At 43.2% G+C, this 139417-nt stretch overlaps 1 protein-coding gene across 3 annotated transcripts; it reads right to left on the bottom strand.

The window, feature by feature from the left end:
- Nucleotides 1-68091: 68091 nt before the first annotated feature.
- Nucleotides 68092-116675, bottom strand: HECA (hdc homolog, cell cycle regulator). Of its 3 annotated transcripts, none has more exons than XM_075862431.1 (5): nt 116204-116675; nt 102477-102551; nt 85644-86681; nt 69560-69714; nt 68092-68643 (listed from the first exon to the last, which is right to left on the bottom strand). In XM_075862431.1, exons 1-5 carry the CDS (start codon nt 116412-116414, stop codon nt 68479-68481), a joined length of 1644 nt encoding a protein of 547 aa, XP_075718546.1. In that variant the 5' UTR covers nt 116415-116675; the 3' UTR covers nt 68092-68478. The 3 variants fall into 3 exon arrangements, with proteins under 3 accessions (XP_075718546.1, XP_075718548.1, XP_075718547.1); XM_075862433.1 differs by having other exon boundaries at nt 116390-116675; XM_075862432.1 differs by lacking the exon at nt 102477-102551.
- Nucleotides 116676-139417: the final 22742 nt, after the last annotated feature.

Genomic DNA, 139417 nt, shown 5'->3' with positions numbered 1-139417 from the left:
TGTGGTATAACAGGTCTGTACTCCAGTAGGTCCTAATGGATGGCTTTTTCAGAAGCCCCATGTTCAAGTGAAGTCCCCAGAACTTGCCCAACTCTGCTGCGTCTACAGGGGTCCACCTGTGGGATTGGGCATAAAATGATGTGGGGTTCTTAGTAATATACTGTTGGGCATATAAATTTGTCTGGTACACCATAAGCTCTATAAATTCATCCGTGAAAAAGAACTTGAAAAAGTCCATCTCACTGAGCCCCGCCATGTTAAATATTATCCCTGGGCTGTCTGTGTACTCAGGGATTTAGGGCTCGTAATTGTCTAGTGTGCTGGTCCAAATGGTGTCACTTCACTTGGAGGATTCAACTGTTGCGGGGTCACTTCTCCCAGGGGTTTCAACTGTGGTGGAGGTCCTGGGGCGTATCCTAGGGGGTCCCTCCTCTTCATCACTGGATGAGGAGGTTGATAAATAAAAGAGAGTCTCGCCATCTGACGAGTCCGTGTCAGAGGCAAGAAACGCATAGGCCTCTTCCAGAGAAAATGACCTTTGGGACATATTTTATTATTTATGTGTCACACGTGTAAATTGTGTGCTTAGACACGTGTATTATGTATACCGCAAAATGTATTCTCTTGCACAGTACTTTTATTAGTACTTTTATTAGTACTAGTAGATGCAATAGACTGCTACCTAAAACTCTTTATTTTTGTTTTTATGGAATGATTCCCTGAAACTCCAATACCAGCTGAGATGCTGCAGATAACTAAATCTCTAAACTTTTTTATATATATATTGGGGTTTCAGGGAATCATTCCATAAAAACAAAAAAAAAAAGACACCCTTATATTTTGTTTTTTTTGTTTTTTTTTGTTTTTATAGAACGAGTGGACTTCCCTGACACTAAACCTAACTAGGGCAAGGGTTCCTAACACTAAACCTAACTAGATTTTATGTGAACTTCTCTGACGCTAAACCTATCTACGGCGACGATTCCCTGACATTAAACTTAACTAGATTAAGCTTTCCTGACGCTAAACCTAACTACGGTGACGGGTGCCTGACACTAAACCTATCTAGATTATTCCGAGCTGATGCTAACAACTGATTTTACGCTAAACTTAACTACAGTGATGGATCCCTAACGCTAAACCTGACTACGGTGATGAATTCCTGACGCTAAACCTGACTACGGTGATGGATCCCTAATGCTAAACCTAACTACGGTGACGGATTCCTGACACTAAATTCCCTGACACTAAACCTCACTACGCTTTTTGACAGTTCCCTGACACTAACTAACCCTAATACTAAACTAGCTTTCTAAACTAACTTTTTTAAATTTGAATAATTTTTTATATATTTTTTTGTTTTTTTTGTATTTTATAAAGAAAAAAAAAGAAAAAAAAATCCACAGGGACCAAGAAAATGTGGCCCTGAAAACTAAGAAGTGGTCAGTGATAGGAGATCACTGACTAAAACCAGGGGTGACAAAGGTAACGGAGGAGGAGGAGGAGGACAGGTGTGGGAAGTGGATGGTAAGTACAAAAAGTAACTTTTTCAAGTTTTTTTAACGTTTTCCGCACACAATTCTCCGACACAACCGCTCTGAACAACTCTCCAACGCCAACAGAGAAGTTCAGAGCGGGTGCGGCAGGATATGACATCTGGGGCAGGAAATGATGTATGCGATCGCTGTTATTGGTTAGTAGTCACTGACTAACCAATAGCAGCGATCGCCGGGGCGGGACCACTGCAATTGGTCCCGGAGTATTGAGCTGTGATAGCCTGCTGTCGGAAACAGCAGGTATCACAGCTCGATGAAGCGCCGGGGGAAAATGGTGATGCATTTTCCCCTGGACGTACTATTCCGTCGCTGAGCGCGAACGATGCACTTAGCGCAACAGAATAGTACGTCGCTGAGCGCGAAGGGGTTAATGACCAAGCCAGTTTTCTCAAATCTGGTATGTCTGACTTTATAAGAGAATAACTCTGCGAAAGTTTTGAATATCCAAGTAATTCTGGCATTGTTTTTTCATCACATGTTGTACTTTATTTTAGTGGTAAAAGTAGACTGATACGGTTTGCGGAAATTAATAAAAAAATAGAACAATTTAAGAAATTTTGTAAAAATTTTAATTTTTCCCTATTTTTAACTGAAATATGTCACATATGTACACTCATACTGTACAATTTTTTAAAATTAAATATATATTTCCATCTCTTTACTCTATTTTGGCAGCACTTTCGAAAAAATAAAATTCATTTTCAGCAATTTAGAGGACTTACAAATTGAATAATAATTTTATAAATTTTGAAGTACATTTTGTTTTCCTGCACCAAGCCAGGTTTTCAGAGGTTCATAGGTCTCAGAATGATGGAAACCCCCACAAATGACCCCATTTAGAAAAATAGACCCCTTAAGGTATTTATCTAGGGGTATAGTAATTATTTTGACCCCACAGTTTTTTGCTAAATTTAATACATAGCAGGTGAACAAAAAAAAAACACTTTTTTCATAAACATATCAGTTTGAAGACCGATTTATCTAGGGGTATAGTAAGTATTTTGACCTCACCGTTTTTTTCTAAATTTAATGCATAGCAGGTGAAAAAAAATTACATTTCACTTTTTTAATAAAAGTATCAGTTTGAAGACCGATTTCTTTGTAAAGTGAACATGAAAATGAAGAATCACCGACAAAATCTATCACCCTGTTTCTCCTGTTTTCAAAAATACACACATTGTGGCCCTAATGCGTTGCCTGGACACACGGCAGGGCCCAAAACGAAGGGAGCACCCGGAGGCTTTCAGGACTCATATTTTGCTTGAAAATGTTTTAGGCCCCACTGTACATTTGGAGAGGTTTTGAGCTGCCAGAACGATAGAAACTCCCCATAAATGACCCCATTTAGAAAACTAGACCCCCTTAAGGTATTTATCTAGGGGTGTACTGAGTATTTTGAGCCCAGAGTTTTTTGATAAATTTAATGCATAGCAGGTGAAAAATAAAAAATAAATCACTTTTTTCATAAAAGTATCACTTTGAGGACCGATTTCTTTGTAAAGCGAACATGAAAATGAAGAAACACACCTCAAAATCTATCACCCTGTTTCTCCTGTGTTCAAAAATACCCCCATTATGGCCCAAATGCGCTGCCTAGACACACGGCAGGACCCAAAAGGAACAGAGCACCTGGTAGCTTTCAGGGCACCAATTTTGCTTGAAAATGTTTTAGGTCCCAATGCACATTTGGAAAGGCTTTGAACTGACAAAATCTTAGAAACCCCCAAGAAATGACCCAAACTACATACCTTAAGCTATTCAGGAGTGTAGTGAGCATGCTGACCACTATGTTCTCATAAAGGAGGCATGTCCTAAAAAATGCATTTGCCTGTTTGACTATGTCTTGTTAACAAAGCAATTGTCCCACATTTGTGTCATTCTGATGCTGTTGTGAACAGCATTCTAGTCTGATATATAATAAATTATAATGGGAAAAATCAACTGTTCTGGAGTGAAAGGCAATATATTTATTAAAATAATGGAGGAAAACGTATCCAACTATGTAGCAAACTCGAGTTTGTTCACGAGATAAAAAACACCTGTAGGGCTATGATGACATCTTATTTTTTATAGTGACTGGTCATACAGCGTCTATTTAGCCTCATCAATCCCTATATAAGGGACAAATGTGCCAAGCGACGCGGTACACCATAACAGACACCTGCCCGGCAAGGTAGGAACCGCTATGCGTACAACAACCTATCACCTACAGAATATATAAAGTTGTGATGAGTTTACTTCAAAGCGGAAATACAGTTAAAACAACTGTCCAACTCCCCTTTATAACGCTGTAAGTTCAGCATGCGCATTTGAAGATCACTGCCGAATATATGCCCCACAGGTATACAACTGTATGCCTATTCAATTGCATACATGTGCTATACACTCCAATAGTAAAAAAAACAAAAAACTTATACCATGCAGTATGTTGGTTTTTTTCTAAGACCTCCTTTATGTATTTAAAAGTGTTGTTAACTATACTTTCCAATACAGTTAAAAAAAAGAATACTGACATATCCCGTCCAGATATATGCCAAAAAGACACTCTTTTGGCATATATTGGACTAATGATTGCCTCTAGGCACGGACACATCAACATATAGGTTGAGAAGTCCTCGTGACTTATATATGATGAATGTACAACACAAACATGATATGAACATAGCTTTACGTGTTATATTGACATATCAGTGGTTGTGATTGCTGAGGGTCTGTGAACTCAAAACCTACACTATTTCCAAAACAAAGGGAGTCACTCTATAGAGCACCCTGTAGATCACCAGGACCCATTTGCCACTCTGAAATTTCTGTCTGTAGAAAATGTCAAAATATGTTAAAGGGGTCTGAAATTATTATGATTGAGTCTGAACTCATAGGTCTCAATCAATCTCATTTTCTAAAATATCTATAAGATATGTTGGAAGATCATTTTATTTGGCTTTCCCCTTTAAAAATAGTACTCTCTGACTTAGTAACATAACAAATTCATTTAGTGCTTATTATAATGTTTTATTGGGTTTAGGAGAAAAATTATAGGATAAGTTGCAGTCTTTATTTACAAACTTTGGCATGAATTATGATCCGTGGTAAAGGCCAGGCATCATGTTCGGCTGGTGAGGCACCAGTAGAAAAAAGAATGAGAGGGAGCTGGTTTACAGGGAATAGAGCTATTTATAATAATGTCAACACATACAACATGACATGTCTACTCTTGTATGAGTGTTGCCTTTCTATTCTGAACTGGATCATGGAGATTCACGGCACAATGGACAAAAGGACCAAAATAGACCTTAATCGTCCTACACTTGCAACAACTGACAGGCCAAAGACTTATTGTAATCTTGTTTAAAATCCGGATTAAGACAGCTTTGACGCTATTTAAAATTATACCCTATGTAGTCCAAATGCTAAATTACCAAAGAGGGGTATTTTAGATATGTGAGTAAGTTAATTTATTTCAGTAATTCAAGTCAAAAAGTGAAACTCATATATTATATATATTCATTACACACGGAGTGATCTATTTCCAGCATTTTTTTCTGTTAATGTTGATGAGTATAGCTAACAGTTAATGAAAACCCAAAATTTAGTCTCTCAGAATATTATATAAACCCAATTTCAAAAATGATTTTTAATACCGAAATGTTGGCCTACTGAAAAGTATGTACAGTATATATCCTCAATACTTGGTCGGGGCTCCTTTTGTATGAATTACTGCATCAATGCGGCGTGGCATGGAGGAGATTAGCCTGTGGCACGGCTGAGGTGTTATGGAAGCCCAGGAAGCTTTGATAGTGGCCTTCAGCTCGTCTGCATTGTTGGGTCCGGTGTCCCTCATCTTCCTCTTGACAATACCCTATAGATCCTCTATGGGGTTTAGGTCAAGCGAGTTTGCTGGCCAATCAAGCACAGCGATACTATGGCTATTAAACCAGGTATTGGTACTTTTGGCAGTGTGGGCAGGTGCCAAGTCCTGCTGAAAAATGCAATCAGCATCTCCATAAAGCTTGTCAGCAGAGGGAAGCATGAAGTGCTGGAAAATTTCCTGGTAGATGGCTGCACTGACTCTGGACTTGATATAACACAGTGAGCTCCCTCCCTCTGTCAAACACATTAGATGCTGAAGTCGCTATTGACAGCGGCATCTAATAGGTTAAACTGACGGAATCGGAGAGCGATTAGATTCCGGAAGTTGGGGCAGGAGACAGGCTGTGTATAACAGCCGTGCTCCTGCCGCTGATCGCCTGGGTACACTGGCAGTACCCACGAGATCAGAGCAACGGATATATCCGTTGCTATGCAGGAGCTAGCACCTGCTTGTGACAGATATATCCTTCGCTCGTCGTTAACAGGTTAAGGGGTTAACAACATGACAACATCACCCAGGGACAGGCAGCCATTTTATACAAGTAAATACACACACACAGTGATATAGTTGTCACTATTCCACTACTAGTCCTGTTAGCTTAGCCCATGGATGTGTCCTCTATGTTGCCCCAACACATGTATAACATATAACCCTGTTGCTAACTAAATGCTAGGGGTCACATTATGTGTGCCATGTTTAGTCATATTCAGTTATTCCATGAATGCATTATACAGAACTATTCTGTGGACTATACCATTCTGCTGTGAAGATACAGGATAAATAAATAAATAAATAAAACTGGCAATTACTTCAAAGGCCTAGTTCACACTGAGTATTTTGCAGGCAGAAAAAAATCTGGAATTTTAAGCATAAAATGCAGCAAAAAAACGCTTTTTCTGCCTCCCATTGATTTCAATGGGAGGTCAGGGGCGGAACCGCGGCAGGAAAGGACATACTGCTTTGTTTTCCACGCAAGCAGCTAAAAGCCACCCGGGGAAAAAAAAACGCTTCTGCCTCCCACAGAAATTAATGGGAGGCAACTTAATTTCGGCCGTTTTTGCCGCTGATTCCAACATGGTTTCCTCGTCAAAATCAGCGTAAAAAACTCTGAACTGGGCCTAAATTGAAAATGACTTTTCGGTAGAAGAGCAAGCAATTTCTAATAAAGAGATGCTCCTATGATTGAAGGATTACATGTATGACGGCATGATTGAATACAATTCTCGGGACATAGAAGTTGAATAAATGTTAAAATGTTTTTTTTCTCCTAGATATTTGGGATTTTTGAATGAATTTAGAATTATTGATTAAATTAACTATTCCTCTGAGAGTGAGGATGATCAAGATATAAATCGCTTCCCTCCTGAAAAGATATCTAAACTTCTCAAATCCATGAATACTGAGGATTACGTTCAATCTGAGGTTTTGGGAGAAGACTCCCCAAAAAAGTTGGAGGTCAATACTATGGTTAAGAAATGAATGGTTAATGAGTGGAAGGCTCCGGTATTCAATAAATGATTTAAAACCATGCTTATGTTGGATCAAGAAGAGGAGACATTGTGGGGTGAACCCCCTAAGGTCGATGTGGCGGTCTCTAAATTACATAAACGTACTATCATTCCTAGTGAGGATGGGGCTAGTTTCAATGATCCCATGGACCGCAGAGTTGATAATGCCCTACACAGAAGTTATCAGTCTGCCTCAGCACAAGCCAAGACTACTTTATCGTCTTATACGGTTGCTAAAAACGTAAAGTCATGGCTCCTCCAGATGGAGGATGACATTGACAAGGGTGTACACAGAGATGACATGTTAAAATCTTTCAAACGTATCGCCTTAGCCTCTGACATTCTCTGTGATGCTGCAGTGCAGGAGGCCAGGATTGCAGTCCATTCTATGGCTTTATCAGTGGCTGGAAGAATATTCCACAGGATAAAACCATGGGCAGTCGATATTCACTCGAAGAATGTCTGTCTGCGCTATGGAGTATCAGCCCGCTAGACTTTTTGGCCATCAATTGGACACTCTAAGAGTATGTGCACACGATAACAACAATTACGGCTGAAATGCAGGAGCTGTTTTCAGGAGAAAACAGCTCCTGCATTTCAGACGTAATTGCTCGTACTTGCGTTTTGCGAAGGCGTCAATTACGGCCGTAATTTGGAGCTGTTCTTCATTGAAGTCAATGAAAAACGGCTCAAATTACGTCCCAAGAAGTGTCCTGCACTTCTTTGACGACGCTGTTATTTTACGCGCCGTCTTTTGACAGCGACACGTACAATTACAGATCGTCGGCACAGTACGTCGGCAAACCCATTGAAATGAATGGGCAGATGTTTGCCGACGTATTTGAGCCGTTTTTCTCAGGCGTAATTCAAGGCGTAGAACGCCTCGTTTTACGCCTGAAAATAGGTCGTGTGAACCCAGCCTAATGGAAGATCTATCTTTCGCGTCCAGCAAAGAGGAAGTGGAGATCCTTTTGATCCTCAAACAGTGGTGTTCGGGGTATTAGACAGGATAGGGGTTTTCAACTGGAACAGATAGGGGCTCACGGAGACCCTTTAATCAGCATCAAAGAGGCAGAGGGAGAGCTTTATCCCCCTTCTAGCAAAAGGCTGAAATTCTGAAGCCAGGTATATGCCAGTAGGAGGAAGATTGGTGCATTTCTTTCCCCAAGGCAGAAATCAATCAGAGACATATTGGTGCTCAATACAATAAAACATGGCTATCGTATAGAGCTCTTTGGTCTTCCTCTAAACAAATTTATAGTTACCCCAAAAATTTAGTCAGGAAAATAGATTACTTTAGAAAGATCCAAAACCGATTTCATTCACATGAAAGTCCTAGAAGATGTACCTCCGAGGGAGAGGCAGCAAGAGGTCTACTCCAGGGTCTTTCTTGTTCCAAAGGATCACAACAGGTAGAGGACAATCATAGACCTCAGATATTTCAACAAATTTAATCAAACACAGAAATTCCGAATGGAGACCATCTGCACTGCCCTATTTCCTATTTACAATATATTTGAAGGATGCGTATTTACATATCCCTACTTCTATGGACCATCGAAGGTACTTACGCATAGCGGTATGGTTGGAAGGGAACATTAATCATCTCCAGTTTACTTCCCTCCCATTTGTGATTCTGCTGCCCCTTTATATTTTCGCCAAGGTGACTGCGGCCTGAGAAAAATGGGAATGAGGATAATTCCATACTTAGACGATTGTCTAATAAAGGCTAGCTCAGCAGAGACACTCAGAACACATCTGGATCTGATATGCACTCACATCCAATCCCTAGGATGGATCATCAATTTTTAGAAGTCCCATATCATTCCGGCCTAGGAGAAACAATTTCTAGGATTCATTCTGGACACCAAATGCATGACTGTCTCTCTTCATATGAAGAGATTGCACAATATCCTAGGAATTGCCAAAAGTCTAAGACGACCCAGACCTATTTCAGTTCGTTACATGATGAAAGTGTTAGGTCTCTTGACATCAGCCAGCGAGGTTATAGAGTTGGCAATCCAATGCAGCAGAAGATCCTGCAGAGGTGGAGCAGAGACCTGAATACTCTGGACAACTATGTCATAATTTCCAGAGAGACAAAGACTTCCCTGACAGCTCCCCCAGCCTGGATGGAGATAACAACTGATGCATCCTCAATGGGATGGGATGCCCACATGACTGGGCAGATGGTGAAAGGGGCATGGTCTCCAACGGAGAGATTATTGTCATCCGACCACAGACAGATGAGGGCAGTTTTTAGATTTCTGACACATTTTCACCCATCCATACAGGCGAGAGCAGTGAAGATCAAATCAGACAATGTAAGAACCGTGTCCTCTATAAATCACCAAGGAGGTACAAAATCCATAGCATTAAAGGATATACAAAACTAGCATTAAAGGCAGCCTCATATCATCTAGACAGATATTCCAAAACTCCACAGATCTTAAAAACATCCTTATGGCAATAGAGTATCTTCTCACCTCCAACTATTTCATGTTTCATAAATGCTACTATATACAAAAAACGGGCGCAGCCATGGGGGCCAAATTTTCCCCTTCGCTCGCCACATTATATGTAGCATGGTAGGGGAATGTTTTTTATTCACTGACAGTTGCCTGCTTCTTCCCTAAATAGTTCTTGCATAATTTGGAGGTGTGCTTTGGGTCATTGTCCTGTTGTAGGATGAAATTGGCTCCAATCAAGCTCTGTCCACAGGGTATGACATGGCGTTGCAAAATGGAGTGATAGCCTTCCTTATTCAAAATCCCTTTTACCTTGTACAAATCTCCCACTTTACCAGCACCAAAGCAACCCCAGACCATCACATTACCTCCACCATGCTTGACAGATGGCGTCAGGCACTCTTCCAGCATCTTTTCAGGTATTCTGCGTCTCACAAATGTTCTTCTGTGTGATCCAAACACCTCAAACTTCGATTCGTCTGTCCATAACACTTTTTTCCAATCTTCCTCTGTCCAATGTCTGTGTGCTGTTGCCCATATTAATCTTTTCCTTTTATTAGCCAGTCTCAGATATGGCTTTTTCTTTGCCACTCTGCCCTGAAGGCTAGCATCCCGGAGTCGCCTCTTCACTGTAGACGTTGACACTGGCGTTTTGCGGGTACTATTTAATGAAGCTGCCAGTTGAGGACCTGTGAGGCGTCTATTTCTCAAACTAGAGACTCTAATGTACTTGTCTTGTTGCTCAGTATGTGCAGCGGGGCCTCCCACTTCTCTTTCTACTCTGGTTAGAGCCTGTGTGTGCTGTCCTCTGAAGGGAGTAGTACACACCGTTGTAGGAAATCTTCAGTTTCTTGGCAATTTCTCGCATAGAATAGCCTTCATTTCTAAGAACAAGAATAGACTGTCGAGTTTCACATGAAAGCTCTCTTTTTCTAGCCATTTTGAGAGTTTCATCGAACCCACAAATGTAATGCTCCAGATTCTCAAATAGCTCAAAGGAAGGTCAGTTTTATAGCTCCTCTAAACAGCAAAACCGTTTACAGCGGTGCTAACATAATTGCACAAGGGTTTTCAAGTGTTTTCTAATCATCCATTAGCCTTCTAACACAGTTAGCAAACACAACGTACCATTAGAACACTGGAGTGATGGTTGCTGGAAATGGGCCTCTATACACCTATGTAGATATTGCATTAAAAACCAGACGTTTGCAGCTAGAATAGTCATTTAGCACATTAACAATGTATAGAGTGTATTTCTGATTAATTTAATGTTATCTTCATTGAAAAAAACTGTGCTTTTCTTGCAAAAATAAGGAAATTTCTAAGTGACCCTAAACTTTTGAACGGTAGTGTACGTCAAATTAAACAAGTTAGTTCGGCCATTGATGGAACTATACATAAGATAAAACAATTTATCAATTGCAACACACGACATGTAGTATACCAAATAAACTGCACATTCTGTGATTTACCCTACCTTAAGGTCAGAATTAGAGAACATCTTAATGTAGCCACTAATCCTGAAGTTAGAAATCCTTCTAATGCATCTAAACACTTTAGTCATATGCATCAAGGGAACATCAGCAGCTTTCCGTTTTCAGGAATTGAGAGGGTTAATAAACTAGTGCGAGGTGGTGATCATAGGAGAGCACTATTAAATTGTGAGGGATACTGGATTCTCATGTTGAACACTACAGTCCCCAATTGTCTTAATGTGAGAAATGATCTTATTATGAATTACTAATGCTTTATACAACTTTTGTACTTTTTCTGAGATCTTATATATATATTTTTATATTTTTATTTGTTTTATATGTCATCCACTTTCTGATTATTGTATACATCTGATTAAAGTGGGTGGTTTTCTTTTCTGGCTACTATTTCAGCCACACACTCTCACTTCCTCTCCTATCTATAAGTAATGGCTCTTGAGAGCTAGAAACGCGTCAGAGGGGAGGGACGCTTTATGTAATCTGTCCACTTCATGTTTGCTCAGTTTTTCCGCTGGCTATTCAAAATAAAGGACATTTATTTGTACATTCCACAAGAAGTGCTGATCTTTTCCTCCTGAACAAAATCCATAGCCCTTCTGATAAAAGTGGAACCGGTATTTGTTTGGGAAAACTCGTCTTCAGCAGCTGACAGCTGTGCATATAAAGGGAGCTGCAATACCATTGCAGACAGAGGAAGTCGAGATCTACCCCTCCCGGGAGAATTGTCACTGGACCTAGATATCTTCGCTCAGAATGTGTAACTGTGGGGTCTTCCTCAGGTGGACCTAAGAAGGACAAGCCTTGGGAACTTCCAATTGGCTTACATATTTCCGCCCATTCCAATGATCTCAAAGGTCTTACAGAAGATCAAATGGGACCAGGTCTCAATAATTGTAATCTGTCCATACTGGCCCAAGAGGGATTGGTTTACCTCCCTGATGCTCATTAGCAAGGGGATCTATTGGAGGCTTCCTCAGATTCCATGTCTGCTGACATAGGACAGCCGATGTTGTCCTCACCTAGACTGCCTCCACCTGACAGCATGGAGGTTGACCATCCCCTTTTAGCCGCCTCCTTTTAGCCAGTTTAGGATTATCGGAGGCGGTAATAAATACCCTCCTACAATCAAGAAGCTCCAATACTAATAGAATATACCTGAGAATTAAGAAAGCCTTCTCCTCATGGTGTCATATTAACCAGCTAATCATTTCAGCTCCGACAATCCAGAATATTCTGGATTTTTTAAAGGACGGATTTGACAAGGGCCTGAAATCTGGCACTGTCCAGATAGAAATTTCAGCCTTATCAGCAGCATTGGGCCAGAGCTTTCTCAACAACCATTGATTCAAAGATTTGTTAAAGCGGTCCAGAGAATTAGACCAATGATAACTGATCCGGTTCCCAGATGGGACCTAGGTGTAATACTGAAATACTGAATCAACTTTTTAAAAACACCATTTGAGCCTCACCATGAAGTGGGGTTTAAAGATTAGTCCCTCCAGGTCTGTATTTTGGTGGCCATAACATCGGCAAGATGCGTTAGTGAGATACAGGTTTTGGGAGCCTCTGACCTCTATTTGATCTACCTCCAAGACCGGGTCCTCTTGAGAACTCTTCTATCCTTCATCGTTTCAAAATATGAACCAAGTACAGATTGAATTACCTGTGTTTTTTTCAAATCCCTCCTCCAATGAGGAGATGAAACTCCACTTATTGGACTTAGGGAGAGCCCTGAGTATCTATGTGGAACGCACAAAACAAATGAGAAGGTTAGAATACCTATTTGTTTCCTTTGCAGGGAAAAACAAGGGTCAGAAGGTTTCAAAACCATATCTGTCCAGATGGATAAGGAAAGTAATTACCCTTTGTTATGATCAAGTTGGTCTTCAGGCACCAGGCCCTATCAAGCCCATTCAACAAGAGCAACGTCAACCTCATGGGCTGAAAAAAGTTATGTCATGATTGATCAGATCTGCAGGACAGCCTCATGGACTTCTTCTCACATGTTTGTAAAGCATTATAGATTGGACATCCGCGGACCAGTACAAACAGCCTTTGGCAGAGTGGTTCTACAGTCCGTAATGCAAAATAACCAATAAGAAATGGTTTACTGCTATATCCCCATTGGTGTTGCTGCCGTAGGACGTCAAGGAAAGTATAATTTTTACTTACCGTAAATTCTCTTTTCTTTAGTCCAAAGCAGCAGTACAGCTTTCCCTCCCATTAAACTTTGTTAATTTGCTTGCAGCAGACATTAGGTCCATTGTCTTTACTGTTAGAAGTTATAATAATCTGTCACCAGCATTTCACCTATTAAACCAGCAATACCTGGTGGAAGTGGGTGAAAAATTATTTTTATGTAAACTATAATTATCATCTTAGTTGGCTCTGTGCTTTTAGTATTCACTTTTTTAGTGTTCCTGCACCGTATGCTAATGCAGAGGCGTAGCTAGGTTCTCCAGCACCCGGGGCAAAGATTCAGTTTGGCGCCCCCCCCCCCCCCAACCTCTTTCACGACATCTCCTTCCCCCTCGCCATGTTTGTTTTCTCTACCAATCGACGTGTCATTTATTTTCCACATTTCTTTTTATGTAACTCGAGCATAAAAACATTTGTACATTTTACAGGCAATAAAGTTCTATACACAACAACAGAACTAAGCTCAGTACATAAATACAGCCCCAGAACCAATCTCAATACAAATATACAGCACTAGCACAAATACAGCTCAATTTAGTGCAACCCCTGACATATAGATTCACACTAAATTGTTTCCAGCTCCCAGTATCGCCTGAACAATAGTAATGATATGCTGGCAGTTGCTGTTTCACAAAAAATAAATCATATCTTAATCATACCACCCATCATTTCGCTGCAAATCATACAGAGACTACAGTACTGATTGGAGGCAGAATAAACATTTACATTAAGTGACTCACCGGTGACGTCTCAGATTCTAGTTCTGTTCTCCATCCGGTCCAGACCTTACATAGTTACATAGTTTGTACGGTTGAAAAAAGACATGTCCATCAAGTTCAACCAAGGGATGGGAAAGGGGAAGTAAAAAATTTCTACACATGGGAGCTAATATTTTTTTGTTCTAGGACATTATCTAAGCCTTTTTAAAGCCATCTACTGGCCGTGCTGTGACCAGCTCCTGCGGTAGACTATTCCATAGATTCACAGTTCTCACAGTAAAGAAGGCTTGTCGCCTCTGCAGGTTGAACCTTTCTTTTTCCAGACGGAGGGAGTGCCTCCTTGTTTTTTGAGGGGGTTTTACATGGAACAGGATTTCACCATATTTTTTGTATGTGCCATTCATATATTTATATAAGTTAATCATGTCCCCCCTTAGTCGTCTTTTTCCAAGGCTAAATAGGTTTAGTTCTTTTAATCTTTCCTCATAACTTAGATTCTCCATGCCCCTTATTAGCTTCGTTGCTCTTCTTTGTATTTTTTCCAACTCCAGGGCATCCTTTCTATGAACTGGAGCCCAGAACTGGACTGCATATTCTAGATGAGGCCTCACTAATGATTTGTAATCGTCCTAATGACCTCTATGACTTCTCCTGGTCACAGCCCATTTCTGCAGTTTGCTGCTCAGATGTCTTCAGCTTCTCACTTTCCAACATTTCTACACCTATAAACAAATGAAATATAAGGGCTTACCAGGTTAGGTAAAGAGTTAGGCGTCATTAACAAGTGTCCAATACGCCTCGTTTATATATAGATAATGTAGCAAACTTCATTATATCATAAAAAACTTTGAGAAAAAGAAGTCATTACGCCATAAATATAGTAAAAAATTAACAAATTTTATTAGGACATACAACATAAAAGATATTACATAAAATTCAAAGACAGATCCGAATAAAAATAGGAGCACAGTGTGGTGGCTTCAAAGGTTGTATAAATTTGGGATATTGAGCCTACCACGACACAAATTCCCTGGCAATGAGTCACGATCCAAAGTAAATGGTAGGTGACACAGTCTAAGTGAGATTATACATGCATAACTATAGATATAATGACTACTGAGTATCTGCAAATTTGGAGCGAAAAGAAGTCACTCAAAGAGTCATGTATATATGTCCGAAAATTACTCAGACTGTAAGAGATTTATATCCATAGTTAATTATGGCATTACATGAATAAGATAAAAATAGACCAAGACCAGAATATAGTAGTATGACCAAGTTCGCCAGAGAGAGAGTCGAGTATCTTGCATAGGGAATGTAAAGGTGGGCTTACCCATGGAGATGAACGTGGTAAAGGCCCCGCACTGCAGCCTGACAACGTAGCGCTACGGGAATTTGTGTCGTGGTGGGCTCAATATCCCAAATTTATACAACCTTTGAAGCCACCACACTGTGCTCCTATTTTTATTCGGATCTGTCTTTGAATTTTATGTAATATCTTTTATGTTGTATGTCCTAATAAAATTTGTTAATTTTTTACTATATTTATGGCGTAATGACTTCTTTTTCTCAAAGTTTTTTACCTATAAACAAAGATAAAGTTCTCATTATACCACACACTACGCCCCTAAATATAATAGAGCCATACTCTGCACCTCTATTTATAATAGCACCATACACCGTGTCCAACAAACACACACACTGTGCCCCGTGTATATAGTGCCCCCCATAGAGTCCCCTGTAGATAGTGCCCCCATATAGCCCACCCCTGTATAGTGTCCCACATATAGCTCCCCCTATAGTGCTCTACAGATAGCCCACCCCTGTATATAGCCCCCTGTAGATATAGCCCACCCCTGTATATAGTGCTCCACGTAAAGCCCAACACTGTATATAGCCCCCCTGTAGATATAGCCCACCCCTGTATAGTGCTCCACAGATAGCCCACCCCTGTATATAGCCCCCCTGTGCATATAGTGCACCCCTGTATATAGTGCTCCACAGATAGCCCACCCCTGTATATAGCTCCCCTGTAGATATAGCCCACCCCGTATATAGTGCTCCACAGATAGCCCACCCCTGTATATAGCCCCCCTGTAGATATAGCCCACCCCTGTATATAGTGCTCCACAGATAGCCCCCTGTAGATATAGCCCACCCCTGTATATAGTGCTCCACAGATAGCCCACCCCTGTATATAGCTCCCCTGTAGATATAGCCCACCCCTGTATATAGTGCCCCACACATAGCCCACCCCAGTATATAGCCTCCCCCTGTAGATAGAGCCCCACCATAGAAAAATCCCCCCCTGGTAGGTAAAGCCCCCCCTGTAGATAAAGCCCTCCCTGTAGATAAAGCCCCCCCTGTAGATAAAGCCACCCCTGTAGATAATGTCACACACTTTTTTATTACGATAAAATAAACTATTCAAACTCACCTTAATCCCGTTCCCACGCCGTCCAGCAGCAGTGGAGACCTGCTCTCTTCTGCGCACGTCTCCTGGGGTTGAACGATTCCCTGTCAATCAGCACCTTTCAACGACGCAAGCGGCGCAAAGTACCGCGCCGCTTCACTCATAGAAAGGCGCTGAATGGCCGGCAGTGGCGGATTAAGTAAACCATAGGACCTGGGATGTTCCACAAACTTGGACCCCCCTTCCCCACCGCTGCTATGCCATGTCTATAGTGAACACCACGTTTTTGTGTGAGCCTTGACAAATGGTTGTTACAATTCCCATTGTCAAAGGGCTGTGTCCCTACATACCGACAGTCTCCAACTATCGCTGACAGTATCACACTGTGTAGGGACACATCCTCCTGACAATGTGAATGGTAACACGCATTTGTCTATTAGTCCTGGGTACACAGAGATATGTAGAATACAAGGATTACCTGCAACAGACATGTCAGGAGAGGAGATCCCCTATAGATCCAGTGACGTCTTCTTTGATGGAAGCCGTTTTCTTTTCTTCTCCATCTGACGCAGACTGGTATGGCGACTTCTCCTGATGAGACATCTTTGCCCATCACGTCTGCAGCCATTTCCAGCCCCTATAGAAACACACAAATTTAGACACCAAGGCCCAGGACCATACAATAAAGGGGTGGGGTGGGCACAGACCGTTTTTTATACGGATGACCTATTGATGGTCCTGGACAACCCCTTTTACTCAGACTAATAAATTTGGACCACAGACTAGATTATAGAATACATACAGACCCCAGACAGTCTAAACTATTGCAGTCCCCAGACCAGACCCCCTAAACAAATACAGACCCCAGAACAAGCACTCTGAATAAATACAGACCCCAGACCTGACCCCCTACACTAATAATGACCCCAGACCTGACTCCCTTAATACAGACCTCAGACCAGACCCCCTAAACTAATACAGACCCCTAAATAAAGACCCCAAAACTAATACAGACCCCTAAATACCGACCCCATAAACTAATACAGACCCCAGACCACACCCCCAAATACAAACCCCCAGACCAGACCCCCTAAATACAGACACCAGACCTCAAATTAATACAGACCCCTAAATACAGACCCCCAGACTAGACCCCCTATTCTAATAGAGACCCTAGGCCAGACCCCTAAATACAGACGCCTAGCCTAATACACACCCTAGAACAGGCCCCCTACATAGACCCTATAAACTAATACAGACCCAAGATCAGACCCCCTAAATACAGACCCCTAAATAAAGACCTCTAAACAGATACAGACCATAGAACAGGCCCCCTAAATAGACCCTATAAACTAATACAGACCCCAGACCTCAAACTAAAACAGACCCCCTAAATACCGACCCCAGACCACTTAAACTAACACAGACCCCTAAATATAGAGACCCTAAACACCTTAAACTGATACAGACCCCAGACCAGACCTCCTATATACAGACCCCTTAAACTAATAGACACCAAACCTCCTAAATATAGTCCCCAAACCAGGCCCCCTAAATACAGACCCCACACCAGAACCCCTAAATACAGTCCCCCTAAATACAGACCTGTTAGATGGAACTAAAACGTGGACACCACAACACTACTCCGGTTTTCTTTATAAATCTTTACTTAATCAATAACCGTATAAACAGATGAAATCAGCAACAGTATAAGTTCAACAGTCTATTTATCTTTCAATGGCTCCGCCTGATATTAGTCTCTGTCCTTTATGCATCTCCAGACGCTACGGGGTAATATCGGCGGGCCTTGCAGGGCTTCTGTAATTGGCTGACGGCTCACCTTGGCAGTATGCGCGGTGTCCAGTTAGTCCACTCTTTGGATCTTTGAGCCAAGGGTGCTTCTCTCGTGTAATAGCAGCAGCCTGGTCACCTTGCTCCCAGTCTCTCGCTCAGGGTACCAGATAGCAGTCTGCTGGATATGACTCCTAGGTTCTTCTTTTCATCACACCAGTCTGGAGCTCCTTATCCTGCTGCTCTCTCTTTCTTGCTGTTTATTTTAACTTTCAATATCTCTTCCCTGAGCTCATATCTCATGCTCCTTCTCTCTCTCCTTCAACATGGCTGCCCCCTCTCCACTTGCTCATCCCCCCCCCCTGTTCCGTTTTTAACTCCTCCCCCTTTAACCCCACGTTTTCATGACCAGTGTAATCTGTCCAGCAACTTACTACAACTGCTCTACCACCATCTAGTGGTCACTAACGATATAACAGGCATTATACAAAAATAAGTAACAAACAATGCTTCAACCTCCTACACAAATAGGAGGAAGGGGGGAAGTAGACAGACACCCAAGGGCTGACAAAAGTGGGGAAACAGAAGGGGGCTGGGACCCCTGTAACCGACGTTGGAAAGGGGGCTATTACCCCTATCGAACAAGGGGGCTGGGACCCCTACGATATCGTGGGTACGGAGGGGGCTGATACCACTATCACCCAAGGGTCTGGTATATGCGGGGAGTGGGACCCCTTCCACAGCATGGTGGCTGGAACTCCTCCTACAGACCCATCAAACAAATCAATCCCCTTATACTTACATAGTCAGTCTTCTCTGTGGAGTCTTGCTGCTGCTGCTCGAAGTCCTGCGGTCATGTGACCAGCAGGTCTCTAAGCAATACTAAGAACTTCAGAGATGAGGTCATGTGACCTTATGTCTAAAGGTCCTTTCGCCGGACATACACAATGCAGTTTCGTCTTGTTTTTTGCCGCGATCCGCGGCAAAATCGCGACAAGACTACAATGTACTTTGGGCGGTCATGATAATATGATAATTCGCCATTGATGGCCGTGTACGGAACGTACCCAGCAATTCATTGGTTCTAATTTTACCTGTGACCTATAGACGCAGGTACTATTATAGTGCAGGAGGGGAAGGTGCTGGTGCCCCCTCTAAGTTGCGCCCAGAGGAAATGCCCCGCCTGCCCCCCATAGCTACGCCCCTGTGCTAATGAGCATAATAGAGTTATATGTTCAGTCAAAGAGTCATATCTTCATTCCTCAAGCCTTTCCGAGATAACCCCGCCTCCCTACTTTTGATTGACAGCTCCTCGCCTTCCCCCAGCACAGAGAAAACTCAGCGTTTTCATATCGATGTCCTGTTCTCATGCGTGCACACAACGGGACACCATAGCGGCGTATGCGCAGTAACTAGATTTGAGGCCCGGACGGAGCAGGGAAGTGTGTCGGACCATTCATGACAGGCACATGCGCGTTATCTCAGATGAGATTTCGGCATTCATGGTGGGTCGGTTTTCGGCGGTCGACGGGCATAAGAAGAGGAACGAACGATACTGATGCATTATTACTATAAAAGGTGCGACATGTTTGCAGACCGTTACTTACTCTCGGAGGAGTTTAGGTGAGGAGATAATGGCGCACAAGGGGTGAGTAGAGTTCAATAGGTGAAATGCTGGTGACAGGTTCCCTATTGCATTAATAATGCATAAGCAGCAACAAAAAGAGTGTGTTGCTTTATCCCTTACATTAAGTGTTCAACAAAGATAAGAGAGACCCGAGTATATTATGTTTTAAAACTATGATTCAGGGGTTTATTCTGCTCATGTAAACTGTAGAGGATTTAGTCGCTAGGTGATGCACCACTGCTGTTCGTTTCTTATTGTAGTGGACATTAGCAAAGTCTAATATTACACCGCGTTCCAAATTATTATGCAAATGTTATTTTTCGCTGATTTTCCTAAATAGTCGATGCAAATAACAATCAGTATAATCTTCAAGCCATCAACCATTGGAGTATAATGCAAATTTTATTGAACAAATCTCCTAATGATAACAGATTTTTTTTTAGAAGTAAAAAACGCAAAATGCACTGTTTCAAATTATTATGCACAACAGAGATCAAAATATTTTAAAGGTTGTAAAGAGAACTAAATTGGTAATTTGTTGAATTTGCAGCATCAGGAGGTGATATTTACAGAAATCAAAAGCTCTTTCAATCAAAAAAAATTTAACAGGCCAAGTTACATGTTAACATAGGACCCCTTCTTTGATATCACCTTCACAATTCTTGCATCCATTGAATTTGTGAGTATTTGGACAGTTTCTGCTTGAATATCTTTGCAGGATGTCAGAATAGCCTCCCAGAGCTTCTGTTTTGATGTGAACTGCCTCCCACCCTCATAGATATTTTGCTTGAGTATGCTCCAAAGGTTCTCAATAGGGTTGAGGTCAGGGGAACTTGGGGGCCACACCATGAGTTTCTCTCCTTTTATGCCCATAGCAGCCAATGACACAGAGGTATTCTTTGCAGCATGAGATGGTGCATTGTCATGCATGAAGATAATTTTGCTACGAAAGGCACGGTTCTTTTTGTACCACGGAAGAAAGTGGTCAGTCATAAACTCTACGTACTTTGCAAAGGTCTTTTTCACACCGTCAGAGACCCTAAAGGGACCTACCAGCTCTCTCCCCATGATTCCAGCCCAAAACATGACTCCGCCACCTCCTTGCTGATGGCGCAGCCTTGTTGGGACATGGTGGCCATTCACCAACCATTCACTACTCCCTCCATCTGGACCATCCAGGGTTGCACGGCACTCATCAGTAAACAACACGGTTTGAAAATTAGTCTTCATGTATTTCTGAGCCCACTGCAACTGTTTCTGCTTGTGAGCATTGTTTAGGGTTGGCGAATAATATCTTTATGCACACTTGTAAACCTCTGGAGGATCCTACACCTTGAGGTTTGCGGGACTCCAGAGGCACCAGCAGCTTCAAATACCTGCTTCCTGCTTTGCAATGGCATTTTAGCAGCTGCTCTCCTAATCCTATTAATTTGTCTGGCAGAAACCTTCCTCATTATGCCTTTATCTGAACGAACCCGTCTGTGCTCTGAATCAGCCACAAATCTTTTCACAGTACGATGATCACGCCTAAGTTTTCTTGAAATATCCAATGTTTTCATACCTTGTCCAAGGTATTGCACTATTTCACGCTTTTCAGCAGCAGAGAGATCCTTTTTCTTTCCCATATTGCTTGAAACCTGTGGCCTGCTTAATAATGTGGAACGTCCTTCTTAAAGGGAACCTGTCACCAGCATTTCACCTATTGAACTTTACTTATCCCTCACTGGCCGCTGCTATCAAAAGTTCATTGCCGTTATTTCCCCTCCTAAACTCCTCCGACTGTAAATAACGGTCTGCAAACATTTTGCGCCTTTTAACGTAATAGTCCGGTGTCCCTTTGTGTGCACACACCAGAAGAGGACATAAATGCACAAGTGCAGGATATTGTGTGCTGGGGGAAAGCGAGGAGCTGACAATCAAAAGTAAGGAGGCGGTGTAAACTCAGAAAGACTTGAGAAATGAAGATTTGACTCTTTTCAAGTAAAGATTTGACTCTTTTATGCTCATTAGCATACGGTGTGGGAACACAAAAAAAACTGAATACTAAAGCTACAGAGCTGACAAAGCAGACAATTACAGGTTATATAGAAATGATTTTTCACCTACTGTCACCTGGTATTTCTGGTTTAATAGGTGAAATGCTGGTGACTGGTTCCCTTTAAGTAGTTTTCCTTTGATTGGGCACACCTGGCAAACTAATTATCACAGGTGTCTGAGATTGATTACAATGATCGAAAGAGGCCTAAGACACAATACCATCCATGAGGTTAATTGAAAAACTAATAATTAAATGTTTATGACACTTAAATCCAATGTGCATAGTAATTTGGAACACGGTGTATACACTATATCCAGTCGTGTTATTCTCTGTAGCAACAACTTGGTTCTTCAAGTTGCATCATGCTATAAAAGAATTTGATTATCGTAACAACAGATTTTGGAGAAATAGAATCACACAACCGTAATATACTTGGGTTACTGTTATCTGCTTTTAAGGGTATGTGCACACGACCTATTTTCTGCCGTTTTTCGGCCCGTAATCGTCCCGAAAAAGTCTGAAAAATCGGAAGCAGAATGCTTCCAAACATCTGCCCATTGATTTCAATAAGAAATACGGCATTCTGTTCTGACGGGGCATTTTTATACGGCGCGTTAAAAGACGCTCGCGAAAAAGAAGTGCATGTCACTTCTTGAGCCGTTTTTCATTGACTCTATAGAAAAACAGCTCCAAAAACGTCCGTAAAAAGACGCAGCGAAAAAAGGCGAGTTGCTAAAAAAAAGTCTGAAAATCAGGAGCTGTTTTCCCTTGAAAACAGCTCCGTATTTTCAGATCTTTTTAGCTAAGCGTGTGCACATACCCTCACACTAAACTTAAGTTATCCGGGGACCAGTGTTCCCTATGAGGTGCGCGGCCACGCACCTTCCACGGTCTGCCTGCTCACTAAAGTTTAAAGCCTGTGCACTGTAACGGGCGGCTGGCGTATGCAGTGGCGTCGCTAGCACTGGAGGGGCCCCCGGTGCTAGCGACAGCCACATTCACTTGTATGTGCGTCCTCAGTGAAAACGTATAAGGCGCTGGGAAGAATCTCTGCGCAGGCCGGCGTGATGACATCACATTATCATGCTGGTCTGCCTGAGAGGCGGTGTAGCGCTCCGTCCGTTGCGGGAGCAGGGCAAGGTAAGTAGAATTATTTTTTTTTGAGGGGGATAAGTGGTAATATACAGGGGGGATTGCTGTGTGGCACTATATACAAGCTGAGAGGGGGGATTGCTATGTGGCATACACGAGGGAAGGGGGGCAGTGACAGTGTATACAAGGAGAGAGGGGGATTGCTGTGTGGCAGTATAAACAAGGGGAGAGGGATTGCTGTGTGGCAGTATATACAAGGGGAGGGGGATTGATGTGTGGCAGTATATACAAGGGGAGGGGGTATTGCTGTGTGGAAGAATATACAAGGGGTTGGGAGATTGCTGTGTGGCAGTATATGCAAGGTGGCTGTATGGCATTATCTACAGGGGGCTGCATGGCACTATCTACAGGGGGAACTTGATGGTACTATCTACAGGGGGGCTGTGTTGCACTATCTACAAGGGGCTGTGTGGCAGTATCTACAGGGGGATGTATGGCATTATCTACAGGGGGCTGCATGGCGCTATCTACAGGCGGGGCTGTATGGCACTATCTACAGGGGGCTGTGTGGTACTATCTACAGTTGGCTTTGTGGCAGTATCTACAGGGGGCTGTATGGCACTATCTACAGGGAGATGTGTGATGCTATCTACAGGGGGCTGTGTGGCACTATCTACAGGGGAGCTGTGTGGCAGTATCTACAGGGGGGTCTGTGTGGCACTGTCTATAGGGGACTGTGTGGCAGTATCTACAGGGAGTCTGTGTGGCACTATCTACAGGGGAGCTGTGGCGGTACGGTATCTACATGGGGTCTATGTGACACTATCTACCGGGAGGCTGTGTGTCAGTATCTACAGGGGGGGTCTGTGTGGCACTATCTACAGGGGGCTGTGTGGCAGTATCTACAGGGGGTCTGTGTGGCGCTATCTACAGGGGAGCTGTGGCGGTATCTACAGGGGGTCTATGTGACAGCAGTACGGGAGTCCCTAGGCAGTGCATCACTGCATGCTCTCCCCAGGGACTCCAGTACTGCTGCCGACGTCACTGTCCATATATGGACAGTGACTTCAGGGGTTTCCTATCACTGGAGTCCCCGAGCAGAGCATCAGCTGATGCTTTACCCGGGGACTCCAGCATTGCTGCCAACGTCACTGTCACTGTCCACATTTGGACAGTGACGTCGGCAGCAGTATGGGAATCCCCAGGCAGAGCATCAGCTGATGCTCTGCTCAGGGACTCCACTACTGCTGCCGACGTCACTGTCCATATATGGACAGTGACTTCAGGGGTTTCCTATTGCTGGAGTCCCCGAGCAGAGCATCAGCTGATGCTCTGCCTGGGGACTCCCGTACTGTTGCCGACATCACTGTCCATATATGGACAGGGACTTCAGGGGTTTCTTATCACTGGAGCCCCCGAGCAGAGCATCAGCTGATGCTCTGCCTGGAGACTGCAGCTCTGCTGCAACGTCACTGTCCATATATGGACACTGATGTTGGCAGCAGTACGGGAGTCCCCAGGCAGAGCATCAGCTGATGCTCTGCTTGAGGACTTCACTACTGCTGCCGACGTCACTGTCCATACAGTTAGGTCCAGAATTATTTGGACAGTGACACAATCTTCATCATTTGGGCTCTGCATGCCACCACATTGGATTTGAAATGAAACAACTGAGATGCAATTGAAGTGTAGACTTTCAGATTTAATTCAAGGGGTTGAACAAAAATATCATGTTAAACGTTTAGGAATTGCAACCATTTTTCTACACAGCCTCCTCATTTCAGGGGTTCAAAAGTAATTGGACAAATTAACATTACCATAAATAAAATGTTTTTTTTTAATACTTTGTAGAGAATCCTTTGCAGGCAATGACTGCCTGAAGTCTGAAACCCATGGACCTCACCAAACGCTGGGTTTCCTCCTTTGTGATGCTTTGGCAGGCCTTTACTGCGGCTGTCTTCAGTTGTTGCTTGTTTGTGGGTCTTCCTGCCTTAAGTTTTGTCTTAAGCAAGTGAAATGCATGCTCGATCGGGTTGGGATCTGGAGATTGACTTGGCCATTGCAGAATATTCCACTTCTTTGCCTTAAAAAACTCCTGGGTTGCTTTCGCTGTATGTTTTGGGTCATTGTCCATCTGTACTATGAAGCGACGTCCAATCAAGCTTGCTGCATTTGGTTAAATCTGAGCAGAAAGTAAATCCCTGAACACTTCAGAATTCATCCGGCTGCTTCTGTCTTCAGTCACATCATCAATAAACACTAGTGACCTAGTGCCTTTTGCAGCCATGAATGCCCATGCCATCACACTGCCTCCACCATATTTTACAGAGGATGTGATGTGCTTTGGATCATGAGCCGTTCCAAGCCTTCTCCATACTTTCTTCCTCCCATCATTCTGGTGCAGGTTGATCTTAGTTTCATCTGTGCAAAGAATGCTGTTCCAGAACTGGGCTGGCTTTTTACATGTTGTTTGGCAAAGTCTAATCTATCCTTTCTATTTTTGAGGCTGATTACCCTCTGTATTTGCTCTCATGAAGTCTTCTCTTTACGGTAGACTTAGGTTCTGATACAGCTACTTCCAGGAGAGTGTCCTTCACTTGGGTAGATGTTGTGAAGGGGTTTCACCATGGAAAGGATTCTGCGATCATCCACCACTGTAGTCTTCCATGGACGTCCAGGCCTTTTGGAGTTCAGGAGATCACCAGTGCCCTCTTTTTCTTCAAGAATGTAGCAAATTGTTGATTTGGCCACTCCTAACATTTGTGCTATCTCTCTGATGGATTTCTTCATTTTTTTCAGTCTAATGATGGTCTGTTTCACTTGCATTGAGAGCTCCTTTCACCTCATGTTGTTGGTTCAAAGCAACCGCTTCCAAATGCAAATGCTACACCTGGAATCAACTCCAGACCTTGTACCTGCTTAATTGATGATGGATTAATGAGGAAATAGCCCATGCAGCCCATTTAATAGCTTTTGGGATAATTGTCCAATTACCTTTGGTCCCTTGAAAAACAGGCAGCTACATATTAACCCCTTCCCGACATTTGACGTATCCATATGCCAAAGTCGGATAGGGGAAGTGTGGAACAGGCTTATGGAGTGAACCCGCTCCATACGATGCCAGTGTCGGCTGTATGTTACAGCCGACACTTCAGAGTAACGAGCGGCATCATGCTCATTTAACTCGTTAAATGCCGTGGTCAATAGCGACCACAGCATTTAAATTGTTAGAAAGAGGGGAGCGACCCCCTCAAACAGCTCATCGCGCTGTGAGGGGGCGATGGTTGCTATGGCTGCCTGGGGGCCTAGTGAAGGCCCCCAGGTTCACCATCTTTGTGCTCCTATTAAGCCCTGCCTCTGGCAGGGCTTAATAGAAGCCTGTCTGAAACACGATATACTGCAATACATCAGTATTGCAGTATATCGTGCAAGCGATCTAATGATCGCTGGTTGAAATCGTCTAGGGGGACTAATAAAAAAAAAAGTAAAAATTAGTAAAATAAAGGGGTTTTTTATGCAAAAACAAAATTAAAGCATAGTAAAAAAATAAATAAATAAACATAATTGGTATCGCCGCGTCCGTAAAAATCTGAACTATTACAATATATCATTATTTAACCCGCACAGTGAACGCCGTAAAAAAAAAATTGTAAACGCCAGAATCTCTACTTTTGGTCACCTCATCTCCCACAAAAAATTCAATAAAAAGTGATCAAAACGTCGCATGTAGTAATGGTATCATTAAAAACTACAGCTTATCCTTCAAAAAATAAGCGCGATCCTGCTCATTTAACTCGTTAAATGCCGTGGTCAATAGCGACCGCAGCATTTAAATTGTTAGAAAGAGGGGGGCGACCCCCTCTAACAGCTCATCGCGCTGTGAGGGGGCGATGGTTGCTATGGCTGCCTGGGGGCCTAATGAAGGCCCCCAGGTTCACCATCTTTGTGCTCCTATTTATTATTTTAAAAAACACCCATTTTTTACAATAAACATTAAAATAAGTCTCAATACATAAAATCTACACACATTCGGTATCGTCGTGCCCGTAATAACCTGCACAACTAATTTATAGCAGCATTTATGTGAAAAATATATCAAAACTGCTTTCTTTCACTTATTAGTGTTATGAATTTTGAACCTCCATTTGCCTCACATTAAAAGTAATTAACCCCATCATGTACCTCACACATTAACCTAATGTCCATTATGACTGTGAGAAACACTATGGGATTAATTACTATTAATGTGAGGCACATAGAGGTTCAAAATTTATCTTACCACGTGCCTGACATCAGAAAAAGGAAGAACTTTTTTTTTTATTATTATTGTTGGCAAGTATCGTTTTGGTATTGAGAATGAAAATATTACACAAAGTATCGGAATCAAAGTCCAAATTCTGGTATCGTGACAACCCTAATGTAATGTATTGTCTTCAATTGTACCCACGTCCTAACGAAGCACATACAATGAAAGCGCCAGTGAAGCAAGGGAACTATTAGTTCCCTTCCTCATCATTTGGCACTTTCTTGTGCGATGACGTAATCATGACGCCTGCTATCGTTCCGCTGGAGCAGGCCTGATCAGAAAAGACCAGGCCTGCATCAATGGAAACTTTATTGCTGAGCCCCGCCAATGCTAGTAACTCCTAGCTTGGGGACTCCTTTGTATCTGAAGGAGTCCCCGCACTAGGTTTATAGTGGCACACGCACAAGAGATGCGCCAAAATTCTGCCTCATCTTGGGTGATCCTGCACCACTTATAAGGCTCAATAACTAAGCAATGACAGCTCTAAGCTGTCATTAGTTAGTTTACATCACGTGATGGTCAGTTTCCTAAGGTAACCGGGGACCACTTGATGTAAACTAACTATTGACAGCTTAGAGCTTAGTTTACTGTCACAGACCCAGGAAGGTAAGTCAAATAATGTTTTTTCTTTTTTAGCAACATATTTAATATAATAACACATCAAAAGTTCCTATCCTATTACTTTTCTTTAGAATTAGGTTTTGGTGGTATAACACGGTCCACTCCATTTATATATATATATATATATATATATATATATATATATATATATATATATATATATATATATATATATATATATAAATCTTCTGAAATACTCTTCACCTCAGTCCTTTTACATTCACTCCTTATATCGCTCCTTGATATGATTTCTCTAACAGGTGTTTCACTGATGTGTTTACCCTCACCAGAGATCAGGGCCTCACACCTGTGAACGTTCAGTCTTCTTTTTGTGAATTATACAGGGCTTTTTCTGTCTTACCTGAGGGGAAAATGGCTTCTCATCCTATCCTCAGACCAACCAACACCAATTGCTCATTCAAAATCCCTTCACTCTTCCTGTTACGAAAACGCCTTTTCCCTTAAAGGGAATGTGTTGCCAGAAAAACATGTTTTTTTTAAAAAAATTAAACATTTAGTGTGTGGGTGATTAAACATTGTTCAAATTTTTTTTATTTTTTTCGCGAGTCAGGAAATATTATAAATTATTTCTAATTTATAATACTACCCATTTTTGGTCACTAGATGGAGCTAGTTCCCAAAATTGCAGCATTGCAACATTGGGTTAAAAGCCCTCGCTCTAGTGAGCTCTCAGCATCCCCCCTCCTTTATCCTGGCTAGTGCCGGGATAAACGAGGGGTTTGAACGGTGTAACCTCCTACACTGTGTGTCGCCATTTTTTGAGCTAACACACAGCGTAGTAGGTTTACATACAGTAGTAAACACACACAAACACGAACATACATTGAAATCTCTTACCTGCTCCTGCCGCCGCGGCTCCCTCTGGCCCGTCCGCTCCGTTTGCTGCCGCTGGTCCAAGTGCACAAATCCGGAAGCCGCGACCGGAAGTAGTAATATTACTGTCCGGCCGCGACTTCCGGTCCACAGGAAAATGGCGCCGGACGGCGCCAATTTCGAATTGGACTGTGTGGGAGCGGCGCATGCGCAGCTCCCACACAGACGCCGTACACTGCAGTCAATGGGACGGGAGCCGTTCACAGTCCCTATGGGACTGTGGCTGCCGTATTCCATGTCTGTATGTGTCGTTAATCGACACAGACAGAAATGGAACAAAAAATGGCAGCCCCCATAGGGAAGAAAAAGTGTAAAAATAAGAAAAAGTAAAACACAAACACACAAATGAATATAAACGTTTTTAATAAAGCACTAACATCTTTAACATATAAAAAAATAATTTGTGATGACACTGTTCCTTTAAGATCACCATGACTACTGTTCTAGTTTCTGGGCGGTTCCGGTTTTACTTTGAGCCTATTTTCTCTTTCCTTCTGCCTTTCAGGTGTAGGGTTACTATTTATACCTGGCTTCCTCCACCTGTTCTTTCCTTGTTAATTTCCTGTCTGCATGTGTTTTGATCAAGCTACTTACCTACACCCTTTATCTCTGACTTCTGGATCTCTTGAAATTGACCTCCGCGTGTATTTGATTAACCCTTTGTTTACTGGTTTTCAATATCTGCTCCCAGCTGGTTCTGACCTCTGCTTTACCTGATATGCACTTGCTTAATGTTTTGGACGTTCTGTTTACGCTCTGGCTGTCTGGTTCCTGTGCAGGTTTGCCTGCATTGCACCTCTTATCCAACACTGAACTCTGCCTTGCGGTCAGCTTTGGTGAAGACCTTAGAGTAGCCTTAGACTCTGTGTATCAGAGTTGTTATGGATTTGAGTTTGCGGATTTATTTGCACGCTTTCTCCCGGCAGTCTCCAGCAACCTTTGGAGAATTGCTCAACTTGCAATTCCATAACATATTCACAAGCCCATTTATATTATATCCTTTCACGATGGAACCTATGCAAGCCCTGTTGGAACAGATAGACAATTTGACTCAGCTCGTACAAGGTCTGGCCAAGGGGGTTCAACATCATGAAACTACGCAGGCCCAAAGCAGTCGTTCCAGTCGCAACTCCGGTGGAACCTAAGGTGAACTTACCTGGTAGTTTCTCTGGTGATCGTAAGTCATTTGTTAATTTTCAGGAGAGTTGTAAATTATATTTTTGACTAAGACTTATCTCCTTGGGTACTGAGCAACAGCGGGTGGGAATCGTCATTTCACTTCTGCAGGGTGATCCTCAAACCTGGACCTTTTCATTGGGACCTGTTGCGCCTGAACTTTTTCCTGTGGAGACCTTCTTTGCTTTGGTTTAATTTACAGAGAACCAGATATCACGGCAGTGGCTGAGGCCAATCTGTTATCTCTCCAGCAAGGACTGCGTCCTGTCAAAGAATATTGTTCGGCATTTAGACGATGGTCTATTTCTTCACAATGGAATGCTGCTACACTCCGATGCCAATTCTACCGAGGCCTTTCTGAAACGTTGAAAGATCTCTTAATAAATTACCCTCTGCCCTTGAATCTAGAAGATACCATGACCCTTGTTGAGCGTTTGGACCGACGACTACATGAGCGCAGAAATGAAAGATCAGTGATAGTCACTCCCCTTCCCTGAGAGCCCTTCATCTGATGCACAAGAGCACATGCAGTTGGGCTCCACTATGTCTTTCCAGGAATGGAGACTTTTTCAAAAACACAAGGGACTATGTTTCTATTGCGGGGACGCTGGTCATATACTCAAGAAATTTTACAAGGGTCCAGAATGTCTAGCTCCAGAAAACTTCAGAGCTTAGATGGTCCCCGGGAATGCCATCTGGGCAGTCAGGTTTTTCCTACATTTTCTAAAAAAAAAATACTTTTGCCTGTTAATGTATGGTTTAATAATGTTTGTATTTCTGGTCAAGCTTTTGTAGATTGTGGTTCCGCGGCTAATTTCTTAGCTTTTCAGGTTGCAAAAAGATTGGCTATCCCCCTTGCTTAGTTGAGTACCCCAGTCAAAGTCTCTGCTATTGATAATACCCCTCTCGCTCAGGGGTTGGTCAAGTTCTCTACTCCGCCAGTTACATTGGAAGTGGGTACATTGCATACTGAACAAATCATTTTCTTTATTCTAGAAAATGTTCCCTCTGAAGTAATATTGGGTATTCCATGGTTGCAGACACATAATCCGGTTATTGATTGGGTAAAAGCAGATTTAATTAAGTGGAATTCGAAATGTTATGATTCTTGCATATCTTTGTCTACTACTAACGTATTTTGCAAAGCACCATCGTTGCCTGAGTGTATTCAAGATTTTGAGAATGTCTTTTTTTAAATCGGTTGTGAATCTCTCCCTCCTCATAGGCCGAACAACTGTCCCATTATACTTCTCCCTAATGCTAAGCTGCCCAAGGGGCGGATTTATAATATTTCTGCTCCGGAAAGACAGGTCATGAATGATTATATTAAAGACAGTCTCCATAAGGGTATGTTCACACGCATAGTCAAAAACGTCTCAACATACAGAGCTGTTTTCAAGAGAAAACAGCTCCTGATTTTCAGAAGTTTTTTGTGACACTCGCGATTTTCGCAGCGTTTTTCGCTGCTTTTTTTACAGGAATTTTTGGAGATTTTTTCACTAGAGTCTATGGAAAACGGCTCCAAAAACGTCCCAAGAAGTGTCCTGCACTTCTTTTTCGTGGCCGTTTTTTTACGCGTAAAAAAATGCAGCGAAAAACACTTCGTTGGAACACAACGCCGTTTTCCCATTGAAATCAATGGGCAGTTTACCTCCGTAATCTCGCGAGATTTCATATCCGTTGCTGGAATCTCACAGAAAAGATTCAGAAGTATCAGGATTCTGAATACACATGACGTCCAGGCTGGATGGTCATGTGTATTCATTATCAGGACACTGGATTAATGTTAATCAAGCAGAATCGCTGTGTATGTGGCTGCAGATCATGTTCTAGTAAGAACGCGATTCTGCTGTCTAAATGAATGGAGAGGAGTGCATGATGCTGATTGGTCAGCGTCATACACTCCTCTGTACAACACCCACTTGGTCGAAAGTAAAAATACGCCCACTTGGGCATTAAGAAACTCATTAGCATAAACCAAAATCGCTCCTAACGTTGTGAAAATAGATCATTTTTTTAAATAAAAAGCATTACTGTCACCTACATTATAGCGCCCATCTCCTTATGTAGGAGATAGGACACTTATAATGTGGTGACAGAGCCTCTTTAAGTAATGCTCCAGCGGTTTTTCAAAACCTGGTTAATGATATATTCAGAAATTTTATTGGACGCTTTGTGGTGGTGTATATGGACGATATTCTTGTGTTTTCTTCCGATTGTTCAACATTTAAGGTCCGTCCTTCAAGTACTGAGGGAAAATTGTCTTTATGCGAAATATGAAAAATGTATTTTCGGAGTTCCGGAAGTTAACTTCTTGGGATATGTGCTGTTCCTCATGATTTTCGTATGGACTCCGCTAAGGTTCAGGCAGATTGGGTTCAATCTACTTCACTAATATCTCTGCAGAGGTTCTTGGGTTTTGCTAATTATTACCAAAAATTTATTCATCATTTTCCTCCATTGCCAAACCTTTGACGGATCTTACGATAGTGGGTTCTGATCTTGTAAATTGGAAACCTAGTGTGGTCTCCGCCTTTGAAACCTTAAGACAGTGTTTTATGGAAGTGCCTGTACTTGTTCAAACTGACCTATCTAGTCCCTTTAATGTTGAGGTTGATGCCTCAGAAATAGGTGTAGGGGCTGTGTTTTCTCAGGGGTCTTCCGTATTGACTAATTTACATCCCTGTGCTTTTTTTCTCGCAAATTTTCTTCCCCTGAAAAGAATTACGATATAGGTAATCGTGAGCTTCTTGCTATTAAGTGGGCATTTGTAGAATGGTGCCACTGTCAAGAGGGAGCTAGACATCAAATTACTGTACTGACTGACCATAAAAACCTGACTTTTTTAGAATCCGCCAAAAGACCCAATCCCAGACCGGCTAGGTGGGCCTTGTTCTTTACCAAGTTTGACTTTATTGTAACCTACAGACCCGGGTCTAAAAATGTCAGGGCCGATGCATTATCTCAAAGTTTTTTTCCTCACAGGTCCCCGACATTCATCCTGAACCGATTTTATCTAAGGGGATAGTGGTTTCTGCAATATCACCTGACCTTGGAACTGAAAATAAATAATATCAGCAACTCGCTCCGCAAACCATTACTGCTGGGAAGTTGTTTGTACCTCCTCAGTTTAGATTTCATTTGCTCAATGAGTTACATGATTCTGTTTTGTGTGGCCATCCAGGGATAACTGGTACTGACAAATTTGTCTTGCAGCTCTATTGGTGGCCATCTTTGTTTCGTGATGTGAGTTTCTATGTCACTGCTTGTGATGTCTGCGCTCGCGCTAAGACTCCTCGAACTCGTCCTATGGGTGAACTACTACAATTATCTGTTCCACAGAAACCTTGGTCTGATCTGTCTATGGCTTTTTATCACTGTTTCAGTAAAATGTGTCATTTCATTCCGTTGCCGCAACTCCCTGATTCCAAAACTCTGTCTAAATTATTTATTGATCAAGTGGTTCGTCTACATGGTATTCCGGAAAATATTGTCTCAAATAGAGGTGTACAATCCCAAGCCCAAACGACTGCAAGTAACTCTAACCTAAAAGAGCTGTAATTTGTGTGATTTCGCTCTGTGGGTCTTAGGCTTCGGCTCCCATAAGCAATGACACGTTCTTGTCCATTTTGAATCTGTGACAATATAGCTCCTAGACCTTGCAAACGAGCATCAGTGTATACTTGAAAAATCTTTAAATCTATTTGAGAACATAATAATGTCGTCGAGATAAATCATAGTAGATTCAAAGTTAAGATCTCTGAGACAGTTTTCCATGAGTCTCTGAAATGTACTTGGAGCATTGTTTAATCCAAACGGCATCCTGTTAAACTCAAAAAGGCCCATTGTAATAAAAGCAGTTTTTCCTTTGTCTGATTCATGCACCGGAACCTGCCATTATCCACTGGCAAGCTCTAAAGTAGTGAAATATTGAGTTTTTCTCAAAGCGGTCAATGATTCTTCCACCCTTGGTAGAAGATATACATCTCTATAAGTGCAAGCGGTTAGCCTTCTATAATCTACGCGAAATCGAAGACTTTCATCTTTCTTTCGGACCAATACCATAGGAGCTGCCCATGGGCTACTACTTTCTCGAATCACGTTGCCCTCTATAATTTTATTTAGAAGTTCCCTCACTTCTTGATATGAGGCAGGCGGTATGTTTCCATAGCGTTCTCGGATAGGGATAGCCTCCTTTATGTGTATCCGGTGTTCAATGGCATAGTTTTCTTCGTGTTTGGCAAAAGTTTGTCAGTGACTCTCTAACAAGATCTTTAGTTCATCTTCTAATTCAGGGTTGGGTGCCACCTTTTCTAATTGTAATTGTTGCCATAACCAGTTACATTATTGTTTTTGTTCTGGCGTTGTTTCTGTTTTTACATCAGTTAAGTATAATGGGACAATCATTTCTTCGATATCTCTACTCTGGACAACATGTACCTCACCTAATAAAGTTTTAGGAGGAATAATTATTTTGCCATTACTTCGGTTCATTAACGTGACAGAGACTCTTTCTTTTTCTACAATACATAGGGTATGGCCTACTTCTTTAAGGAGACCTTCCGTCTCTATGGCTTTCCCACTCACATTGTCTCTGATCAAGTTGGGCAGTTTGTCTCAAAAAAAAAAATTCTCTGCTCCAAAGAAGCACTGCACCGGCACCGCTCCACTCCAGCAGATTTCCACTCACAACACAGGATTAACTAGGTAAACCATGCAGCTCTTGTCCTCCTGTGCAATATGCTGGTATGAATTAAATAAAGCATTTTTAAGAGGATTGGTGAGTGCTGCTTATATTCATCTTTCTATTTAAAGTTTGTCTCTAAATTCTGGGGAACATTATGTAAAGCTCTGACAATGTCTCTAAACTTCTCATCAGCTTATCAAAAATTGTCAAAGTGAGAAGATTAGTCAGGTTTTAGAGCAATTCCTCTGTATGTACACTGTTACCTTTGTCAGAATTTGCCCACAGCAGCCATGTCTCCGAGTCCTCTGGGAAGTCGCCCTTCGAGACACTCTAAGGACAAAACCTGAATATTCCTCTGCCTACCTCTGCTCAATCTCTAATGCCTGTGGTTCAGAGTATCTGTCAAAATATTCTGGACCTTTGGAAAGAGGTTTTTCTAAGAATTTGAAATCAGCTGTTGCTAAGGCTAAGAGGAATTCAGATGAGCATCGATAAACGGGTCCAAGGATTTCTCCAGTGGATAAAGTCTGGTTATCTACCAAAAACATTAATTTAAGAGTTCCTTCTTACAAGTTTGTTGCATGTTTCATCAGACCATTCCTGATATTAAAGCAGATCAACCCTGTTACATTCTGACATTATCTGCTCCTGTTTTTGAATCCTCTTCAGACTACGAGGTGAAGCATAACCTGGATAGCATGAAGGTTCATGGGAAACTTTTTTATTTGATTGATTGGATACTGTCTTAAGGAAAGGTCTTAGATTCCTAAGAAGAAGAATAATGCTCCGTTGCTCTTTAGGAGACTCCTTTAAAAGTATCCCCTCAAACCTCCCTAGATCCATTTGGGGAGGGGGCCGTAATAGGGAGGGTACTGTTGCATACATCCATACATAATTTTTTTTTTCATGCTCAGCTGCAGTAGTGCAGTGATTCATGCGTTCTGCTGTTATTCAGCTGTCCTAGATGGGTTCGTCAGGTCTGCTATAAAAGTCGCAGTCAGAGCGGTCACTCACTGCCTGGTGATAGGTATTTCCTTGCAGGTTTTGCTTTAGGCTGGGATCCTTCCTGATTGCTGTGAAAAACACATAGAATAAACCGCAAAACCTTCAGTTTTGCAATTTTAATGTCCTTCCTAATTGCTGTAAAAAACTTATAGAATAGTTGTTTCGGAAAAGCAAAATAGCCCGACTGAGTGGATTCCTCCAGTGGAACTGAGAATGCCAGTGAGCGTCACCGCGGTGCAGCAGTGGTTTGATTGGTACCCCAAGATAGTGCTCAGTGAGTTTTACAGTCTTTTTACAGTCAGGAACCTGTCTTTTGTTCTCAGAGAATATACATTCTGTTAGTGAGCATATTGAAGTGTCAAGGAAAAAGTTATGTAAAAAGGTCGATTTAGGTAGAATTACTGTTCCTTTTCCTACACTTCCATATCACAATTTGAGAGTTTCCCCTTTGGGTTTAGTACCCAAAATGGAGGCAGGAAAATTCTGTCTGATTCACCATTTGTTCTTACCTAAGGGCGATTTGGTGAATGATGAAATTTCACATAAGGAGCCTACAGTATCCTATATTTCATTTGATAGAGTTGTTTTATTGATTCGGAGAGCTGATAAGGAAGTGTTGTTGGCAAAGACTGACATAGATTCCGCGTTTCATTTACTGCTGGTCCACCCAGATTGTTTTCACTTGTTAGGTTGTATCTAAGAAAATCTTATTACGTGTATATATGCCTCCCTATGGGATGTTCCATATCCTGTTATTATTTTGAGTTGTTTAATACATTCCTGGAATGGATGATTTGTTACAAGATGGGTTTTGCCTGTGCATTACATTATCTAGAGGAATTCTTATTTGTCACCGCTTCCGGTATCGCAGTTTTGTCATGTGTTGCTCAATTCCTTTAGTTATTTCATGCATACGATTGGTGTGCCACTATCTTTTGAAAAGACCAAAGGTCCTACTTGTCATGATCTGAGGGTATGTGGACCCACTAGGCCTCTCCGCCGTAGCGGAGAGGCAGCTGGCCAAGTCACAGTCTATGCAAACTCTATTCGAGATCACGCTGTAAGCTGTCATTTACAGCGTGATCTCGCAAGATTACGCTTGCTGTGCTGTAAGTCCCACACAAACGTTACCGAAGTGTCGGGATTGTGAATAGACATCGCGTCCTGACTGGGAGCGATGTCTATTAACGCTCAAGACACTTTAGTAACGTTAATGTGTGAGTATGTGACTGCACATCATGATCTAGCAAGATCACAAAAAATTGCTGAATAAATGAATGGAGAGAAGTGTATGGCGCTGATTGGTCAGCGTCATATACTTCTCTCCACAACGCCCACTTGGTCAAAAAGTAAAAACACGCCCAGTTGTCTATTAAGAAAGTCGTTAGCATAAATCTAAAATAGGTCATAACTCAAATTTGATCGTTATTCTAAATAAAAAACACTGCTGTAATCTACATTACAGCGCCGATCACATTATGTAGAAGATAGGGCACTTATAATGTGGTGACAGAGCCTCTTTAACTGTAGTTTGGTTCAGACCCCGGTAGTCAATACAAGCACGAAGACATCCGTCAGAAGAATCCGGCTCCGGCCGGAGAGGATGACTTCCGGATGAACGTAGGCAGACATGGCAAGGGTCTATGGCAAAGAGAGAGGATAAACTCTACCTTGAGGTGGCCAGGTGTAAGGAAGTAATTCAACAGGGCAATCGTAGATGCGATGGGGAGGAAGAGTCTCTGCTTCCTTCTTACTGAAGACGTCCGCAAAATTAGCATAATGTGACGGTAGATCGGAGAGTGACTAAGGCAGTTGAGGCAAAATAGGACGAACCTGTGGCAGGCAACGGCTAAAGCATCTGGGTCCCCATTGGAGAACCTCTCCAGAACTCCAGTTGAGAACCGGAGCGAGTAGACGAAGCCAAGTCAGGCCCAGCAGAACAGGGTTCATTGCTTTAGGCAGAACGAGGAAGGTGATCTGTTCAGAGTGGAGAACCCCGATTTTTAGTGTCAGTGGTTTGGTGACAGCCACAATAGGATCGGGCAATGGCAGTCCATTTACAGAGGCAACAGCCAGGGGTCTCTCTAAGAGAACTGTGGGTAGATGTAGGCGATCCACTAAATCCTGCTGGATGAAATTTGCAGCTGCTCCGAAATCCAGATAGGCAGTGGAGGAGTGTGATGTCTCTCCAGAGATGATGGTCACAGGAATAGATAATTTGGGAGAGGCTTTCATGTTTGGCGTCATTCCACCTAGAGTTGTTTCTCGAACCAAACCTAGGTGCTGGAGTTTCCCCATTCCACTAAATGGCCTTTAAGGCCGCAATACAGACACAGACCTGAGGAGCGTCTGTGCTGTTTCTCCTGCTTGGACAATTTGATTCTGTCTACCTTCATAGGTTCCTCAGGTAGAGCTACAGGAGGAGGCAATAGTGGTCTCTGGAACAAGGGTGCCTGTCTGTGGAAACGTCCCTCCCTCTAAACCTCCTGAGCACGTTACTGGATCCTCATGTCGACTTGGGTAGCCAACAGGATAAGGGCATCCAGGGTAGAAGGAAGATAACTCGTCCTTGCGAGGTCAGTCCCTGCCAAAATGTCACCACCAATGCCTCATTGTTCCAAGCCAACTCTGCTGCCAGAGATAGGAGATAGCATACTCTCCTACTGCGGACTATCCTTGCTTGAGGGTTAGCAAAGTGGCTGCTACAGAGGATGTTCGACCTGGCTCCTCGAACACAGTAGGGATGCACGATGCATCGAAACTTCGATACTGTTTCGATACTGTGCATCCCCAAACGGTTCGATACCATTATTTCATTTATTTTGATACTAAGCTATGCGTCCGCATAGCTAAGTATAGTAATACATGAATGTATGAGAGCAGGGCTGCGGCTGTGTGATAAGCCATTGCCCTGCTCCTGAGTCCTGGCAAGTCCGCGCCGTCAGGATGATGCGATGCAGCCAGCGCTGCACTAATGAGCGGCGGCACTGAAAACCGAACATGGCGGGCACACTACAAAACACCCCCATGTTCTGTCTTTAGTGCCTGAAAAGCCACTCATTAGTGCAGCGACGGCCGCATTACCTCATGCTGACCGCGTGCGCACCTAATGTCAGGAGCAGGGCAATGGCTGTATTACACAGCCGCAGCACCGCTCTATAACCGCGGAGATCAGAAACCTCTTATCTCCGCCGTTATTCCCCTGAATGCTGCGATCAAAGCTGACTGCAGCATTCAGTGGAAAATGAGAAGAGGGGATGCCCCTTGGAACGCATCACAGAAATCCCTGTGAAGCGATTGAGGGACATAACATATGTGGCCAGACATCCCAGGGTCCATTGAAGGACCTCAGGGCTGTCTTACCATATTTCCTGTTAGGGCATACTTAGGTATTGTAACGTCCGTGGTCGCTGTCCATGAACTCCTTCCATCCAGTCGACGCCTTTCTCTCAAGAGATGTCTGCACATACGGCTGTCCTGCTCCACAGTGACCACCAGGGTGCACTCACGAGCTCAGTCCAGACTTGAGAAGCCAGAGCGCACGCAAGTTAGTAGTTAAGATGATTGCTTCAGAGCACACTGGGCTATAAGAAGGTCCCAGCCCCATCCTCCCACGCCAGAGCTTTGTTGTGTATTCCTAGTCTGTCTATGTGATGGCCTTCTAGTGTGTTTTCTGTTCCTGTACCTGTTCCTGTACCTGTTCCAGTTCCTCTTCCTAGCATTCCATACCTTCCTAGTCGAGCACTGTGCTGTGCCAAAGTCGTGTCGTGCTGTATCCACGTCTGACCTGCTTCACCACGCCTGACGTCTGCCTGCTGCCTTGTCCCAGCCGAGCCTGTCCTGCTGCTGTCTGAGCTGCCACAGGTACCTATACGAAATATAGACTTTCACCTGCGCCCTGTTGGCCAGCTGCCTTACCGCCAAGGCGGTACGGCCCAGTGGGTCCACAGACCCTTCGTGACAGTAAGCTCAGGCCATGGACCCCGCTGGTCGATCCAAGACCATGACGATGTCACAGGAGATGGGGGCGGATATGCTGGACCTCCGGTCTCGACAGGACCAACTCCTCCAGGCTTTGAACATTCTCGTACGTCAGCAAGAGGGACGAGCTGCCGTTCCTCCTACTACACACCCTGGCAGTGTTGATCCTCAGACTACACCTACTGACAGTGTCGACCCGCGTTTTTCTTTGCCACTTCCGGACCGCTACGATGGAGACACAGGTACCTGTCGTGCATTTTTGAACCAGTGCCAGATCCATTTCAGCCTGTATACTAGGACATTTTCATCTGACGGTGCAAGGGTCGCTTTCATCATCTCTCTCTTCACCGGCAAGGCTCTTGCATGGGCGAACTCTATCTGGGAGAGACAAGGACCAGAGACCCGTGATTTCCAAGGCTTCCTCTGGACTTTTCGCATGGTGTTTGAGGAGCCTGGACGGGTCTTATCTGCAGCGGCCTCCTTGATTAAACTACGCCAAGGAGACATCTACGTGAGCGAGTACGCAATCCACTTCCGCACCCTGGCGGGAGAACTGTTATGGAACAATGAGGCCCTGGAGGCTGCATTCTGGCATGGACTGTCTCCTAAAAATAAGGCCGAACTTGCCACTCGAGACCTGCCATCTAGCCTGGATGACCTCATCCTTCTGTCCACCCGGGTTGATATGCGGATCCGAGAACGCCTCCAAGAGGTTAGTCGGGAGGGAGGCCTTCCTAGTCTGGTCCCTACTTTGCAGCAACCCCTGCTGTCCTCAGATGTCGATCCTCCTAAGGAGTCTGTAATGATGGACCAGTGTAAGATATCCACCCAGGAGAGACAACGCAGACGCACTTCGGGACTCTGTCTATATTGCAGCCTCGGTGGCCATCTTGTGCGCCTGTGTCCCCAAAGATCCCAAAGCCTAGGGTTGCTAGGAGAGGCAAACTTGTGTAAGAAATTACTTCTGTCTAAATTGTCTATACCAGTGACCATAGTGTCCGGCGAGAGAACGCATCAGGTCTCTACGTATCTGGACTCTAGATCCGCTGCTAATTTCATCTGTAGAGACCTGGTGGATCTTCTTCAATTACCCCTCCCCCTGGAGAGGCCATTGACGGTTGCATCAGTGAATGGACTACCTCTGCCAGACCCAGTTATAGCTGTGACCAAGCCGCTGAGGCTCCAAGTGGGAGCTCTTCACTCCGAACTCTTTTCGTTCTATGTCCTGTCCAAAGCCGTTGACCCTGTGTTGCTGGGCCTGCCTTGGCTCCGACTACATGCCCCAGTCCACAGGACTGGAATTCTGGAGAGGTTCTCCAGTGGGGCCCTGAGTGTCAAAGCCGATGCCTGGTGCAGATTAGTTCGGCTCAGCCTTTGCTGCTTCGGTCATTGGCAGGATTGCCGAGTCATTATGCTGCATTTTCAGACGTCTTCAGCAAGAGGGAGGCAGAGACATTGCCTCCACATTGGGCGTATGACTGCCCTATCAAACTGAATCCTGGTGCATCCTTTCCTCGTGGTAGGGTATATCCTCTTTCCTTGCCAGAGACTCTGTCCATGTCCGCCTATGTAAAAGAGAACTTGGAGAGAGGCTTCATACGGAAGTCTCCCTCCCCGGCAGGAGCCGGGTTCTTCTTCGTCAAAAAGAAGGATGGTTCTCTTTGTCCTTGTATTGACTACCGAGGTCTCAACTAGATCACTGTGAAAAATAAATATCCGTTGCGACTGATCTCAGAACTGTTTGATCATATACGTGATGCCAAGATTTTTTCCAAACTAGACTTGCGTGGGGCTTACAACCTAGTCCGAATTCACCAGGGTGATGAATGGAAGACTGCATTTAACACCCGTAATGCCCTTCGGCCTGTGTAATGCTCCCGCGGTCTTCCAGGAGTTTGTTAATGACATTTTCCGTGACCTCCTCTATGTTTGTGTAGTAGTCTACCTTGATGATATCTTGATTTTTTTATCCAAACCCTATGACGCATCAGAGACATGTCCGTCAAGTTTTGCTGCGGTTAAGGGAGAATCGTCTGTACGCTAAGTTGGAAAAAAGATGCTCTAACCTTCCTGGGCTATATCGTCTCGAATCGAGGTCTCAAGATGGATCCTGAAAAGGTAAAGTCTGTCCTGGAATGGCCACGTCCTCAAGGCTGGAGGGCCATAAAGCGCTTTCTGGGATTTGCCAATTTTTACCGACAGTTTATTCCAAACTTCTCCTCACTGACTTCTCCTATCTCTAACCTCACTAAGAAGGGCATGAACGCCAAGGTGTGGACTCCTGAGGCAGAGTCCGTATTCAATAGCCTGAGGAGTGCCTTTACGTCAGCCTCTATCCTCCATCATCCAAACGTCTCACTACAGTTCTCGTTGGAGGTGCACTCCTGTTCCAGAGAGGCTCCAAGGGCAAGTCAATGGTATGTGGATATTTTTCTAAGCTCTTCTCTTCCGTAGAACGCAACTACTCGATTGGGGATCGGGAGTTACTGGCCATCAAATTGGCTCTGGAGGAGTGGAGACATCTACTAGAGGGCACAGTTCCTCCCACCACAAAAATCTGTCCTACCTCCAGACAGCCCAACGGTTGCACCCTCGTCAGGCCAGGTGGTCGCTGTTCTTTACCAGGTTCCAGTTTGAGCTCCATTTTCGCCCGGCCGACAAGAATGTGAGGGCCGATGCCTTGTCCAGGTCTTTTGAGACAGAAGACACCATGGAGATTTCAGAGAACATCATTGATCCGTCTTGCATTGTCTCTGTCAATCCCCTGCAAGTTGGGGACATTCCTCCAGGGAGGACTTTTGTGCGGCTGGCTGACCATGGAAGAATCCTCCGCTGGGGACACTCCTCTAGACTGGCAGGTCACGCGGGGACCTGTAAGACTCGGTATCTGATTGCTCGTCATTTCTGGTGGCCCACGCTGCCCAAGGACATTATGGACTTTGTTTCTTCCTGCTCTGTATGTGCAGCCAACAAGGTCGCTCACTCCAGACCTGCTGGTATGCTCCAGCCATTGCCTGTGCCCAATGCTCCCTGACAGGATATAGCTATGGACTTTATTACGGACCTGCCTCTCTCTGCCGGATGCAGTACTGTCTGGGTGGTGGTGGATCGATTTTCAAAGATGGCCCACTTCAATCCTCTGACCGGTCTTCCTTCTGCTCCTCTGCTGGCCAAGCTGTTCATCCAACACATCTTCCGCCTGCATGGCTTGCTGCAACATATTGTGTCTGATCGGGGGGTTCAGTTCACCTCGAAGTTCTGGAGAGCCCTCTGCAGACTCCTAGGTATAAAGTTGGACTTTTCTTCGGCCTACCATCCTCAGTCTAATGGTCAGGTCAAGAGGATCAATCAGATCTTGGAGAACTACACTACCGTTCAAAGGTTTGGGGTCACCCAGACAATTTTGTGTTTTCCATGAAAACTCACACTTATATTTAACAAATGAGTTGCAAAATGACTAGAAAATATAGTCAAGACATTGACAAGGTTAGAAATAATGATTTTTATTTGAAATAATAATTTTCTCCTTCAAACTTTGCTTTCGTCAAAGAATGCTCCATTTGCAGCAATTACAGCATTGCAGACCTTTTGGCATTCTAGCTGTTAATTTGCTGACGAAATCGGGAGAAATTTCACCCCATGCTTCCAGAAGGCCCTCCCACAAGTTGGATTGGCTTGATGGGCACTTCTTGTGTACCATACGGTCAAGCTGCTCCCACAACAGCTCTATGGGGTTGAGGTCTAGTGACTGTGCTGGCCACTCCATTACAGATAGTATACCAGCTGCCTGCTTCTTCCCTAAATAGTTCTTGCATAATTTGGAGGTGTGCTTTGGGTCATTGTCCTGTTGTAGGATGAAAGTGGCTCCAATCAAGCGCTGTCCACAGGGTATGGCATGGCATTGCAAAATGGAGTGATAGCCTTCCTTATTCAAAATCCCTTTTACCTTGTACAAATCTCCCACTTTACCAGCACCAAAGCAACCCCAGACCATTACATTACCTCCACCATGCTTGACAGATGGCGTTAGGCACTCTTCCAGCATCTTTTCAGTTGTTCTGCGTCTCACAAATGTTCTTCTGTGTGATCCAAACACCTCAAACTTCGATTCGTCTGTCCATAACACTTTTTTCCAATCTTCCTCTGTCCAATGTCTGTGTGCTTTTGCCCATATTAATCTTTTCCTTTTATTAGCCAGTCTCAGATAGGGCTTTTTATTTGCCACTCTGCCCTGAAGGCCAGCATCCCGGAGTCGCCTCTTCACTGTAGACGTTGACACTGGCGTTTTGCAGGTACTATTTAATGAAGCTGCCAGTTGAGGACCTGTGAGGCGTCTATTTCTCAAACTAGAGACTCTAATGTACTTGACTTGTTGCTCAGTTGTGCAGCGGGGCCTCCCACTTCTCTTTCTACTCTGGTTAGAGCTGTGTGTGCTGTCCTCTGAAAGGAGTAGTACACACCGTTGTAGGAAATCTTCAGTTTCTTGGCAATTTCTCGCATGGAATAGCCTTCATTTCTAAGAACAAGAATAGACTGTCGAGTTTCACATGAAAGCTCTCTTTTTCTAGCCATTTTGAGAGTTTAATCGAACCCACAAATGTAATGCTCCAGATTCTCAACTAGCTCAAAGGAAGGTCAGTTTTATAGCTCCTCTAAACAGCAAAACTGTTTACAGCGGTGCTAACATAATTGCAAAAGGGTTTTCAAGTGTTTTCTAAATATGCATTAGCCTTCTAACACAGTTAGCAAACACAATGTACCATTAGAACACTGGAGTGATGGTTGCTGGAAATGGGCCTCTATACATCTATGTAGATATTGCATTAAAAACCAGACGTTTGCAGCTAGAATAGTCATTTAGCACATTAACAATGTATAGAGTGTATTTCTGATTAATTTAATGTTATCTTCATTGAAAAAAACTGTGCTTGTCTTTCAAAAATAAGGAAATTTCTAAGTGACCTTAAACTTTTGAACGGTAGTGTACCTACGCCACTTCATCTCCAAGCAGCATGATGACTGGGTGCAGTTGCTTCTGTGGGCTGAGTTCTCTTACAACAATCATACCAGCGAGTCCACACAAAGGGCACCGTTCCTTATTGTCTATGGCCAGCATTCACGAATTCCTCTCCTGGTCCCTGTTACGTCCGAGGTGCCAGCTGCTGACACGGTCTTTGGGGACTTTCTGCAGATCTGGCAGCAGACTCGATCCTCCATCCTGCTGGCGGTCGCCCGCATGAAGCGGAAGGCAGACACAAGCAGAAGAGAACCCCCTCAGTTTCTTCCTGGCACGAAGGTCTGGCTGTCCTCCAGGAATATTCGACTGAGGGTGCCGTCGTACAAATTTGCTCCCAGGTTCCTCGGTCCCTTCGAGATCCTGCAGAAGATCAACCCTGTTGCCTACAAGCTTCGGCTGCCTCCTACCCTCAAGATCCCCAACTCCTTCCATGTTTCTCTCCAGAAGCCAGTGGTTCTGAACTGCTTTACCAAGACTCCAAGCCCTGTGGTTACCTCCAGCGGCCCTTCGAGGTTGAGGAGATCTTGGACATTAAAAAAGTAAGAGGGAGAACCTTTTATTTAGTAGATTGGAAGGGGTTTGGTCCAGAAGAGAGGTCCTGGGAGCCAGAGGATAATCTCAACGTTCCTACTCTCATTAAGAGGTTTCTCTCTCGTTCTGGTCCCAAGAGAAGGGGGCGTAAGAGGGGGGATACTGTAACGTCCGTGGTCGCTGTCCACAAACTCCTTCCATCCAGTCGACGCCCTTCTCTCAAGAGATGTCTGCACATACGGCCGTCCTGCTCCACAGTGACCACCAGGGTGCACTCACGAGCTCAGTCCAGACTTGGGAAGCTGATTGCTTCAGAGCACCCTGTGCTATAAGAAGGTCTCAGCCCCATCCTCCCATGCCTGAGCTTTGTTGTGTATTCCTAGTCTGTCCATGTGATGGCCTCCTAGTGTGTTTCCTGTTCCTGTACCTTTTCCTGTACCTGTTCCAGTTCCTGTTCCTAGCATTCCATACCTTCCTGCTCGAGCACTGTGCTGTGCCAAAGTCGTGTCATGCTGTATCCACGTCTGACCTGCTTCACCTCGCCTGACGTTTGCCTGCTGCCTTGTCCCAGCCGAGCCTGCCCTGCTGCTGTCTGAGCTGCCAAAAGGTACCTATACGAATTATAGACTTTCACCTGCGCCCTGTTGGCCAGCTGCATTACCGCCAAGGGGTACAGCCCAGTGGGTCCACAGACCCTTCATGACAGGTATGTCCTAACAACTGCATGTGTACTATCCGTACACAGGCTAATGTACTGGAATAGAGATATATGCCAGTACATTAAAGTTTAAAAATAAAGTAAAAACAAAGTAATGTTAAATTTAAAAAAATACACATACACCTTTTTTACAATAAACATTAAAATAAGTCTCAATACATAAAATATACACTCGGTATTGGCGCTGCCGTAATAACCTGCACAACATTTTTTTTGCGTCATTTATGATGTGTACGCTGTAAAAAAATTAAATAAAAACAGCTTTCTTTCACTTATTGTGAGGCACGAGGTGTGATGAATTTAACCTCCATGTGCCTCACATTAATAGTAATTAACCCCATCATGTACCTTACACATTAACCCATTATGACTGAGAAACATGATGGGGTTAATTACTATTAATGGGAGGCACATTTAAAATTCATCATACCTCGCGCCTCACATCAGAAAATGTAAGAACTTTTTTTTATTATTATTACTGTTGGCAAAGTATCGTTTTGGTATCGAAATCGCAATACTACACAAAGTATCAGTATCGAAGTCCAAATCCTGGTATCGTGACATCCCTAGAACACAGTACGAAAAGTCTCTAGGAAAAATGCCAGGTCCGAGAATTCAGGGCCCCCTCGTTCCAAGATGGGGTTCGCCCATGCCAGGGCCTTACCAGCGAGAAGGGATATGATGAACGCTACCTTGGCCTCATCAGAGGGGAAGAGGTGAGCACGCAGTCTAAAATAGATGAACAGAGTCTTAGAGCCAATATATATCAAAGAGTATCAAAAAAAGGTTCTTTATTCAATATATATAACAACAAACATTTAAAACTGTATATGACAGGAGAAACTCAATGTAATATCAACACAGCGATATATCAGGGAAACCCAGATTATAGGTAGTAAACCATTAATCAATATAGATTTACAGGCAAGAGTATCATTAGTTAGAGAGTGCAGTGCAAGTATTATTGCTGCTACAGGGCCAAAGGATCCTGACAAGAAGCATGAATATACTAAAGAGATAAAGGTAAGCCATCCCCTGAAACTCCAGGAGTAGGCATGATAATCTTACCCATATAAGGTCTTGATGAGTTCCCTGACGATCGGTGTGTGCGCCCCGACGCGCTTTTCGCGACTATTCGCTTCCTCAAGGAATACAAATACTATAGAGTTGCCTTAACACTAAAAATGGGAGGATGTTTCTTGGAACAATACCTAGCCCAATAACCTTGTTAGCCTCTGGAAACTATTGGTTATAGTCTAAAATAGATGGTACATTGGTTGAGGAAATCTCTACAGGCTCTAGGATCACCGTCAAAGCGGTGGTAGAGGCAGCAGAACTGTGGATCCAGAACAGACAGGAGGAATAACAGGCAGTGGCACAGCAGCAGCAACATGAAGCGAAGCACGGGGCTGATCCAGTTGGGCGATGATGGAGTTTACTACCACGAGGAGTTGATCCTGGCGTGCACGCAGGTCACGCCTATCCGATTATATTACCTGAATCGCGGTCTTAGGTTGGCCAGCGGATTCCATGGCCTGAGCGTACTGTCACGATGGGAAGTTATGTGGACCCACTAGGCCACTCTGCCATAGCAGAGAGGCAGCTGGCCAAGTCAGTTTATGCAAAGTGTATACAAGTTCGTAACACAAGGGTACCTGAGATAATCCAGACGGTGGCATGGGCTCTGGCACGGATGGGGCAGGTTGCGCCAGACGTGGCGGATGGTACCAGGAGTGGCAGATGACACCAGACGTGGTGTGTACCAGCAGGCGTGGCAGGTGGCGCCAGACATGGTGGATGATACCAGGAGTGGCAGATGACACCAGACATAGCGTAAAACCGCAGGCGGTACAATACGACTCCATTACTAAATAGGCTCAGGAACAAAACAAAGAACAGAATACAGGTAGCAGGGCATGGGAACACTGGGAGCAGGATAACCCTAAGGGACCACTTGCAATGTGAACATGGGAAAACTACAACGCTCAGGCAAGGAGTGAAAGGGCAGAGCTCTTTTTACACTTAAGGTGATTACAGCTAATTACCATATTTTGCATGTGCGCGCGCTGGCCCTGTGAGGCCGGGCACGAGCGCATACACACTACAGGAGGCTGCAGAGCGGAGTGGGAGTGAGTGCTGGCGTCTCCTAGGGAGGAGATGCTGGCCAGCACTCACAAGTCCAAAGCCGCCGCCGTCGAGGGGTGAGTAGGAATGATGGTCCGCGGCCGTGGACTTTACACTACTACTTGTTTGTCTTGTTTTGAAATTGATGTCGTTGGGATGGTCAGTATGTTGTATCAAAGACATGTACTCTATGCCAATTCCAGTCATTTTTTAGTTTGTTGGCATTCGATTGTAGGACAATGCCCATGGGACGTGTTTTTTGCTGGTCCCTGGCCACTGGCTATAAAAGGTATGAGTTCTCCCTATCATTTCAGCCGCAACGATCGATCCCTCAAAGATGATTTGTTGGTATGGCAGGGTTTCCTTCAGGGATACAATGGTAGGACGATGTGTCAGGGAGAGGAATGGTCCAGTACTGTCTTGGAATTGTTTACGAATGCTGCAGATGCACTTGATTATGGTGCAGTTTTCGGTGTGCTGTGAAGTGGTGGTTCTTGGCCTGCAAATTGTTATGAGCTCAGAATCACCAGGAACTTGACTTAGGGTATGTTCACACAGTGTTTTCGGAAGTTTTTTAGTAAGCGTGTGAATATACCCTTACTCAAACTGTTCCTGATTCTTGTGGCTGTTGAATTGTGGGGTGTGGACATGGCCAATCAGGGGATTTCCTTCTGGATAGACAATATGTTGGTAGAGCATGTTTTAAACAATTTATCTTCTGGTTCATTACCGGTGTTGGCATTGATTAGACGGTTGGTTTTGTGCTGTTTGCACTTGAATGTTTGGTTCAGGGCGAAACATGTACCTGGTATAAGTAACAATATTGCCAATGATTTTTCTTGTTCTCAGGTTCATAGTTTTTGGGACTTCCAGCCGCCCGCTCTGGAAGTGAGGGATCCGTGCCCAGCCAGCTTGACAGAATTGATCAAAGCCAACTTATGACGTGGTGGCTCCGTCCACATGGAGTGGGCATAGTAAAAGTTGTGCTGAGTGGTTGTCTGGTGATTGCGGTCATTGCCCATAAACTGTAGTCGTCCATGCCAGCGTGGTCTTAGACATTTGGTGGTTTCAAGAAATGAGGATGTGTTAGATGCACTAGTGTCAAAATGGCTGTCAGGGACAAAATGGCTGTCAGGGATTGCTTTCATGCTTAAATTACATGGTTTGAAGGACGTGGTCAGGCTCTAAAAGGCTGAAAAAAAAGGAATACTCAGCTGGAACGTTGGCATCCAGTTTCTTTGGAGTTTGGAGAATTTTTGTTTGGCCATCTGCTGCAGATTAAGCTTTTGAAGCCTTGCTGCTGCGTGCGTCTGCCGTTCTTGCCTTCTTAGAGCATTGTGCATTAATACATTGGTCCTGCCCTGGTGGCCTTCTCAATGGAGACATGGTCCTAGCTGAAGATTGCTTGAAGGTGAGTATACGTAAATCTAAGACCGACGTGTTGGGCAGGGGCATATGGTTGACAGTCAATGTACTGGGTTTGGCAATTTGCCCTGTATTCACTGTGCGAGAATATAGACAGCTTAGGCCTGAAGGTTCTTCTTTCTTCCTACACATGGACGGGTCACCTTTGTCTAAATTTCAGATTGTGGCACGTTCAAAGTATATAAAAAATTATATTATATATTATATTATTAAAATACACAAAAAGACTCCTATAGCAGGTATGGGGCTAGATGCTTTGAGGGTATAGCATACTACCCAGGTAACAAGAAAAGGCAACTCCTATAAATACTTTTATACACTAGAGAAGAGAATGGAGCATAAAAGCCATGAGTAAAAATGAATAACTTTATTGAACACATAAATACATACACAAAAGGTATTAAAAAGGTACAAAACAGGACAGGAGGACTCTATATAGTTCCAGTGTAACACAGCAGAAAGACTCCCTATGGTATATGGGGGATGGTATAGGGTAATCAAGGAGATGGATAGGGGTATAAGAGGTAGACGTAGTAAGAAGCACTAGAGACCATACCATGGCGTATGTACAAGCAGTACGTATAAATATACAGGCATAGAGTCAAGTGCTGATGAAAAACGGATAATAAGTCTGAGACCTAATATACATGCATAAAGTCAAGTACTGAAAACAAGTTATAAATCTGAGACCTAGGTAAACTACTCATCCCCCCCACTCCTGGGGAAACTTACCCATGTATAAATGTTGGTAGGAGAGTCTGACTGGCGTGAAGCGAACCCCAACGCGCGTTTCGCGATGTGCTTCCTCAAGGGGTGTATAGTGTCTAGAGAGGTGACAGATATAAATAGGACAAACCACAGGTGAGTTGAATGTTTGTTAATTCAAAAAGATCACGGCGCACGTCTCATGCAGAGACCGGAAGTGAGGCATGCCCCACTTCCAGCCCCCAGCGCCGGAGCGCACGCCGAGGATCCCCGACGTGGAAAAACCGTGGAAAAAAAACTTCCGAAATTGCCTCTCATTGTTTTCAATGGGAGGTGGGTGTTTTTTTTTCCCACGAACACAAAAAAACGCTCTTGTGGAAAAAGGCCCTGTTCACACAGAGTTTTTAGAAATAGGAAAAAAAAAACCTGTTAAGGATCTGCCAGGCACAGCTTCTGTATCCACGCCCATAGGTAATCAGTCTGCACCTGCTTCTATGTCTGTGAGACTGACTCCATCTTCCACCACTCAGGATGGCAGGCTTAGGAGTGGGAGAGCCTATCACAGCCTGGCCAGTCGGAGCTAGCTCCCACCCTCTGTCTATTTATACCTGCCTTTCCTGTTCCTCCTTGCTTGTGATTCTTCTCGTTTTGTTTCCTGGCCCTGCTGCAGCTTCTTGTACCATTTGACCCTGCTTCATATTGACCCTGGCTTACTGACTACTCTCCTGCTCTGCGTTTGGTACCTCGTACACTCCTGGTTTGACTCGGCTTGTTCACTACTCTCCTGCTCTGCGTTTGGTACCTCGTACACTCCTGGTTTGACTCGGCTCGTTCACCACTCTTGCTGCTCACGGTGTTGCCGTGGGCAACTGCCCCTTTTCCCTTGCTTCTGTGTACCCTTGTCTGTTTGTCTGTCGTGCACTTATTGAGCGTAGGGACCGTCGCCCAGTTGTACCCCGTCGCCTAGGGCGGGTCGTTGCAAGTAGGCAGGGACTGAGTGGCGGGTAGATTAGGGCTCACTTGTCTGTTTCCTTACCCCCATCATTAAAAAACCACTTAGAAAAACGCATCAAAAAACTTGTGTGGTGCAAACCGAAGCTGATTTTTTTTATGCCTCCAAAAAACGATCCCTATGTGAACATACCCAAAGAAGCGACATTCCCTATCTTGAGGCGTTTCCTGCTTCAAAAAGCCCAATGAAATCAATGGGATAACGCTGAGAACGGCCGACACGGTTTATGACGCGGTTTTTGACGCGTTTTGTCAAAAATAGCTTGCGGTTTTCCCTTTGCCTGTTGAAGAAATAGGGAAAAAACAAATAAAAAAAGTGACGAAAATTGTGACAAAAAAACGTGTCAACAAAGGCCTGTGGTACAAAACCACATTCAAAAAACCAGAGCTGATTTTTCCAGGCAGAATTTTCTGCCTGCAAAAAACTCTGTGTGAGCATACCCTTAGGGTATGTTCACACGCTTAACAAAATACAGCAGAAAATACGTAGCTGTTTTCAAGCGAAAAAAGTTCCTGTTTTTCAAGCGTTTTTTAATTAACTAGCGTTTTTCGCTGCGTTTTTTATGGCCATTTTTGGATGAAAAATGACTCCAAAAAACGGCTCAAAAAGTGACATGCACTACTTTTCGCGGGCATTTTTTAACGCGCCCGTTTTTTGGAACAGAACACTGTTTTTCCCATTGAAATCAATGGGCAGATGTTTGGAGGCGTTCTGCTTCCGATTTTTTGGCCGTTTACGCCCCGAAAAACGGCCGAAAATAAGCCATGTGAACATACCCTAAGGCTTTGTGCAACGTTTCTGTTCTCAATTAGCTCTGACCATTAGGGTATGTTCACACGGCTTATTTTTGGCTGTTTTTCGGGCCGTAAACGGCCGAAACATGGGAAGCAGAACGCCTCCAAACATCTTCCCATTGATTTCAATGGGAAAAACAGCGTTCTGTTCAGATGGGGCGTTTTTTTACGCGCCCCTTTTGAAAAACAGCCGTGTAAAAAAAACGCTTGCGAAAAAGAAGTGCATGTCGTGAGCCATTTTTGGAGCCTATAAAAAAAACAGCTCCAAAAAACGGATGTAAAAAACGCAGCGAAAAACACGAGTGGCTTAAAAAACTTCTGAAAATTAGTAGCTGTTTTCCCTTGAAAACAGCTCCATATTTTCAGAAGTTTTTGAGTTTGCATGTGAACATACCCTTAGGCTGGGTTCACACGAGCACATTAACGTCCGTATTGGACGGACGTATTTCGGCCGGAAGTCCCGGACCGAACTCAGTGCAGGGAGCCGGGCTCCTAGCATCATAGTTATGTGCGATGCTAGGAGTCCCTGCCTCTCTGCAGGACAACTGTCCCGTACTGTAATCATGTTTTCAGTACGGGACAGTAGTTCCACGGAGAGGCAGGGACTCCTAGCATCGCACATAACTATGATGCTAGGAGCCCGGCTCCCTGCACTGAGTTCGGTCCGGGACTTCCGGCCGAAATACGTCCGTCCAATACGGACGTTAATGTGCTCGTGTGAACCCAGCCTTACACTTTTGTGAAGAAAATTGAATGCTAGAATATGTTTTCTGCTTCTAGTGTTTTGACAAGCGTATTATTGTATAGTATAGTGCCAAATGAATCAATGGTAACTTCTGAACGTCTATAATGACAAAGCAGTTATTTGTAAGGGTATGTTCACACGCTAGCTGTCATTTACGGCTGAAATGACAGCCTGTTTTCAGAAGAATACAGCTGCGTCGTTTCAGCCGTAAATGCTCCTCCTCGTAATATACGAGGCGTCTGTGACGCTCGTATATCTTGAGCTGCTCTTCATTGAGTTCAATGAAGAACGGCTCAAATTACGTGGCAAAGAAGTGTCCTGCACTTCTTTGCCGAGGCAGTCAATTTACGCGTCGTCGTTTCACAGCTGTCAAACGACGATGCGTAAATTACAGGTCGTCTGCACAGTACGTCGGCAAACCCATTCTGATGAATGGGCAGATGTTTGCCGACGTATTGCAGCCCTACTTTCAGACGTAAAACGAGGCATAATACGCCTCGTTTACATCTGAAAATAGGTCGTGTGAACCCAGCCTAAGGGTATGTGCACACACACTAATTACGTCCGTAATTTACGGACGTATTTCGGCCGCAAGTAGTGGACCGAACACAGTGCAGGGAGCCGGGCTCCAAGCATCATACTTATGTACGATGCTAGGAGTCCCTGCCTCTCCGTGGAACTACTGTCCTGTACTGAAAACATGATTACAGTACGGGACAGTTGTCCGGCAGCGAGGCAGGGACTCCTAGCGTCGTACATAACTATGATGCTAGGAGCCCGGCTCCCTGCACTGAGTTCGGTCCGGAACTTGCGGCCGAAATACGTCCGTAAATTACGGACGTAATTAGTGTGTGTGCACATACCCTAACTAAACAATGTAACAATTGATGTGGTCTCAACTGTCACAATTTCTTTTTAGGTATTAGCATAGCAAAATAGTCTTCAAATACGTAAATAACACTTATCAGGAAATCATATTAGTGGAGTCATTAGCTCAGATAACCAGAGGTTTCCAGGATGAAGGAGCTGTGGAGCTCTATAGTTCTCTAAACTGCTCAGTTTTTAGTTTCTTGAAATCTGTGACAAACCTAAGTAAAGGCCCTTTTACACATGCCAACGATCGGGAAAATGAGCGTTCATATGAACGCCATTCTTGATCATTGCCCTGCTCGATAATCGGCTAATCGTATAGTTTAGGAAGTACAAAATATTATAGTTATCGGCAGCAAATGCCCCTGGAAATGCATGGGGGACGAGCGATCGTAGTAACGATCGTTTGTCTCCATACATTACTGATCAGAGCTCTGAGCAAACGAGCGCCAAATCAACGAGCTGTCTCGTTGATCAGTGCCCATTTTTAGAATGTTCCAAAGGTGGAAATGTATAAGTGGCGCCAAAGGCATTTACGTGCTTTATAGTTTTGGATATTGGTGGAGGTCGCAGCTCAAGGACACCAGTAATGTGGTCTTCTGTCCATCTTTCTGACATGTTACAAGGTCACTTTTGAGTGAATTTTCCCTTTAACAGCAGCAGTCTGAAAATTGACATTTAAAAAATTCGATCGTAACAATTTTTTTCTACAGATCAAATAATTCTCCATAGGAAAATTGTACAGATTACAGCAAAAGAAACTTACATGCACATGTTTACTGTTAGATATACAATTGTTTGATTAGGAGGAAAGCTTCACGTAACTGCTTATATTAAAGGGGGTAATTCCATGAAGAAAATTTTTATTTTTCTTAAAAACCAGAAAACTATAAAGAAATTTTGTATTTAAACTCATTAAAAAAAAAAGATGTTCCAATATAGAAGTTTGTCCCTGAGGGTATGTTCACACGGCAAAATATGTCTGAAAATACGGAGCAGTTTTCAGGCGAAAACAGCTCCTGATTTTTAGACGTTTTTTTAACAACTCGCGTTTTTCGTGGCGTTTTTCAATGGAGTCAATGAAAAATGCCTCCAAAAACCTCCCAAGAAGTGTCCTGCACTTCTTTTGACAAGCGTTCATTTTACGCGCCGTATTTTGACAGCGACGCGTAAAATAAAGGCTCGTGGGAACAGAACATCGTATTTCCCATTGAAAGCAATGGGCGGATGTTTGTAGGCGTATTAGGGGCGTTATTTCAGGCGTTATTTCAGGCGTAGATTGAGGCGTCAGAATTACGTCTGAAAACACTGCGTGTGAACATACCCTAACTTACATAGTATGCCCACCACCTGGTGTTCAAAATTTATAAGCAATGTGCTTGTCCACCTAATAAGCTGCTAGCTGACACGTATGTTGTCTTTCTCCCAACAGCCAGTTCTCGGATAGTGATCTTCCATTCAGTCAATATAAATAGCTTTCTGTCCTGCTTGTCAGGGAAGGAGCAGAGCCTCTGCAGTAAGGCCTTATTTACACGAACGTGTGCGATTTGCGTGCGAAAAAAACGCAGCGTTTTTGGCGCGTTGCAGTTACGTGTGTCATAAGTGTTTGGTGCGTGCCTGCGTGATTTTCGCGCATATGGCATCGTTATGACACTGTTTTTATGTTTCAAAACAGAAATGAAGGTGCTTTTATTTTTGCCTTCATTTCTTGAACAACTGTTGCGCAAAGCACGCGCATCACACGGAAGTGCGTCCGTGTGCCGCATGTGATTTTCACACACCCATTGACTTCAATGTTTGCGTGATGCACGAAAACCCCTCAAGCATAGGACATATCGTGAGTTTTACGCAGCAGACACACGCTGCGTGAAAATCACGGACTGTCTGAACGGCCCCATTGAGTTACATAGGTTCATGCGACGTGCGTGATTTTGACGCGCGTTTCACGGACGTGAACTACGCTTGTGTAAATAAGGCTTAACATGACCGTATAGCTGAGAAGGCTGAAAAGCTTGGAAATTGGAAAAGCAAGAAGGGTCTATATTGTCAGCTTCCAGTGGGGGGGGGAGATACTTAGCTCAGAGCACCTCCTCTAGCAGCACAGATTAGCAGCAGCATCAAGGAGTACAAATGGAAGCAGAAGATAATGAAAAATATATTTTTTTTATTCTATAAAAACAGCAAAATGCTTTAAAACAGCTATTAACAGCATTTCTGGATTTTTGGTATAAAAATGATTCATAGGATAAAGCTGGGTTTACACGGGAAGAAGATATGTGCCCATACCGAGTGCCAATAATTACAGGTCGATCGGTGCTCTTTACACGGGCCAATGTAAAATGTATGGGGATGAATGAGCGTTAGTACTATCGTTCTGTCCCCATAGCATAGATTAAATCAGCAGACGAACAAGCGTTTGCTTGTTCGTCGGCTGTTTGCTGCCGTGTTCACTAGCCCGTGTAAAGGGGCCTTTGCCCCTTTAAGCATTAATTCACCACTTGGATTCCTTGTATGCACTTGGTTTTGGTGTCTCTTGGGTGAATTATTATTTCCAGACAAACAAGAAAGAATGCAATAATAATATTAATTGGTAAATAGTAGAGGTGGAACATGACACATAGTAATAAGACTTGCTTTGCCTTTTTACTATATGAACATACTGAACTCTACCTCTTATATTATACATAATATAGTAACTGAAAAAAAATCCATCGTGTTCAATATATTATCCGCCAGTGTTGATGCAGAGGAAGGCAAAAGTCCCTTATGAGGTTTATCATTCACCAAATATACTTACTGTAGAACATATGACAGAGCAAAGAACAAATATATACAAAAGAATTCATAGCCAAACATACTAAAAATGCCTTTTTATTTTTCACTCTGACAAGTGCAGAAAGATAAATCAGTGATAAATTATTGTGTTTGTGAATATTACATCATTTTAGACCGTATTAATAACCAGCAAATCTGATTCTCTGTTAACAGTCACTGACAAAAAGAACAGGATGTCAAGATATCAACAGAACCAATACTGCTTATAATCAATACACTTAAAGGGGTCGTCCGGTCTCAGCGTAAATGTGTTTCTTTGTATAATGAAAAGTTGAACAATTTTCCAATATACTTTCTGTATCAATTCCTCACAGTTTTCAAGATCTCTGCCTGTAGCCATTCATTGGTAACCACCATTGTTTATTTCCAGTGGATACAATTCTGTCCTGGTCATGTGATGGGACACACAGGTGCACGGCTCGTTACAGTTATCAGAGCTGTGTCTTGTAAGAGCCGTGCGCCTGTGTGTCCATCACATGACCAGGATAGACTTGTAACCACTTGAAGTAAACAAGGAAGGTTCCTATTTATTCACTGCAAGCAGAGATCTTGAAAAAACTGTGAGGAATTAATACAGAAAGTATATTGGAAACCGTTATAACTTTTTATTACACAATGAATAAACTTTATTTGCTGAAATTGGAATACCCCTTTAAGTCATTAAAGAATGTGCTTTTTAATGGTTGTCGATGATTTAATATAGTCCCTTCTAGAATAGAACACAACTATCAATACAGGCATTTATATTGCTAGTTGCCTAGATTTCCTTTCGGCTTAAGAGCATTCATATCAAACACTGCATATTTAGTCATTTCACAAACAAAATAGTATATGGCTGGGATTTTAGAACATTGCCCTAAAACAGAAAGTTAAGGTCACGGATGAGGCCAGGTTCACGCACACCTCTCATAAACAGAACACAATTTACCCTCTTATAATATGGGAACCATTTCCTACTGTTGTAAAATATGGTGTGTGAACACAGCCTTGTAAGAATCAAAACCGGTTACTTGTAGGCCCACGTTGAAGGGCTTTAACATAAGTAAAACGTAGGCCCAGACACATCTGCGTTGGAGGTTCCGTTAGGGGCCTCCGTTAAAGATCTGTTGGAAAATACCTGGACACCCTTGATGTAATCCATGTAAAGTCAATGGGTTCGGTCAGGCGCCAATGGAACCAGCGCTTCCAATATTTTCGTTGTACTGTTCCACTGACGGAGCTGAACAACAGAAACACCAACACAGGTATGAATGAGGCCTTAATTATTGTGCAATATTATAAAATCCTTTGTGTTTAAATTCCTCATTAACTTCCACATCACTGTTTTCTGCCAGTGAATGGGGGCATTCTTATTTTCATTCAGAGGCTGTAAAACCCTTATAGTTGTTGTTGTGCTCACAACTGAAAGTTTGGTACAACTGCATCCAGTCTAGGCAATCCTGAGCTTCACATGCCGGACTCCAGGCCGATGCATTTTACCTACACTGACACACCGTGCAAACTTTCAGGACCGTAGGGACATTTGTGTTGGTGTTTAGGTCTTGGCTGTTTTTTGTCTATCTCAGTAACAGCTCTAGGTATATATGGCTTTCAGAACTGTTTGTCTTTGACCTTCTGTGGATTTACAGCAGTGCGCCTACTTTAAATATAAAGAATGACATCTTCTCAGCTTTAGCCTTGGGAAAATGAATAATTCAATCAGTAAAAATATCCGGTTTTATTCCTTGACACATTTGTACTTGACATTTTAGAAAAAATGAATGTGCTAAGCACCGTCACTGGATGCTGAAAATGAAGCATGGATTTTACGTCTACAATAGGAGTATAAACAAAAATAAAATACTGACGTCTGGTTATCCAGAGCAACTCCTCCTCTGTCTACACTTATATATGATGCCCATTGAGTATGAAGCAATGATTCCAGTAACAAAGGATTATCTGATCCCATATCTCCATTCAATGTATTCTGTCCCATGGCACCAGAGTTTCCAGTAAGTGTCTATCTTCTGATAGCAGCTATTGACAAGTCCGCTGTAGATCAAATAGGTTTTCCAGTTCTATGATACATTTCAAATATACTTTTAATTTCAAGTTCTCACAAAATCTATGCTTGATGTCAGTGAATAGAAACCTTATTGTTCCCATTCAATGGCTGTTCTGATCACGTTTTGGTAACATATTCGAAAGGCTTGTTTCCCATAATAAACCATGTACTTCATTGAGGGTAACGAGCCTTGCGCCTGTGTCAGTCGGACAGGATCAGAAAAGGCGGTCAGCCTTTGGATGTAAACAGGAATTGTTCCATTCATTGACCACAAGCAAAGTTCTTTCAAAGTATATTAGAAATTTGGTTTAACTTTCCAAGTTACAGCTTTATTTGCATACAACCAGAAAACCCATTTGGACACCATCTTACATATTAAATAGTTCTTGAGAGAACAAGAAACCATTCCATTCAGTCTCTGAAGAAAAGATCAGAATTGCCGGTATATGTACGGCTATAAAATAAGCCATGGCATAGACTATTGATACACTAAACAGCAGAGGTATGTTACAATGCTCCTAAAAATGATAGAACTCGTGGAAAATGATTACTTTATAACAAGCACACATTGGAAAAAGATTGTCTCAAAGAGGTTTGGGCAGTTGTCATTAGTCTCTATTAAATGGACAAAGATACAGATGTAGCAGAGTCGAGTTTGTTATTTGCCACAAAGTATTGTGATACCAAAATGTTTTATTTGTGGTTTTCCTTGGCAGGTAAGCCTGTTTAGGGTGAATGAACACATTTGCAGGACCTGTAAGAAAAAGGTCCTAAATGTCCAGCTAATATTAATCTATGGGCTCACAAACACGGACGTATATTTATACGGAAGGATTTCTATAAAAAGAAAAGTTTCCCACAGAAGTCAAAGGAGGCACAAAATTTGCGTCCTTATAAATGGATACGTAGAAAACATCCATATGGCTTCTGTAGGAGTATATATGATTGAACCCTGTATTGTGACCGTATCTGCATATGGTCATGTGAATCACTGTACACAATAGAGACTGTTAAATAACAAATTCCACCCCACTACATATGTATATTGTTCTACTAAATAGGTAATGTAACCGTTCCAAAAATATGTAGACACCTTGCTGTCTTCTACCAGAACCATAGGAACCGAATCTCCAATACAGAGGAAATGTATGCTCCAAATGAAACTTAAGCTAGTCTACATTAGGTGAGGTGCAGTCGATAACTGCAATAAAATGTAGTCTACGTGAATTGGTGCGGTTTTGTAATGCCTGTTTTCGGCCGCACAATTTTACAGGTAAAACATGTTACACATCTGCAAAATCGCACATCAAAAAATCATATAGCACAAACTCTGCCAACTCACAGTAAAACCGCATGCTGTTGTGTTTGCATACACGGCGGAAATGCTCGGGATTTTCTCTGCATATTTCGGCACGGAAAATCCGCAGCAGATCCCAATACAAGCCATGTGGAGGAGATTTGAACAAATTCATCCAAATAATGTGTAACATTTTTCGCACAGAAATCAGAGCATTCTGCAGATTTTCATACACGCGCCATCCTACTTCTACAGATACACATGCAGAATTTGCTGCAGAAAATTTGCAATAAATCCGTAATGTTTATGGGTAACCTAATCTTACATGCTTTTCCGAAATCTACCCGAATGTGGGAAATATTGGATTAACCTCTCAGTGCTTTACAAACACTAGTTTGTTCATGGTTGTGTGTTCGTCACCACGGGTCAGGACACAGTCACACATTTTACAGAAAACCTCTGGGTCTGGCCATTACTGCAGGAGTCTGGAGATAGTCCAGTAAGGGGGGGGGGGGGGGCTACGACAAAAGGAAAACACCGCGAGCTGGACATAAATTGTTTTGTGCCGGAGGGTTGTCATTTCGCTCCTCCACAATATAGAGAAGGTTCTTTTCCTGATGGAAGATCAAACTACATCGTGCACCCAAACAGGGACCACACTTGAGACCGTGAATACAGCATTTAGGGGACGTTTTCATCTACTTGTATAAATATAGTATTATTACTGACACATATTGTGCATGGTTAGAGTTTCAAGGAGGTGTTTTATTACCCATTTCTTTTCATGCAGCCCATCAATATAGACAGACCTTTGAAGCAGTATGTATAGTCATCTAAAGTAGCCCAAAACGGTTTATGCATGCAACCAAATCATGCCCATCATGCCTACAGATCTATGGGTGTTTGTCTGAGGTTTAACATATAGCTTCACGTCATGATACAAATCCCCAAGGAGTGTGTAACTTGTATACAGAGTGAATTAAAAAGGATGGTGAAAAATTATAGCCTCGGTATTCATAACCGAGAGAACATAATACAAATTTATTAACATGAAAAGACGCACTATCTATCCAAGATTTATCTCTACACTACAAATGTTCAGACTTTGGGCCTGCTCAGAACACATTTACTTTGGGTGAGTCCCACATGTGCTCGATAAGGGCACATGTTTTTTATGAGCCCCAAATTCTAACGTTGTGGCGATTGACCTTCCCACTGAGGTGAAAGGTCGCCTCATATCAGCCTGTCGGCGAATTCATCCTCTTCCAATCAGCCCTGCAAGTCAATGCAATGGTCACAGCGTTTCGGTTTGTTGTCTGGTTTCAACTCCTGAAGAAGTTGTAATCTATATGCCTTACGTAAGATACGCCATACTATGGATTGTGGCACCTGTAGCTCCATACTAGTCAGCCTGGTCAACTTTCTAGCACTACACTCGTACACGGCTCGAATCCTGTTCACTGTCTCTTTTGAATTTTTTGGGCGGCCCGGACTTTTCTCAAGACATAAACACCCAGTGGTTTCAAACTGCTTCACCTAACGCGAAAAAATGCAGTTCTATGCGGAGCACAATTACGACATTTATTCTGAAAGTTTCGCTGTACTGTCACAACAGACCCAGTTTTTGCAAATTCCAACATGCAAAAAGTTTTTTCTTGCTTGGATGTCGCCATCTTATGTCACACTATGGAAACACATTTCAAATTTGGATCTTGAAAATGAAAGCTGTGCGGTGATTGGTTGCTATGATTTTCAGACACTGCCAATTTACCACTGATGTTACTTTAACTACAGGCCTTTACTTTTGCACCATCCTTTTTGAATCACCCTGTATTAAAAAAATGTAACTACCTTATTGGCAGCTCTTGAAAAATAATACCTCTTCAAATAAAATAAAAATAAAAAAGTTGCCTGGCAATATGATCCACTCATATCATCTCTGCAGAGCAAACATAGCAGTCCGCAGGCAAGCATCTGAAGAAGAGGAAGGGAGGAGGGCATGGCTCAGCAGATGTTTATCCCTGGTCATCTAGTGCCAGTACAAGGGGTAGATCAGCAAAGAACTCACACAAGTCATAAAACTTAAATATGTGACACCCAAAATCTGGGCTCACCCTCAATGGGTAATAGGCTCAGCACTTGCCTTATTCAGATCAATAACATCTTCCTTGGCAGCCTTTACACGGATATTTCGAATAAGATCTCCAGCTCGATTTAAGTGCCAAAAACATTGAATTGAAGCACCACCTTTATAAACGTATAGTCAGATATAAAAAAAAAATATTTTTTAATTTTTTTTTGTCATTCTGCTTGTTTGTTTTATTTTCGTTTAAAGCAGTATAGTTAAAAGCAATAAAACACTTTTGCTACCTGGAGACAATCAGCAAGCAGCCTCTGTCTTCAACTGTCGAGCTGTATTCCTAGAGCCAGGACCCGTTTGGTTATACATTCCTGACACTTTGAGCCCCAAAGCATATTATAGGAATATTCCTTTAAGGGGTTTTCCCTATCTTCAACATTTATGATATATCCTGTGGATATGCCATAAATGCTACAAAAAGGGGATAAACCTTTAAAGGAAACCCAGTCACCATTCATGTGAGAAGATCACAATGGTGAACACAAGGACTCTAGAAGACTCAGACCCCTTAGACCGGTAAATTTCAATTACTGCAAACCTGACAAAACATTCTAGGCCGAGTTCACATATCAGTTGCGTCGGGCCTGTTGTTTTATGCCTGAGCTAGACACAACTGATGACAAAGTTGTACACAGATGCGGTGTCCACAGCCAGACCAAAAAAAATGTCTTGCCAGCACAGGGAGACGGCCGGTGTAACAACTAATGGCACCAAACAGAAAACTGGATAAAAAACTATAGGGTCAACTTTGTCATGTTTTCTTCTGCCAATTTTTCACTAAGCTGGTAATCAGGACGATTGGGCCAGACATATATGAAGGGCCCTTTAAGGCATTGTCTGAAAATTTAAGAAATTAAACTGGCTGCAGGAGTATATAATAAAAAAATCAAACATTACCCCCCCTTTTAAATTTGCCTCTGCCAAAGCACCGATGCTCCGGAGAGCCCTGCCAGTCTTTTTATTTTTCAGCAGCGATGAGGTGCTGTTCAGTCACTGGCCTAAGTGGTGATGCTAGCATGTACGGCATGTGACCACTGAGGCCAGTGATTGGCTGCTGCAGTCACATAACTGCAGGAAAATAAATACTGGCGGGGATCATCGGAGCATCGGCGCTGGAGTGGCAGAGGATTTAACAGATGAGCGATGTTTTGTTTTTTTTGTAACGTTTTCTGCAGTCAGATTAATTTCTTCAACTTACTATTAGCTATAACAGTAAGTTTTCCTTTCCTTTATATTATTCCTTCTTTTGGATCTACTCCTAGTTTTGGTTCAAACATGCATAAAAATCTTACTGTGTGAACAAAGCCTTATGATCCTAAGGGGTGGACTAGTTAAAGGAAAGCGTTTAAATAGGATTATCCTGTGAGGTAAAATTGATAGCCTATCCTCAGGAAAGGCTATCAATATCGGATTGGTGGGGGTCCGACTATCGGCAACCCTGCAAATCAGCTGTTTGAAGGGGCCGCGGTGCTCATACGAGCACTGTCCCCTTCCACCTTCATCGCTTCCACTGCTCCATACTGCAAAATGCCGTCACACTTGTAGCGGCAGGTTCACAGTATTACAGCTTCCTTCTATTCAAGGGAATGGGAGAAGGCCGTAAAACGGTGAACCACTGTTACAAGTGTGACGGCGCTTGACAGTATGGAGCAGTGAAAGGAAATAGGTGACCCCTCCCCCACCAATCAGATATTCATGGTCTATCCTGAGGATTTATCTCACTGGAAAACTCCTCTTAGGATTCATGTCTTGTTTTGACCTCAAATGCAGTGTAAACAAGGCTTTATAGCATTAGAGTATGTGCACACGATAACGACCATTACGTCTGAAATTACGGAGCTGTTTTCAGGAGAAAACAGCTCCTGCATTTCAGACGTAATTGCTCGTACTCGCGTTTTGCGAGGCGTCAATTACGGGCGTAATTTGGAGCTGTTCTTCATTGGATTCAATGAAAAAAGGCTAAAATTACGCCCCAAGAAGTGTCCTGCACTTCTTTGCCGAGGCAGTCATTTTACGCGTCGTCTTTTGACAGCGACGCGTAAAATTAAAGGTCGTCGGCACAGTACGTCGTAAGACCCATTGAAAGCGATGGGCAGATGTTTGCCGACGTATTGAAGCCGTCTTTTCAGGCGTAATTCGAGGCGTAAAATAGGTTGTGTGAACCCAGCCTTATAGCTGCAGGTAGGAGGGAGCAGCACTGATGAAAGATGGGTCAGAACTACTCTGCAGTACGAGAGCTCATGCTACTCTGTGAAACAATAAAATGGAAGTGGATGAAAGTAGATGTACATGTACCAGTAATATACTTCGGCTGTGACTGGAGCTTCACTTTACTTTTGGACTGGCATCACAAATTTTTCATGTATTACGGCTGCCATCTTAGCGGACCTATCCACAAAAAGTAATTCGAGAGCCTATACTATATTACAGGCTATCCTGCAGTTTTATATTATTTGCTGCCAATGGCTATTTATTCTTGAAGTCAGACGGTTTATACCACGATAACCATTGACACTTCACTACAATTGTTATTTCATAACCTCTCCTCCATCCAAGAATCCCAAGCCCAATAGTTATTAGCACAATTATTTACCTTAAGGAAAGGTTGTTCTTCTCAAAGCTTTGTACAGTATACATTGGAACATGCTTTACAGAAACACTGCAGCGGTGTTTAGTTTTTTGTTTTTTTAATAAATTCCTTTCCTTTGTCATATTCTATTTTGGAGAGTCTGCTTTATGCATCACCATCGAACACCACTCTACAGTTTACACATGAGTCGAATCACTAGAAATAGACTGAATTACTTATCTTGTATTGATCCTGAGTTTCAGCCAGAATTACATTCACAATTCTGCAGGCTTCAGAGCTGAAATCTCCCAGCATTCAGTACAGGGACAATATCTGCAGAGACCTAGCTCAGATTATTTGTAATCTGGGAATTTGTATTTTGGGAAGTATTTACACAAAGGCCCTGTTCACACTGAGTTTTTTTTGCAGGCAGAAAGATCTGCCTCAAAATTCTGGCTGGAATTTTGAGGCAGATTTTGACCTGCCTCCACACCGTTTGTCGCATTTTTTTGGCCGTGGGCAAAAAACGCTGCGAAAAATGCTTTCTCTGCATCACATTTATGTCAATGGGAGGTCAGAGACGTAAACGCCCGAAGATAGGGCATGTCGCTTCTTTTTCCTGTGAGGTATTTTCAGACTTTTTTTGCGCGTTTTCTGCATCAAAAAAACGTGACAAAAAAAACTCAGTGTGAACTCCACCTAAGCGGTGTACTATAATCAGTTATAGGGGAAAACAAAAACAACAACCTTCCACACTGTACTGTGAGGGCATAGCTCAGATTTTAAACACGTGTCTGATAAGTTTGATGACGGTTTCCAATAACGGAAAGAAAAATTGTAAAATGAAGCATCGCACTGCAAGAGTTGGTTCAAATGTGGTGTAAAAATACAACACAAAACCCACAACAGTAAGGGTATGTTCACACGTACAAAAAGAAGTGTCCGAAAATGATGAGGCTGTTTTCAAGGGGTTTTTGAAGCTGAAAATTTATATATTTTTTATTTGATGCGTTTGTCTTGTAGTCCCAATGGAAAATGCTATGAAAACTACGTGTGAATCCACCCTAAGGCCCTGTTCACACAGCGTGTATGTGACACGTGAAGATAAACAAGTTTTAAGCTTCCCATTGACAATAGAAAAGCGTGCCATTAGTGCATAATACACAAGCATGTTAAAAAAAACGCGTTGCATAAAAAAAGCGTCAGGTCAATTCTTTGGCACGTAAAATGGGCTGAAAACGCACTTAATTCCCATAGTCAATGGAAATCCAAATTACGAGCAAAAAAACTCGCCTAGAGTGCAAACAAAACGGGAAAATAAAAAAAAAATAGAATTTTTTTTTGCGCCATGTGAACAGGGCCTAACACAGACATTCAGGATCAGTAAAGGGTAAGTACTTCAATGCATTTTTAAAGTCACAACTTTTTATATGGAATATATGTTTTTATAAACTGTAAGGGTATGTTCACACGGTAGACTAAAAGCGGCTGTAAAATATGGAGCTGTTTTCAAGGGAAAACAGTCCCTGATTTTCAGACGTTTTTTATGCATCAATCGTTTTTTACAGGCGTTTTTGGAGCTGCTGTTGTTCTATTGACCCAATGAAAAACGGCTCCAAAAATGGATCAAGAAGTGACATGCACTTCTTTATTACGGGGCATTTCTTTACACGCCGTTCTTAAAAACGGCCACGTAAAAGACGCCCCGTGGGAACGGAAAGCCTTTTATGACCATTGAAATCGATGGTCAGATGTTTGGAGGCGTACAGCGTATATTCAGACATTTTTCAGGGGGGTTTATGGCCCGAAAAACGGCTGAAAATACCCTAAGACTGTGCTCACGAGAGGACATAGCTTGAAAATATCCCAATAATACGGTTTGTGAATGGCTGGTACATATAACGTAGTCGACTACGCTATTTATTCCGGCAAAACTACGGAACCCTTGCACAACGGAGATAAACGGAAACCATTGGGACCAGATCTGTCACCATTGAAATCAATGATGATGGAAACGGAAAACTTTGGTTTCGGTTTGTGTCAGTCAGGGTCCCTTTCCGATGGAAAGCTCCGACGGAACGGGACCCTGGCGCATATGTGAACAAAGCCTTACAGGCTTAATTTTGATGATTCCAGTTTTCTAGAAATGTTTACAGCATACATTTACTATCAATAGTATAGATCTATTATTATAATAGTGAGATTGTCATAGCTTTATCTGTGCAATCTATTCAATCAGCATTTTGCTTGCTCTTTCTTTCAAACCCGAGAGTTCTAGGGAAATACTATTACATCAAACACTTTCCAGATTTTGTGGCACTTAATTCTGATATAAAAACAAGTAGAGCACCTGAATAAAAAATAATTTGTGCTTTCCAGAATTAAAATAGAAAATAGTAAAGTATGAAAAAGTATGGATTGGCTAAAAATTAAAAGGTGTTGAAGAGGACCTGTGAGACAAATTTTCTTAAAACTCTGTGTTATGCAATTCCTCTCTAATTCCTCCTAGAAATTTATGAATAAATTGACAACTCGGTGTTACCATTCCCCTTGTTAAAGGGGTGTGTCCCTACACAGTCAGAATCTGTGAGCACTGATTGGACATTTTCAGACTGAAGGGACACACCCCTACTGGTAACATCCAGTTGTCAATTTTTTAATAAATTTGCATGAGGTATAACAGAGGAATGGCACAACGTAAAGAATTCTTATTTCATGGGGAATACTAATATTTAGGTGACAGGTCCTCTTTAATTGGCCAAGTCCACCCAAAGGTAAGTTATTGATCATACAAAATGTTACTTACCAGGGCTGAATAAATGCTGAAATTTGGTGGGTTCCTAAAGCATTTATAAAGACTAAACAGGCGACGCTCATTCTTTCTAAAAGAATTATAACACATAGGCAAATTAAGTGCCCAGTGCGCGCTCACGTGGCAAGGGCCTGGCACTCATGCACACTGACTGTTCAGTCCATGTCACATTACAGTATAATATCTATATTCTTATATGACAGGTGACAATTGTTTACATTTCCTGGGACCTGCTCTCTCAACTATTTTTAGGATCCCAAATATGCTTGTATGTATGACTTCTAACTCTGTTATGCCTCTCTAGGAGCACATCCACTGCCAGCTAATGGAAACTAATTTCATCACCTATTGGCTCGAGATGCAATACAGCATAGCACAAAGAAACAGTGGGTTATCCCTCCATTGTGGCAGCATTTTTTGTATTGCTTCAAATGCATCTATAATACAAAAAATTACAAATATTTCGTTTTGTGAATACAACACCTATGCAGCCCTATTTATTACATGTGTTACTCCGCTCCCTCTGCCTTTTCTCATACAGTGTTTATGTTAGGAAGAAAGGGTACCGATGAAAGTGTAACACGCGCAGGATCAGACTGCACACAAGGTTTGTTTGTAGTCTGAAGCCATGGTTACACCTAGGTTTGCATAGGAGCTGAATACACAAAACTCTATGACATGTTTAATCAAGTATTTGAAAAAGATCTAATTTTTGTTTTATTGTAGATTCATTGGGGAAATAACAAAAAAATGGTTGCAAGACTGCAAATAGCCTGTCAACTTAATAAGTGAAACGATATAGCTTGCCATAGATGGAGAAAGGATAACTAAGACCTTGGTTTAGGAATTTTTTACTTTTTGTGTTCTTTAGATCAAAGGGGGTTAACTATAATAACTGTCTTTTTTTTTTTATTATTAGGTATTTCCCTTTTTTTTTTTTAAATCTGCTTCAAGAATGACCCCTTTTATCCAACCAGAAAAAAAATCCTACTAAAAAAAAAAGCAAATGGCTTCAAATATCAAATTTATTTTTAAAAATATCTAAATTTACTTTGGTGGAAAGGGAATTTCTTTTCATTTAAGTGCTAAGTCACTGGGGCAAATTTTAAATAGAAATTACAGTATTATCCCCAAATACTTAAACAAGACAGAAAAAATACACTTTGCTGGCGTAGACTTACATTCACCCGTCACATTTTCATGTTACATTTCCCACTTAAAAACGGGAAATTGTAAATACTATGTACAAGATTTAGTAACATAATTCAAAGGAAAAATGCTGCAATCGTTTTAAAATTAGAAAAGAAAAATTAGTTTTCGCACAGAATATTTCCTATAAAAGATATGTAACAAAGTAGTAATACCTATAAAATGGCTATTACTAAAACAAAGCTTTCGTCAATAGGCCTCTAGTACTTTGAATGAGGAAAATGGCTTCACAAAGTGGTAGTCTAAATTCCCACAGTGAGGGCACTGTTGAACATTGCTGTATTCGGAAAAATACTGCATCCCAATGCGTACATCGATGACGGGCTTGCCACAATGCTTGCAGTTCAGCCGGGCCTAAAATAACCAAGAGAAAAATGTTAACCAGGAGGCATTATTACAGCATATATGAAGTATAGAAAATTAACCTGTAGTAACAGAGTATTAACAACTCCTATAACAAGACTGTGAACTATGACCACAGGAAGATTTAGCATACTGTAAACATAAAATTAAAAAAGGTCAAAAGGAAAAACACAACCCTAAATAAAATAGAACTTTAGGCTATGTTCACAGTGCACATTTGGCGTATATCCGAACGCATCTATAGGTTTCCATGGACCGAACGGCGAAAGAGTGTTACTTTTGTCATACGTCTAGGTGGTATGCTTTTTTTATAAACTGTATTAGAAAGCGTAGTCAACTTCCAATACAAAGGCGTCCCGCAAAAAAAAAAAAAAAGAACAGTGTATCATGGGGTAAATATTTTTTTTATGTGAGAGTCAGTGCCAGATTCTACTGTATGGCATAATGTTTGGAATATATGGCGGGTGATTTGTGAAGAGAGCTTCTTAGGTGAAAATCATGTGGGGGTCTGAGGTGGAGGCTTGTACTTTGTGTTCACTTGCTACGTCCGCCCCAGGTTGGTAAAACGGTTTTCTTTCGTTGTCATACTCTATGCATTTTTTACCATTGCGGTTGTTTAACTTTAGACATTAATACATATTGCTTCCAGTGCATATAGTATAATTGTTATCATATATTCTCTCGAGATGCAGAATTCATCATGGTGATACTATGTTTTTTTCTACTACATATACACCAAAATAAAAATGTTTTAGTACAAGCCTCTGTGTTTTTATTATTTTAACTTTTTTACGCTAGTTATGCCGATAATTGAGATGAAAAAAATGTATTACATCATATTCCGATTACTGTGATTTTCTCTCTCATCTGTACCAGAATATATTAAAATATAATTTGCTTTACAGACCTGACAACATGGGGATGCTGCCAAAATATCGTAAGTATACATTGTTCCCAGTTGATGCCAGCTTCCATCCCATCGAGACTTGCATTTGATGCAGATGATTTTATGAACACCTTCTAAGCAGTCCACACAGACAGCATACAAGTGCATAAGTCTTCCTGTGATGGAAAACATAAGAATGCTCAGAAGATAGATCAATTCTAGATACTGGAACAAAATCAGATCACAAGGCAAGAAATTGTATAATCCGAAATATGTCTTGTGGCTCCACCGTATGGATACCACGCATACATGTGTAATGTGAGACAGTACTTTCCTATTCCTACACTTGTAAATACTCTCTAATGTATTTCTAATGATATAATCTAAAACACTTTATCATAGCCAGCATGGCAGGTAATAATATTGTTATGGAAAGGTCATAATCCCCAACTCCACCCCTGAAGTATCTACATTATACTATACTCTATACCAGTGTTCCAAAACCAATGGATTATAAGCACCTCATATTTAGAGCCCATATGTGGAATATTACTGCCTTACTGGAATATCACATAAGTAGGAGTCTCCACAGATGCTGCTTGGCATATACAGTACCTTACCAACAGAGGTGTTTCTAGTTCTGGACGATCTCTTACTTCTATACTCAGCATCTGCAACACGGGTGAACCCGTGAAGGCCACATTCATATCGCGTTTATGCCCTACGTTTAGCGTGTAAGCCGGAAAAGCTGCCGTCATACATGCTAAACGTGTCCATAGGGTTCCATTAGCCTGACGGACACCAAAAGTGTGTCCTTTCAGCCTCGATCGCGCTAGTATACGTCAATTTACTTTTTTTTTTCAAAGAATGGAATAGTGTAGCAGACTACTCTATTCCATGCTGAGGAATCCCACAAAAAAAAAACATATACCGCGCAATATAATTTTTTTTAACATGGAAGCCTATGTGTGATGGATGCTGCTGTAAGGCTCCATCACAGGTATACATTAAACATATACATCAGGGAGCTACCCCAGGGTCGGGGTCCAGGGAAATAGCATCAGGTAGCACTCGGCCCGGGGATGATAGCCCTGGGGAAGCTCCTGGCGTCATATATGAACAGTAATGTCAGGAGCTTTTTAACTACGAAGTCCCTATCTAGGGCGTTGGAAGCAATCTGGCCACGGACTTCGGGACTGGAGAAGCCGCTGACATCCCCGTTCCTATATGGACAGTGACGTCAGATTTTAACTATGAAGTCCCCGGCCAGAGATCGGACTTGTCAGAAACTCCTGCATGGCAAAGCTACTTGTATCACTGTCCATATATGGATAGAGACATCAGAAGCTTACCCGGACACAGCACTTCGGGTAGAGCTCTGACTGGGGGGGGGGGGGGTTCGAGTGACATATCTCACTGTATGCCTATACAAAGGGATACATTGCAACCTTCCATTGGAGGCATACATCAGGGGTACTCCCGATTTATACTGTAACGTCCGTGGTCGCGAACTCCTTCCATCCAGTCGACGCCCTTCTCTCCAGAGATGTCTGCACATGCGGCCGTCTTGTTCAGCAGTGACCCCCAGAGTGCGCTCGCGAACTCAGTACAGACTTAAAGAGGCTCTGTCACCAGATTTTGCAACCCCTATCTGCTATTGCAGCAGATAGGCGCTGCAATGTAGATTACAGTAACGTTTTTATTTTTAAAAAATGAGCATTTTTGGCCAAGTTATGACCATTTTTGTATTTATGCAAATGAGGCTTGCAAAATTCCAAGTGGGCGTGTATTATGTGCGTACATCGGGGCGTTTTTACTACTTTTACTAGCTGGGCGTTCTGACGAGAAGTATCATCCACTTCTCTTCAGAACGCCCAGCTTCTGGCAGTGCAGACACACAGCGTGTTCGAGAGATCACGCTGTGACGTCACTCACTTCCTGCCCCAGGTCCTGCAACGTGTCGGCACCAGAGGCTACATTTGATTCTGCAGCAGCATCAGCGTTTGCAGGTAAGTAGCTACATCGACTTACCTGCAAACGCCGATGCTGCTGCAGAATCAACTGTAGCCTCTGGTGCCGATGTGTCCTAGCTCGTCGGACACGATGCAGGACCTGTGAGGGACGACACAGCGTGATCTCTCGAGAACACGCTGTGTGTCTGCACTGCCAGAAGCTGGGCGTTCTGAAGAGAAGTGGATGATACTTCTCGTCAGAACGCCCAGCTAGTAAAAGAAGTAAACACGCCCAGATGTAACACACATAATACACGCCCAGTTGGACTTTTACTTTAAACACGCCCACTTGGACTTTTGCAAGCCTCAATTGCATAAATACAAAAATGGTCATAACTTGGCCAAAAATGCTCGTTTTTAAAAAAATAAAAACGTTACTGTAATCTACATTGCAGCGCCTATCTGCTGCAATAGCAGATAGGGGTTGCAAAATCTGGTGACAGAGCCTCTTTAAGAAGCCAAAGCGCACACATGTAGGTAATTGAGCTGATTGCTCCCTGGGCTATAAAAAGGTCCCAGCCTCATGCTTCCATGCCTGAGTGTTGTTTGTCGTATACTAGTTTGTCTTGCAAATGGCCTCCTAGTGTTTTCCAGTTCCAGTGTTCCTGTGTCCTGTATCCCGTGCTATCCTGTTCCAGTGCAGTGTTGTGCTGTACCTACGCCTGTACTGCTGCTTCACGCCTGACGTCTACCTGCTGCCTAGTCCCAGCCGAGCCTGCCTTGCTACTGTCAGAGCTGCCACAGGTACCTTATACGAACGGTGACCTGCACCCTGTTGACCAGCTGCCATACCGCCAAGGCGGTACGGCCCAATGGGTCCACGAACCCAACGTGACCTATACCTCCAAAGGAAGGGAAAACACCATGTGAATGAGGCTGAACATAAATTGTTAAAGGAATTAATGTGGGGACCAAAAATTATTAGCAGTGTACTCACTGAGGTATGTTAATATACTTGCTAATATACAATTTGGTCCTCCGTCGGGCTGATTCTGAGGTTTTTATAGACTTTTATAATGCTACCGGGGGACCGGAAGTCTAGTTGCATCGTCTTCTTTGATGACTATATGACTCTTCGTCATGTGACCAGCCCCGCTGTACTCTATATACAAGCAGTAGTACATCAATTACATAGAGTACAGTGGGGTCGGTCACGTGACGAAGAGTGATGTCGTCATGAAGGAAGACTGTGCAACTAGACTTCCACCTAGGAAGGAATATTAGCGAGTGTACTCACATACTGCAAGGAGTACACTGCTAATAATTTTTGGTCCCAACATAACCCCCTTAACAATTTCTGTTCAGCGCCATGCATATAATGTTTTTCCTTCCTTTGGAGGTATACATTGGAAGTACCCCTGATGTATATCACCAATGGACGGTGGCAATGCATCCCTTTGTATAGGCTTACAGTGAGATATGTTGCCCGAACCCCCCAGTCAGAGTTTTACCTGAAGTGCTGTGCCCGGGGAAGCTCCTGTAATCCTGTACTGTATGTAATCGATCTACTGCTGCTACTTCGTCTATATATAGAGTACAGCGGGGACAGTCACATAACAAAGAGTCATATCGTCAAAGAAGGCTGTGCAACTGGACTTCCGGTTCCCCGGCAACGCTATATAAATCTATGAAAATCTCAGAATCAGCGCAACGGAGGACCGGAATGTATATTACCGAGTGTTCTCACATACTGCATTGAGTACACTGCTAACACTTTCTGGTCTGCACATAACCACTTTAAGTTATATGTACGAGCAGATAAGGACAGATGTGGACAACGAATAATATCATGGATAAGGGACAACATGCACTATGGTAATGCATCTTTGCCAAGCAGGATGATGATGGTATAGAGGGTTTGGTGGTCTGTGCACGTTCAATTGTGTCCCCTAGCTATTGCTTAATACTTTTTTTTTATTAAAGTAATAAGCACAATATGCCATCAAACCTAGGACATATATTCTCATGCGGTCTCTATGCATTTGTAATTATTTGGCACAATCCAAAACATTTTTCTAAATCTTGGAAACTTGGAGCACCTTGGAAACTTACATTTGATGGACCAGAATGAAGGAATTAACAGGCCTGATACATTAAATGACCCTAGAAGTTAAATTTTGCGAATTATAAAAATTTGGATTTTCTCTTTAAATATTGTCACCTTAAGTATATTGTTATATATTTTTCAGTCATGACTTCATTATTATAGATTTAAAAACGGTCCCGTATTAATATTTTTAGTTCACTTGCACATTTTCTAACTAGCGTTGCTTTTTGTTGGTCTCTTGAATATTCAATTTTCACATGGGATTCTGTGGCTTAGTGATCTATGTCTACAAAAGACCTAAGAAGATTTAGAAGCTTTAGTCTGATTCACTTGCTGTATAATCGGCTGTACAGTAATTTCATGGTTACTTACCACTGAAACTGGGTGACCGCTCTCCCTTACATAGATCATTTGCTCTTTATGCAGACATGTGACAGAAGCCATTATATTATATTACGTATTGCTCAGACTAAATTATCCAATCTACAGAATCGCAAATCGACTTTTCAAGCATCTACACTTAAACTATCCAAATGAGCACGTATGACTCTCTAAAGATAGTTTTTACTATATAAAATATCCAGCATCATGGCTATAAGAGTAAAGCAAGAAGCATGTTAATCGCCTTTAGGACATAGCCAATCTTGAGGATCAAAAGCGTTTTCATTGTCATCTTTTTAATTTTGAGGTCTTCTTTTTCCATTTGAATTATTTTTTTTAGGAACCATTTTGGGATACAGTCCAATTTCATTTACTTTGTACTTATTGTTTATTTTAACTGTTTCGCTGAAATTTTGTTTTGGGGGGAAATTTTGCAGCCAGAACAATTTTCACACTTTTGGCTTGTACAAATAAAACCTAAATGATAAAATAAAATAAAAAACAAGTTAAACCCCCATACATTTTCTAAAAGCAGACACCTGTCACATTGTCAAAATGCTACTCATCACTTTATACAAGCACTGTCAATCTATTTTGTGTCAAAGTGTAATTTCTCATAACAAAATCTGGTTTTATGTTGGAATTTAAAAAAAGTAAAAATAAAATAAAATGTAAAAACAGGAAATACACACCTTGAAAAGTTAGTGCACCCCACATCTATATATTCCCTGAAAACAGCCATCCTGACTATTGCAATTGTCTTGGCATGCTGTTATGTCAGGTCCTCCTTCACATGACTTTGTGACAAACAAGTCATGCATTTGTGCCTAAAACTCCCATAAGCCACAAGCAAAATGCTCGTCGAGGCGTTCCTTTGAGGTGTCCCTCTCTTCCGGTTTCGATTTCTATTCTTTGTATCCATCATGATCAAGTGTATGCATTAACCTTTTAGCTCTTAGTATTTTTCGTATCTTATTTATGTCCAGCTTTTTGGCTTCAGTTTGCATTTGCATTTGTATATCCTTGGCTAAGTATTTCCATCTGGGTATAACTTTTTTTGTGGGGTCACCTTCCCATATGTTATATGCAGCTAGACATCCTTGGTCATGGATTGGCATGCATTAGTGCTTTGTTCCATTTATGATACATTTTCTACTTGATTATGGATATGTTATTACTGGTATTATCCATTTTCTATTTTGGCTCAGGCACTCATTTACTTTATACTGGATATTGTATAGGCACCTGTTCTCTGTGTCTCACATCTTGCTCTTTCGTTTTTAATTGTATTTGCTATTTATTGTATTTTTGACATTCTACTATTAAAGTCATATTCATATTACTACTTGGGCATGCTATCCTTCGGTTTTTGGGATACTATTGTAGGTTTTCATGTATGTAGATGAAGGGCCCCTTAAGGTCTGTTTAGAGGAATTTTTTAGATTGTGTAAAACTCCCATAAAAGCAGAAGCTTACACACAAAAACAATGTATAAAAAAAATAGATCAAGGCGTGCAAAGTTCATACAATATGGACCACAATCATCTACATCAACAAGAGCTTGTGCTCTCAAAAATGGTGAAACAGAGACCATACAATATTTAGCCTTCATCCACAAATGTGAAAAATAATAGAAATAACTTTGCATCAAGCAATGCTAAGCAAAAAAAAGTTTGTACAAAAATTAAACCTTGCGACTAAAGTGCGTGCTCAAGCAGACCCATTATGAACACAATGTGCAAAAAATGAAAAGCTGTGAAGAGTTCATACATACCACACATCTTTACATTCAGTGTCCATTCCGGATAAATGATCCGCAAAATATAGAACATGTCCTATTCGTGCGGCACGGACTTGCCCATAGAAGTCTATGGGCGCTCCGCAATTGCGGACTCCTACAGATATGCATCCATATGTGCGGATCCGTATTTTTGGAGAGTAAATCACAATACAGACATACTGTAAGGACTGAAAGACTAACTCTTTTTACTCTATATTACAGTCCAGGCCCTTTCACATGCACCTAATATTGTCTTCCTTGCATTATATCTAGTTTTTAAATGAGAAAAATGTACTTACAATGGCTGTGGGCTGTTACGCAGCAATATCCAAGTAACAGTAAGATGGCCACCATCTCTGTGTTAAGGTTTCACAGTGTAATGTGTTCATAGGCACAAACAGTACTAACCCGCTATCTCCCTCGGCAAAGCACAATGCTAAGCAATAAGAGCACAAACGTCTTGATAAAGACCATAAGAAAAAAAAAATGGCTGCTGGTCTCAGAAACGGAATGCAAGGATTGAAAAAAGGTTGTCTCATTAGAGACATCCGGTATCAGAATGGAGCTGTACACACACACATCGCTGATGTTAACGGGGGAAGTTGCAGCCAGCCAGATATATGACAGCCAGCCTGATAAATGGCCAACCATGTAATACATGGACGGCTCTAATCTGCCAGAATGGGATCTGCTCTTACAAAGCTTTACAAGTTTTGGCACACAGGTGGACCCGCTTCTATGACAACCCCTTAAAATGGGGCTTTTCTTTATTTCACTTCATGACATTTCATTGAGAATTCCTTAACTGGGTGTAGAGTCTATGGCCGAAGGCGGTCGTTCAGACTTACCATCTGACGGCCCCGGCCATGGACATCTGTGTTCTCGGTGACATCTCCCTACAGGCAGACGCCGGCACTCACTTCCTGGTTCTGGGACTGTTTCCCGCTGGGCGCGCACGCACGCACAGCCTTAAACGGCCAGTACGCGTCCAGCTGTCATTATTCAATAATTAGCCCAGAATGCTGCTGGACTATAAAAAGGGCTCTGCGCACTTGATCCTTGCCTGAGCGTTGTTGCATACCTAAAGTTTGTCTTGCAAATGGTCTCCCAGTGTTTTCCAGTTCCCAGTGTTACCCGTTCCTGCTGCCTGTACCCTGTATCCCGTGCCATCGTATCTACTGAGTGTCTTCCGCTGCATCCACTGTGCCGTCTACAGTGAAAGTCAAGTCGTGTCTCTGCTACTGTCTACATTGCCTCAGGTACCCTTTCTGTACTATAGACATTGTTTTGTACCTAGTTGGCCAGCTGCTATCCCGCTGCTCGGTACAGCTCAGTGAGTCCACACCCTGTGCCTTGACAGTACGCTCAGGCAATGGACCCCGCTGGTCAATTCAAGGGCATGTCACCCTACCAAGCCATGCAGGTCGGAACTGCAGGATATGCGAGCACGACAGGATTAACTTCTTGTGGCAGTAGACTCCATGGCACAGCCGCTAGGGGCGCTGGCTACTTCCTGCTCTGCTCCTATTCAAGCTCCTCCGATAGACCCTCCTGCTACACCTCCTGGCAGCTCCGGTTTGGATCCTCGGTTCTCGCTGCCATTGCTACCTCGGTTCCATGGAGACGCAAGTTCGTGTAGGGGGTTTCTGAACCAATGCCATATCCACTTCACTCTGCACGCCCGAGCATTTCCTTCGGACGGAGCCAGGATCGCCTTCATTATGTCTCTACTTGCCGGCAAAGCCCTGGCGTGGGCAAATTTTATCTGGAAACGACAGGGACCCGAGACTTCCAGGGGTTCGTGCGGTTGTTCTGTACCATATTCGAAGAGCCAGGACGAGTCTCATCGGTAGCAACTGCTATCTTTAACCTTTGCCAGGGGGACGCCTCCGTGGGCGAATACACCATCCAGTTCAGGACCCTGGCAGGAGAATTGTCCTGGAACAATGAGGCCTTGGTAGCATTCTTCTGGCATGGCCTATCGCCCGAGATCAAGGATGAACTTGCTGCTCGAGATCTACCAGCTGCCTTGGACGACCTGATTCTACTTGCTACTCAAGTGGACATAAGGCTCAGAGAGAGATCTCAAGAGGTTCGACAGGAGAGACTGCTTCATAGACTGGCGCCCAACTTTCAGCAACCCCTCTTGCCTTCTTCTGCCCAGCCCGAGGCTCCGATGCAGGTAGATCGGCTTAAACTGTCCGTTCAAGAGAAACAGCGCAGGTGCACCTCTGGACTCTGTTTATATTGCGGCCTCGCTGGCCATGTCGTGTGTCTGTGTCCTCAGAAGCCAAAAAAACCCAATGCCTAGGATTGGTTGGAGAGACAACCCTGGGTGATACTGCATTTAACTCTCCTCCAAAATGTTCATTCCTGTGACCATCGTCGCTGGCGAGACCCCTCATCCAGTCTCTGCCTACCTGGACTGACTCTACAGCCAATTTCATCTGCCAAGACCTTGTGGATCTTCTTCAGTTGCCCACTGTTCTGCTGGAAAGGCCATTTGTCGTTGCCTCGGTAGATGGACTGCCTTTGCCTGACCCAGTTATGTCTGTGACCAAGCCGTTAAGTGGGAGTTCTTCACTCTGAACTAATCTCCCTGTTTGTCCTGCCCAAGGCCATCAACCCTGTGCTGCTGGGTTTGCCTTGGCTCCGTCTACACGCCGCAGTCCTGGATTGGAACTCTGAAAAGGTTCTCCAGTGGGGCCCCTAGTGTCTCGACCGCTGTCTGGTGCATGTCCATCTGCCTCAGTCTCCTCCGCATCAGTCACTGGCAGGGCTGCTTTCTTGTTACTCTCAGTTCGTAGATGTCTTCAACAAGAAGGAAGCAGAGACATTGCCACCACATCGAGCATATGATTGCCCTATCGACTTGGTTCCTGATTCGTCCCCTCCTCGCGGTAGAGTATACCCTCTCTCCTTGCCTGAGACCCAGTCTACGTTAGCCTACATTAAGGAGAATCTGGACAGGGGCTTCATACGAAAATCCTCATCCCCAGCCGGAGCCAGGTTTTTCTTTGTCAAGAAGAAAGATGGATCCCTCCGACCCTGAATTGACTACCGAGGCCTCAACCAGATCACGGTGAAGAACAGGTACCTATTGCCTTTGATTTCAGAACTGTTTGATCACTTACGGGGGGGGGCAACATTTTTTTCCAAGCTAGACCTGCGGAGGACTTACAATATAATCCGGATTCGTCAGGCTGACGAGTGGAAGACTGTATTTAATACACGTGATGGAGACTACGAATATCTAGTCATGCCCTTCGGCCTGTGTAACGCCCCCGCGGTGTTTCAAGAATTTGTCAATGACATTTTTCGTGATCTCCTCTATGTCCGTGTTGTGGTGTATCTCGATGACATTTTGATTTTTTTCCCCAGATCTTGTGACTCATCAGGGTCATGTCCACCAGGTGTTGCTTCGATTAAGGGAGAATGATCTTTATGCCAAGATGAAGAAGTGCGTGTTCGAAGAGAAGTCTCTACCCTTCCTGGGCTATATCCTCTCTGATCAGGGTCTCAAAATGGACCCGGAGAAGGTAAAGGCTGTCCTGGAATGGCCACGCCCCCAAGGCTTAAGGGCCATACAACGCTTCCGGAGATTTGCCAACTTCTACCGGCTGTTCATTCCCAACTTCTCTTCTTTGACAGCTCCCATCTCCACCCTCACTAAAAAGGGTATGAATGCCAAGGTATGGACTCCAGAAGCTGAAGTCGCATTTAAAACCTTAAAAAAGGCCTTCACGTCAGCCTCTATTCTTCATCACCCTGATGTATCCCTACCGTTTTCATTAGAGGTGGATGCTTCCTCTGTTGGTGCCGGTGCGCTTTTGTTCCAGAGAGGTTGGAAAGGCAAGGTATGTGGCTACTATTCTAAGCTGTTTTCTCCCGCAAAGGACACCAAGCTGGCCCTGCAGGAGTGGAGACCGCTACTGGAAGGCGCAGCTCATCCTAACCTGGTCTTCACGGACCACAAGAACCTGACCTACCCACAGACAGCTCAACGGTTGAATCCTCGTCAAGCCAAGTGGTCGTTGTTCTTTGCTCGGTTCCGGTTCGAACTCCACTACCGACAAGAATGTGAGGGCCAATGCCTTGTCTAGGTCATTTGAAACAGAGGACACTGTGGAGTCCCCACAGAATATTATCGACCCTTCCTGCATCTATTCTGTTAACCATCTGCAAGTTAGAGACATTCCTCCGGGAAGGACTTTTGTACATCTGACAGACAGAGGAAGAATCCTTCGCTGGGGTCACAGTTCCAAGCTGGCAGGTCACGCGGGTGCCCGTAAGACCCGAGACCTAATTGCCCGTCCGTTCTGGTGGCCCACGCTGCCCAAAGACTTTGTCTCCTCAAGTACGGTGTGCGCAGCAAACAAAGTTGCCCACTCCAGACCAGCCGGTCTGCTCCAACCACTGCCTGTGCCTGATGCCCACTGGCAGTATGTTGCCTCTCTCTGCGGGATGCAGTGTGATCTGGGTGGTGGTGGATCGATTTTCTAAAATGGCTCATTTTGTTCCCGACTGGTCTGCCTTCTGCTGCTCAACTGGCCGACCTCTTCGTTCAACACATCTTCCGTCTGCACGGCTTGCCTCTGCATACTGCCTCGGATCGAGGGGTCCAGTTCACCTCGAAGTTCTGGAGAGCACTCGGTGTAAAGTTTGACTTCTCCTCGGCTTATCATCCTCAGTCCAATGGGCAAGTCGAAAGGGTTAACCAAATTATGGAGAACTATCTGCGGCACTTTGTCTCCAGATGGCATGATGACTGGGTGCAGCTGCTCCCGTGGGCTGAGTTCTCCTATAATAACCATACTAGTGAGTCCACCACCTCCAGTCCGTTCTTCATCGTCTACGGCAGGGGTCTCAAACTCGGCCGGGTAAGTGGGCCGCATATAGAAAAAATGGGAAGTTGACGGGCCGCATTACTTTCAAATTTGATACAATACTAAATTATAGTTAATTAGTTATTTGAACTACTATAACACTATATTACTATAATAATAATACTACATTACTATAATAATAGCGCTAGGTTTAAAATTTGAGATATTTCTCCACGTGCTTATTTCAACAATCCAGCTTTCCAGTTTAAGTGTCGCTAAATGCAGTCCGGCGGCTCAGTTAGCACACATGTCAAGATTGGGCAGCCCCTTTTTAGATAGTGCCGCAGTGCCCTCTGTGGATGCTGCCGCAGTGCCCTCTGTGGATGCTGCCACAGTACCCTCTGTGGATAATGCAACACACCCCTAGATAAGTCCACAGTGCCTTCTGTAGATAAGGCCACAGTGCCCTCTGTAGATAAGGCCACAGTGCCCTCTGTAGATAAGGCCACAGTGCCCTCTGTAGATAATGCAACACACCCCTAGATAATGCCAGTGTCCTCTTCAGATACTGTCACACACCCACTTGTAGATAACGCCACAGTGCCCTCTGTAGAGGCTGCCACAGTGCCCTCTGTAGAGGCTGCCCCAGTGCCCTCTGTAGAGGCTGCCCCAGTGCCCTCTGTAGAGGCTGTCCCAGTGCCCTCTGTAGAGGCTGCCCCAGTGCCCTCTGTAGAGGCTGCCCCAGTGCCCTCTGTAGAGGCTGCCCCAGTGCCCTCTGTAGAGGCTGCCCCAGAGCCCTCTGTAGAGGCTGCCCCAGAGCCCTCTGTAGAGGCTGCCCCAGTGCCCTCTGTAGAGGCTGCCCCAGTGATCTCAGGGGCTTGCCCAGAGCTGGAGTCCCAGGCAGAGCGCTAGTAGGCTCTTCCTGGGACTCCAGCTGTGCTCCTGACATCACTGGGACTCCTGCTCTGGGGAAGCCCCTGACATCATTGTCGATGTATGGACAGCGATGTCAGAGGCTTCCCCAGAGTCCCGGAGCAGAGCCGATAATAGCGCTCTGCCCGGGACTCCGCTCTGGGGAAGACCCTGACACACTGTCCATATATGGGCAGCGATGTCAGGGAATTCCACAGAGTCCCGGAGCAGAGCCGACACCAGCGCTCTGCTCGGGACTCCGGCTCTGGGGAAGCCCCAGACATCGCTGTTCATATGTGGACAGCGATGTCAGGGAATTCCACAGAGTCCCGGAGCAGAGCTGACACCAGCGCTCTGCTCGGGACTCCGGCTCTGGGGAAGCCCCAGACATCGCTGTTCATATGTGGACAGCGATGTCAGGGAATTCCAGAGTCCAGGAGCAGAGCCGACACCAGCGCTCTGCTCCGCTCTGGGCAAGACCCTGACACACTGTCCATATATGGGCAGCGATGTCAGGGAATTCCACAGAGTCCCGGAGCAGAGCCGACACCAGCGCTCTGCTCGGGACTCCGGCTCTGGGGAAGCCCCAGACATCGCTGTTCATATGTGGACAGCGATGTCAGGGAATTCCACAGAGTCCAGGAGCAAAGCCGACACCAGCGCTCTGCTCCGCTCTGGGCAAGACCCTGACACACTGTCCATATATGGAGAGCGATGTCAGGGAATTCCACAGAGTCCCGGAGCAGAGCCGACACCAGCGCTCTTCTCGGGACTCCGGCTCTGGGGAAGCCCCAGACATCGCTGTTCATATGTGGACAGCGATGTCAGGGAATTCCACAGAGTCCCGGAGCAGAGCTGACACCAGCGCTCTGCTCGGGACTCCGGCTCTGGGGAAGCCCCAGACATCGCTGTTCATATGTGAACAGCGATGTCAGGGAATTCCAGAGTCTCAGAGCAGAGCCGATACTAGCGGCTCTGTGTCCCGCGGGCCGCAGATGACAGCCCCAGGGGCCGCAAGCGGCCCGCGTGCTTGAGACCCCTGGTCTACGGCCAACATCCTCGTCTCTACTATGTTCCAGGTGCCTGCAGGGACTTTCTGCAGATATGGCAACAGACACGATCTTATATTCTGCTGGCGGTGGACCGCATGAAGAGAAAGGCAGACACTAGAAGACGAGAACCTCCCCAGTTTCTTCCAGGTAAGAAGGTCTGGCTGTCTTCCAGGAGTATCCGGCTGAGGGTGCCGTCTTGCAAGTTTGCTCCCAGGTTCCTCGGACCCTTCGCGATTCTGCTACAAATCAATCCTGTGTCGTACAAGCTTCGGCTGCCTCCTACCCACAAGATCCCTAACTCCTTCCATGTCTCCTTGCTGAAGCCCGTGGTCCTTGAACCGCTACACCAGGACTCCAAGTTCCGCAGTGGCTCCTGGTGATTCGTCTGGGACTTTCGAAGTGAGGGAGATCCTGGCCACCAAGAAAGTGGGAGGAAGGTCGTTTTATTTGGTGGATTGGAGGGGGTTTGGTCCAGAGGAGAGGTCTTGGGATCCAGGGGAGAACATCGATGCCCCTGTCCTCGTGAAGAGATTTATCTCCCACTCTGGACCCAAGAAGAGGGGGGGGATACTGTAACGTCTATGGCCGAGGACCGTCATTCAGACTTACCCTCTGACGGCCATGGACATCTGTGTTCTCGGCGACATCTTCCTCCAGGGAGACGCCGACACTCACTTCCGGGTTCGGAGACTGTTTTTCGCAGGGCGCGCGCACCCGCACGTGCACGGCCTTAAAGGGCCAGTACGCTTCCAGCTGTCATTATTCAATAATTAGCCCAGAATGCTGCTGGACTATAAAAAGGGCTCTGCGCACTTGATCCTTGCCGGAGCGTTGTTGTATACCTAAAGTTTGTCTTGCAAATGGTCTCCCAGTGTTTTCCAGTTCCCAGTGTTACCCGTTCCTACTGCCGGTACCCTGTATCCCATGCTATCGTATCTACTGAGCCATCTACAGTGAAAGTCAAGTGGTGTCTTCCACTGCATCCACTGTGCCATCTACGGTGAAAGTCAAGTCGTGTCTCCGCTACTGTCTACATTGCCTCAGGTACCCTTTCTGGACCATAGACATTGTTTTGTACCTAGTTGGCCAGCTGCTATCCCGCTACGCGGTATGGCCCAGTGGGTCTACACCCCGTGCCGTGACACTGGGCAAGTGAGAACACTTTGTGACTTATATAATAATAATAATAATAATATCTAAAAACAACTATATACAGTATAAGCACACAGTAGGAAAAGCACTAAAGAGGGTGAATAGGATTATATTTCTATGGAATAGCCATTAGGATTGGTAGTGGGACCTGTCATTCCCTTCAACACCCCAGTACAGGCGTTACCCCTAGCACCGTTATCTCAGGTGAAGCTACCGGGCCCATTACTGAGTTATAAAAGCTCTGAAGTTATTGCAGAGAGGGTCAGAGTCTTGGAATTCACACAAGGATAGTGTGGAAAGCCTTATCCAAGGAACATTGTACTCATGGTTTAGAATAGGTGAGGAAATCTGCCGTTTAGTGAGTGCCCAGACGGGCCAGGGGTATATAAGGAAGGAAACACTGTCCCACATTTTAAATAAGTGCCCAAACATCACACTTTCATAGCCCTTTATTTCCGCTTCCATTTATTGAGGTACCATTTGAGAGGACTGCTATAGATTTGGTGGGTCCCATAGTCAAATCAGCCAGAGAACACCAATATATTTTGGTCGATATGGATTGTGCTTCTCGCTATCCTGAGCACGTGCCATTATGAAATACAGAATCTAAAAAGTATTGCACAGGAATTATTTTGCTGAACTGGGATTCCGAAAGAAATCCTCACTGACCACGGCACCCAGTTTATGTCAAAGAATATGAAAGAGCTATGCAAGCTGTTTAAAACCACACTAATCCACCTGTTTGGGGGTGTTACACAGAAGTAATCTGTGTATCACCCCCAAACAGGTGGATTAGTAGAGCGGTTTAACAAAACCTTAAAAGAATATGTTGAAAAAGGTAGGAGAAAAAAGATGGCCGTGATTGGGACTGCCCTTTGCCATATTAGAGGTTTTCTATTTGGGAGTTACCACAAACTTCTACAGGGTTTTCTCTTTTGGAGTTCGTCTCTGTCTGACACCCATGGAGTTTACCTGATATATACAAGAAAACATGGGGGGGCAGAGTCTACCCCATACAAAAGTGCTAGAGACATTGCACAAATGAAAGACCGTATTGCTACAGTAAAGTTAGTCGTAAAGGAACATTTGCAGAAGGCGTAAGATGCTCAAAGCAGAATTTACAATCGGCCTGCAAGAGTCAGTAATTTCAGTCCCGGGGTTAAAGTCCTTATGTTATAAAGAAGGGGGTGGGGGGGGAACTGGAAATCTTCATAAGGAAACAAGACGGAGTAAGAAGGACTCCCTATGTTTATATAATCTGGGGAAAGGACAGGTCTTGTTGCCTATAGAAACCCACACAAGAGCTTATTATCAGTGATTGTCTGTGAACCTTATGCCGTTTTTATAACATACAATTTGGGGTATTAAAGACACGCCATATTTAGATTTATCAATGTGGTCATGCCAGCTATCTGGCTCAGTTGTGTTGAAAACAAGAAATCCATATTTATGAAGCCCAACGACGACCATTATAATTTGTAAAAGCAAAAGGGCACGCCATGCCAATGATAGTTCAACACCAGAGGTCATAGAAACACCTCTACAGGTATCCTGTACAGGCTTCTGCACGATTTGAATTCAGTCTCATGCGTTGAGTAATTTACTCTGGGCGGGCGGCGTTGGCTTCTTAACATGAGCGTTAAAACAAGTGCATACGAAGAGGTACTCAGAACCTCTTCATTTGTATTTATTTTAAGACCCATACGGAGTCCTGTGCATATATACACATACAGAGGTTGAATTAAATATTTTTTAACCTATTTACTATTAAATGGAGTTATTGCAAATTATATAATCCTACTTGGTTTAAAATACTCTTTAAAAACTTGCTTGAGGGGTATTTTTACAGTGCTGAAAAATATTTAGTGCAACCGCTACCTCACACATATTACAAACAGTATAACATAGGTAAGGGACAGGAAATTATAAAATATATACTTTACCTTGTAGATGGCAAGGTACATCGTAGTCAATCTCATCATGCCTTGAGGGGCTGAGAAATAACGTTCCATCCACTAGTGGGAACTGCTCAAACACGGGAAGCACCCGATGGCATAATGCACAGTTGACTACATTTCTGTGACTAGCACTAAGAGCGGACAGGATAAATTTTCGTAGGTCCTCCCCCTGTCCAACCTGCGCATCATCTTCCATACGTACATGAAAAGTATTCAGTTTATGCCGTGGTATATGAGCTAATAATTCTGAAAGGTCAAGTCTCCGGAGAAATTGTACTGGTGCATCTAAACGCCCTGACCTATGAGCCTGTAATCCAGAAATACTGTAGTCAAAGTGAGTATTCCTGAGCAGGCCACCACCGGTGGCAATATTTTTCTTGTGAGGTTCCAAATGAATAGCATTCTTTAAAAATTCACCTAAGTATCTAGAACTGCGGGGAACATTAAAGTGAGAAGGGGAGAGGATAGGATAGCCAGCAGGGGGCGATTGACCCGGAGAAATACATGGAGAACGCAGCCCATGTGAACCACCACTGCCCTTTTCCTGGGAGTTCTGCCTGTCTATGGAATGTCTACGTGGAAGGTCAAAGTTCATCCCTTTTTGAGGTTTTGTCCCACGACATTTCTTTACATCATCTGAGGACTCGGACATGGATCTACCTGTGGTCTTATCAAGACCAGGTTTTTTCTTTTTGTCATCCTGCATTCGTTTCACCTGATACCAGTCCGTATCTTTCTTCAAGTGGCCCTGACCACAGCGACAAGAGCAAAAACGAAAAGCCAAGTCATATCCCTTTTTAGTCCACATGTTTTGGCGACACTGTTTCTCATTCCAGCTGCGTGCTCTGCCAATGCAATTGAACTGAACTAGAATGCTGCTCTCCCATTCATAAAAGCATTGCAGATGCATCCATGTGCTAAAAGGGCAGTGTTCATTATTACAAATGACTTTCTGGTAGTCGTCTTTTTCCAGGTCAACAGATCTACCTAGACTACAAATAAGTGGAGTGGCACAAGCTGCTTCTGTAAAAGTGAAAGGAGAAAAAAATGAAAAAAAATTGAATTATAAAGTACAAAACAAGTCATTATGTTCTACATTGTACAGCCTATACAGAAAACCTGGAACTGTGAATCAGAATGGAACTTACAGGTTGTAGATATCAACTAAAAAGTTAAGTATTTGAGATTTCTACAAAAATGCTTTACTTTTTGCGATGCAGCTTCTATGCATGCACTATACATAGAAGCAGTATAAAGCCACTGTAAGCCGAATCCGTCAGTCAGCTGGACAGATAGCCCGTCTGACAGCGGCTCCTGTGTGCCTCTCACACGATAACCCTGAGGGTATGTTCACGCAGTGGTTTCAGACGTAATTCGGGCGTTTTACTCCTCGAATTACTCCTGAAAAAAACTGCTCCATTACGCCTCCAAACATCTGCCCATTGCTTGCAATAGGTCTTACGGTGTTCTGTTCCCACGAGGTGTAATCTTACGCGTCGCTGTAAAAATACGGCGTGTAAAAAGACGCCCGCGAAAAAGAAGTGCCGCACACTTCTTGGGACGTTTTTGGAGCCGTTTTTCATTGACTACATAGAAAAACAGCTCCAATAACGGGCGTAAAATACGCCGCTAAAAACGCGAGTTGTTACAAAAACGTCTGAAAATACGGAGCGGTTTTCAGAGAAAACCGCCTCCGATTTTCAGGCGTTTTTGAAGCTGAAAATGAAGCTTCTTTTAGGCCCTGTTCACACATAGTTTTTTTGAAGTGGAAACCGCACCAAAAAAGGGCTGAAAATGCCTCTCATTGATTTCAATGGGAGGCGGAGGAGTTTTTTTACCGCGAGCGGAAAAACCGTCTCGCGGTAAGAAGCGTCATGCCCTATCCTCGGGCGTTTACGCTTCTGACCTCCCATTGACATCAATGGGAGGCAGAGAAAGCGTATTTCGCTGCGTTTTTTGCCCGTAGCACTCAATGGGCCAGAGCGAAAAAAGCAGCGAAAATCGTGGCAAACGGCGTACAGGCAGGTCAAAATCTGCTTCAAAAACCCAAACAGAATTTTGAGGCAGAATTTTTCTCCTGCAAAAAACTCAGTGTGAACAGGGCCTTAATTCGGAGCTTCTTTTCAGGCGTTTTTTGAGGCGTTTTTCATAGTGTTCAATGGAAAATCAGCTCCAAAAAACGCCTCAAGAAGTGACATGCTACTTCTTTTTACGGAGCGTAAAAAGATGCCCCGTAAGAACTAAATGCTGTTTTTCCCATTGATTTCAATGGACAGATGTTTGTAGGCGTTCAGCTTCCGTTTTTTCAGGCATTTTTCGAGGTGTAAACGCCCCAAAATACGCCTGAAAACACTGCGCGTGAACATACCCTAATGCTGGGTTCACACGACCTATTGTCAGGCATAATGGAGGCGTATTACGCCTCGAATTACGCCTGAAAACACGGCTCCAATAAGTCGGCAAACATCTGCCCATTCATTTCAATGGGTTTGCCGATGTACTGTGCCGACAACCTGTCATTTTACGCGTCGCTGTCAAAAGACGGCGCGTAAAATAACAACCTCATCAAAGAAGTGCAGGACACTTCTTGGGACGTGATTGGAGCCGTTTTTCATTGAATCCAATGAAGAACAGCTCCAAATTACGTCCGTAAGGGACGCCCCGCAAAACGCGAGTACATGCAATTACGTCTGAAATGCAGGAGCTGTTTTCTCCTGAAAACAGCTCTGTAATTTCAGACGTAAATGCAGTTATCGTGTGCACATACCCTTAGGCCCTGTTCACACAGAGTTTTTTGCAGGCGGAAAATTCCGCCTGTAAAATCTGCTCCAGGCGCTTTTGTGCACAGTGGTTTGACAAAAACGCGTCAAAACACGCGTCGAGGCATTTTATTTCTGTCTCCCATTGATTGAAATGGGGTTTTGGAGGCGGAAACCGCCTCAAGATAGGTCATGTCGCTTCTTGTTGCCGCGAGGCTGTTCTTCCGTTTGCGGGAAAAAAAACGCCTCCGCCTCCCATTGAAATCAATGGGAGGCATTTTCGGAAGTTTTTGGGGACGTTTTCCAACGTTGTTTCCGCGTCAAAAAACGTGTAAAAAAAACTCAGTGTGAACAGGGCCGAATACCGATCACATCTAAGTTCATGAGGCAGACAGGAGCCGCTGTCAGCCGAGCTATCGGTCCAGCAGACGTATAGATTTGGTTTACAGCGGCGCTATGCAGCTTTTATGTATACTGCATACATAGAAGCGGCATTGCAAAAAGTAAAGAACATTTTTAATAAATATCAATTTTAAAAAATATTTTAAATCACATAACACACATATTTCATAACAAAAGAAAAAAAAAAAAGCTAAAAAATAAAGTTTACATATTAATTAACCCAATAAGGGTATGTTCACACGCAGTGTTTTCAGGCGTAATTCGATTTAAAAAAACGGAGCGTAAAAAGACGCCCCGTAAAAAGTAGCAGCATGTCACTTCTTGAGGCGTCTTTTGGAGCTGATTTTTCCATTGAACTCTATGAAAAAAAGCCTCAAAAGAAGCGCCAAATTAAAAGAAGCTTCAAAAACGCCTGAAAATCAGAGGCTGTTTTCCTTTGAAAACAGCTTCGTATTTTCAGACGTTTTTTGCTAAGCGTGTGAACATACCCTAAGACTATGTTCACACGCTAGACTAAAAGCATCTAAAAATACGAAGCGGTTTTCAAGGGAAAACAGCTCCTGATTTTCAGACGTTTTTTAAGCCACTCGTGATTTTCATGGCGTTTTTTATTACCTGCACTTCTTTTTCGCAGACGTTTTTTTACGCGGCCGTTTAAAAAAACGGCCCATTGGAACAGAACGCCGTTTTTTCCATTGCAATCAATGGGCAGATGTTTGGAGGCAGAAAATACCCTCACCGCGAGCGGCATGTGTAAAGAGCAACACCAGTCATTTAGCAATAGGAATCAATCCCTGCAACATGCAAGCAACACTTCACATTACCATTATAACATTCCAAAAAAGAGCAGATAGATTTTTATTAATAAGATTTTGGATAAGAAAGGGACATCATTTAGGGGTCACGTTACATTATCACAAGAAATTCATTAAGACCAGTCCTTCATCTACACAATGTGCAAGTAATAAAGTGCATAAGTGGCACATAAGAACGCATCTTTATCAAATGAGGGAAAAATCATAAAAAAGGTAGCAATACATTATCAACCCATATTGTAAGACTTTACTGGACGGCATCCACACCGACGTGCGTTTCGGCAGGAACACTTTTGCCTCGGGGTGGGTGGTGTCTTAAACTAAACCGTCACTATTTAAACTTCCCCCATCCTATCAGCAGCCAGCTCATCAGCTGTACAGTATTTTTTTTCGATATACTCAAGTGTACCTTATTATTGGCGTCATGCAGCACTCGTTTGTCCAGCGGCATTTCCGGAATCAGCGTCCCACGCGTCTGGCGCTGACCCACGCGTTCACGCCTGTGATGCGTGTCACGTGGTGTGCAGCGTCCGACGGCATCCATAGATACCGAGCCGGAGTGTCGCTGTCAGGGACAAGTGCGCACGCGCACTGAAAGTACATACAGGATAACATGGTTAGAAAGAAATCAGAGCTGTATATTGATAGGTAGGTAGCTATTTCTTTGCTACCAATGATAACCCTCTCCTATTGTACTACCTACAGCCACCCTAGTCATTGTAATTCATATAGTGTCACTGTGTGCGTGTGTGTGTGTGTGTGTGTAACAATTATATACCATATGCCATTTAGTATTGTGACAATGTTCACTCAGTAGTGGGGAAAAATGGAAGATCAATGGAAGGGCAGGAGGTCATCGATCAATGTATTTTGACATCAAACATAAGTAAAAGGTTTACATAGCCTTTAAGTAGAATGTGTCATGTATTTAATTTTAGTCTCATTAAAGGGATTGCCCCACGATTAAATATTACATCTGTTAGATCAGGGAAAACATAATTTCTCAATTGAAATACATTATTAAATAAAATGCTTCTGTGTCTAGGAATTGTAATGTATTCAGTGATGGTGAGAAGAAGCCGCTTCTAGTGCAGATTCTTATTGGTTGGCCTGCACAATCACTGCGCCGCCCGTATATAAGATAACCCGGGGGAAGGACCGAGCTACTGGCCATTTGTGACCACGGACTCATTAGTTGAACGTTCCAAGAAAGAATCAAACAATGGAAGGTGCCATAACAACTATTTAGCCGATTTGTGGGAGAACCCCTTAAAATCAGAGATTTAACCCGTTAGTGACCGGCCCATAGACTTTTTACGTCGGTCACTAACGGGCCTTATTCTGATGCCATAGACTTTTTACGTCGCGGCATCGGAATAAGTAAACAGAGCAGGGAGCTGTCAAATCTCCATGCTCTCAGCTGCCAGAGGCAGCTGAGGGCTGGGAGCGTCCCTGCTCTGCCGGGTGAGATCGATATCAGTATCGATCTCACCCGTTTAACCCCTCAGATGCGGTGCTCAATAGCGAGCACCGCATCTGAGTGGTTTTGGAGAGAGGGAGGGAGCTCCCTCTCATCCCACTGACACCCGGCGATAAGATCGCCGAGTGTCAGTGTCTCCGATGGCAGCCGGGGGCCTAATAAAGGCCCCCAGGTCTGCCAGTAATGAATGCCTGCTAGATCATGCCAGAGGCATGACCTAGCAGATGCCTGTCCGTTTTAAATGGACAGGCATAATACACTGCAATACAAAAGTATTGCAGTGTATTATAATAGCGATCGGAGGATCGCATAGTGAAGTCCCCTAGTGGGACTAGTAAAAAAAGTTTAAAAAAAAGTTTAATAAAGTTAATTAAAAAAAATAAAATTTGAAAAAAAAAATGAAAAACCCACTTTTCCCCCTTACAAACTGCTTTACTATTAAAAAACCAAAATACAGTTAAAAAGTTACACATATTTGGTATCGCCGCGTCCGTAACGACCCCGACTATAAATCTATTACATTACTTAACCCGCACGGTGAACGTCGTAAAAATGAAATAAAAAACTACTGAAAAATTGCTGTTTTCTGTGAATCCGGACTTTAAAAAAATGTGATTAAAAAGTGATCAAAAAGTCGCATCTACTCCAAAATGGTACCAATAAAAACGACAAGTCTTCCCGCAAAAAAAAAGCCCTCATACAGCTGCATCGGCGAAAAAATAAAAATGTTACGGCTCTTCAAATATGGAGGCACAAAAACAAATAATTTTGAAAAAAAAGCATTTTTACTGTGTAAAAGTAGTAAAACATACAAAATCTATGCAAATTTGGTATAGTTGCAATCGTAACAACACGCTGAATAAACGTATTGTGTTATTTATACTACACGGTAAACGGCGTAGATTTAGGACGCAAAAAAGAGTGGTGAAATTTCTGATTTTTTTCTATTCCCCCCCCCCCAAAAACGTTAATCAATAAATATGTACCTCAAAATGGTGCTATTAAAAAATACAACTTGTCCCGCAAAAACCTTATACAGCTATGTCGACGCAAAAATAAAAAGGTTATAGCTCTTGGAATGCGACGATTCAAAAACATAAAAAATAGCTTTGTCATTAAGGTCTAAAATAGGCTGGTCATTAAGGGGTATTTAGAGGTGTTAGGTATTTTTTTTTTTAAATGTTGTACTTATTTATTTTTTATTTGTAGGGGGCGGCCACATTGGAGACACACTTCCTTCCTGTATAGACAGTACAGACGGGTGTGCACTTTATGGCAACTGAAATAAATAGGGGTCAATTGACCGAGAAATCTCAGACTTTTACGGTCTTTAGAAAGTGATGAAGTACAGCAGAAACCAAGGTAGATGCATACAGAGCCTTAGGCATGGTCCACACCTCCGTTATTTTCTGTCAGACTTTAGTTGCTTTTTGACGGTCAGAATAGCGTAGCACGCTGCAGTATTGTATCCAGCAAAATAACAAAAACTGATACATGACGGAAACATGACGGATCCATTAGAAGTCAATGGAGGAAAAAAAAAAACAGATCGGTCATAATTGATCATGACAGATCATAACGGATAGTGGACCGTTGCATACATTTTTTTTTATTATTTTTTTTTAAAACCCACCAAAAAAGTGCATTATAAAAACCTGATTTAAATAATATGTGTCATTTTCTGATGATACATTCCCTTTAATAGAGACTGAAAAATCTTATTTACATCCAAATATACCTTTGTATTTTATATGCAGATACTATTAAAAAAAATAACTGACAAAAGATAGCCTTAAAAGTAAATTCAGACACAAATACAGACAATGTACATCGGAATTAGAGGTCCATATTTATGTACGTATTTTAACCGTATTTCAATAATCTTGTGAATGAGTCCTTACCTGCATAAAAACAGTAGATTGATGCCTGCAGATAATAGATCTGTAAAGCTTTCGTGTTCACGTTATTATAAAGATCTTTATGAACATTTCTACTATTTTTGTATCATTAGAAAGGGTCTCCGTGTATGCTATAAAATCACAGTATATTCAATAAAAGCTGCATTTACTAACAAAGCACTGTAGAGAATATGGCCCATATTCATCCTCCTGGTTGTTTCCATAGTAACCAATAGTAGAGGATGGCGTCTAAAACACGCACACGCAAAATACAGCCCCCCATCATTTAGCTACATGAGGTTGGTAAATGTAGATTAGATGACGGTGATTCATTTGAGAAGTGCTCTGATTTATGTTCAGTTGTAGCTACATATAGATGAAATGCTTTAAAATCATATTGACGTACACATAATACACAATCAAAAAAGCGGCCCAGGGGCTACCTGCATCAATTGCTACACATTTACTTTTTAACATTAAAAAATGCACAATACTTTAAAATGTGGTTTACATCAGTTCCATAGAGTTTGAATAAAGTGGGGGTGCGCATGCTCGGCCATCGTTTCATGAAATTCATATGACATAAAATAAAAAACCACATATTTGGTGTCCCTATATGCTTAACAAACTATAATTTCAATCTATACATGTAATTTAGGTCAGAATGAACAGGGTAAAAAAACAAAAGGAATAGTAGGTTATTTTTTGTTGCCTGTAGTACCATTAATAAAACTGAATTGAATTGCTAATTACCCTAACATGGTAAAATTAGAAAATACAAGTATAAAAAAAAAAAAAAGGGCCTCATTCCGCCAAAATGATGCAAATATAAAAAAAAGTTGTACGGTCCAGGAATACCGAGACGAAAAAACAAAAACCGTGTCTGGTCCTTAAAGAGGCTCTGTCACCACATTATAAGTTGCCTATATTGTACACGATGTGATCGGCGCTGTAATGTAGATTACAGCGGTGTTTTTTATTTAGAAAAACTATCATTTTTGACGGAGTTATGACCTATATTAGCTTTATGCTAATGAGTTTCTCAATTGACAACTGGGCGTGTTTTACGATATGACCAAGTGGGCGTTGTGGCCCCAGAACCTTTTCTTAAATTATATTTCAGGCACCATGTCAGGTTAGAAGAGGTCTTGTGGTGCAAAAACAAAAAGAAACCTCCAAAAAGTGACTCCATTTGGGAAACTACACCCTAGAGGAATTCATCTAGGGGTGTAGTGATTATTCTGACCACACAGGTATTTCATAGATTTCATTAGAATTGGGCAGTGAAAATAAAAAATTACATTATTTTTCAATAAGATGTGGCTTTACCTCAGAATTTTAAATTTTTTCAACAAATAAATGAGGAAAAGCACCCCAACATTTGTAAAGCAACTTCTCCAGAGTACGGAAATACCCCATATGTGGTAATAAACCACTGTATGAATACACATCAGGGCTCAGAAAGGAAGGCACACCTTTTAGCTTTTGGAGCGCTGATTTTGCTGGATTAAATTCTCGGCACCATGTCGCATTTGTAAAGCTCCTAAGGTACCAGTACAGTGGAAACCCCCCAAAAGTGACTCCATTTGGGAAACTACACCCCTAGAGGAATTCAACTAGGGGTGTAGTGAGCATTTTGAACCCCCAGGTGTTTCATAAATTTCATTAGAATTGTGCAGTAAAAATTTCATTTTTTTTTCCACTAAGATGTAGCTTTAGGTCAAAATGTTTCATTTTCTCATCAAATAAAGGAGAAAAAGCAGCGCAACATTTGCAAAGCAACTTCTCCAGAGTACGGAAGTACCCCATATGTGGTAATAAAGCACTGTATGAATACACATCAGGGCTCAGAAGGGAAGGAGCACCATTTGGCGAGCAGATTTTGCTGGATTGTTTTTTCTGCACCATGTCACTTTTGCAAAGCCCCTTAGGTAGCAGTACAGTGGAAACTCCCCAAAAGTGAATCCATTTGGTAAACTATACCCATTGAGGAATTCATCTAGGGGGGTAGTGAGCATTTTGACCCCACAGGTGTGTCATATTTTATTAGAAATGGGCAGTGAAAATGAAAAATTACATTATTTTCCAGTAAGACGCAGCATTAGTTAAAAATGTTTCATTTTCTCAAAAAATAAAGGAGAAATGCACCGCAACATTTGTAAAGCAACTTCTTCAGAGTAGGAAATACCCCACTCGTGGTCATAAACTGCAATTTGAACACACAGCAAGGCTCTAAAGGGAAGGAGCGCCATTTAGTATTTGGAGTGGAGATTTTACAAGATTAGTTTTTTGACACCATGTTGCATTGAGCTATAGTATCAGTACGGTGGTACCCCCGAAAAATTACCCCATTTTGGAAACTAGATCCCTCAAAGAATTTATCTAGGGGTGTAGTGAGCATTTTGACCGCACAAGTGTTATGCAAAAATGAGTAAACAATAGATGTTGCAGATTGAAAATTGCTGTTTTCCACAGATATGCCATTTCAGTGCCCAATGTGTTGTGCCCAGCTTGTACCACCGTAGACACACATCCCATAAATTGTTAAGCGGGTTCCCCAGAATACAGTAATACCCCATATGTGGTCATAAATTGCGGTTTGGGCACACTGCCAGGCTCAGTTGGACCAACATTTGGCTGTTGAAGCACAGATTTTGCTTGGTGTTTTACTGGTATTTCAGCTTATAATGTGGGGGCATATGTGAGCTGGGCGGAGTACATCAGGGTATATGTAAGCTGGGCGGAGTACATCAGGGTATATGTCAGCTGGGCGGAGTACCTCAGGGCATATGTTAGCTGGGCGGAGTACATCAGGGTATATGTAATATGTGCGGGTACATCAGGGTATATGTAAGCTGGGCGGAGTACATCAGGGTATATGTAATATGTGCGGGTACATCAGGCTATATGTAAGCTGGGCGGAGTACATCAGGGTATATGTAAGCTGGGCGGAGTACATCAGGGCATATGTAAACTGGGCGGAGTGCATCAGGGCATAATAGGATGATGTAATAATGGGGTGAATGAATAATCCATGGATTGGTGTGTTGCGCTTTGAACCAATCCTTTATGCACAGGCCCGGATTATTGGGTATTATACAAAATATCTGTGCTCCAGTATTGCCTTATATTGGACTTCTTCACTAGCCCTATAAGCCGCACAAGGCCCTAAAGTTTCCTCATCTCCGCTGCATCTACAGGGTCCACCTGTGGGGTCCAGCAAATGATGATGTGGGGTATTTAGTGAAATTCTACTGTACCTAAAAAATTAGTCTGGGCCGTCATTTAGAATCATTGCATTTTGGGAGTCATAATGTGTTATTTTTCCGTTGACGGAGCTGTGTGAGGGCGCGTTTTTTGTGGAACGAGTTGTAATTTTTATTGGTTACATTTTGGAGTATTTGCGATTTTTTTTTTTTTTTTTTAAATCACTGTTTATTCCATTTTTTGGGAGATGAGGAAACCAAAAAAACAGCCATTCTAGCACTTTTTTTTTAGTCTTCATCGTGCAGTATAAACAACATGTTAACTTTATTCTGCGGGGCGATACGATTACAGCGACACCAAATTTATATCGTTTTTTTACGTTTCACTACGTTCCCACAATAAAAATACTCTTTTCTAAAAAAAATCATGTTTTAGTGTCGCCATTTTCTGACAGCCATAACTTTTTTATTTTTTCGTTGATATCGCTGCGGAAGGACTTGTTTTATGCATGACAAACGGTCGTTTCTATTGGTACCATTTTGCGTTACTTGCAACTTTTTGATCACTTTTTATAAAAAAATTTGAGACAAGATGACCAAAAAATAAAATGCTGTAATTGTTTTTTATTAAAAAAATTTACGGTGTTCACCGTTGCGGTAAAAATAATGTGACATTTTTATAGATCAGGCCGTTCCGAACACGGCAATACCTATTATGTATAGGTTTTTTTCATATTTTCATTTTTTTTCTTATAATAAAGGAGTTTCAGGGAAACAGGGCGATTATTGTTTTTATTAGTTAAAACTTTTTTTTATTTCTTTTTCTTTAACAGTTTTTTTTTTTTACTTTTTTCACTTTTTCTTTAACACTGACCTGGGGACTTGAGGATCTGGTCTCCTGATCCCCGGTACAATACACTGCACAACTTATGTAGTGCAGTGTATTGTAACTGTCATTCATCATCTGATAGTTAGCCTATTAGGTCCTGCCTCGGGCAGGACCCAATAGGCTTCCGTACCTGGGAAACCAGGAACCCTAGCAACTGCTTCCTGGTTACCATAGCAAACATCGCCACCCGCGATCCATCGCGGGGGGGGCCCGGGGGGTACAGAGGGAGCTCCCTCTGTCAACCACTTCAATGCGGCGGACGCCATTGACAGCCGCATTGAAGGGGTTAAATAGCTGCGATCGGCGGTAACAGCCATCGCAGCTGGATGTCAGCTGTGTATGACAGCTGACAGCCGCTGAAGATAAAGCGTGCACAGCTCCTGTGTACGCTTTATCTACAGGGCGTGACTGTACGCCCTATTGCGGGAACGCACTTTGTATCTGGACGTACAGTCACGCCCAAAAGCGGGAAGGGGTTAAAGAGGCTCTGTCACAGATTATAAGTGCCCTATCTCCTACATAATGTGATCGGCGCTGTAATGCAGATAACAGCAGTGGTTTTTATTTTGAAAAACAATCATTTTTGAGCAATTTTAGATTTATGCGAATTACTTTCTTAATAGACAATCGGGTGTGTTTTTACTTTTTACCAACTGGGCGTTGTAAAGAGAAGTTTATGACGCTGACCAATTAGCGTCATACACTTCTCTCCACTCATGTACTCAGCAACGCTTGCTGTCACTTAGGCCTCATTTACACGAGCGTATTATACGCGCGTGCGACGCGCGTGCTTTTCACGCGTGTCGTACGCACCTATAATAGTCTATGGGGCTGTTTAGACGATGCGTGAATTTTGCGCTGCGTGAGTGCGTTGCGTAAAACTCACGACATGTTCTATATTCTTGCGTTTTTCACGCAACACGCACCCATTGACTTCAATGGGTGCGTGAAAACAACGCATGCCACACTGACGGTCCTGCGTTGCATGCGCGAAAATCACGCAAGAGCTGTCAAACTCCTGAATGTAAACAGAAAAGCACCACGTGCTTTTCTGGTTACAAACATCCAAACGGAGTGTCAAATTCGAGATGAGCGCACCGAACTTCACCGGGTTCGGCCAAACTCGTTTTGACCGAAACCGGTAAAAAATGTTCGGGTACGCGACGTCAGGAGACAGTCACTGTCCACGGTGCTGAAAGCGTTAAACTGGTTCAGCACCATGGACAGTGACTTCCGCTCCGAAAATCCATGAACCTGTAAAAAAAAAAAGACGTTCTGACTTACCGATAACTCCGGTCCGACCTCCCGGGATGACAGTTCAGTCCAAATGACAGCTGCAGCCAATCACAGGCCAAGCACAGGCTGCAGCCAATCACAGGCCAAGCACAGGCTGCAGCCAATCACAGGCCAAGCACAGGCTGCAGCCAATCACAGGCTGCAGCGGTCTCATGGACTGCGGCGTCATCCTGGGAGGTGGGGCCGGATGGCAAGAGAGGGACGCGTCACCAAGGCAACGGCCGGGAGCCCGGACTGGGGGAACCAGGAAGTTCTTGGTAAGTATGAAAGTCTTTTTATTTTCACAGGTTGGTGTATATTGTGATCGGCATTCACTGTCGAGGGTGCTGAAAGAGTTACTGCCGATCAGTTAGCTCTTTCAGCACCTTGGACAGTGACGGGCCTCGACTACCTCATCTCTATGATGGCGGCTGCGTGAAAATCACGCAGCCGCACATCATGACACACGGAGCTGTCAAATGCCTTTTGCGCGTTTAAAACGCAACAAGGCTGCGTATACGCAGTGCATACGCCATGCATACGCGCGCAAAACGCAGCGTTTTTTGCGCGCGCAAAACGCATACGCTCGTGTAAATGAGGCCTTACTCACACATTAACTTTACTGAAGTGTCTGGAGAGTGAATAGACATCGCCTCCAGCCAGGACGCGATGTCTATTCACACTGCCGACACTTCGGTAAAGTTTCTGTGGGACTTAATGACACCACAGCAAGATCTCGCAAGTCTTACACAAACGTTACCGAAGTGTCGGGATTGCGTATAGACATCGCGTATGTGACAGCGATATCACGCTGTGCTGCGATTACAGCGAAAAATGAATGGAGAGAAGTGTATGACACTGATTGATCAGCGTCATACACTTCTCTTTACAACGCCCACTTGGCAAAAAGGTAAAAAACGCCCAGTTGGTCATTAAGAAGCTAAAAATAAAAAACAGCGATTCCTTCATTGTTTTTGCGCATTGTTTTTACGGAATTCACTGTGCAATTAAAACAACATATTAACTTTATTCTGTGGGTCAATATGATTATGGCGATACCAAATGTATATCGTTTTTTCTATATGTTTCTACTTTTACAAGTAAAAACCTAAGTATAAAAAATAAAATTTATTTTGTGTCGCCAAATTCCGAGAGGAGTAACTTTTTTTTTTTTTTTTGTCGATTAAGGGGTAGGAGGGCTTATTTTTTTGCAGGATAAGCTGTAGTTTTTAATAATACCATTTTGGGGTACATGCAACGTTTTGATCACTTTTTATTTCATTTTTTGTGGCAGATGAGGTGACCAAAAAATAGAGATTCTGGCGTATACAATTTTTTTTTTTATTTTTTTTACGCCGTTCACCGTGGTTTTTAAATAAAGATATATTGTAATAGTTCAGACTTTTACGGATGCGGTGATAACAATTATGTTTATTTATTTATTTTTTTACTATACTCTAGGGGGGAATTGGGAAAAAGTTTTTTTTTTGAACTTTTCATTTAAAAAAAAAAAATTTTTAACATAAAAAAAAAAAACCCTGTTATTTTACTCATTTTTACATTTTTTTTTATTAGTCCCTCGAGGGGACTTCAACCAGCAAACGTTAGATCACTTGCGCGATGTACTGTAATACTAATGTATTGCAGTATATCGTGATTCTGACAGGCATCTATTAAGCCCTGCCAGAGGCAGCGCTTAAAGAGGCTGTCACCAGATTTTGCAACCTCTTTCTCCTATTGCAGCAGATCGGCGCTGCAATGTAATCTCTCGAGAACACGCTGTGTGCCTGTGCGCTGCCAGAAGCTGGGTGTTAACGAAGAGAAGTGGATGATGCTGATTCGTCAGCATCATACACTTCTATTCACAACGCCCAGCTAGTAAAAGAAGTAAAAACGCCCAGATGTACACACACAATACACGCCCACTTGGACATAACTTTAAACACGCCCAGTTGTACTTTAGAAAGCCTCATTTGCATAAATATAAAAATGGTCATAACTTGGCCAAAAATGCTTGTTTTTAAAAAAAAAAAAACACGTTACTCTTATCTACATTGCAGCGCCGATCTGCTGCAATAGGAGATAGGAGTTGCAAAACCTGGTGACAGAGCCTCTTTAAAAGGAGCACAAAGATGGCGGACCTGGGGGTCTTCATTAGTGATGAGCTGTTTAGCTCTTTCTAAAGATTTAAATGCTGCAGTCGCTATTGATCACGGCATTTAACGAGTTAAACGAGCGGGATCGCGCTCGAACGCGATGCCGCTCATTACTCTGAAGTGTCGGCTGTAACAAACATCCGACATCGGCATGGTATGGAGTGGGTTCACTCCGTGAGCCCGTTCCATACCTCCCCTACTCGACTTTGGCGTATGGATACGTCAAATGTCGGGAAGGGGTTAAGCCCAAAAATGGCCTGGTCCATAAAGGGTTATGCATTTGGCTTTCAATATTGAAACTATACAAGTAAACATAAGAACATCTACTTTAAATTACCTATGGATTCCCCGCTGTATTAAATAGAGGAAGGAATTCTAATTAAAAAATAAGGGTTATGCTTCACTTATGCCCACTTTTTAATAAATTAGGCAGATCTCTGACTTTTCATGCACCAGAAAAGGAAATCTACGCCAGCTATGAGCTGTAGTAGATTTCCGCCAGTTTCTGGCGCAAATTAAAATAAAGGTGTCTGGCGGTGAGTGACCACGCCCCCTCCTTCTAATACATTTTGCCCAATGAGGTTTCAAAAGGTATTCCAAAAGGAAGGATTTCTAAGTAGTGCCATCTTGTTCTATAAATTCTATAGGTTCCCAAAGCCACAGCCCCAGATATATCATCTATATTAGGATCAAATCCAAAATACTTTCAACAAAAGGCGTTTTTATAAAGGGGAATGTGAATATTTTCTATTAACTAAATCCAGTCTTATTAAACTATTTTTATTATATTATAGAATACAAACATTTTCCATATATATTTCATTTCCCATTTATAGCAATGTTATGAGAATTCCAAATCTCCCACCACAATCTTTAATAAAGATATTATTAGATATGATCAGACAGCATCACAGCACTACTTATGGAATTGGATGGCCTTCAAAACGGTTTTGAGAGACACAAAATACAGATTTATAAATTAAAGTCATATCCTTCATAATTTTAAGAGGGAAACCAGAAAATAAAAGCTGGCTGCATGCCCGTCAGCAGAGAATGACGGGTGTGCAGTTTTTACAAATTAGCCGATAAGGCATTATTAAAGCGTACCTCCAGATGTGCTCTCCCGCCCAAACCGACATTGATTTTGTCAACTCTACAAATTGAAAAGCGGCAGATTTGTTGAACACATTTTTACAACTGAAAATCAGTACTATACATCTGAATGTGGTTGTTTCTGCAGCAGGCGTATAGATTTCTGCAAGTTCCATTCGGGTGAATGCAACAGTCGAAAATACCTGCAACAAATCTGCCACGTGAGAATGTACCAATAGAGTGCACAAAACATCACTATGATAGTGTCAAGAACCAAATCTATTCAATAAAATAAGCCAGTAAAAGTCAAATAACCCAGGTCATGTAGAATCTGATCCATTCCAGACCTCTTTTCTAGTTATCCCTTGGCCACAGAGTTATATTTCACTGTCCATACTTGAGCTATGAATATCCTGCAATGCAGAATTCCACTTATTCTATTCTGGATCTCTTCATAAATTAATCCTGTTGAGTTAAGAAACCAATAAAAGTAAAAAAAAAAAAAAAAAAAAGTCTGGACGTCTCAATACATCTAAAAATACTGGAAATGGATATGAATTGGCTGTAACAGGGAGGCAACAGGAGCACATGCCTATCCAAACAGGTAAGAAATACTGGCTGGAAAAAAAATTAGGACATATAAATAATACAAAAGTATAGGAGGAATATAAAAACACTATTTAAGCTTCGCTTACAAGAAAGACATTTCCCAAACATTTCTACTAACTAAGATCTAAAAAAAAACAAACAGTCTTGTTACTGAAAAGATTAAAGCTATAAATAAAAGATTTCTAGAAAAAAAAACACAAAAAACGTTCCTAATACTAAATTTTTTGTTTGACTTACCAATATAAGAACTTTTTTTTTTTATAAATTCGAATTCGTCAGGAATTGTGGTTTCCTTATCCAAGACACCATAGTCTACATTGTACCGAATAGAAGAAGATTTATGATTAGTCTGTTTCCATAGAGAATCCTGGTCTTACTCGACCAACTAAACAAAAAATCTAAAACATGCCCATTATTTACTGACTTAAATTCAGATATTTTATAAAACAAATTAATTATCACTGTAACTATTGGAGTTTCTGACTGAAGCTTTACAGGGATCATAAAACTACATGACACTGCCCTGGGTCTTCCACTTTTGCAATTCCTTAAGTACATAAACCTTTGTAGCCTTTTCTTTTTTTTATATACATTTTTCAAATTAACGCTTGTTAAAAATGTTATTATCTTTTTGTGCTGGAGCTGCTATGTATGCACTATACAGTCCTAGCCAAAAGTTTTGTGACTGACACAAAATTTGGTTTACACAAAGTTTGCTGCTTCAGTTTTTATAGTGGAAATTTGCATTAATGCTGGGTTGTTATGAAGAGTGATCAGATGAATTGCAGTTAACTGCAAAGTCATTCCTTGCCATGATAATTAACTTAATCACAAAAACTCAATTTCCACTGCATTTCAGCCCTGCCACAAAATGACCTACTAACATTATTTCAGTGATCTTCTGGTTATCTCAGGAGAAAAAGTGATAACGAGGACAAGGCAGCCGATATCACTCTGTCATGCTGATTGAATTATAAGAGCAGACTGGTTGTTTTAAAACGGGAATGGTGCTTGAAATCACTGTCTTCTTCTGTTAACCTTGGTTACCTCCAAGGAAACATGTGCAGTCATTATTGCTTTGCATCAAAAGGGATTTACAGGCAAGGACATTGCTGCTTCTAAGATTGCCCCTAAATCTACCATTTATCGAATCTTTAAGAACTTCAAGGAGAGAGGTTCAATTGCTGTGAAGAAGGCTTCAGGGTGCCCAAGAAAGTCCAGCAAGTGCCAGGACCCTCTCCTAAAGAGGATTCAGCTACGGGATCGGTTCAACTACAGTGCACAGCTTGCTCAGGAATGGCAGCAGGCAGGTGTCAGAGCATCTGAGGCGAAGGCTCTTGTAGGCTAGCCTGGTGTCAAGAAGCGCAGAAAATAAGCCACTTCTCTCCAAGAAAAACATCAAGGACAGACTGACATTCAGCAGGAGGTTCAGGGATTGCAGATGACTGGGGTAAAATTAATTTTCCCTGATGAAGCCCCCTTCAGACTGTTTGGGACATCTAGAAGAATAATTATCCGGAGAAGAAAAAGGTGAGCGCTAAAGCATCCTGAGACCATTCATGTGTGGGGTTCCTTATTATCCAAGGGAGTGGGCTCACTCTCTATTTTGCTTAGAACACTTCCATGAATAAAGAATGGTATCGAAACATCCTTCAAGAGCAACTTCTTCCAACGATCCAGGAGCAATTTGATAATGAACAATGCTTTTTCCAGCATGATGGAGCACCATGTCATAAGGCAAAAGTGATAACTAAGTGGATCAGTGAACAACATGACTAAAAGATCTAAAAACACTAAAAGCAGCAAACTGTGAATAACAAAATTTGTGTCAAAGTTTATTTTTTTTGGCAAGGACTGTACATAGAAGCTGCATAGCGCCACTGTAAGCCGAACCTGTGTGTCCGCTGGACCTATGGCTAGGCGGACAGTGGCTCCTGTGTGCCTCTAGCACACAGGTTAAACCCAATACCAATCACATCTAATGAAAGATGTGATCGGTATTAGGAATAGCCTGTGTTTTAGAGCTATCTTGCCACCATTATTTGCATGTTCTTGGTTTGCAGTGTGGCCGCATCACTTACAAACATGCTCTAAATTCATAAAGTATGCAACATTTTCTACACAAAACAAAACGTCCAGTCTACAAGCGATCAGACCAGTTTTCTAAAGACCTGTACACTGTCAAATCACATACCTCTGTGCAATATTTTCAAATTAAACTCTGGTAGCCCTTTTACTGTAATGCTAAATTTTGCACCCTAAAAGTCAATATTAGATACTATTGTTGCTACTCATCCATTAGGTTGGTCTTTATGGACAAGATATATTGAATAAATAAATTTTGTATGGCCTTCTCAAGAGGAACAAGGAGTTGTACAACTGTTCTTAAAGGTGTTGTCCAGGCTGGGGGTTGTTTTTTATACTAATGACCATCCACAGGATAGGTCATCAGTATATAAAATCGGTGAGGGTCCGACACCCAGACCCCGCATCGATCAGCTGTTCCGGCGCCTGGAGGCAGCCGGAAGTTATGCAGGCATCGGTGCCGGAAGCAGAAGGTTCCGACCACAGTATAGCGGCCGTGCTGCAGTTCTGCTCTTATTCAAGTGAATAGGAGCAGAGATGCAGTAATCCAGGACGGCTGCTATACAGTCTTCTGCTTCCTGCACCAACCCCAGCGATCATATACTGATGACCTATCCTGTGAATAGGTCATCAGTATAAAAAAACAGCCCCCAAACTGGACAACCCCTTTAAGCTGGTTGTCACATTTCAAAACCACTCAGCCATTGTCCCAAAATTATCTTTGCACCATTACTATTATAGTATAGTAGTATATGGACAAGAATATGTACCTGTTAAAGTAGGGGGACTTCATACACCACTCAAGTTGGTCAATAATGTAGTAGCTTTCTAGGGATCAGAGGGAAACTCAGGTGATAGTCTGTGACAAAAGCTTGTCATAGACATTTAGGGCTTATTCAGATGAACGGGATATACGTCCGTGCAACGAGCGTGATTTTCATGCGCGTCGCTCTGAACTATATTAGTCTATGGGGCCGTGCAGACAGGTGCATGATTTTTACGCTGCGTGAGTCCGCAGCGCAAAAGTCACGACATGTCCGTTCTTTGGGCGTATTTCGCGCATCACGCACCCATTGAAGTCAATGGGTGCGTGAAAATCACGCATGTCACACGGAAGTACTTCCGTGGGACATGCTTGATTCGCGCAACAGCTGTGAAAATGATGAATGAAAACAGAAAAGCACCACGTGCCTTTCTGTTTACAAACATTCAAACGGAGTGTCATAATGATGGCGGCTGCGCGAAAAGCACGCAGCCGCGCATCATACGGGGCTGACACGTGCAGCTGTCAAGTGCCTTTTGCGCGCGCAAAACGCAGTGTTTTTTGCGCGCGCAAACGCACACACTCGTGTGAATCCGGCCTTAGGTTTAGTTGGTGGCATCATGGACAACTGGATGTTATGCAACATATATCCACTGATAACAGTCTGTCTGCTAAAGTCAGGCAGCACTTCTAAGAAAAATAAAAAGCGTACATGTTCATTTTCAAAACCTCTTTGCGAATGACCATCAATTATCAAGATCAGTCGATGTTAGACAATGAATGTCGCTTACTTTCTAGGTCATGATTCAGTCTCCGTTATCAAAGCTGTTATACTGTAGTATTATGGCCCCGTTTTGAATGAATAAGGGTATGTTCACACGCACTATTTACGCCTGGAATTACGCCTGGAAAGCGTCGGCAAACATCTGCCCATTCATTTGAATGGGCTTTATGATGTTCTGTGCAGATGGTAATTTTTTTTACGCGCCGCTGTCAAAAGACGGCGCGTAAAAAAGATGCCTGCGTCAAAGTGCATGTCACTTCTTGGGACGTAATTGGAGCAGTTTTCCATTGACTCCATAGCCTTTTTTTTTTTTTTTAAAAGAAAATCCAATTCTGATGTTGGCCAGTAAAATGGGGCAGGTTTTTATGTAGGTAGGTGTAAGATTTAGGAAAGGGTTTCTTGTAGCTTCAGTTTCAATTGTGAAATACACATTACAGCCTCAATACAAATTCTTATTCATGCATTATTTGTTGCACATTTGCATGAAAATCTCAAAGACAGCATGTGCATGTAACTCAATATATTGCAACGGACTGCAACTGTTGCTACAAAAGCACTGTGCATAGCCCTAGCCTGAACAATGGCTTTATCGGGTGCACGGAATGGTTAGATCACTTCTGAAAAGTATACTTGTGCCTACGTTTTTGTGTTGTTTTCTTCTCAATGTTAGTCAATTATAGTACTTATTGCGAGGTGACTAAAAAATGTATCTGATTCCTGGAGCGGTCTAGCTTACTCCTAGTCGACACTACCGGTTTGATGGGTACACAGTCAAGGACAGGAACTTCTATAAAGATATATAAAGTTTGTACATATTTGATGTGTGTAGGTGAACACCCCTAGGACAATGACATACAACAACATACCAGACAATGGTGCCATCTTTAAAACTGTAATTGTACCGATGTAATTTAAACTTACCATGCTATACAACTACAACCCGCAGGTAACTCCTTTGATACTGGAGCTGCTCCCGGCAAACAGCTAATTTAGCTGGGAGAAGCCACAGATGTAGGATTACATGGCCGTCCATGTAATACATGGACAGCTTGAGTCGTCCATAGTAGCTCTCTGCTCGTGCTCATGGGAGGTCTTAAATGGGGGTACCCCTCCATGACGTCCATATGCTCTAATAGGACATATGGACAGTGGTTTCCTTCATGAGACAACCTGCTTTAAGTCTCCGCACACGTCTAAGCCACTATACATACACAACTGGCCATGTAATATCACACTGACCACAGGTCCTGGGCACTGCGTAGATCATTAGAATCTTATACTGGCCAGCAGAGAATGGTCATGTTGCTGGTATACAAGTTAATGTCACACAAAGCATAATGTGATGTAACGCTCATTCTACTCACCAGACAGCAGTTCATAGCCTTGACATTTCTGTATTCTACTTGGAATGTACTGGAGGCTGGGCATCTAAAAGACAATGAATCAATGCTCCAAGCCAAGTTTTTTTCTTGTAAGTAGTTTGACTTTGTCATACTATACTATACTATAGAGATGCGCTTCGTTCATTAGCGTAGGTAGTGCTGAAACTACTCTGTGCTGCTGTATGTGATCAAGCTCTGAAATCTAACTATTACTAGTTATCGGTGTTCTATAATACACAGTCAAGTCACATTATTATGACCACCAGCTAATATCCAGAGTGACCGCCGTGTGCAGCACGGACAGCAGCCAGACGGGCTGGGAGTGACTCAATAAGGTGGTAGGTTGTCTCGGGTATCTGGAGCCATGATGACTGCTGTGCATCCCACAATTGCTGGAAGGTGCGTGGAGGAGGATCCATAGAACGAACAAGACGATCGGGGGTGGTCGCACAGATGTTCAATTGGGTTCAAGTCTGGCGAACTAGGGGGCCAGGAAAGTACTTGGAAGTCTTGGTCGTGCTCTTCCAACCACTGTCGGACATTTCTAGCAGTGTGACATGTCACATTGTCTTGCTGGAAGATTCCATCTGCCCCTGTGAAGGCAAACAGCATGTATGAGGGGACGTGATCTGCAACGATGGATTCATATCTAAATCGGTTGAGTGCCTTCCACATGGATGAGTGGGCTCAGAGAATGCCATGAAAATATTCCCCAGACCATAAAGCTGCCGCCACCAGCTTGTGTTCTTCCAGCAATGGTTGCAGGGTGTTTGTTCTCTGATGTTTCTCGTCTGACACGCCAACATCCATTCGATGAAGCAGAAAATGTGACTCATCAGAGAAGGCAACCCTTTGCCAGTCATCAGTGTTTCAAATCCAATACCGCCGTGCAAATTGAAGCCTTTTTTTCCGATGCACCTTTGTTAGCATAGGAGCAGTGACCATCCATCTGCTTCGGAGCCCCATACCCAGTAGGGTTCGCTAAACGGTTGTTTTTGACACATGTCTGGTAGCCCCCTGGTTGACTTTCACAGTGAGCTGCTCCACTGTAGCATGTTGTTCAGCCCTCCGGCTTCATACCCGACGTTCACGTCTCACACCAATGGCACGTGGTGCTCTGCAGTTTCCGCGTTGGTTATTCCCAATGGTGCCATTTGTTCACGCACGATAAACTTTCATCACAGCAGCACACGAACAGTTCACAAACTGCGCTGTTTGAGAAATACTGCCACCCTTGGTCTTCAAGACAATAATCATCCCTTTTGCAACTCTGATAAAGCGCCCTTTTTACCCATGGCAGCAACGAGTGATCTGTGTTCAGACAGCCTATCACACACCTTATATAACCACCAAGCCAGCCCACGATTCATCACTACCTTCAAGGGCTACGCTCTGCCGACGTCAAAGGTAGGAGGTGGTCATAATAATGTGACTTGACTGTGTATAAGCCCAGTGATTTATATACCAAGTTGTATTATATACCAGGCAAATTCTAGTATACTAGTCACTAGTAAAAATCTGACACTATATACAGTATACTATGTAAAAATTACCACAGTGCCAATACAAATTATTCCCTTCTCACTTCAAATTTTTCATGTTTTTTAGTGCAACATGTGACTTGTCCAGACCGCTAACATGAAGATGAAATAATAAATTATTGTAATGGGAAGATTTATTCATGTGTCACGGTTGTAAAACTGGACGAAGCCCCTTTAGTTCTACGGATCTGTACTTAGATCACCATAGAGTTCTATAGTAATCCAAGTTTAAGGCTGAGTTCACACGTCGCAGATTTGACGCAGATTTTACACTTTGCAATGCAAAAGAGTGAGAGCTGCGTCAAATCCACAACGTGTGAACTCAGACTAAATGGGAAGATTTATCAATGTGTCACAGCCATATTACCAATAGTAATCATTCACACATGCCCTCTTCACTTGCTTGGAACTTTTCATGTTTTTTGTGCACCATGTGGTTTTAAGGGGGCTTTCCGGAAAGCAAACATAAGAATAGAAAACACATTAATGTACAAATGGGAAGATTTATCAATGTGTCACGGCTGTAAAACTGGACAAAGTCCCTTTGGTTCTACTGATCTGAACTTAGATCGCCATAGAGTTCTATAGTGATCTGTTCCATTTAGTAGACGTCTGGTAGCCTGAAGTGAAGTTCACACTATCAAGTAGTTTTGAAGCTGCGTTTTTCCACAGTTTGGAAACCAGTGTCCAGATTTTGGAAATCTCTCATTCAGATTTTGCTTTAGCAGTAGACACACTTATGATGAGCCTTTCAATATTATAATAAATATGTTTCGGAAATCACTGACAGTATGGAGCAGCGTAAGCAATGAAAAGGAAGCCACAGCATGATGAGCGTCGAACCCCCACCCGATATTAATGATCTTGAGGATGGGCCATCAATTTTATCTCACTGGACAGCCCCATAAAATGTACCCTATTGTCTACCAGCCCCGCATTATTTCTTCTCTTTGTGGCTGCTTCAGATATGTATATGTGCAAGGATGCGGTCTAATACCCAATAAAGCTGTCCGTGAATGTCTATAGACAGAGATAAGCTGTACATTTTTTCATAAAGGGCCATTGCTATTGCGAAGTTTGGGTTTTGTGCTGTTATGTTGGGAGAAGTATCCCCTCATTTATTATAGTGTGCCACATTTTTCATGTGATACTCATAGACAACCCTTTTTATTTTTTAGGCTTTTTATATTGATCAACAGCTTAAAAAATAAACTAATGTGATCATAAAATCCACGAAGTGATCTACATCCAATAAAATAAATAAAGATCAAATAAATTAATAAATAAAGGGAGTAGTCACACGTGGCGTATTAGACTTGTATTTCGGAAGCATAAAAATATGCTATGTAAAACTGTACAATAGAAATAAAAATATGCAGATTTCTCAATTCCTTGTGTTGTAGAATACTTTTACCCATAGGCTTACATTGTAAAGTTTATAAATACATGGCAAATGTGACTGCACCCTAACTTTCCCTCCTCCCCAGGCAGCTTTACTAGCAGCACCTTAGGGGCTCATTCAGACGAACGTGTAACTTGTCCGTTAAAACAGCGGCCGTCACACGTACACATGTATTGCAATGGGGCCGTTCACTCGGCCGTTGTTTCAACGGAGCGTGTGAAGGGTCTGTAGAAAAATAGGACATGTCCTATTTTCTTGCGTTTTCACGCATCCCTCCATAGAGTGTAGTCTATGAGGGATCCGTGATATCACATCCCGCACAGGTGCACCTCGGACATGAAAACCGTCCATTTTTCACATTCGAGGTTGAACATGCTCGTGGATGAGCTAAAACAAATCTCATCCACACGCTGCGTATTTACGGAGCGTAAAAAATGCTCAGAAATTGACCTGCAGTGTGGAATTTTATTCCGCATGTCAATTGCGTAAACGCTGCTTATTTGTTGCAGGTTTTCCCCATTGAATTCAATGGGGAAGTAAATCCCACAACAAATAGTAGTTGCATTTTTGAAGCAGGCTTGAAGCAACCCCGCCGCAAAAAACTGAATTCAGAAAAAAACAAAACACTCATAATTACCCAGAATTCCATGTTCCTGCCTCCAGCGCTGCCTCCTGGAATGACGCTTCATCCCATGTGACCAACGCTGCAGCCACTCACAGGAAACGTCATCCCAGGAGGCCCGCCTGCTAGCAGGCCGGGTAATGCAGCAGTTTTCCGCAGCGGGCATTCCGGACGAAGAACTGCACCGCAGTTTTGTGCGCTTTTTCGTTTGGAATTCCCTACGGCGCACAGGGCGGATACGCTGCGTGCTTTTACACAGCGTATCAACCCAGTGTGAACACAGCCAAAGACGTTCCTGTTTATGTGTGGCTTTTATGATTTGGGTTGTTCTCTTGTTGAAGAATAAATCTTCAATCAGTTTTCTTGCAGACTGCAGCAGGTTTTCTTCAGGAATTTCTCTGTATTTTACTCTCTTCTGGCCAACCTTTCAGGTTCTGCCGCGTAGAAGCATCCCCCAACATGATGCTTTCACCATACCATGCTATACTGGTATACTGGTATGAATGGTATGTTTTAAGTGTTAAGTGTTTACGTTTTTGCCTCAACAGACCCCATAAAACCCCTTTCCATTTTATTTAACATTTTCTCACATGCTTTTTGGCTCAATGTAGTGGAGACTTCACTGTTTTTTTTTTTAATCAGTGGCTTACTGTTTGCCACTCTCAGCTGTAAATGGTGAAGCACCTGGGAAACAGTTGACTTATCCATAGTTTCTCTCATATCCATAGTGAGGGGGGAATACATATGTATTTGTTTATTGCGTCTAACAATTATAATGAACCGCTTTGCAGAGATTGGTTTTCACTTTGAGCCTCGCTCTGTTGATCAGTAAGAAAAATTCCGAAAGCTGTGTTCACACTGGAATCATGGCTTCCATTTTTACAGGAGCCATGAAGGATATGATGATCACTTTGATCAATTTTGTAAAAATCCTAACAGAACCTATTAATTTATAAGGTTATGTAACTTACAGTACATGTAGTCTGAAAAGTCTGCACAGGATTGAGAGCATACTGTGGATTTTAAAATCCCACACCATGCCATAGGGTGGAATACAGAACAAATCTGTATGTAACATTATGCCGTGGATTCCACCGCCGCGGAAAATATCTGCCACGTCTAGTCTTACCCTAGATAGACGATCGATCGAACAGACGTTCTGAATGATTCCCCAGTGTAAACATGGGCAGCTAGCCACGGATCAGCGAGAATTCGCTCATTTGACGTTGATCGCTGTAGCTCAGTCAGTATGCATTTTGCCAACATTGACTAGGGTTCCGGAATACTTTATCTGACCCGTACTTTTATCACCTCTCCTGCTTCCACATGGTAAATCCAACCAGCATCATACATGATCAGTAGGTGACTTTTCACTTCTTTATGTCTACCAGTATTTTCTGAGGACCATCAATCACATTTCATTGACAGAATCAATGTCGGTCCCTCCCAGATTGGTATTACTGTAGCAACTGTAGTTGTACACCTTGGCTTACTGCTTAAGAAGGATCAGCGGTGACTTAAGTCTCAAAGAAGAAACACAAGTAACTCCATAAGACCCAGTGCAACTTCACATGCCGGAGAAGTAAACTACTCACATACACATGAGAAAAGACAACGTATAGATTGTTAGGTCTCATTGTCCTCTTCTCTAGATTACTGTTGGAGGGCCTTATCATGGAATAGGTTTTCTTATAGACATGAATTATAGATGTAAAACTCCATAGGCATTAACGGGCCATAGACCGTAGATGTCACCTGTCATGTGGCTATTATTTAAATGGCCGAGTTTTGCTCAAGTATTCTTACAATACAGGACAGCCGAGGGAATTAAAATTACCAACAGCATCCATACCAGTCTGCCATCCATACCCGCCTGCTATCAGATTACCGGCAGTTTTATGTCAGAGGCCTATGTGTAAAAGTGTTGGTGGTGGGATATGGTGAACTGTATGCTTTAAAAGACGTTTGGGACTTTGTGTCCGGTATTGTGTGACATACTGCATGTAGAAAACAACGAGACCTGACAACAAATATCTGTTCAGAAATTTCGAGCAAAAAAAACTTATTTTTAGGTAGCAAAGTTGAAACTATTTTTGGCCAATGTTTGGCCCCTACGTATAATATACACCTCTATATAGCAGAAAAAGTATACTGTAACAATTCCATAACCTTTCCATGGGGCGATGCCAAATGGAATATATTTGAAAAGGTTGAAACAATGGAAACAAGGTGCAAGGTGGCGTCTACATGAGACTTTTTCTATCAGCGTCCTATGAGCTGCTGAATACAGGAGTCGATGTGACAGATTTGTGGAAACCTCGTTTGTTGTAATGTGAATGTTTATACTGCTGAAGGAAAAGGATTCCAATACTAACAAACATGCCATAAAACTACTAGGAAGTGCTGTTTACGCAATGCTCGAATATATTCTTATAGATACACAACAACTGAACCTGTGTTTAAGGCCCTGTTCACACACTATGGTGTTGGTGCATTTTTTTAACGCCAAACAAGAACTGGATGCAAAAAAACAAAGTTTGCTTCACACTTTGCATCTCTTAGGGTCTATGCACAGGGTGTAATCAAATCGAATTTTTGGTGAGCTTTTGCAAAAATTGTGACGTGAACATATCCTAAGGCTTCATTCACACATTGCAGTACTTTGCATCAGTGTTTTGAAGCACAAACAGGATTGGATCAAAAACAGAGGGGAAATATAATGGAAAGATTAATACTATTTCTCTTATTTGCATCCACTCCTGATTTTGGCTTATAATACAGATACATAATACTGGCCAAATCTGCAATGTGTGAATGAGGCTTAAGGCCCCATGTACACGGCCGTGCCCGTAATCACGGCCCATGATTCCGGGCACGGCCAGCGATTGCCACCTGCGGGCCGTCATCCCATTATAAAGTATGGGAGCACAGTCCGTAAAGCAAAAAAAAGGACATGTCCTATGTTTTGCGGAGCCTTTCTACGGCACAGAGACTTTCCCGTAAATACACAGGAAGGTGTCCGTGGTCAATAGATGTGAGTGGGTCCATGTGCATGACAGGGTAGGGTAGGAATGTTTACACGCAGCAGATGTGCTGCAGGAATGTCTACGACGATCCCAATTATCTGAATGGGGTTTGCAGAAATCCATCCAACTGCTGAAACAACCACATTCACATGTATGGAACGGATTTTCAATTTTAGAAATTTCTGCAACAAATCTGCTTCATGTGAACATATTTTTAAAGGGTTATTCCCAAATTAGACATTTATGGCTTATCCACCGGATAGGCCATAAATGTCTGACAGATATAGGTCCCAGCTCTATATTGAGAACGGGAGTTCAATGGGAGCAAGCACTTAGCAAAAAACATCTGAAAATACGGAGCGGTTTTCAAGGGAAAACAGCTCCTGATTTTCAGCCGTTTTTTAAGAAACTCACGTTTTTCGCGGCGGTTTTTACGCCCGTTTTTTGGAGCGGTTTTTTATAGAGTCAATGAAAAACGGCTCCAAAAACATCTAAGGCCTCATGCACACGACCGTAAAAACTCCCGTTATTACGGGTCGTAATTACAACCCGTAATAACGGGCTCATAGACTTCTATTGGCGACGGGTGCCTTCCCGTTTTCTCACGGGAAGGTGCCCGTGCTGTTAAAAAAGATAGAACATGTCCGATTTCAGGCCGTAATAACGGCACGGACAGTCCATAGAAGTCTATGGAGCTCCCGTAATGACGGGTGGCTACATGTGTTACGGCAGCGTTGCTAAGCGACGTCAGTAAATAGTCACTGTCCAGGGAGCTGAAAGAGTTAACTGATCGGCAGTAACTCTTTCAGCACCCTGGACAGTGACTACCGATCAGAATAAAGAGCAACCTGTAAAAAATAAAAATAAAAGACATTCATACTTACCGAGAACTTCCTGCTTCCTCCAGTCGTCTCCCGGCCGTTGCCTTGGTGACGCGTCCCTCTCGACATCCGGCCCGACGTCCTGGCCGTCCCTGGATGACGTTTCAGCCCATGTGACCGCTGCAGCCAATCACAGGTCAATCACAGGCTGCAACGGTCACATGGACTGCCGCGTCATCCAGGGATGTCGGGCTGGATGTGAAGAGAGGGACGCGTCACCAAGACAACGGCCGGGTAAGTATGAATTTCTTTAACTTTTATTACAGAAAGGGCTGTCCCTTCTCTCTATCCTGCACTGATAGAGAGAAGGGGCTGCCGATTAGTGCAGTGCTATTTTGCCGCCAAAAACGTGCCCGTAAATACGGGTGACACCGGACCCATATTTACGGGCACGGGTCCGTAAATACTGGTGCAAAACGGGTCGAATACGTGTGACACCGGACCCGTATTTACGCCAGTATTTACGGGTGGGAAAAAATACGGTCGTGTGCATGAGGCCTAAAGAAGTGACATGCACTTCTTTTTACGGGGCGTCTATTTACGCCCTTTTTTTTAATGTCTAAGTTGGGAATAACCCTTTAAAGAATCACTCCTGGCTATGGTCAAACACTGCATGAAAAACTGCACCAAACTGCCCTGTGTAAATCTGGCCTTAAAAGCAATTCCATCTGAAATAAAATTTAAAAAAAAAGCCAGGAGCGGGCACACAGCACATTATATGGGTGACATGCCACCAAGGTCTATCCTGAGACAACCCCTAGTTAATATAAATTCTATTCAGCGCTTTCTTTCGTTTTCTGCAGCAAAAGACGGAAATTACACAGAACTCTCATGCAGGTTGCCACCAGGGTTAACCAAACTCCAGAATGACCAATCTGCTGACTTGCCTTCAATGATACGGGGGATGCATTGCTGCATGTCTAGGCTGATCTGCCATTCAGGTGACTAGAAAAGCAGAGTAACAAACCCTGTGGGAGCTGGATTGGCAGTCATATTCCATGTTACCCAGATTTCCCAGGAACAACTCACAATAGAATGAAAAACTTATAGTTCCACTTTCTTTTTACGGCCACTAAACGACCTGTTGTAGATACTCAGGCTCTTGTTTAGTGGCGGCAAACGGGGCACAGCAAGTGGTGGGCATCAAAAGAGGTCTATACTGGGGCTGGTTCTGAGGGGGGGGGGGTCGTGCATTTATTATAGGGCAAGCTGTAAAATAAGGAAGTCATGTTACATGCCAGGGAGCTGGGCAGTACAGGTACTTTCCTGGCAGCAGCTCACCCAGGACGGGCCTGTGCCAGAATAGATGGCATTGGGTGTTCAGCTGCTGCCATCCCTCAGTTGTGAGGTATCAGCTTTCATGGCCCAGAGGAGCAGGCTTATGTGTTCATCCCCTCAGCACTTCTACCTACAAGCGCCCCCCAGCCCGCAGTGACAGGTGAGCCGGGCACTGATAAGGTCACATGCACCGCTCTTACCATTCCTGCTGTCACTGGAAGGTGCGGCCGATGCCAGCGGCGTTACCGCCGAGGCTGCAGCGAGTGCTGATGAAGATGCAGCTGCGGCTCCCGCTGTGGCTGCTGCTGCCATGCCTCCTGCTGCAGCTGCCGTGGCTCCATTATCCTGCTCATCCCCGCTGCTGTTCGCCCGCTTGTTCTTCTTACCCTTGCTATTCTTCATGTTGGGCATTGCGGAGCCCGCAGTCAGCACACTACAGAGACTTCAGCTGCCCGCGCCGCTGGCCTTCATGGTGCCCGAATAACTAGAAACAAGCGCTGCAGCTTCTAAGTGAAGGCACGGAGCGCCACTCGGTACCACGCAGTGTGCCCAGAGCACGGGGACATGGGTGGCCGTGTTTGCAGCCAGGGATAGAAGGCGTGTCTCCTTGTTTTGATTCTGCTTTCCGTGCGCTCGGTTCCTCCCCTCTGTCAATTTTTCCCTGTCTCTTGTGACGTCACGTACCAGCGGCCCCTCCCTTTGTGACGTCACCGCACGCTCCCTAAGAGCCGCCTCCAATCCCGTTCATGTGCGCACCCTCTCCTCCTTCCAATCGGCGGCTGGAGTTGTGTTGTGGGGCGTGTCTACTGCAGCATTTCTTTCGTGACACAATGGAATGGAGGGAAACTGCACGTCTTAGTGTTCTGTGTTACCAGAGCGGGGATAGCAGCTTACTTTGTAGGGATCCCGGGTCACGTGTACCACAGCATTCCTACGCTCTGGACCAAGCTGGAGGGACAAAAAGTGCGCCAAAAACGGCCAAACTGCTCCAAAAAGTACAACGCAGGTCACACAAGCAACGGTTTTTGTTAAACTTGGGGGTTATGGGTGGAAAACGCCCTTAAAGATGCCACCCTATAGCTTGTTTGACAGCTTTTGAGAGGGGACATCACAGAGAGTCTGAAAACTTGTCTGCCCATTTAGGCCCTGTTCACACTGAGTTTTTTGACGAGGAAACCGCGCCAAAAAAACTCCTCAAAAACCGCCCGAAAATGCCTCCCATTGATTTCAATGGGAGTTGGACAAGTTTTTTTTATCGCGAGTAAAAAAAACGCGTCGCGGTAAAAAGAAGCATCATGTCCCATCTTGAGGCGGTTTCTGCCTCCAAAACCCCATTTCAATCAGTCAGAAAGAGGGAAAAAAAACCTCGAGTGTTTTGACGAGTTTTTGTCAAACCACTGTGCATAACCGTTTGGAGCAGTTTTTGCAGGAGGAATTTTCCTCCTGCAAAAAACTCAGTGTGAACACAGCCTTATATAGAACATCGCAAATCGGGCATATAACCTCTTTCAAAACATCCAAAATTGAATAAAGACCCCTAAAGAAATACAGACCCCAGAACAGAGCTCCTTTAATTCAGACCCCCGCCTTTTCATCGTTTACACGGTCCTCTCCGTTCGTACTTGCACCCGCTACAATTTTTATTTCTTTTTTTCATCACATTCCATAACTTATTTTTCTGCCGACGTAACTGTAGGATGACATGTTTTTTGCAGGACGAATTGTATTTTTTAATGCTACATATGACTAAGGCCATGTTCACATCAGCGTTGCCCTTCCGTTGAGGGGTTTCCATCGGAAAGGCAAACTGAAACCTTAGCTTCCCTTTGCATCATTATTGACCTCAATGGTGACGAAAACTTTGCTAACGGTTTCCGTTTGTCCTCTTTGTGAATGGGTTCCGTTGTTTTGACGGAATCAATAGCGCAGTCGACTGCCATGTAAGGGCTTGTTTTTTAGCACGAATTCTATTTCAATTATAGCATTTTTGTATACACGTAACTTATTGATTTACTATTATTTTTTTTAGGGGTTAATGGAAAAAAAAATCAGCTATTTTTTATTACATAGTTTGTTGGGCAGTATAAATAACGTTCTAACTTTATTATATGGGTCGTCATGAATACCGTGATGCCAAATATTTTTTTTTTTTTTACCCTTTACTAATTTTGCACAATAAGGGTATGTGCACACACACTAATTACGTCCGTAATTGAGGGACGTATTTCGGCCGCAAGTACCGGACCGAACACCGTTCTGGGAGCCGGGCTCCTAGCATCATACTTATGTACGATGCTAGGAGTCCCTGCCTCGCTGCAGGACAACTGTCCCGTACTGAAAACATGTTTTCAGTACGGGACAGTTGTCCGGCAGCAAGGCAGGGACTCCTAGCGTCGTACATAACTATGATGCTAGGAGCCCGGCTCCCTGCACTGAGTTCGGTCCGGGACTTCCGGCCGAAATACGTCCGTCAATTACGGACGTTAATGTGCTTGTGTGAACCCAGCCTAAGGCCTAGTTCACACAGTTTTTTGGCGCCGTTTTTGTTACGGAAACCACGTCGAAAACCGCACAAAAAAATGGCCAGAATCGACTCCCATTGATTTCAAGGGAAGGCGGAGGCGGAAAAAAAACGCTCGCGGGAAAAAGAAGCGACATGCTCTTTCTTCCCGCGGTTCTGTCTCTGACCTATTAAAGTCAATAAGAGGCAGAGAAAGTGTTTTTCGCTGCGTTTTTTGCCCGTGGCGCTCAATGGCCGTGGCCGAAAAACGCCGCAAAATCCACGGCAAAGAGTGCATGCAGGTCAAAATCTGCCTCAAAATTCCTGAAGGAATTGTGGGACAGATTTTTCTGCTTACAAAAAAACTGTGTGAACTAGGCCTAAGAGTATTTTTCATTGATCCGTCCAGCTGCAGGACATAGAGTATAGCCGGAGTTAGAGTTCTGGGGAGTGGTGAGTATAAGGAGGCATTCTTTTTTTTTTCTGTCTTGTCTGGGGTCTGAATTAATTTAGGGGCTTTTTTAATTGTGGGGGTCTGGTGTGGGGTCTGATTAATTTAGGCTTCTGGTCTGATTTCTGAATTAATTTAGCGGTCTGGGGTCTGAAAGTTTGCTATGGGGCTCAACATTTTCTAGTTAAATCCCTCGTTTCATTTATATACCTGTCCTCAGGCACTATTATTTTGATAGTATCGTATTTGGGGGCATTGGAAAAACAAGTTAGGAACCTGGGGTGGCTGCAGGAGGCACAGTATTGGTGGTAGCAGCAGGATGGCAGCATTAAAAAAAACTTTTGCTATCTCAGAAGTTTTGATCGATGGGTTTCGTGTGCCGAGACCCCCACCGTCGCTGAAACAAACGTGCAGAAGTTCTTAGCTATGACTATTTTAAATCTAGTTACTCTTTAAAGACTGGGGATAGGCTGCAGAAGTGAGGGGCTTAAAGAAGCTCTGTCACCACATTATAAGTGCCCTATCTCCTACATAAGGAGATGGGCGCTGTAATGTAGGTGACAGCAGTGCTTTTTATTAAAAAAAATCTATTTTAAACCACTTTATGAGCGATTTCTAGCTTTATGCTAATGAGTTTCTTAATGCCCAAGTGGGCGTGTTTTTACATTAGACCAAGTGGGCGTTGTACCTCTGTATGACGCTGACCAATCAGTGACCAATCAGCGTCATACACTTCTCTCCATTTATTTACACTGCACTAGCGATATAGTTATATCGTTATGTGCAGCCACATACACAAATACTAACATTACTGTAGTGTCCTGATAATGAATATACATCACTACCACCCTGGACGAGATGTGTATTCAGAATCCTGACACTTCTGAATCTTTTCTGTGAGATTCCAGCAAGGCAAGCGTAATCTCGTTTGAAATGACAGGTTACATCGTAATCTCGTGAGATTACGCTTGCCTTGCTGGAATCTCACAGAAAAGATTCAGAAGTGTCAGGATTCTGAATAAACATCACGTCCAGGCTGGATGGTCATGTGTATTCATTATCAGGACACTGCAGTAATGTTAGTGTTTGTGTATGTGGCTGCACATAGAGATATAACTATATCGCTAGTGCAGTGTAAATGAATGGAGAGAAGTGTATGACGCTGATTGGTCAGCGTCATACACTCCTGTACAACGCCCACTTGGTCTAAAGTAAAACGCCCACTTGGGCATTAAGAAACTCATTAGCATAAAGCTAAAAATCGCTCATAAAGTGGTTTAAAATAGATGGTTTTTCTAAATAAAAAGCATTACTGTCACCTACATTACAGCGCCGATCTTCTTATGTAGGAGATAGGGCACTTATAATGTGGTGACAGAGCTTCTTTAAAGGAGTTGTCCACTACAGGACAACTGATGGCCTATCCATCGGATAGAAGAAGATAGAAAAAGCGCACAATAGTGCATGACACTGTGGATTGCAGCGTGTGAACAAGAGCTGAAATTGGCTCACCTGGTGCGGTTATGCTGGGAGCATAACATCCAGTGTAGCAGAATCCAAAAAACGATAACCTCCACGATGTGGGCAGCTTCACAATGCAGGTGTCAGGATCAATTTTGCAGCATAGGACCCGATTTGAGAACTTAGAGTGTGAAGTCTCAATATGGAAATGAGGGAATAAAGGCAAAAAAACGGGTGTCTTCCATGCGCTATTGATCGAGGTAGTCAACCATACCATCCAATTTATGTATCGGATAGGCCATCAGTACATGATCTGTGGGAGTCCGACACCCGGACCCCGAACAGTTAAGCCGCTCCGCAGCGTATTACAGTAGCAGCAGTGTGGGTGAGAGTTGAACAAATCTCATCCACACACAATGAACAAAAATATCAGCCAAAAAAACTCACAAATTGACCTGCCGTGTGTTTTTTTTTTTAAGCCACCGCATGTCAATTTATGCTGCGGAATCGCTGCTCTTCTGTTGCGGGTTTTCCCCATTGAATTCAATAGGGAGGTAAAACCTGCAACAAAGAGCTGTGTGTTACGACTTTTTGGGTGGAAATACTGCAATTCTGATGGAAAAAAAAACCAAATAAAAAAAAAAAAAGGATTTTTTTCAATTTAAAATTAATAATAAAACTTTCATACTTACCCGGCCGTAGTCCTAGTGAAGCGATCCTCTCTTAAGTGCAGTCCGGCCTGCTGGGATAACGTTTCATCCCATGTGACTCTTGCAGCCAATCAAAGGCTGCAGTGGTCACATGAACTACAGCATCATCCCAGGAAGCCGGGCTATGCTCAGAAGAGGGGGACGCGTCGCCATGACTACAGCCACGGTAAGTTTAAACTTTTTTTTTGCTGCAGGATTTCCGCAGCAGACATACTGCCTGAAAAACTGCACCACTATTTGATGTGTTTTTTCGGGCAGAATTCCCTGCTGTAGTTTTCTGCAGCGCCTCCACCTATTGTGTTCCGACACTTATTCTGCCTCGGACTGTGTCTGATCAGTGCTGCGTTCACTTGTATGGCCTGCATAAAACTGGTGTCGGACTGTTGTATGGTGTCAAAAATATTTTTAATTATCTTTATGTGTGAACATATATTGCTTTTGTGAAAGTGATTAGAATAGGTTTCAAAGATAACATTTTGCATGGACTCCATCTTGTATGGTAGGCATCCATTTTGGATCATTGGAATCTATCTTTTGGCCTGAAGGAGCCATCTTGAGGTTAATAAGTAAAAAGTAAATATCAGCAGATGTCCTGAAGCAATTCTATGTTGTGTTCTTGAATTTAATGTTTTATTACTCTTTTAAGGAGCAGATCAAATAGCCTTGGCCGAATGGACAATGACTGTTTACCATAAGTCAGCCTTGGATTCAGGCCTCTGTTTAATTAATTTAAACTTCTCTGCAGTCTCCATTCTCTAGTGAGATAAGAAGTAGAGACAAATTAACTTGTGTCTCTGAAATGTGTGTCTTCCCATGGGACAAGGTTCAGGCCACCTGGGGCTTGGAGGGTGAAGAATTATTATAATGCATTGATATAATTCTTATTGGCTGAAACCAAAGCCTACACCTTTCCTGTCATTATACCATATGTGGAGTTTTGGGATATTACCATATATAGAATGTTTATGTTTGCAAGTATAAGGTTACCACCTACTCTCATTTTCCTATAAATAAAGATGGATCGCCCCCTGTGGGCAGAGATCGTTTGAACACTGAAGCTGCGTGTCATGGTCTCTCTCCGGCCTCTCTCAGATCCACCATTGAGAGGGCATTCACTAATTTGGAGCTCATAGACAAATGCAGATAATGTCCAACGTTAACGGACATACTAAATTCTGCAGCGACAATGGCCACTGTATTATTAAATTATTTAGTTACAGTATGGTGGTAATATTAATATCATAATCATGGTGCTATCAATCACTGTATGGCGGTGTTATTTAGTAGTTACTGTATAGTTGTATTAATCATTCACTAAGTGGTGGCAAGATTTGGTCATGAAATGGCACTATTAATCAGTGACACTATGGCGGTATTATTTAGTCACTGTTTGGTAGTATTATTGGTCATATTATTGTGGTATTATTTGTCAGTGTATGTTGTATGGGGGCATTAAACTGGAGGGCAGTTATGGGAGCATTATACTGTCTGGAGGGCAGTTATGGGGGCATTATACTGTCTGGAGGGCAGTTATGGGGGCATTATACTGTCTGGAGGGCAGTTATGGGGGGCATTATACTGTGTGGAGGGCATCTACAGAGACATTATACTGTGTTGGGGCAGCTATGGGGGCATTATACTGCCTGGTGAGCACTATGGGCAGTGTTAGGGGGTATGTTATATACAGTAGTATACAGCAGGCTCGGGCGATAAATATAAATTCAATGGTGTAGAATGCAAATAGGAGGCATGGTATTAAAAAGGGGTGTGGCATAAATAATCGTTCATTAATCGTAATCGAGGTTACATGTTCAATCAACCGTGATTTTAATTAAGGTCATAATCGCCCAGACCTAACTACAGCCTACTCTACTGAACCCCAAGACTCACCTGACCTTGTTCACCACCACTCTTCTATGAAGAAAAGTTGAGAAGAATGTTAAAGAGAACCTTTCACCTCCCCATACATGTGTAGCTGAGTGCAGCATGTAATGGGGAGGGCTGCACAAACCCTGGGGCACTTTACATTTTTTTCTACCTCCCTCCGTTATTTAGATATCGGTGCCATTATATTTGGCGCCCCATATTTAATAACCCCCTGAACTGTCAACGGGGCGTGTGGCAAGGGGGCGTGTTACTATGGCTGTGACACTGTCCAATCAGATATAGACAGTGTTCTAGCAAGAGTGAGGAGAGAGTGCGCGTGCTCGCTCTCACTCTTCAGCTTTCAAGATTAGTCTTCTGCTGAACCGGCAAGGGGGCGTGTCACTGCTACGGAGTGTAAGAGCTGTGGAGAGGAGAGCACACATGCGCGCTCTCATCTCTTGCGAGAGATAAGTCTTGTATTGTCTGCCGAACAGGCAAGGGGGCGTGTCTCTGCTACGGACAGTGCAAGCGCTCCCCAGCTCTTACACGGTCCGTAGCAGTGACACGCCCCCTTGCCAGTTCGGTAGACAACGTACAAGACTGATCTCTCACAAGAGCTGAAGAGATGAGCGCGCATGTGCGCTCTCCACAGCTCTGAGGGTATGTTCACACGTATTGACCAAAAACGTCTGAAAATACAGAGCTGTTTTCAGGTGAAAACAGCACCTGATTTTCAGACGTTTTTGTAGCCACTCGCGATTTTCATGGCGTTTTTAACGGCCGTTTCAGAGCTGTTTTCCATAGAGTCAATGAAAAACGGCTCTAAAAACATCCCAAGAAGTGACATGCACTTCATTTTCGGGGGCGTCTTTTTACGTGCCGTATTTTGACAGCAACGCGTAAAACAACACCTCGTGGGAACAGAATATCGTAAAACACAGTGAAAGCAATGGGCAGATGTTTATAGGCGTAATGGAGCCATTTTTTCAGGCGTAATTTGAGGCAAAAAAAGGCCCGAATTACGTCTGAAAACAGTGCGTGTGAACATACCCTCACATTGTCCGTAGCAGTGACACGCCCCCTTGCCAGTTCGGCAGAAGACTGATCTTGAAAGCTGAAGAGTGAGAGAGAGAGCACGCGCGCACACACTCCTCGCTCCTGCTGTAACACTGTCCATATCTGATTGGACAGTGTCACAGCCATAGTAAAACGCCCCCTTGCCAATTACACGTCCCGTTGATATTTCAGGGGGTTATTTAAATATCGGGCGCCAAATATAACGGTACCAATATCTAAATAACGGAGGGAGGTAGAAAAAAAAAATGTAAAGTCCCCCAGGTTAAGTGCAGCCCTCCCCATTACATGCTGCACTCAGCTGCACATGTATGGGGAGGTGAAAGGTTCTCTCTAAGTAAATCTGCAAGCAACAGGAAGACTATTCTCTTTTTTTCAGCCACATTCCAGAAAAATGTGGTTTGTGTCAAAAGTTAGTATAACTGCGTTGATCATATATCTCCATTGTGTACATTGGGCGTATTTTGGTGTCAGTGCTTAGGGCAGCATGAGCTATAAATACTGCCCTACCTGTGAAGCTAGCTTTAGATCTGTTCTGTCAGGGAAAACCGCTATACGTGTGATAATACCATATGTTGGTATAGAGTGACTAGCTTAGGAACGCCACTTGTCAGATCTCTGTAGCTTAACCCCTTAGTGACCAACAGTACGCCTTTTTACGTTCCTCACTAATGGGCTTTAGGCTAATGCGACGCCTTTTAACGTGATCGCATTAGCCTAAAGTAGCGCCGAAATTAAAGATCGGGGCTCCGTTCTCTCAGCTACCGGAGGTAGCTGAGAGTTCGGGGCAACGACCAGAGACCATAACGAGTGGTCTCTGGTCACGTGATCGCCGTGAATCGCTATTTCACGGCGTTCACGCTAAACCGGCAGATAATCGCCATTTCTCTCTCCTCTCATGGAATAACTCCTTAGAGAGGAGAGAGAACGGGTAAATAGTGCGTCCCCCCCCTCCCACGTCCGATTCCCCCCCCCCCGGTCCGATCCCCCCCCATGGTCCGATTCCCCCCCCCCAAAATTGCGCCCGAGTGCGCTTTGCATGTCTTACCTGTGTCGTCATCTGGCACAGCAACAATCAGGGACCGTTGTGACTGGTCCCTGATCAGGTGATCTCTGTGATAAAACCTATCACAGACAGTTATTTTCAAAACACAGCCAGGACATGGGCTGTGTTTCTCTCTCCTCCCATTGTAGTTGTTCTGAGAGGCGAGAGAAATCAGTCTAAGTCCTGTGCTGTGAAGAAAGAAAGTGATAAAAAATCATAGTTCTTATACACACATATATATATAATATATCAAATCTATATTAGCGTCAGCGCTAGATTAGCGTCAGCGCTAGTTTAGCGTTAGTGCTAGTTTACCGTTAGTTCTAGTTTAGCGTTAGTTTAGCGTTACTTTAGGGTTAGGGCTAGTTTAGCGTTCGTGTTTAGGGCCGTTTAGAATTAATTTTACGTCTGTTATATAAAAAAATATATATATAAAAAAAATATATATATAAAAAAAAAAAAAATAATTTGTCGTTTTTAGGATTTTAGGTTTACTTTAGGGTTAGGACTTATAGGGCATATATATATATATATACATACACATCTATAAATATGTCTCAGCGTATGTACAGCGCGGAGCAAGCCTACGCCTTGCTATGTTCCGACACTTCTGAAAGCGAAACAGACACCGCTTCAGAATTTGTTCCAGACCGTGACAGTGACGATTCTAATTCCACCGCTGAACCCCATAGTCCTATGGTGGTGGATACGTCAGTCGCTGTAGGGTGTCAGGTGTCAAGTGCAGGGCCGAGTGTTGCAGTCCCTCCCGTGATGTGGGATCCTGCACTATCATTTTCCCCCCAAGTACCCCAATTTGAAGCGACCCCAGGAATTAGTGTCGACGTCCAAAATTTTACCCCCTATAATTTTTTTAATTTATTTATATGTGATATGGTCCTAGACTTGATAGTCCAGCAGACTAATCTGTATGCTAGGCAGTTTGTTCTACAAAAGCCTGCGTCTATGTACTCCAGAATGTGGAGCCCCACAAGTGTCCCAGAAATAAAAAAATTTTAGGCATTACCCTCAATATGGGTTTGGTTAAAAAACCCTCTGTCCGGTCCTACTGGACTTGTAATGCTGTCCACGCTACCCCTGTATTTGCAGCAGTGATGTCCAGAAACCGCTATGAGGCCCTAATGCGATTCATGCATTTTACTGATAATTCCCAAGTCCCCCCAAGAAGTGACCCAGCTTATGATCGGCTTAATAAATTAAGGCCATTAATCACCCTTCTAAGTGATTTATTTCTAAAGTTGTACACCCCTGACAAAAATTTGTCAGTAGATGAATCGCTCATGAGCTTCAAAGGGCGTCTTTCCTTTCGTCAATTCATCCCTTCCAAACGAGCCAGATATGGGGTGAAATTGTACAAAGTGTGCGAGAGCACAACGGGTTACACCTGCGGTTTCAAAATCTATGAAGGCAGGGGCTGCCAAATTTATACCCCAGGCTGCCCAGAAACTATTGGCACCTCTGGCAAAATTGTGTGGAACCTAATGGAGCCATTTCTGCACAAGGGGTACCACGTCTATACAGACAATTTTTATACTCGTGTTCCCCTTTATAAAGCCCTCCATGCTGCAAATACAGGGGCCTGTGGGACAGTACGGAAGAACAGAGTGGGATTCCCACAACAGTTGGTGTCCAGGCGTTTGGGAAAAGGAACATCCATGGCCCTTGCAAGTCAGGAATTGCTTGCAGTGAAGTGGGCCGACAAGAAGGATGTCTACATGCTGTCCACCGTACACACGGACACCACTGTGGCAATTACGGAGAGGGGGGCTACCACTGCAAAGCAGAAACCTGTCTGTGTAACAGACTACAACAAATTTATGGGGGGTGTAGACCTTTCCGACCAGGTGCTTCAGCCTTACTTGGTAAAGCGCAAAAATAAGGCCTGGTACAAAAAGGTAGCAATCTACCTCATCCAGGTTGCTACCTATAACAGTTTTGTTATTTTCAAAAAAGCCCAAGGAACGCTCACTTTCCTTCAATTTCAGGAGAATGTCATTGAGCATCTCCTTTTTGAGTCCACTATACCGGCACAATCCTGCGAATCTGAGGATGTGCGCAGGCTTTCAGAGCGCCACTTTTTACACCCTATTCCCTCCACTGAGACCCAAAAATATCCCCAAAAAAGGTGTCGGGTATGTAGCAAGCATGGCAGGAGGAGGGATACCCGCTTTTATTGCCCCATGTGTCCATCAAAACCAGCCCTTTGTAACTACCCCTGTTTCGAAACCTTTCACACGGTTGCAAATTACTAGAATTTAACACAAAAAAAAAAATGGGTTGGGGGCCTTTTTAGGGAGTCAATTTCTTTATATTTTCTTTTTAGTTCGTGGGCTTTCCAAGTAGGGATTATTTCTTGTGGGAGAGGTTGTAGAGCACATTTTTTCAGACCGTGAAACTAATTTTACCCCTTCTGATTTTTTTTATTTATTTGTGGGTGATCAAGTGCTGGAATTAATTGTCCAGTACAAAATCCCACATCCACAATTTTTTTATTTTGACTGTTCTTATGACTACGTCCTGCCACATACGGCTGTTACATTCCTAATTCTGTACCGTGATACGGGCATGATCTTTTTTTTTATTTGGAGGATCTCTAATAATTGACCTGTTCCTTATCAATACACCATGGGCTTTGTTACGGTTCTTCTGGAAATACTGACATCATTTTGGGGATTAGTGATCCTTTACTGTTCCTATAGATGGTTTTGGACACTGTCCCTTTATATATTCTGTAGGTGATTGGTTGTTTTGTGCACATAGCGGTTCCTACCTTGCCGGGCAGGGGTCTGTTATGGTGTACCGCGTCACTTGGCACATTCGTCCCTCATAAGGATTGATGGAGCTAAAGAGACGTTGTACAACCAGTCACTGAAAAAAAAAAGCTTGTCATGACAGCCCTGCAGGTGTTCTTCTATCTAGTGAACAGACTCGAGTTTGCAACATAGTTGGATACATTTTCCTCCATTTGTTTGAAGATATTGCCCGTCACTCCAGTACAGTTTATTTTTTCCTCTCTGACTGATTTTATATTAGGACAGAATTCTGTCCACAATGACATCATAATGGCACCAACTGCTTCTTCAGCAAGACATAGTCATAAGTACATGCAAATACGTCTATAGCTACATTTATCCGTTATGAATACACGGCTTCACTTCTCTTCTGTATGCCGCACAAATTTATTAATGTGGCATATTTCTAACAAAATAACCTTTTACCACGTCTCCTCTATTTCATGTGGAAACGTAATAAAAGCTTGAAGAAAACATTATATACCCATAGTGTCTGAAATGATACCCATTATTTCCTCCTTTAAAACATTTTTTTTTGGCCCAGCCACACGTCTAATAAGCAGATTGGGGCAACAATGAGAGTATTTTTGAAAACAGGAGAAACGGGGTGATAGATTTTGGGGTGTGTTTCTTCATTTTCATGTTCGCTTTACAAAGAAATCGGTCTTCAAAGTGATACTTTTATATAAAAAGTGTTTGTTTTTTTTAAATTTCACCAGCTATGCATTAAATTTAGCAAAAAACTGTGGGGTCAAAATACTCACTACACCCCTAGATAAATACCTTAAGGGGTCTAGTTTTCTAAATGGGGTCGTTTATGGGGAGTTTCTATCGTTCTGGTAGTTCAAAACCTCTCCAAATGTACAGTGGGGCCTAAAACATTTTCAAGCAAAATAGGAGTCCTGAAAGCCTCCGGGTGCTCCCTTTCTTTCGGGCCCTGCTGTGTGTCCAGGCAACACATTAGGGTCACAATGGGGGCATTTTTGAAAACAGGAGAAACAGGGTGATAGATTTTGGGGTGTGTTTCTTCATTCTTATGGTCGCTTTACACAGAAATCGGTCTTCAAAGTGATACTTTTATGAAAAAAGTGATTTTTTATTTTTTTTCACCTGCTATGCATTAAATTTAGCAAAAAACTGTGGGGTCAAAATACTCACTACACCCCTAGATAAATACCTTAAGGGGTCTAGTTTTCTAAATGGGGTCGTTTATGGGGAGTTTCTATCGTTCTGGCAGCTCAAAGCCTCTGCAAATGTACAGTGGGGCCTAAAACATTTTCAAGCAAAATATGAGTTCTGAAAGCCTCCCTTTCGGGCCCTGTCGTGTGTCCAGGCAACGCATTAGGGTCACAATGGGGGCATTTTTGAAAACAGGAGAAACAGGGTGATAGATTTTTGGGTGTGTTTCTTCATTCTCATGGTCGCTTTACAAAGAAATCGGTCTTCAAAGTGATACTTTTATGAAAAAAGTTAAATTATATTTTTTTATGCCTGCTTTGCATGAATTCTTACAAAAAAACTGTGGGGTCAAAATACTTGCAACACCCCTTAATAAATACCTTAAGGGGTCTAGTTTTCAAAATGGGGTCACTTGTGGGGGTTTCCACCATTCTGACACCTATGAGCCTATGAAAACCTGGCTTGGTGCAGGAAAACAAAATGTACTACAAAATTTATAAAATTATTACTTAACTTGTAAGTCTTCTAAATTGCTCAAAAATTAATTTTTTTTTCAAAAGTGCTGCCAAAATAGAGTAAAGAGATGGAAATATATTTAATAAAAAAAATTGTACAGTATGTATGTATGTACATATGTGACATATTGCAGTTAAAAATAGGGAAAAATGATAATTTTTACAAAATTTCTTACATTTTTCTATTTTTTAAGTTATTTCCGCAAATCGTATCAGTCTACTTTTACCACTAAAATAAAGTACAACATGTGACGAAAAAACAATGTCAGAATTACTTGGATATTCAAAACTTTCACAGAGTTATTCTCTGATAAAGTCACACATACCAGATTTGACAAATTTGGCTTGGTCATTAAGGTCCAAACAAGCTTGGTCACTAAGGGGTTAAGATTAACAATTGCGTAATAACTAGGTATTTACAGTATTTATTTTTCATATAAGGTGTGATAAAAACCTATATAGGTTAGAGGTAATGTATCAAGTTGATGAAACAGAGCTGTGAACTCTCCTGCTTTTCTAGGGAGACAACTATTTTCTGTTCCTCATTCAGTGATCACATGCGTTCACCGTTTTTTAAAGAGTGTACACTATTGTTTGTGACAGTACTTTTTAATTGGAGAACTCATGTAGCGCTCTTGGTGACTTTCGGTCCCCTGTTCTCCTTATCGCTGTGGTTCCCAGCGGTCAGACCCCCAGTGATCACACATGGGCCCCCTAAACCCCCGTTCTAGCTTTCTGTGCACTCCCGGCCACTTGATTACATGTGGAGTTACGGACACAGCATAACTCGCTGAGCTACGCTGTTTCTGTAACTCCCATAGTAGTGAAAGGCAGTTACAAAATGCCTGTTGCGCTGTTTCGATAAGGCTGGGTTCACACGACCATGTTACGTCCGTAATGTACGGAACGTATTTCGGCCGGAAGACCCGGACCGAACACAGTGCAGGGAACCCGGCTCCTAGCATCATAGTGATGTACGATTCTAGGAGTCCCTGCCTCGCTGCAGGACAACTGTCCCGTACTGTAATCATGATTACAGTACGGGACAGTAGTTCCACGCAGAGGCAGGGACTCCTAGCGTCGTACATCACTATGATGCTAGGAGCCCGGCTCCCTGCACTGTGTTCGGTCCGGGTCTTCCGGCCGAAATACGTTCCGTACATTACGGACGTAACATGGTCGTGTGAACCCAGCCTTACTCCACATGTAATCAAGTGGCCGCTGGTTCAAGTCCCCTAGGGGAACTAATAAAATGTGTAAGAAAAAAAACCTGTTAGGCCCCATTCACACCAACGTGTTTTTGCATCCGCAATTCCCCCAAAAATCCACGGGAGAATTGCGGACCCATTCATTTCTATGGGCCCATACACACTATCCGTGTTTTCACTGGTCCCCGCATGTCCGCAAATCCGTGACGAATAAACTCAGGACATGTCTTATTACGGCCCGCAAATTCGATGCGGACATGCCCATAGAAGTCAATGGTCCCGTGGAAAATGCGGATACACCTCCGTGTATCAACCGCAGTTTGCGGATTTGCGGAAGTGTTGCTAGGCGACGACTGGGAATGAGTTCTGTCGTCGTGAAGGCTGGAGAAAGTGCAGGAAAGCAGCAGAGAGCAGCATGGCTTCAATGATCAGCGTGGAGAAGTTAATCATCCTGGTCCAGCACAAGCCCTGTCTATGGGATAAGCGCATGGAAGACTATGCTGACAGGAATCTCAAAGATCTTGCCTGGCAGGAGGTCTGCGGTGAACTGTAACTGGCAGAGTGGGAGAAGGCAACAAAAGCGCAAAAGAAACGCATGGGTAATTGTCACACCTTGATGCTGTTTGTTATTTTTTAAAGGGTACTCCTGTCATGTCATAATGACATGTCTGAAGTTTTGATTGGTGGGAGTTGGATCACTGAGACCCCCACCAATCGCTGAAACGAAGCTGCAGAAGTGCACGTGTGATTGCTTAGTTTGTTCGATTGGTGGGGGTCTCATGGTTCGGACCAACACCAATCAAAACGTGACATGTCACTATTAGGGCACGGGCAGACGTGGTGCAATTGCTGTTGAATTCAATGCAAAAACTGAAATCTGTGGCAAGTCCGCTGTCTTTTCTGCAACGTCTGAATTACCTGTCAAATATGCAAATGTTGGTGCAGATTTGTTGCGTAAATGCCCCAAATCTGCACCAACATTTTCAGTGGAAAAACTCTACCACGTATGGTCGTGCCCTTACATTACAGAAGTTCGAGTAACGTTACACTTCAAATATGTTGATCTGTGATTTTTTTATTTTATCTTACAGTTGACTAGTTGACTTCTAAAGGGGTTGGGACAAGCTTTTGACATCATGTTGTACCTAGGCTTTTTTTTTTTTTGCGGATTACATACGGATGAACTGCGGAGGACATTTCACGGAACACGGTCCTGGAATTTGCGGACCAGAAAAAAACTACGGTCGTGTGCATGAGGCCTTAGATATAAATTTTCAGGAGTGTAAAAAAAATAAATATTAAAAGTTAAAAAAAAAAAAAAAACCTTTTCCCATCTTTCCCCAAGCACAATGTAAAACATAAAATAAATTTGCTATTGCTGTGTCCCTAAAAGTCCAATCTATTACAATATACCATTATTTAACTCACACGGTGAGTTAGTCATGACATTAAAAATTTAAATCAAAATAGTTTTTTGGTCACCTTAGTGCTTAAAATATGAAATAAAAAATGATCAAAAAAATCGTATGTACCAAAAAACGGTGCCAATAAAATGCATCTTATGGTCAGGTGCGTCTTATAGTCCGAAAAATACGGTATTTTATAATCTTGATAGATCTTGAGTGACACCATTAGAGAATAGATTTTTTTTTTTAACCCTACGATGACTCGTTTTTTCTTGAATGTGAAAATTAAACTAAATTAAAATACCCAAAAAGGCATAAGTTCCATAAGGGCCTGTTCACATCACCGTTAAACTTTAATGGAAACCCTGTTAAAACCGGAAACAAACGGAAGCCCTCATTTGTGTTTGACAGATCTGTTTTGACGGATCCGTCAGTAAAACGGATCCTTTACATTCCGTTTGCGTCCGTTCGTATCCATTTACAACGGATCCTTTAGGCTGGGTTCACACGACCTATTTTCAGAAATAAACGAGGCGTATTATGCCTCGTTTTACGTCTGAAAATAAGGCTACAATACGTCGGCAAACATCTGCCCATTCATTTGAATGGGTTTGCAGACGTACTGTGCAGACGACCTGTCATTTACGCGTCGTCGTTTGACAGCTGTCAAACGACGACGCGTAAAAATACAGCCTCGTCAAAAGAAGTGCAGGACACTTCTTTCAGACGTAATTTGAGCCGTTCTTCATTGAACTCAATAAAGAGCAGCTCAAAATTTACGGCTGTCAGAGAAGCCTCGCATAATGCGAGGAGGAGCAATTACGTCTGAAACGAGGCAGCTGTTTTCTCCTGAAAACAGTCTGTCTTTTCAGACGTAAATGACAGCTAGCGTGTGCACATACCCTTAGTGTTGATGCTACTGGTTTTTGTTTCAATTTTTCTGCACATGCTCAGCTCTGCAAAATTATGTGTTTGCAGAGCTGAGCAAAGACCATATTAAACTTTTGGCACCGTCCTTTAAAAAGTCATTATTTTTGAAATACAGCAAAACAATAGCCATATACACCCCAAAACAGCCAAATGCATAGAGAGCCTTACAGAGCAGACCGCTGCAATACCCATATACACCCCAAAACAGCCAAATGCATAGAGAGCCTTACAGAGCAGACCGCTGCAATACCCATATACACCCCAAAACAGCCAAATGCATAGAGACCCTTACAGAGCAGACCGCTGCAATAGCCATATACACCCCAAAACAGCCAAATGCATAGAGACCCTTATAGAGCAGACCGCTGCAATAGCCATATACACCCTAAAACAGCCAAATGCATAGAGAGCCTTACAGAGCAGACCGCTGCAATACCCATATACACCCCAAAACAGCCAAATGCATAGAGACCCTTACAGAGCAGACCGCTGCAATAGCCATATACACCCCAAAACAGCCAAATGCATAGAGACCCTTATAGAGCAGACCGCTGCAATAGCCATATACACCCCAAAACAGCCAAATGCATAGAGAGCCTTACAGAGCAGACCGCTGCAATACCCATATACACCCCAAAACAGCCAAATGCATAGAGAGCCTTACAGAGCAGACCGCTGCAATACCCATATACACCCCAAAACAGCCAAATGCATAGAGAGCCTTACAGAGCAGACCGCTGCAATACCCATATACACCCCAAAACAGCCAAATGCATAGAGAGCCTTACAGAGCAGACCGCTGCAATACCCATATACACCCCAAAACAGCCAAATGCATAGAGACCCTTACAGAGCAGACCGCTGCAATAGCCATATACACCCCAAAACAGCCAAATGCATAGAGAGCCTTACAGAGCAGACCGCTGCAATACCCATATACACCCCAAAACAGCCAAATGCATAGAGAGCCTTACAGAGCAGACCGCTGCAATACCCATATACACCCCAAAACAGCCAAATGCATAGAGAGCCTTACAGAGCAGACCGCTGCAATACCCATATACACCCCAAAACAGCCAAATGCATAGAGAGCCTTACAGAGCAGACCGCTGCAATACCCATATACACCCCAAAACAGCCAAATGCATAGAGAGCCTTACAGAGCAGACCGCTGCAATACCCATATACACCCCAAAACAGCCAAATGCATAGAGAGCCTTACAGAGCAGACCGCTGCAATACCCATATACACCCCAAAACAGCCAAATGCATAGAGAGCCTTACAGAGCAGACCGCTGCAATAGCCATATGCACCCCAAAACAGCCAAAGGCATAGAGACCCTTACAGAGCAGACCGCTGCAATACCCATATACACCCCAAAACATCCAAATGCATAGTCGACTGCGCTATTGATTCCGTCGGAAAACCGCAAACCAGCCAGAATGGTGACGAACGGAAAGCGCTAGCGATGTTTCCGTCACCATTGAGATCAATGGTGACTGAAACGGAAGCTGTGCTGTCAGTTTCTCTTTCCGTTGCGGGGTTCACTCGACGGAAACCTCGGACGGATCCCCGGAACGGAAATGAACGGTGATGTGAACAGGCCCTTAGACACAAATGGAGTAATCTAAAAAAAAATATATATATATGGTGAACAGTTCAAATACCATATATAAATAACACATTATTACTTACCTCAGATATCAACAATGCCAGTTTTAAACCAGAGTTGATAAGCAGTTATTAACCCCTTTAGGACAGCCTGTTTTGGCCATGTTTTGGCCATGTGGACACAGAGGATTTTTTTTAAATCTGACGTGTCGCTTTATGTGGTATTAACTTTATAATGCTTTCACCTGTCCAAGCGATTGAGATTGTTTTCTCGTGACATATTGTACTTTGTTAGTGAAAAAAAATTTGGTCAAGAAATTCAATATTTGTGAAAAACGTCAAATTTTAGAGAAAATTAGTACACTTTCTGCAGGAGGAGAGGTGGATGTCGGGGGCACAGTTACAGTCTCTGTCAGACCCTGTCCCCTTTTCTGCATGGCAGGCCACCCAGCTACGACATTACCTGGCGTCCATAGCTAATCCGGCGGCGTACTCGCAGGAGGGCTCCCCATTTGAACTTTTATGCACAGGCACGGGCACAGTGCGCCATTCACTGTCTAAATTCTACGGTCTTCTGATCTCGCCCTCCAATCTGCCCTCCCCACCTTATCTGCTCAGCTGGGAAAGGGATTTGGGTCTATCATTCATCCCTGAACAACGAGAGCGTTTGTTTACCATGACACAAGTCCTCAATGGCCAGTAGATATCAGGAGGCAGGGTTCAAGATTCTGTCTCGCTGGTATAGGGTGCCTTCCAGATTGCATGCAATGATTGCGGCGGTTTCACCTCTGTGCTGGAGATGTGGAGACCAAGTGGGTACAATCCTGCATATTTTTTGGGACTGCCCCCTCCTGGCTGATTTCTGGTCCGAGGTGTGGCGCATTTCCTCGAAATTCACGGATTTCCCCCTCCCGAGATCGCCAGACCTTTTCCTGCTCCATCTGTGTAAGATGCCGTTGTCCATGTATAGGCACTCGGTTGTGCGACACCTGGTGAACGCGGCTAGAGCATGTTTTCCCGCGTTGTGGAGACAAACCTGTCCCCCATCCGTGGGCATGTGGTGTGGCAAGATCCAGGAGATTATGAGAATGGAGAACCTCACGGCTTCAATGAAAGGGTCCCATGCAGCCTTCCTCAGAACCTGGCGTGAATGGATCCAGTTTCAAACCTCTGTGGAATACAAGGCCATCATAGCCTCTTGACCCTCTTCTATATGTCCAATTATGTCAGGTGCGTTCCTCTCCCTCTCTCTTCTTTCTTTCTCATACTGTTATCTCTGCTCAACTACGGAGTATTATGCATCGCTGCGGGATCAGGGCGCATACCTGCCTTTCTTTTGATAATATTCTGAGCGGTATACTGCATTTCATTGTAATGTTATGCACTTTTGTTATGCAAGTTACTGGCCTAAGGCCGATGTCAACAAGAGAATTTATATATAAAAAAATATATATTTTTTTTAATTTAAATGTATCTACTTGTTAGACAGATAGTAATACCGCACAAAATATTTACTAGTTAACATCCCCCATATGTCTACTTTATGTTTGCATCGTTTTTTTTCCACATCCTATTATTTTTCTAGGACGTTACAAGGCTTAGAACTTTAGCAGCAATTTCTCATATTTTCAAAAGGCCATTTTTTTCAGGGACCAGTTCAGTTCTGAAGTGGCTTTGAGGGCCTTATATATTAGAAAGTCCCCATAAATCACCCCATTTTGAAAACTGTACCCCTCAAAGTATTCAAAACAGCATTCAGAAAGTATTTTAACCCTATAGGCCGTTTCACAGGAATTAAATTAATAGTAGAGGTGAAGTTTACAAATCAAATTTTTTTTGCTGAAATTCATTTGGAATACATTTTTTTCTGTGACACAGAAGGTTTAACAGAGAAACGCAACTCAATATTTATTGCACAAATTCTGCAGTCTTTAGAAATATCCCACACGTGGCTCTTGTGTGATAATGGACTGAAGCAAAGGAGCACCTAGAGGATTTTGGGGCCTCCTTTTTTTAGGATATATTTTAGGCACCATGTCAGGTTTGAAGTGGTATTGTGGTACCTAAACAGTCAAAACTCCCCAAAAATGACCCCATTTTGGAAACTACACCCCTCAAGGCATTTTTCTAGGGGTATAGTTAGCATTTTGACCCCACAGGTTTTTTGCAGAATTTAGTGGAGTCTGTAAAAGATGAAAATCCCCTTTTTTCTGGTAAAACATAGAATTTTTTCATTTTTACAAGGAATAAAGGAGAAAAAGCACCCCAATATTTGTAAAGCAATTTCTCCTAATTACGGCAATGCCCCATATGTGGTAATAAACTGCTGATTAGACCCACGGCAGCGCTCAGAAGGGAAGAAGCGCCTTTTGGAGCAGAGATTTTGCTGGAATGATTCAGTGCCATGTCGCGTTTGCAACGCCCTGGAGGAACCAACACTGGGGAACCTCCTGCGATGACGTATAGTTACTGACTCGGGTAGGGGGTTAAACTCCAATATGTGTGAATGTACATTCCTCAGTTTTCCTTCAGTATAAGTTGCAAGTCTTTAAACTGCCATATGTGAGTTAGGGCTTATTCAGACGAACGGGATATACGTCCGTGAAACACGCGTGATTTTCACGCACGTCGCACAGACCTATATTAGTCTATGGGGCTGTGCAAACAGTTGCGTGATTTTTCCGCAGCATGAGTCCGCTGCGAAAGAATCAGGACATGTCCGTTCTTTGGGCGTATTTCGCACATCACGCACCCATTGAAGTCAATGGGTGCGTGAAAATCACGCATGCCGATGGAAGAACTTCCGTGGGATAAGCGTGATTTGCGCATCAGCTGTGAAATCGATGAATGAAAACAGAAAAGCACCACGTGCTTTTCTGTTTACAAACATCCAAACTGAGTGTCATAATGATGGCGGCTGCGCGAAAAGCACGCAGCCGTGCATCATATGCTGAGGCCACACGGAGCTGTTAAGTGCCTTTTGCACACGCAAAACGCTGCGTTTTTTGCGTGCGCAAAAGCACACGCTCGTGTGAATCCAGCCTAAATATGCTAAATATTTAGGCTAGGACTACACGGCGACTTTGGCCACAACAGAGGTTGCACGACCAAACATCGCCCTGACCGCATTGCAGGTAATGAAAGTCAATGTGGTCATGTTACAACCCGTAGGTTGATGCAACACCAGTGTCGCAAGAAATCTGAACCTGCTGTTTTTTTTTTGCGACTGTCGTGGTAAGGGTATGTGCACACGATAGCAGGCATTTACGTGTGAAAAGACACTGTTTTCAAGAGAAAACAGCTGCCTCGTTTCACACGTAAATGCTCCTCCTGGTATTATGCGAGGCGTCTGTGACGCTCGTAAATCTTGAGCTGCTCTTCATTGAGTTCAATGCAGAACGGCTCAAATTACGTTGCAAAGAAGTGTCCTGCACTTCTTTGCCGAGGCAGTCGTTTTACGCGTCGTCGTTTGACAGCTGTCAAACGACGACGCGTAAATGACAGGTCGTCTCCACAGTATGTCGGCAAACCAATTCAAATGAATGGGCAGATGTTTGCCGACGTATTGTAGCCTTATTTTCAGGCGTAAAACGAGGCATAATACGCCTGGTTTACGTCTGAAAATAGGTCGTGTGAACACAGCCTAAGCCACATTGACTTTCATTACCTGCGATACAGCAATCTGATAGTGCTAACTGCGTGTAGCCCTAGCCGGAGGGGGGGGGGGGGGGGGGAATTCACACGAACGTGTATTGGGTCCGTGCGGGCCGCGTGGTTTTCACGCGCCACGCACAGACCAATACAAGTCTATGGGGCAGTACAGACAGTCCGTGCTTTTTGCGCGTTTGTCCGCTGCGCAAAAAGCGCGACATGTTCAATATCTCCGCGTATTGCGCGCATCACGCACCCATTGCAGTCAATGGGTGCGTGAAAACCACGCAGGTCGCACGGAAGCACTTCCGTGCGAACTGCCTGTTTCGCGCACCAGCTGTCAAAAGGATCAATGTAAACGGAAAAGCACCACGTGTTTTCTGTTTACAAACATCCAAACGGAGTGTCTTTGAGATGAGCGAACCCGGACAACCGAACCGAACTTCACCGGGTTCGGCCGAACTCGGCAAAAAAATTTCCGGTACGCGACGTCAGGAGATAGTCACTGTCCAGGGTGCTGAAAGAGTTAAACTGTTTCAGCACCCTGGACAGTGACTTCCGATCCCAATATACATGAACGTGTAAAAAAAAAAAAAAGTTCCGACTTACCGATTACTCCCGGCTTCTTCCTCCAGTCTGACCTCCCGGGATGACAATTCAGTCCAAGTGACAGCTCCAGCCAATCACAGGCCAAGCACAGGCTGCAGCGGTCACATGAACTGCGGCGTCATCCAGGGAGGTGGGGCCCGATGTCGAGAGGCGCGTCACCAAGGACGCGTCACCAAGGCAATGGCCGGGAGGGAAGTTCTCTATGATGGCGGCTGCGCGAAAATCACGCAGCCGCGCATCATACACGGATGACACATGGAGCTGTCAAGTGGTTTTTGCGCGCGCAAAAACGCAACGTTCGTCTGAATCAGCCCTAAGGCTCATTGTTAAAGCAAAATAGCAAATGTGAGGGGGCTCACCTACGATAAAAGTAATGGGGATTGCCGG

This window comes from Rhinoderma darwinii, chromosome 4 (assembly GCF_050947455.1).
Source record: "Rhinoderma darwinii isolate aRhiDar2 chromosome 4, aRhiDar2.hap1, whole genome shotgun sequence".
Taxonomy (NCBI): Eukaryota; Metazoa; Chordata; class Amphibia; order Anura; family Rhinodermatidae; genus Rhinoderma; species Rhinoderma darwinii.
This window is presented reverse-complemented; position numbering and strand designations above follow the sequence as displayed.

Excerpts from the sequence above, each read along its gene's own strand:
- HECA (XM_075862431.1), bottom strand. The coding sequence starts at position 116,414 with ATGCCCAACATGAAGAATAGCAAGGGTAAGAAGAACAAGCGGGCGAAC. Across the intron at positions 86,682-102,476 it reads AAAAAAAAGTTCTTATATTG|AAGCAGCTTGTGCCACTCCA; the intron begins GTAAGTCAAACA and ends TCACTTTTACAG. Across the intron at positions 69,715-85,643 it reads TGTACCTTGCCATCTACAAG|GAAGACTTATGCACTTGTAT; the intron begins GTAAAGTATATA and ends TTTCCATCACAG.